Here is a 144,179-nt window from a genome sequence, read left to right as displayed (position 1 = left end):
AACTAGACCACTTTAGATGTAACTTTGAACCTCCAGTGACCTCTGTATGTGTTCCTTTAGTTGTATGAGCTCCACTGGAAGACTCTGAATAGTTGACAATGGAAGATCAGATTCACCCCTTCTGCCTCGGTGTCAAAGATTAACACACTGCATTAACGTTTAGAAATAAAAACATATGGTAGACACAGTCTAGAAAATATTACCTTGTAACAGTTCATTCAGTATATGAACTGTTTTCTGTGTCCTTATGTCTATAAATTAAAAGTAATAAAACATTTAAATGATAAATAAATTACATAAAATATATAAATGTTCACAAATAAGAAACTACATTGGTCTGCACTTTTCTCCACAGATTCAAGGAACTCATGAAAGTTGGAAGCTATAGAAACACATAATCTGATTGGTTTAAGGAAATAGATTCACCTAGTTTGAAGTTCAAGTTTTTATCAAAAGGTTAGAACTGGTTGACTATACTTTGTCTGTTCTGCAACAGGAAATTTAAACATTTATATCCAAAGTATTACACGATAGAAATCAATTCAAGACTAACCGTTATTGACCGCTAGATGGCGGAAGATACGAAGAAATAAATGAGTCCAGATCCTCCTGCCCGACTTTACGGTGAGACTCTGCTTTTACGTCATTAAAACGCTAAAGAAAAAAGGCCGCCATATTTGTAGTTCCACAACGTGAAAAGGCGTCATTTTGTATGCCAACGAATGAATAAACACCATGCCATGCCTTGAAGACGACGAAATTGCAATCTATTTAGCTAGCCATAAGAATAAGAATAGCTGTTTGATTTACATACTCACAAATATATTGCATGTACATACATCTACATTTCAGTCGATCAAAATGTTTCACGTACTTGGAACCGCAACTTTATGTTACAGTGGTCATATCAGAGATATAATATAAAATATAAAACGCAATAGGTGTCGTGTTCTGTAATAGAACATTTTAACATTTATATCCATATTACACTGCAGAAATCAATTCAAGACTGTAGAGTCGTCGTACCAAATGACGTAAACTCAATATAAACCGCTGACTTAATTTAATGAACAGTATTAAGATAATGAGTGAGTACAGCGAGTCTCATCTTACTGATGCCTGTTCTAACTGAACATAGGCAGACTCCTGCATGCTGACTGGTCTAGTCACCAAACACCTGCAGCTATGGCAGCTCGTAGCAGGCAAACAGGACAGTCATTTATTCAAATGATTTACACTGACAACAGTTCTGGAATGTTACCCCTGCTGACATCAGAATTAATAAGATTCAAGTTCAGCAAATGTTAGCGCATTTGACAATGGGACAGAGACGGAGCAGGACGAAAATCCACCCTCTGCCGACTGAACAAGAGCAGCGGAGGATGAGCAATGACTGGCCCATTAGACCAATCTTGAAGCGTGTGGAATTCTGTATAGAAAGTGCGTTATAAGTATAAAGTGTTACAGTAAGTGTTTTGGCCCCTGACTGCCATTAGGACAAGCCAAGACAACCGCTCACTACGTTAGCTTATCTACTTGTTAAATCAGCCTGAAATTAAGATACAGATAAAAGTGTTGATTTTTATACTAACATTTTAACAGCTTGAGCCAAAGTATTCAGAATGTAAATGTTTGGTCTAGCAGGTATGGCCCACAACTGATGCAGAGAGTGCATGACATGGCAGAGGGGATTCATGTTGGCAAAATGCCCTCCTACGAATTAGTCTCAAATACTGAAGCAAAAAAGAGGCCGAATTCACCTGATGGAAGTAAGTCTAAAAGGGCTTCTTGATGATGTTACCCTGGTGACTTGCATACTTTCCAGATGCTCAACAACCATTAAAAGTAGTGCATTGCTAAAAACTACTACTTGTTGTGCTGGAGGTGTTGAAAATATGGTTTCCTTGTCATTGTCAGTTTGATTTTATAAGGTTCTACCTGGGTATCGATAGGAGCTGAAACTGTGCATTTGTTGCCCCTCTGAGGAGATGAGCCAATGAGGAAGATGCCCGTGTTCAAATTTGGCTCTAGACCATGCTTTGAGCCGGTGCACATTGTCAACGGTTGAAGTTGCAGCAGCATTGGCGGAGTGGGACGCAATGGTGAGAAGGAGAACGAGAAGGATCTCAGGAGTGAGAAGCTGAACAGCGGCAAGCAGCGAGAGGCTGGAGACAAAGCCTCTCCTCTCCCTTCTCTGACACAAACACAGTCACGTGTTATATACTCACATAATCCAAAATCCAGCATCTTTTATTTGCTGTTAGCTGGCAAAGAGTAATCAGTATAGTCAGATTCCTTTAATGTAAACACTTGGGAAAATTCCTGCCATGAGATCACTTTGGACACAGGGAAGATCTGATATTAAATATTATGACAGGGTGAGGTCATGACTGCTTAAAAAAGTTTATAATGAAGGTCATGAAAGGTCAGTTTTGACTAATTACAAAAAACAGCATGTAAACATTAGAATGGGAAATTCAAGTGGTCTGAGCGAAGCGAACTGCGAACGAGGCATAGACCAGACTAGCCAGGACCAATATTTTGAAAGGGATCAGAGGAGGATGACATCAAGAATAATTCTGATGATCAAGTGGCGCACGGTCAAGCAAATTGCAGCCAGATACAATGCTGTTGCTCCAACTAACATGTCTGAATGCACAGGTCATCGTCCCTTAGCACATTTGGATGACCTGTTCAGATGACCTGTTCGAGTGTCATTGCTGTCTGAGGCAAACAGAACGGCAAGGCTCCAGTGGGCAGAAGAGCAGAAAACTAAACAGTGGAACATCATCTTGTCAGATGTATCCAAAATTCTGTTGCACTATGATGATGGGAGGGTAAGAATTTGGCATAAGCAGCATGAAATAACGAGTCCTTCCTGTCAGGTGTCAGCAGTTCAAGCTGGTAGAGGTGGCATAAAGGTGTGAGGAATGTTTTCTTGGCACACCATGGGTCCTCTGAAATCAGTAGACATTTGAACAGAAGGGCTTACCTATGTACTGCGACCGAGTGCATCCCTTCATGCAGCTGCTTAAACTATGGCAGAAGGACACTTTCAACAAGACAAGAAACCCTGCCGCAAGGGTTGTATAATCACGGATTTGTTCCAGTATCAAGACAGCAAATTTTCAATGTTTCCCTGACCTTCACAATCCCCAGATCTTAATCCTATAGAACATCCCTGGGTAAAGGTATAACAGGCAGTTTAGAACATGTCAGTCCCTCCATGTAATTTGAGAGAAAATATCCTATGAAGATTGGACCAATATTCCTGCAGGGTATTTTCAGTATATAGTGGAAACTATGCCAGAAAGAATTGCTGCAGTTCTGGAGGCCAAAGAAGGTCCAACATGCTATTAAATGGGTGTACTTAAGCCAGATACACTGTGTCCTATAATGGGATGTTGCTAGAATGTATGTGGATGTTGTTGGAATGGCCGCAGAGTTGCGGCAGCAGTACAGGTAGTCTGTGATCCTTTCCCCCATCCGAGTGAGTTTGCCCTATTACACGGGGTCAAGTTATGATGTGAATGTTTAATTACACAGGATGGATTGTGGGCGACGGAACCGAACAGCCTTCAGGATTCAAATAGAGAAAGGTGAAACTTCTCCAGCCTTTGAGTTAATCACAGGACTATCGCATAGCAATTAGGGATAACAGAACAGCTTTCGGGGGGTTTGGGTGGGGTGCCTTATCCGCCCCTTTAACAGAGTGGTCACAATTCAAATTTCCCTTCTTCCATTGTTTACAAGGCATTATACATGTGGTTTATTTATAGTGCACGGAGTAATATGCAGCGAGTCTGGTCTGTCTGCTTTGGAAGAGAAACATTTGGCCAAAAGAGCAAGACACAGCCAGGAGGATGATTGGTAAGAGCACATCATAATATGCACCTTAAAGCTGTGCTCTACAGCTAGGTCCTGTTCCATGACTGCATATATAAATTTACTACTGACATTGCCATTTATATCTGGCCATTTACAGTGCACTCTTGCTCAATGCAGCACTTGAAGCTGATTTTCCATTGTGTAGTTATTATGTTCAAGAGATGTTTGACCCGGTCAGGGTGACACACTTTAGTGAGGGCAGCAGTATCCTAGAGGACACTACAGACAGTGACGGAGACATCTCAGAGCGCGAGGTGAGAGGCTGAGTTTTTTGTTACTCTCTCTACGACATACTTTTCATGCCAGGTACTATTGTCCAGTTCAGCCCAATTTAATTTACTGCCTTGTATTATCATATATAAATTGCTGAACATCTTATCACTCAGTTTCAAACATCCCCTCAGCTGTTTTAAGCCATTTCGGTGATTCAGAAGTACTGCTAAATGGATGTGGTGGGAAAATGAGAGCACATCAAACACAGACAGCTTTATGCATTGAGTAGTAAAGAGTAAAATTTTATTGAGTTCTGTCCCCTGTATAACAGAGTAAAAGGACTGACGCGCAGTACGGTCCCCCTCCCCTTATACAGAGAACAGAAGAAAGAGAAAAAAAAGAAAAACGACTCCTACAGAGTATCGGCTAATTCATGTTTTGGTTAGCCTGAGCGCTGAAGGCTTCTTCTATCTCTATGGTTAGAACGGTATGTGAGCAGCTGGTGTACCTGACTCACATGCTTATCTGCAGACTGTTATGCTGTGACTATAGAAACATAAAGCAAAGTAAAATAAAGCAAAGTAAATTTCCACAAAATGAAGTAAGGTAAAGTAAGGTAAATTCCCACAACATTTCCCCCCTTTATTCTATATCACACATTATCACACATTTATTCAGCAAATAGCACTACGATGTCTTCATGTGGATCACCAGCACCGCCCATCTTGGGGAGCAGAATGTCTTCACTGAGCTGCGGTTGGTCATTGGCATGGCCGCTGAGTGCTGGCATGGTGAACACACTAGAAAGACGTCTGACACGCAATGACAAAAAAGGAGGTAAACACAGAAGAAGAAGAAAAAGAAGAAGAATGAGTAGCAGAATGGGCAACGCTACAGCCGCTACTGGAACTGTAGGCTGCGGAGTGAAGGCAGATCACATAAGATTCATATAATCAGTAATATTAGCGCTGAGATCTGGAATGTAAAAACAGCAGGAAGTGTTAATCATTTTGCACACTCCTCCTTCCTTCATGGTTAGGAGATCTAATACCATTCTATGTTGAAGCACTGCTGCCCTTATCACTTGTTGTTCTATCTTTAAGGCACCTATTGCTGCTAAGGTGTCATTAACTACTTGCAGTAACTGATTAGCTAAGCCAATGATCTTTTGCAGGGCTGCTACTGTGCCACCGCCCAGGAAAAGGGACCAACCAATGGTTTCACCCAGAGTGGTCCATGGGTCCCTCAGAATTCTACCACAATAGTCTGTGCTGGTTATGTCTCTCCTCACCCTGTGCTGTTTGGCATGGGGAAGTGTATACACCTGCGTCCTTGGGCGCACTACAGCTGGATAACAACAACCAGTCCAGTTCTGTGGCAATTCACCATAGGCCACCGAACCACCGACCCACATTACATTCCAATACCCCTGCAGGGTTGTCATGGAGCAATTCCACAGGGAACTGCTATTGGAGTCACTGCAAGTGCCATTGCTGTGTACCTGCACATAATCGATGCATCTGGACCAGACTTCCGGCACCTGCTGCTTCATCTGCTATACAAATATCTCACCCTTACTAGCTGCCACATGCAGCATCATTTTCGGTGGTGCGGGGTTAGTGGGACTGGGACAGTTTGAGGTCTGGTTAATAACCTGGCACATAGAGATTGTCATATTCACTTCTCCTTCGTCTGCGTTTTTCAGAGGGATTACAGTCCTTGGAACACTGGTGTGCTGGCACACCAGGTACTCTTGCTCGATATGTTGGGCATGCACAAGGGCTGACATACACGCTGTATTTTGTTGGCATTTAGCTGCTAATCATTCTGCTTCAGTGGCGTTGGGACCCTGAAATGGTAACAAGTCTTCTCATAAGTCATGGGATTCTTCATCCATATTAATATTCAGTCTATGTTCTGACTGTGTTAGCTGTGTCTGATTTTCTCTACCGTCTCTTGACGGTTCCGAGTGTCGAAAGGGTAGGCCTTGCCTTTAACACCCTACTCAACACAGTTCCGACCTAGTCTGTTGGGTGCTGCTGCTTGGAGTTGGGGCTGGTGTCGGAGCCTTCTTACAGTGTGTGTGATGTACCCAGGTTCCTCGTCCTTCTATTTTGACAGCAGTGTGGGTTGTTAACAGGAGGTTCTAGTTGTCTCCACCTGGTGCCTTCAGTGGCGGTAGCCCCTGACTGAATTTCCCGTAATGTGGCCTGCGGGGTAGCAGCGGTTTCCTGTATTGCTTGCACAGCGGTTTTAGTTGCAGCTGCCTTTGCTACTCTATCTGCAAAAGTATTCCCCTTGCTGATTTGGTCTTCTCTAGTCCTGTGAGCTGCACACTTAACAACTGCAATTGTCTTTGGCAGCGAAATGGCTTCTAGCAAGATGGTGATGTCTAATATATTTACCCGAGCTTGTCAGGAATTGCCTATGTTTCCATATGGCTCCAAAATCATTAACAGTTTTGTCTGCAGCTAGTTTGCATGCTTCCGTCAGTGCTACTAGTTCAGCAGCCTGTGCTGAATAGGAGGATGGTAATACTTCTGTTTTAAGTATTTCATGATCTGTTACTACCGCGTATGCTTCCCTATTGACCCCTGTGTCGTCCCTGCATGCTGACCCATCCACATAGAGGCATAGGTCTGGGTTACTTATGGCTTCTTCAAAGAGATCAACCCGCGGTATATATACTTCAGCTAAGACTGCTGTGCAGTCTTGTGGATCTCCATCCTCCTCCGTAGGAAGGAGTGTATCTGGGTTCAGTGTTATACACCTTTTGACAGTTATATTAGGCATATCTAAGAGGGTGGTGTGGTATCTCAGCTACCACTGGGCTGATAAGTGTGACACTCTTTGGTCCTGCAGTATTCGGTGTAATGCGTGTGGGACTAAAACAGTAAGAGGGGAGTATGCCACTATGGTTTAGGTAGCGAAATTATGGCTTGTGGTCGGTTTTGAGACAGCTTGTGTGTATTTCCCCCTTTAATGATATGCCGCAAGAACGTCACTTCCTCCTTACAATTCTGTAATTTTGCTCTACTAGGTCAGTTACATGTATGTTACATCTGAAATATTTCCATGAGCTTTTATGCAACATACTAAACAAAGGTTAGGAACAGGCTAAGCCAAATCAGGCTAACTCTCAGCAGGTCAAAAGTACTTCAGACTGCAAACTATGATCTAGTATTTTATCAAATTTTATCATAATTGTAACGCAGGGAGGTCTGGCAGGATACAAAAGAGGAGCAATGATGCATACAACGATGTTTATTTAGAGACATGGAAGACAACGTAGCACTAAGGCTATCGTGGGATCAAACACTGACAACGTTAACGTTTACACAAAGGACTTATATACGCAAACAATAACAACACAATGAAGGGCAGCCGTGAAACACAAGGGAGCATGGCCACACGGATGAACACACACACACACACACACACAAGCAAACACACACGGGGAGACGTTTAGGGGGGGGCGTACCGTGACAAGAATATGTTCACACATGCTCGCTCGCTTGCTCTCTCTCTCTCTCTCTCCCCATCCTTTCAGCCTTTGGGTTTCAATAATACCCCCAGGGCAGACAGAGCCACTATTCAAGCAATGTAATATTCTGTAATATTCTACTCTGGCTCCTCCTACCTCTGCAATGACATCCTCAGCTTTTATTTCAGTGGGTGGCGTGTGATGTCATAATGCAGCCGCATCAATTAAGCGATTATGATGTAGTCAAAGAACAGATTTTTCAAATGAACAATTTCTGTGACCCATTTTTAGACTACAGATCACAGATAACAGGTACACTAAATTTATTATGGGTCAGTGCGGTAGTTACAATTGCAATCCAAGACGCAAGGAACATGTTCCTTCTGAGATATATGAAAAGGAAAAGCACGGGATATTTGGTAAATATGGGAAAAAGAAAAACGAAAAAACACGAGCCCAGATCCCTTCCAGAATAGAGGATGACTTCTTGGATGAACTGTGTGTGTGTGTGTGTCTGTCTGAGAGAGAGAGATCTACGTCGAAGTGTTCTAAGTATCTATACAACGCTAATAAGACATTTTCTGTTACTTTTTAAACAGATACTAGACCAAAGCGTTTAATGAAGAAGGACTTCACTACCGAGAGAACTCAATCAGCCATAGTAAGTAAAGTAGAACCAAGACAAATGATTTAAAGCCATACTGTGGCAATGGACAAAAGCCACAAAAAATGGAAAAACAGCTATGGTGAACAGTGATGCTAATTGAATGCTTGTATTTAAGTACACTGAAATGTCTCTGAATATAAATTACAAATGCATTTCAACAAATGTTCGAGAAATTAATTAAAAACACTAATGTAAATGTATTTAGAATATATTTAGGACACATACATTTAGCATATGCAATCTTTGTCAGTTACAGGAAAAAAAAATACTGTTGGTGGGTTTTTTGTTTGTTTGTTTTACATTCTCCTTACTATAGAATTAACAGTCGACTGTTCGGTGACTTTGCATGCTGAGTTGTAACACTGATTATTAGTATAATTGTGGCAAGAATCAAAATCAACACTAGCTAAAATGACTGAATGCATTGGAATTTATTATTCCAACAGCACAGTTTGAATGGGTCTACGGTACCTTAGTGTGTCAGGTCGTGTTATTTCTGTTGAACATTTGATGTTTGAGGGCACATTTTTACATCATTAGACCTGCAGGCTATGTGATAACGGCTATGCGATAAAAATTGTATTTGTTTCCTTTCCAGTCCAATACAAATTATAAATTACAAATGTATCAAAATGTAATTAAAGTCATATTTCAATTAAATGTATTTAAATACTGTTCAACAATATTTCTACTCATATCTACAGGTGGAACCTAAAGATATGAATATCATTGAGAGGGATAAGTGTATTGAGGACCTGGAAGCCGTGTTTGCTAAAGTGAGAAAGTCTGCAGTGGAGCAGAGCAATCCTAATGCTTGTTTTCCATAAATTCTCACAATGCTATGAACTATGCATTTCAAGTAGATGTAATTAAATATTGCTTAACACTGTTTCTCTTCATAGTTGGAGGTGAAATTGAATTATTTCATAAAGATGCAGTATGATACCTGTGAACATGATATGGGCCAACTGATTGAGGAAATGGAATCCACAGTTGTTAGAGTGAGAAAGTCTGCAATGCAGCAGAGCAATCCTAACACTTGTTTTCCATAAATACTAACAATGCAATTAAATATGCATTTCAAGTAGATGTAATTAAATATTGCTCAACACGGTATTTGTGTCTGCAGGTATTAGACGCCGTACTTGCTAGGGAGGATATGGCTGCATAACCTCTGACGACAGCAATAAACAGCATTAAAAATACTCTGACATTTTTCAGTCTAATCCTTGCCTATGTTGTCTGCAACACAGTCAATTATACCATGGATAGTAATTATATGTTATTTTTTTTGTCTCAGAAACATTCTGAATGTAACATTTCCTACAGCCTTTAAGATACAATCACCATACTTGGCACCCACACTATTTTTTCCCTCGATGTCCACTTACATCTGTGTGGCTTAACAATCACAATTCATTTTTACACAACCAATTTCCAACTTCTATATATATATATCGCTCGGAATTCAACAGACACCTGTTGCTACTGCACCTTTGAGACGGATGTAGGATAAATGAGCTCCTTTATGATTGGCTGCCCTGTATTGTGCTTCATTCAAAAGGTACTCAGAGCTGAAATGCCTGAGAAAGGCAATTTAAGTGGGTGTGCTAAACCTCTATAGGCTGAATAGGCAGAGATACGTAAATAAAGTGTTCTTGTGACATTAGAAATACAAATTTCAAAAGGGGCATTTTTGGCAGCTTAACTGACATAGTTAAGAATTTTAACATTTAAAATATATATATTAAAAGGAGAATGTTACTTATTTCACTCTGACTGTAAAACAGTGCATATTTTGTTAAATGGGATTTCCATCCCATGTTTTTAAGGCTGCCTTATGTATAAATAAATATGCAAGAATGCAGAGCATGAATAGGTCAGTCTTCCATTCTGTATCACATACCTACCCTTGATAACACCGTGGTAACTGGAAAAAAAACAACCCTTTTTACTCAGTTGTCACTACTTCCAATAGACTTCACGCTAATCTCATAGAAGTCCGCCCCTTTCCGTGTCCTCCGGAAACAGCACTACCGTTGTGTTGTGACGGGATTTGTTCCTGAAGTTGTATGCGTTTTCTGAATTTGCACCGCATTTCTAAAGTGTGTTACCACTTTGATGAATATGCTTTGTGTATTTGCAGCACGATGGGTTTTCCAGGACACCGTAATTTATGCATGTTTAATTCCATCTTTTATTCACGTACTAAGCCCAACCCTATAGGCTAATATTTATAAAACCGAGATAACCATAGAAACGTCTTCATCTGTGCTTGATACTTTCACGAAAAAACGGAACTGCTGCTTGTCAAGCTTGTTTCATCAGGTTTTATATCATCGTCATGACGTGTTTGAATTGATCCCAGGCATATGCAGTCCTCATCAAAATCCATGCATGTCCTAGGCTGTGAGTAAGGTATGTTCTCTCTCTGGTCACAGTTGGCAAATAAATTATGCATATAGATTGTGGGGAAAACACTTTAGCACGTGTTCTCCAAAGAAGTGTCTTAATATGAGCTATCTAGCTAGTTCCAATGTCAACTGTAGTCATAACACTGGGTTTCTCTCTGTGCTCAGGTGTCTTATTCGCATGCCAGTAACATGTTAGCGATATTGCAGTAGTGTGAATTTTTATGTTGCCCGTGATGAAAGGTGACAGGAAATAAAAATCCAAACATTTTTTTTGTTCAGGTCTTTTTAACGGTCATAACCGACACATATTTATCTAACAAAAACATCAGGTTCCTCTAAATGTGTGGAAGAACTGCTGTGTATATTTTTGTTTCCAGTGGCCTGAGTACCTAAAATATGTCACCATTTTAGGAAGCAGGAAAGCAGGGCTGCTTACAAACATGGCATTAGTAAATTATTTTTGGGATATTTTCATTTATGATTTTCCCCTTTTTGTTGTTTGTTTGCTTTTTTACTTTCATTTTTTGTAGGGACTGTGATATATATTTTGTTATTTGAATGCATAATATAGCTTTAGGGCTCCCACAGACACTTGTGTATATAAACATATTAGGGGAGATTTTTTCATTGATTTGTATATGTTTGTGAAGGAATGCACATAGTTCTCATGTTTGACCCACTTTAAAGATATTTTTTGACTTGTATCAGAAAGGAATACAAGCATTTATTCATATCAACATTTTCCTTGCAGAGTCATTTCAAAGATGATGCAACAGAATAGTTTTGCTTTTCTCTTCTGTACTTTGTTTATTGACAGGTAATTCCACCCTCAACTTTTTAGGGTGCCTCCCCATAATTGCTCAGCTCTTCTGTGTAATAAAAGCAGGATTGGTTTGTATATCACATTGGTGTAGGTCATTTTCACCTGTTATATAAAGAACATTCTAATGGCTTTGGGGGAGACGAACCAAATTAGTCCTTTATAATTGTAATTATATATTACTTTGCTTCATTAGAGGTTTGTGATTATTCCTGTTATTCATCAAGTTAGGTACCGTGATTTACTGGGGTAGGTCAAATTAAAAGATAATTGCCTGCTTATATTAGGTAAAGAAAGTTTTTTATGTCATAGTTTTCACTTACTATGATTGGGACAATGCATCTTTTACATGAGGATGGATTTTATCAAAGCTTATAGGGATCTGTATGCCATGCATAGGACGCTTATGCTTTATTTAGTTCACTAAATACAAGCAGTTCATTTTTGTTTTAAATGTTGATGTTCCACCTGCTCCATCAGACCCTCTGCTTTGACACTATGTCCACCTGGTGTACATCAGTAAGCACAGCCTATAACAAGGTATGTCTTAGCCACTTGTAATCTTCTAAGCATTAACTTTCACAACATTTTTATGACAATGTTAGTCTTTATAGTTTCCATAACTAGGTGCTTAACTGAAATCAGCTCCAGTGTTTCATGTTGATGTCTTTCATTTTTCATACATAGTCATGTATATATTTGTGACATGCTACATTTGTTACTGTTTTCACTTGAACAAGGAAAATCATACTCAAAACAGATATATAAGTGGACAGTCAGGGTGAAATAAGTAACATTCTCCTTTTAATGTTATATTTAAAAAAAATATTAAAGGTCTTAAGTATGTCAGTGTTTTCGTTAGTCTTTTGGCCAATGTTTTTTTTTTAAAGAGATAAGGAGATACCAGAACAAAATAGAAAAGCAAATAATAGAGGAAGATGGCATGGGATGGAGGGATGGAGGGATGATAAAAGACAGGGGTAGTAACGGATAATTTATTCTATTCTCTCAGCTATTCTCTTTAACTAATTCTGAAGTCTGCATCTTTATTTTCTATTTGAATGTTAACTTTACGACTAGCTGATTGGGGATTTAGGAACGACACTAGCGTTGATTTTGATTCTAGCCACAGTTCTAGTAATAAGCAGTGTTACAACTCTGCATGCAAAGTCACTGAACAGTTGACTGTTAATTCTGTAGTAAGCATAATGCAAAAAATACAACAACATATTTTGTTGTGATTGAAAAAATTACGTCCTAAATACATGCGTTGTAAATACATTGACATTAGTATTTTTAATTAATTTCTAACATTCAGAGACATTCAGAGGTATTTCTATTAAGCCCAGAGTCAGCTAGGTCTCCACTCTCTAATTACTCAATGAACCTCAATGGTCTCCCAATCACATCTTCTCTAACAGTTAAAGATCTTGGAGTTATGGATCCCAGTCTCTCGTTCGAAGCTCACGTAAATAAATAATGTTTCTAGGACCCCCTTTCTCCACCTTAGAAACATTTCAAAGATTAGGAGCATGTTCTCCACACATAATGCAGAAAAGGTAGTCCATGCATTTATTACTTCAATATTGGACTACTGTAATCCCTTACTATCTAGCTGTGCTATTAAGTGCCTAAAGTGCCTAGCGAGTTCAAAATGCAGCAGCCATAGTTCTTAATAGAGCTAGAAAATTTGATCACATCAATCATATCTTAGCTACTTTACTTTGGCTCCCAGTAAAATTTCGTATTGATTATAAACTACTTTTACTAATTCCAAATGTGCATTAGACTTTACAGTAACCTAAGACAACCCTTTTGCATGAAGGGAACTGGTAACTATGCTCACCCTCTATAATGTGCAAAAGATATTTAAGGTGTAGGACAGTCGAAGCATTATGTGTGCGTGTGTGTGATGTTATTAACGTGACAGTAAAAGCTTACCATTTTTAAAAGGGGGCTGATCGACTTTCCACTTATGCAAGACTTATGTCAAGAGTACATGTCAAAAATTAGAGACGAAATGAGGTGCTAAATGCCGCTATTAGGCATACAGCAGTCAAAGGCAATTTGGAAACACACTTAGAAAACAAAGATCATGATCTTTGATCATGATCAAACTTTCAAAAAGCTTATCAACGTGACAAGAATGTGAGGTTTAGGTTCATCTATAGTGTTACAGTATCAATGTGAAATATGGATATCGAGGTCAGCATCACGTAAGAATGTATATGTGTGAAACATCTTCGTCGCCATAAATGTTGTGTTGTTACATAATTAAGCAGTCCATCCAGTTTCATTTACTTGATTTATTAGCAACCTGTGTCCACTGTCTAACTCAAGTATTTTTATTTTAATTTCCTCCATGTTGTTTATAATAGGCCTACAGTAAGAAATCCTTTTAACTGATTAATAATTTAAAAATATCTTTCTTGACTATAAGAATATAGCTTAACCACTAGAAAGATTAAACATCCAGTGAGTGTGTATCCTGGCATGTTAATGTAAAAGGCAGCTCCTACTGGATTTGGGGAAAGATTAGTAAAAGATTTCAAGTATCTGCAAAGCAGAAAACTGCCTATTCAACAGGCATAAATGATGTGCTACCGAAGTAGTTGTGTTATTTGCATAGCCTAATTAATATCATTAGATCAAGTTCTATATTACCTATATTGTTATATTACAATTTTGCTTTTGCTTTTTTGCTTCACAATTGTTACACATAATTGCTGCACCTGATACAAGGATAGGAATTTAAATTTATTCATACTGGATATAAGAATCATTAATGGCTGCTGAGTGAAGCACTTTCATTGAAAATTCATCCACCAATTTTTTTTTTTAATTTTTTTTTTTTACCAGAAACAGGACACATCAACCAGGAATACATTCCAGCTCTGTTTTAGAACACTGGCTGTGATTCATTACATTTTGGCAATTGTGAAAACAAACTGGATGATACTTCTAAAAGTAATTGTGTTTGCAGTTTATTTGCACAGTTACATGAACAACACATGTAGTAATCGGATCTAGAAAGTTGCCAACCCTATTAAAATATTAGATTTATAGTATAATATTTGAATTAAACAGACAAAGCATTAATCACAATCATTTGCATGATGATTAAATCTTGAACCAAAAATGTATCAGAGAGCTGATACACACCCAATTAAACTGTGCTTGACCATTTCTTGCCCTCTATATCATTCTCTGCAGTTTACTGAGAAAGACCTGACACTGGGTAATTCCATTGTCTATTCGAAGGCCAAAACAACAACAATCTTGGTTATCAAAGATTCACTCCACCCTGACCACAGCCTCTTCTTTTAGAAGCTATGAAAAAACCACCATCGCAGCTTGTGAGCACAAATCTAGCCTCTTAAAAATACTCGCCTGGAATTAAACCTAGTAGAGTTCCACAACGAGGTGCAATTTGTAAAAGGACGTCTTTTTCTCTCAGAGTTAGAAATCTGCAGAAATAAATACATCAGTTAAATTTTTAAATATGTAGGTTAGAAATCCAAGTATAAAGAGCAGATATATTATCTGTGCTAATTAATAAATGTATTTAGAGTATACATTTAGTAGGCCTAAAAATATAACTCGTATGTAAATCATATCTAAATATTTTTATTTAGAGTAAATTACATGCGACATATTGAAGATTTTGATTTTTTTGGCCCGCTACCACCACACCTCCTCATCGGGAACTGTTACACTTTATTTTTTATTTATTTTTATTTATAACTTAAAAATAATCACCTGGAATGTAAACCTAGCCGAGGTCCACAACGAGGTGCAATTTGTAAAAGGACGTTTTTTTTCTCTCAGAGTTAGAAATCTGGAGAAATAAATAGATGAATGTATTACCCCCCATCAGTGGACCTTTAGAGCTTTATTATTCAAAATAAGACAGACAGATGAACAGACAAACGCAAAATGTATATATAATATTTTTAAGTATTCGCCATCTGCACCATTACAGGAATAATGTGTGTGTGTGTGTGTGTGTGTGTGTGTGTGTGTGTGTGTGTGTGTGTGTGTGTGTGTGTGTATGTATGTATGTATCTATGTATATGGTTATGTGTGAGTACATGTATGTTGGATTGTATATGTACACGTATTAGAGTGTGATATTTATCGTTTATGGATTGGCTCTGTATGGATTTTATCAAAGGTGTCCACTCTAGATTATTGGTTCTGTTATTGATTAATTCTGAGAATTATTCTATTGATATATATATACTCTATCAATAGATTTTTCTATTGGGTGACACTAATATTATTTTTTGTTTTCCAGTTCATGAGTATGTTTTTTTGTTTGTTGTTTTTTTGCAAGAATATTTTTATTATATCAATATAATAATGTTATACATAGTATCCTGTCATATTGGTTGATGATATGTCTCCTAGGAGACATAAAGATGGTGTTGGATGGATATGGTTATTTAAAGCATGGGATATGTTGGTGATGCACTATATTGGACTGTTTGCACTTGTGTAGCATGTTGTCTGTTGCACTGTTGTTTTTATGTTGCACCATGGCCCTGGAGGAACGTTGTCTCGTTTTTGTTGTGTACTTGTATATATACCTGAAATGACAATAAAACCACTTGAACTTGAACTCGAACTTGATGACGACTTGCCAAAATTGCTTGATAGGTGTGCTCTGCCATGTGGCGTGAATGTAATCGTCAACTGTGATTTGAGTAAAGTATGTACAGATTGCTGAGCTTGTGAAACCAATTTTAAACATCCAATGTGTAGTATAATGTACTCTGTATTATTTTGTACTGAATGCATTGTAGGTCAGTGTTGCTGTCATGTGGTAATTATTGTTACACATTTTAATCCAAACTGCAGGGTCATGGGCTAGTAATAAATGTTCCTCCTATTGTCTCGATGGGAGAGTAACTGTGAGATTTGATTTCACTATTATTTTGTATATCTTAGATAATAGGTTTTTTGTATTAAGAATGTTTGTTTATAAATTCTGATATGGATGTAGGTATCGGAATTGATTTTTGAACACATAGGTGATCTTAGCTGATGGTATTGTAGGAACTGGGGGCTTTCTATAGCATATTTTGGGGCTAGTTGTGGGCGTGACATGAAACAAGTCTTAGGATAAATATGTTTAAGGTTTGTAATGCCTTTTTCTATCCAAGATGTAAAGTTTAATATTTTTGTTCATGGTAAAGCCTGGATTGTTCCAAATGGGAGAATGAATAGTTCGTGTGAGTGTGGAGTTTGATATCTTGTGGAATTTCCACCAAACTGTTAGTGTCATGGCCACCTTCAAACTGTTGAAACATGGATATTTTTGAATATGAGTCTGGGCACATTTGAAACACCTGCCGCAAACATTACTGACATTATATCTTGTTTATGTGATTGGCTGTGCTTCTCTAGCCACAAGTACTTTTTGATTTATTTATTTTTTAATTTGGTAATTTTATATATAACAGCAACAAATGACATCTTAAGTTTTATAACAAAATGTGCAAACAAGCTGGCCTGAGAGGTGTGTAGCGGGATATGACTCAGTGCATCTCTGGTGCTGCTTTTGATGAGTACAGTGTCATGAGTGTGTCTGTCCAGCAGCGCAAAGAGGGGATACAGCTTCTTCTCCCGGAGGTTTCCGATAAATATGTAGATATGTTAGTATGTAATAGAAAGACAGCTGCCCATCCTCATAGTCTAGGTACATGCCCGCATTCCTGGGCAATTGTGTCAGGGGCAGAGGGGTCTCAGGCTTGGTGCAGGTGTACGACTTCTGGGTGCTCCTCCAGAGCACCCAGAAACCCTCACAGTGGCTTTCTCAACTTGCTCAGACTCAAATCTCAATATCGGCATCCGAACCGTCTTAGAGAGGAACAAAAAACACAACTCATTTGATTAAATTGTTCCAGTATAAATATGGTTATCAAACATGCTTTTAAAAATATACTTCCATGGAGATGGTGCCATACAGGGTAGTGTTGGAACAGTGTGTATAGGCTTAGTGTCATGTTGTGGCCCCGCCCCCTCCTCAAACATCTTGGTGTGTGTGTGTTCGTCTGTGTTGCCACACCCTCTCGTGTCGTTCACCTGTTCTCTGTTATGTGTAATCGGCTTGGGTGTATATATGTCTCGTGTGTCATAGTACGTGTGTTGGTGTTTGAGATGTGCATAGTGTTTGAGCGTTGTTGTATGTTTTGCATGTTTGCAAAAATAAAAATGCGTTTCATCGTGCCTCGTCCCCGCAACCTGCTTATCCTCGCAACGTCACAACTAGACCACTTTAGATGTAACTTTGAACCTCCAGTGACCTCTGTATGTGTTCCTTTAGTTGTATGAGCTCCACTGGAAGACTCTGAATAGTTGACAATGGAAGATCAGATTCACCCCTTCTGCCTCGGTGTCAAAGATTAACACACTGCATTAACGTTTAGAAATAAAAACATATGGTAGACACAGTCTAGAAAATATTACCTTGTAACAGTTCATTCAGTATATGAACTGTTTTCTGTGTCCTTATGTCTATAAATTAAAAGTAATAAAACATTTAAATGATAAATAAATTACATAAAATATATAAATGTTCACAAATAAGAAACTACATTGGTCTGCACTTTTCTCCACAGATTCAAGGAACTCATGAAAGTTGGAAGCTATAGAAACACATAATCTGATTGGTTTAAGGAAATAGATTCACCTAGTTTGAAGTTCAAGTTTTTATCAAAAGGTTAGAACTGGTTGACTATACTTTGTCTGTTCTGCAACAGGAAATTTAAACATTTATATCCAAAGTATTACACGATAGAAATCAATTCAAGACTAACCGTTATTGACCGCTAGATGGCGGAAGATACGAAGAAATAAATGAGTCCAGATCCTCCTGCCCGACTTTACGGTGAGACTCTGCTTTTACGTCATTAAAACGCTAAAGAAAAAAGGCCGCCATATTTGTAGTTCCACAACGTGAAAAGACGTCATTTTGTATGCCAACGAATGAATAAACACCATGCCATGCCTTGAAGACGACGAAATTGCAATCTATTTAGCTAGCCATAAGAATAAGAATAGCTGTTTGATTTACATACTCACAAATATATTGCATGTACATACATCTACATTTCAGTCGATCAAAATGTTTCACGTACTTAGAACCGCAACTTTATGTTACAGTGGTCATATCAGAGATATAATATAAAATATAAAACGCAATAGGTGTCGTGTTCTGTAATAGAACATTTTAACATTTATATCCATATTACACTGCAGAAATCAATTCAAGACTGTAGAGTCGTCGTACCAAATGACGTAAACTCAATATAAACCGCTGACTTAATTTAATGAACAGTATTAAGATAATGAGTGAGTACAGCGAGTCTCATCTTACTGATGCCTGTTCTAACTGAACATAGGCAGACTCCTGCATGCTGACTGGTCTAGTCACCAAACACCTGCAGCTATGGCAGCTCGTAGCAGGCAAACAGGACAGTCATTTATTCAAATGATTTACACTGACAACAGTTCTGGAATGTTACCCCTGCTGACATCAGAATTAATAAGATTCAAGTTCAGCAAATGTTAGCGCATTTGACAATGGGACAGAGACGGAGCAGGACGAAAATCCACCCTCTGCCGACTGAACAAGAGCAGCGGAGGATGAGCAATGACTGGCCCATTAGACCAATCTTGAAGCGTGTGGAATTCTGTATAGAAAGTGCGTTATAAGTATAAAGTGTTACAGTAAGTGTTTTGGCCCCTGACTGCCATTAGGACAAGCCAAGACAACCGCTCACTACGTTAGCTTATCTACTTGTTAAATCAGCCTGAAATTAAGATACAGATAAAAGTGTTGATTTTTATACTAACATTTTAACAGCTTGAGCCAAAGTATTCAGAATGTAAATGTTTGGTCTAGCAGGTATGGCCCACAACTGATGCAGAGAGTGCATGACATGGCAGAGGGGATTCATGTTGGCAAAATGCCCTCCTACGAATTAGTCTCAAATACTGAAGCAAAAAAGAGGCCGAATTCACCTGATGGAAGTAAGTCTAAAAGGGCTTCTTGATGATGTTACCCTGGTGACTTGCATACTTTCCAGATGCTCAACAACCATTAAAAGTAGTGCATTGCTAAAAACTACTACTTGTTGTGCTGGAGGTGTTGAAAATATGGTTTCCTTGTCATTGTCAGTTTGATTTTATAAGGTTCTACCTGGGTATCGATAGGAGCTGAAACTGTGCATTTGTTGCCCCTCTGAGGAGATGAGCCAATGAGGAAGATGCCCGTGTTCAAATTTGGCTCTAGACCATGCTTTGAGCCGGTGCACATTGTCAACGGTTGAAGTTGCAGCAGCATTGGCGGAGTGGGACGCAATGGTGAGAAGGAGAACGAGAAGGATCTCAGGAGTGAGAAGCTGAACAGCGGCAAGCAGCGAGAGGCTGGAGACAAAGCCTCTCCTCTCCCTTCTCTGACACAAACACAGTCACATGTTATATACTCACATAATCCAAAATCCAGCATCTTTTATTTGCTGTTAGCTGGCAAAGAGTAATCAGTATAGTCAGATTCCTTTAATGTAAACACTTGGGAAAATTCCTGCCATGAGATCACTTTGGACACAGGGAAGATCTGATATTAAATATTATGACAGGGTGAGGTCATGACTGCTTAAAAAAGTTTATAATGAAGGTCATGAAAGGTCAGTTTTGACTAATTACAAAAAACAGCATGTAAACATTAGAATGGGAAATTCAAGTGGTCTGAGCGAAGCGAACTGCGAACGAGGCATAGACCAGACTAGCCAGGACCAATATTTTGAAAGGGATCAGAGGAGGATGACATCAAGAATAATTCTGATGATCAAGTGGCGCACGGTCAAGCAAATTGCAGCCAGATACAATGCTGTTGCTCCAACTAACATGTCTGAATGCACAGGTCATCGTCCCTTAGCACATTTGGATGACCTGTTCAGATGACCTGTTCGAGTGTCATTGCTGTCTGAGGCAAACAGAACGGCAAGGCTCCAGTGGGCAGAAGAGCAGAAAACTAAACAGTGGAACATCATCTTGTCAGATGTATCCAAAATTCTGTTGCACTATGATGATGGGAGGGTAAGAATTTGGCATAAGCAGCATGAAATAACGAGTCCTTCCTGTCAGGTGTCAGCAGTTCAAGCTGGTAGAGGTGGCATAAAGGTGTGAGGAATGTTTTCTTGGCACACCATGGGTCCTCTGAAATCAGTAGACATTTGAACAGAAGGGCTTACCTATGTACTGCGACCGAGTGCATCCCTTCATGCAGCTGCTTAAACTATGGCAGAAGGACACTTTCAACAAGACAAGAAACCCTGCCGCAAGGGTTGTATAATCACGGATTTGTTCCAGTATCAAGACAGCAAATTTTCAATGTTTCCCTGACCTTCACAATCCCCAGATCTTAATCCTATAGAACATCCCTGGGTAAAGGTATAACAGGCAGTTTAGAACATGTCAGTCCCTCCATGTAATTTGAGAGAAAATATCCTATGAAGATTGGACCAATATTCCTGCAGGGTATTTTCAGTATATAGTGGAAACTATGCCAGAAAGAATTGCTGCAGTTCTGGAGGCCAAAGAAGGTCCAACATGCTATTAAATGGGTGTACTTAAGCCAGATACACTGTGTCCTATAATGGGATGTTGCTAGAATGTATGTGGATGTTGTTGGAATGGCCGCAGAGTTGCGGCAGCAGTACAGGTAGTCTGTGATCCTTTCCCCCATCCGAGTGAGTTTGCCCTATTACACGGGGTCGAGTTATGATGTGAATGTTTAATTACACAGGATGGATTGTGGGCGACGGAACCGAACAGCCTTCAGGATTCAAATAGAGAAAGGTGAAACTTCTCCAGCCTTTGAGTTAATCACAGGACTATTGCATAGCAATTAGGGATAACAGAACAGCTTTCGGGGGGTTTGGGTGGGGTGCCTTATCCGCCCCTTTAACAGAGTGGTCACAATTCAAATTTCCCTTCTTCCATTGTTTACAAGGCATTATACATGTGGTTTATTTATAGTGCACGGAGTAATATGCAGCGAGTCTGGTCTGTCTGCTTTGGAAGAGAAACATTTGGCCAAAAGAGCAAGACACAGCCAGGAGGATGATTGGTAAGAGCACATCATAATATGCACCTTAAAGCTGTGCTCTACAGCTAGGTCCTGTTCCATGACTGCATATATAAATTTACTACTGACATTGCCATTTATATCTGGCCATTTACAGTGCACTCTTGCTCAATGCAGCACTTGAAGCTGATTTTCCATTGTGTAGTTATTATGTTCAAGAGATGTTTGACCCGGTCAGGGTGACACACTTTAGTGAGGGCAGCAGTATCCTAGAGGACACTACAGACAGTGACGGAGACATCTCAGAGCGCGAGGTGAGAGGTTGAGTTTTTTGTTACTCTCTCTACGACATACTTTTCATGCCAGGTACTATTGTCCAGTTCAGCCCAATTTAATTTACTGCCTTGTATTATCATATATAAATTGCTGAACATCTTATCACTCAGTTTCAAACATCCCCTCAGCTGTTTTAAGCCATTTCGGTGATTCAGAAGTACTGCTAAATGGATGTGGTGGGAAAATGAGAGCACATCAAACACAGACAGCTTTATGCATTGAGTAGTAAAGAGTAAAATTTTATTGAGTTCTGTCCCCTGTATAACAGAGTAAAAGGACTGACGCGCAGTACGGTCCCCCTCCCCTTATACAGAGAACAGAAGAAAGAGAAAAAAAAGAAAAACGACTCCTACAGAGTATCGGCTAATTCATGTTTTGGTTAGCCTGAGCGCTGAAGGCTTCTTCTATCTCTATGGTTAGAACGGTATGTGAGCAGCTGGTGTACCTGACTCACATGCTTATCTGCAGACTGTTATGCTGTGACTATAGAAACATAAAGCAAAGTAAAATAAAGCAAAGTAAATTTCCACAAAATGAAGTAAGGTAAAGTAAGGTAAATTCCCACAACATTTCCCCCCTTTATTCTATATCACACATTATCACACATTTATTCAGCAAATAGCACTACGATGTCTTCATGTGGATCACCAGCACCGCCCATCTTGGGGAGCAGAATGTCTTCACTGAGCTGCGGTTGGTCATTGGCATGGCCGCTGAGCGCTGGCATGGTGAACACACTAGAAAGACGTCTGACACGCAATGACAAAAAAGGAGGTAAACACAGAAGAAGAAGAAAAAGAAGAAGAATGAGTAGCAGAATGGGCAACGCTACAGCCGCTACTGGAACTGTAGGCTGCGGAGTGAAGGCAGATCACATATGATTCATATAATCAGTAATATTAGCGCTGAGATCTGGAATGTAAAAACAGCAGGAAGTGTTAATCATTTTGCACACTCCTCCTTCCTTCATTTAATACCATTCTATGTTGAAGCACTGCTGCCCTTATCACTTGTTGTTCTATCTTTAAGGCACCTATTGCTGCTAAGGTGTCATTAACTACTTGCAGTAACTGATAAGCTAAGCCATTGATCTTTTGCAGGGCTGCTACTGTGCCACTGCCCAGGAAAAGGGACCAACCAATGGTTTCACCCGGAGTGGTCCATGGGTCCCTCAGAATTCTACCACAATAGTCTGTGCTGGTTATGTCTCTCCTCACCCTGTGCTGCTTGGCATGGGGAAGTGTATACACCTGCGTCCTTGGGCGCACTACAGCTGGATAACAACAACCAGTCCAGTTCTGTGGCAATTCACCATAGGCCACCGAACCACCGACCCACATTACATTCCAATACCCCTGCAGGGTTGTCATGGAGCAATTCCACAGGGAACTGCTATTGGAGTCACTGCAAGTGCCATTGCTGTGTACCTGCACATAATCGATGCATCTGGACCAGACTTCCGGCACCTGCTGCTTCATCTGCTATACAAATATCTCACCCTTACTAGCTGCCACATGCAGCATCATTTTCGGTGGTGCGGGGTTAGTGGGACTGGGACAGTTTGAGGTCTGGTTAATAACCTGGCACATAGAGATTGTCATATTCACTTCTCCTACGTCTGCGTTTTTCAGAGGGATCACAGTCCTTGGAACACTGGTGTGCTGGCACACCAGGTACTCTTGCTCGATATGTTGGGCATGCACAATGGCTGACATACACGCTGTATTTTGTTGGCATTTAGCTGCTAATCATTCTGCTTCAGTGGCGTTGGGACCCTGAAATGGTAACAAGTCTTCTCATAAGTCATGGGATTCTTCATCCATATTAATATTCAGTCTATGTTCTGACTGTGTTAGCTGTGTCTGATTTTCTCTACCGTCTCTTGACGGTTCCGAGTGTCGAAAGGGTAGGCCTTGCCTTTAACACCCTACTCAACACAGTTCCGACCTAGTCTGTTGGGGTGCTGCTGCTTGGAGTTGGGGCTAGTGTCGGAGCCTTCTTACAGTGTGTGTGATGTACCCAGGTTCCTCGTCCTTCTATTTTGACAGCAGTGTGGGTTGTTAACAGGAGGTTCTAGTTGTCTCCACCTGGTGCCTTCAGTGGCGGTAGCCCCTGACTGAATTTCCCGTAATGTGGCCTGCGGGGTAGCAGCGGTTTCCTGTATTGCTTGCACAGCGGTTTTAGTTGCAGCTGCCTTTGCTACTCTATCTGCAAAAGTATTCCCCTTGCTGATTTGGTCTTCTGTAGTCCTGTGAGCTGCACACTTAACAACTGCAATTGTCTTTGGCAGCGAAATGGCTTCTAGCAAGATGGTCATGTCTAATATATTTACCCGAGCTTGTCAGGAATTGCCTATGTTTCCATATGGCTCCAAAATCATTAACAGTTTTGTCTGCAGCTAGTTTGCATGCTTCCGTCAGTGCTACTAGTTCAGCAGCCTGCGCTGAATAGGAGGATGGTAATACTTCTGTTTTAAGTATTTCATGATCTGTTACTACCGCGTATGCTTCCCTATTGACCCCTGTGTCGTCCCTGCATGCTGACCCATCCACATAGAGGCATAGGTCTGGGTTACTTATGGCTTCTTCAAAGAGATCAACCCGCGGTATATATACTTCAGCTAAGACTGCTGTGCAGTCTTGTGGATCTCCATCCTCCTCCGTAGGAAGGAGTGTAGCTGGGTTCAGTGTTATACACCTTTTGACAGTTATATTAGGCATATCTAAGAGGGTGGTGTGGTATCTCAGCTACCACTGGGCTGATAAGTGTGACACTCTTTGGTCCTGCAGTATTCGGTGTAATGCGTGTGGGACTAAAACAGTAAGAGGGGAGTATGCCACTATGGTTTAGGTAGCGAAATTATGGCTTGTGGTCGGTTTTGAGCCAGCTTGTGTGTATTTCCCCCTTTAATGATATGCCCCAAGAACGTCACTTCCTCCTTACAATTCTGTAATTTTGCTCTACTAGGTCAGTTACATGTATGTTACATCTGAAATATTTCCATGAGCTTTTATGCAACATACTAAACAAAGGTTAGGAACAGGCTAAGTCAAATCAGGCTAACTCTCAGCAGGTCAAAAGTACTTCAGACTGCAAACTATGATCTAGTATTTTATCAAATTTTATCATAATTGTAACGCAGGGAGGCTTGGCAGGATACAAAAGAGGAGCAATGATGCATACAACGATGTTTATTTAGAGACATGGAAGACAACGTAGCACTAAGGCTATCGTGGGATCAAACACTGACAACGTTAACGTTGACACAAAGGACTTATATACGCAAACAATAACAACACAATGAAGGGCAGCCGTGAAACACAAGGGAGCATGGCCACACGGATAAACACACACACACACACACACAAGCAAACACACACGGGGAGACGTTTGGGGGGGGTGCGTACCGTGACAAGAATATGTTCACACATGCTCGCTCGCTTGCTCTCTCTCTCTCTCTCTCTCCCCATCCTTTCAGCCTTTGGGTTTCAATAATACCCCCAGGGCAGAGAGAGCCACTATTCAAGCAATGTAATATTCTGTAATATTCTACTCTGGCTCCTCCTACCTCTGCAATGACATCCTCAGCTTTTATTTCAGTGGGTGGCGTGTGATGTCATAATGCAGCCGCATCAATTAAGCGATTATGATGTAGTCAAAGAACAGATTTTTCAAATGAACAATTTCTGTGACCCATTTTTAGACTACAGATCACAGATAACGGGTACACTAAATTTATTATGGGTCAGTGCGGTAGTTACAATTGCAATCCAAGACGCAAGGAACATGTTCCTTCTGAGAAATATGAAAAGGAAAAGCACGGGATATTTGGTAAATATCGGAAAAAGAAAAACGAAAAAACACGAGCCCAGATCCCTTCCAGAATAGAGGATGACTTCTTGGATGAACTGTGTGTGTGTGTGTGTGTGTCTGTCTGAGAGAGAGAGATCTATGTAGAAGTGTTCTAAGTATCTATACAACGCTAATAAGACATTTTCTGTTACTTTTTAAACAGATACTAGACCAAAGCGTTTAATGAAGAAGGACTTCACTACCGAGAGAACTCAATCAGCCATAGTAAGTAAAGTAGAACCAAGACAAATGATTTAAAGCCATACTGTGGCAATGGACAAAAGCCACAAAAAATGGAAAAACAGCTATGGTGAACAGTGATGCTAATTGAATGCTTGTATTTAAGTACACTGAAATGTCTCTGAATATAAATTACAAATGCATTTCAACAAATGTTCGAGAAATTAATTAAAAACACTAATGTAAATGTATTTAGAATATATTTAGGACACATACATTTAGCATATGCAATCTTTGTCAGTTACAGGAAAAAAAAATACTGTTGGTGGGTTTTTTGTTTGTTTGTTTTACATTCTCCTTACTATAGAATTAACAGTCGACTGTTCAGTGACTTTGCATGCTGAGTTGTAACACTGATTATTAGTATAATTGTGGCAAGAATCAAAATCAACACTAGCTAAAATGACTGAATGCATTGGAATTTATTATTCCAATAGCACAATTTGAATGGGTCTACGGTACCTTAGTGTGTCAGGTCCTGTTATTTCTGTTGAACATTTGATGTTTGAGGGCACATTTTTACATCATTAGGCCTGCAGGCTATGTGATAACGGCTATGCGATAAAAATTGTATTTGTTTCCTTTCCAGTCCAATACAAATTATAAATTACAAATGTATCAAAATGTAATTAAAGTCATATTTCAATTAAATGTATTTAAATACTGTTCAACAATATTTCTACTCATATCTACAGGTGGAACCTAAAAATATGAATATCAATGAGAGGGATAAGTGTATTGAGGACCTGGAAGCCGTGTTTGCTAAAGTGAGAAAGTCTGCAGTGGAGCAGAGCAATCCTAACGCTTGTTTTCCATAAATTCTCACAATGCTATGAACTATGCATTTCAAGTAGATGTAATTAAATATTGCTTAACACTGTTTCTCTTCATAGTTGGAGGTGAAACTGAATTCTTTTATAAAGATGGAATATGGTTCCTGTGAATATGATATGGGCCAACTGATTGAGGAGATGGAATCCACAGTTGCTAGAGTGAGAAAGTCTGCAATGGAGCAGAGCAATCCTAACACTTGTTTTCCATAAATACTAACAATGCAATTAAATATGCATTTCAAGTAGACGTAATTAAATATTGCTCAACACTTTATTTGTGTCTGCAGGCGGCCAAACTGTTAGGATTAGAAGCCGTACTTGCTCGGGAGGATATGGCTGCATAACCTCTGATGACAGCAATAAAGAGCATTAAAAATACTCTGACATTTTTCAGTCTAATCCCTGCCTATGTTGTCTGCAACACAGTCAATTATACCATGGATAGTAATTATATCTTTTTTTTTTTTGTCTCACAAACATTCTGAATGTAACATTTCCTACAGCTTTAAAAATACAATCACCATACTTGGCACCCACACTATTTTTTCCCTTCATGTCCACTTACATCTATGTGACTTAACAATCACAATTCATTTTTACACAATCAATTTCCAACCTCTATATATATATCGCTCGGAATTCAACAGACACCTGACTCAAGTATTTTTATTTTTATTTCCTCCATGTTGTTTATAATAGGCCTACAGTAAGAAATCCTTTTAAAGGTGATCGCCATTTCTACCACTGTATACTGTTGAAGCATACAAGTTTTTATTCAGTGAGAGATATGTCATTTATGGGGATTAGGTACAGCGTGTTTTGTTCAGGACATTCACGACGATATATGTTCTAAATGGGATTGTAAAATAACTAGCTAGCTAGCCATGTATTTAGACAGAACCTGAATTGTGTTACATGGGGATTTTTATCCTATGTTTTTAAGGCTGCATTATGTACAGCCTAGCATAAATAAATATGCAAGAATGCAGAGCACAAATAGTCCATAGTTTATTTTCCCTTCTATATAAGCCCGCAGGTTCATAGGTGACTAGCTTTTATAATGTCATGTGTAATTTGAGCATAATGGTGGAAACTTCAAAGAACAATATGGAAAAAAAGGAGGGTTGTTTACATAATTGCCCTTGAAAAAGTTTATAAGAATTAAACTCTTGTGTACCCCTCAGACATTCTCCAGAGGGTCCCTCAAAAGCATGTTTATATTTAAGTTGCAATAAAGGACAGGACCAGCTATTCTCTTCAACTAATTCTGATATCAAGTGGAAACAAGTTGTCAGGTTCTGGTCCGCACCGAACCAGGAACGCAGACACAGACACGTACACACATATCCGCACAAATCACCTACCACGACCACTGCTCGGTTCACAATCACACACTTATCAACCATCACGATCACCTGCTTCTAATTAACTCTCTCCCTATTTAAACCCCTCATGTACCATCCTCCAGTGTTTCCCATTTAGCATACTGTGGACTAAAGCTGAGCCTGTCTTCATGAGCTTCCCCACATCTGTGTTTTTAAAACTTTTTGGCAATGCTTTGTGTGACTAATATCCTGCCTTTTTATCCCTCACCCATGTCTTGCTCAGGTGTCAATATGTCACATAACTAAATTAGTGTTCTATTATTTTCTTAGTTTGTACAAGAAGTACAAATATGTAGCTAACATTTATAATGTGTATTGTTTCTTATTTTGTTAACATTAAAATGTAAAACCAAGTGAAAACATTTAAATGTAAAAACAGGTTTGACACTGCTTTGGATCTAGTGAAAATACTAGAAGCTGTCAACACCATAACCTGAGCAGTCTGCATTTAACACATAGAGAGAGAGAGACAGAGACGATGTACGACAACAACCAAAGGTATTCAGATCTTAAGGGAATCCTTTCACTTAGTCTTCAATTATGCACTCCATAGATGTCATGAGGGACAGCCTCACAAGAAAGGAGGCCTGGTGCATGGCATGCAGTGGTGCCTATCATGCGAACACAGAGAGAGACAGAGACAAGGTAGCAGACAACAACCAAACGTGTTCAACTGCTGTCAGGTCTTTCTCAGTAAACTTCAGAGAATGAAGTACAGGGCAAGCACTTGAACATGCACATGTTCTTCCCTGGATACAGACACTTTGCCTCAAAGACAGTTGCCTCACAGGTTTGTTCCAAAATGACTTCCCTTGTCCCTTATTCCCTTATGCAACAGGAATTGAAAAGAAAGGTGTGAGCAAGTATACCCTCCACTGACAAGCTCCTGTTGTTTAAGTGTGAATGGATTCTGTGACTTGAACAAGTCTGCTCCTTCTCTCATCCAATATAGAAATTGCTCACCGAACTACAATGAGTGAACAAGGTCTAATGAACTTGCTGTGAGAATGATCTCAGTAATTAACTCAAAAAGGATAGGCTCAGAAGTGATTTTTTTTTTTTTTTAAGTAGGAGGATTTTGATATTTCAAGCTTGCCAGCAGAACTAGCTAGCCTAACCTGGGATGACAGCCAATGCACAGCATCACAGCTGAGGGGAAACGGATGTGAAATGTCAGTTTAATCGGCAAGGCTCAAGGCAACAGGGTCCTGTCCCTTGACTTAGGTTGATCTAGAGGTATTTCAAGAAACTTCTCAAGCGCACTTTAGTGGCAAAGAACAATATTTTCACTTGAACAGGGACCACGGATTAAAAGTCTGATGCTCTACTGACTGAGCTTTTCAGGAGAGAAGCAATATCAGAAACATTACAAGTGCAATGTACATGTATGCAAAGAAAATTGAGTTCATGTGTATCGCATTAAGATGTCAATCTGCCTATGGAACATAACACCTCTTACGAGGCTCGATTTTTGCTCTCAAGCTGCGATGGTTTTGTCATGTTGTCTAAGAGAAGAGGCTTTGGTCGGTGGAGTGAGTCTTTGATAACTAAGATTGTAACTAAGTTTGAAATTGCTCACCGCACTACATCGAGTACACAAGGTGTAATGAACTTGCTATGAGAATGATCTCAGTAAGTAATTCAAAAAGGATAGGCTCATCATGATGCATTAGCTAACAATCGGCACTCATACACAAGTGTGAATGTTCAACATTCATTCAAGCATCTCGAGGTCACAGTCTGTAGTGTGTACAAAAGGAATCTAAAGGAAAGGTTTGAGCAAGTGCATCCTCCACTGATAAGAGATATAACTTTAGACTCCAATTGTAACATTAGAAAAAAAGATGTACATACAGTCCATTTGTTTAAAATGTTCTTTGATGTGAAGCTCATATTATTTTGCCCCCACTTACGCAGAACTTGATTGTTGGAAGAATACAACAGGGGAACTTTCAGTTGTACTTCACATCACTGACACTGTGTAGACTTTAACTAATGTACAGTTGTGTAGCTTTAGAGTTGTGTACAATTAGAGCAAGTGACCTAAGCAACATGTATTGCATACACAGTTTGCCTTAACAAACCTATCACTTCATCATGGTCAGAATATTTGTTATAGATACATGTAATGCTTCAGCATTGCTACTAGTTCTAATACACTCAAACTAGTGCACCAGAGTGGGTGATGGTAATGGTACTGTTAGAAGCAAACCTATATGACTGGGGTTGGGCTTCCACACACTGTCCCTTTCTCCCAATTCACAGAGCGGAAACGACTCGTTTTCAGCCTGTTTTTTTTTTTTTACACAACCAATTTCCAACCTCTATAGATATCGCTTGGAATTCAACAGGCACCTGTTGCTACTGCACCTCTGAGACGGATGTAAGATAAATGAGCTCCTTTATGATTGGCTGCCCTGTATTGTACTTCATTCAAAAGGTACTCAGAGCTGAAATGCCTGAGAAAGGCAATTTAAGTGGGTGTGCTAAACCTCTATAGGCTGAATAGGCAGAGATAGGTCAATAAAGTGTTCTTGTGACATTAGAAATACAAATTTCAAAAGGGGCATTTTTGGCAGCTTAACTGACATAGTTAAGAATTTTAACATTTAAAATATATATATTAAAAGGAGAATGTTACTTATTTCACTCTGACTGTAAAACAGTGCATATTTTGTTAAATGGGATTTCCATCCCATGTTTTTAAGGCTGCCTTATGTATAAATAAATAGGCAAGAATAGGTCAGTCTTCCATTCTGTATCACATACCTACCCTTGATAACACCGTGGTAACTGGAAAAAAAACAACCCTTTTTACTCAGTTGTCACTACTTCCAATAGACTTCACGCTAATCTCATAGAAGTCCGCCCCTTTCCGTGTCCTCCGGAAACTGCACTTCCGTTGTGTTGTGACAGGATTTGTTCCTGAAGTATGCGTTTTCTAAATTTGCACCGCATTTCTAAAGTGTGTTACCACTTTGATGAATATGCTTTGTGTATTTGCAGCACGATGGGTTTTCCAGGACACCGTAATTTATGCATGTTTAATTCCATCTTTTATTCACGTACTAAGCCCAACTCTATAGGCTAATATTTATAAAACCGAGATAACCATAGAAACGTCTTCATCTGTGCTTGATACTTTCACAGAAAAACGGAACTGCTGCTTGTCAAGCTTGTTTCATCAGGTTTTATATCATCGTCATGACGTGTTTGAATTGATCCCAGGCATATGCAGTCCTCATCAAAATCCATGCATGTCCTAGGCTGTGAGTAAGGTATGTTCTCTCTCTGGTCACAGTTGGCAAATAAATTATGCATATAGATTGTGGGGAAAACACTTTAGCACGTGTTCTGCAAAGAAGTGTCTTAATATGAGCTATCTAGCTAGTTCCAATGTCAACTGTAATCATAACACTGGGTTTCTCTCTGTGCTCAGGTGTCTTATTCGCATGCCAGTAACATGTTAGCGATATTGCAGTAGTGTGAATTTTTATGTTGCCCGTGATGAAAGGTGACAGGAAATAAAAATCCAAACATTTTTTTTGTTCAGGTCTTTTTAACGGTCATAACCGACACATATTTATCTAACAAAAAAATCAGGTTCCTCTAAATGTGTGGAAGAACTGCTGTGTATATTTTTGTTTCCAGTGGCCTGAGTACCTAAAATATGTCACCATTTTAGGAAGCAGGAAAGCAGGGCTGCTTACAAACATGACATTAGTAAATTATTTTTGGGATATTTTCATTTATGATTTTCCCCTTTTTGTTGTTTGTTAGCTTTTTTACTTTCATTTTTTGTAGGGACTGTGATATATATTTTGTTATTTGAATGCATAATATAGCTTTGGGGCTCCCACAGACACTTGTGTATATACACATATTAGGGGAGATTTTTTCATTGGTTTGTATATGTTTTTGAAGGAATGCACATAGTTCTTATGTTTGAGCCACTTTAAAGATATTTTTTGACTTGTATCAGAAAGGAATGCAAGCATTTATTCATATCAACATTTTCCTTGCAGAGTCATTTCAAAGACGATGCAACAGAATAGTTTTGCTTTTCTATTCTGTACTTTGTTTATTGACAGGTAATTCCACCCTCAACTTTTTAGGGTGCCTCCCCATAATTGCTCAGCTCTTCTGTGTAATAAAAGCAGGATTGGTTTGTATATCACATTGGTGTAGGTCATTTTCACTTGTTATATAAAGAACATTCTAATGGCTTTGGGGGAGACAAACCAAATTAGTCCTTTATAATTGTAATTATATATTACTTTGCTTCATTAGAAGTTTGTGATTATTCCTGTTATTCATCAACTTAGATACCGTGATTTACTGGGGTAGGTCAAATTAAAAGATAATTGCCTGCTTATATTAGGTAAAGAAAGTTTTTTATGTCATAGTTTTCACTTACTATGATTGGGACAATACATCTTTTACATGAGGATGGATTTTATCAAAGCATGCTACATTTGTTACTGTTTTCACTTGAACAAGGAAAATCATACTCAAAACAGATATATAAGTGGACAGTCAGGGTGAAATAAGTAACATTCTCCTTTTAATGTTATATTTTAAAAAAATATTAAAGGTCTTAAGTATGTCAGTGTTTTCGTTAGTCTTTTGGCCAATGTTTTTTTTAAAAAGAGATAAGGAGATACCAGAACAAAATAGAAAAGCAAATAATAGAGGAAGATGGCATGGGATGGAGGGATGGAGGGATGATAAAAGACAGGGGTAGTAACGGATAATTTATTCTATTCTCTCAGCTATTCTCTTTAACTAATTCTGAAGTCTGCATCTTTATTTTCTATTTGAATGTTAACTTTACGACTAGCTGATTGGGGATTTAGGAACGACACTAGCGTTGATTTTGATTCTAGCCACAGTTCTAGTAATAAGCAGTGTTACAACTCTGCATGCAAAGTCACTGAACAGTTGACTGTTAATTCTGTAGTAAGCATAATGCAAAAAATACAACAACATATTTTGTTGTGATTGAAAAAATTACGTCCTAAATACATGCATTGTAAATACATTGACATTAGTATTTTTAATTAATTTCTAACATTCAGAGACATTCAGAGGTGTTTCTATTAAGCCCAGAGTCAGCTAGGTCTCCACTCTCTAATTACTCAATGAACCTCAATGGTCTCCCAATCACATCTTCTCTAACAGTTAAAGATCTTGGAGTTATGGATCCCAGTCTCTCGTTCGAAGCTCACGTAAATAAATAATGTTTCTAGGACCCCCTTTCTCCACCTTAGAAACATTTCAAAGATTAGGAGCATGCTCTCCACACATAATGCAGAAAAGGTAGTCCATGCATTTATTACTTCAATATTGGACTACTGTAATCCCTTACTATCTAGCTGTGCTATTAAGTGCCTAAAGTGCCTAGCGAGTTCAAAATGCAGCAGCCATAGTTCTTAATAGAGCTAGAAAATTTGATCACATCAATCATATCTTAGCTACTTTACTTTGGCTCCCAGTAAAATTTCGTATTGATTATAAACTACTTTTAATAATTCCAAATGTGCATTAGACTTTACAGTAACCTAAGACAACCCTTTTGCATGAAGGGAACTGGTAACTATGCTCACACTCCATAATGTGCAAAAGATATTTAAAGTGTAGGACAGTCGAAGCATTATGTGTGCGTGTGCGTGATGTTATTAACGTGACAGTAAAAGCTTACCATTTTTAAATGGGGGCTGATCGACTTTCCACTTATGCAAGACTTATGTCAAGAGTACATGTCAAAAATTAGAGACGAAATGAGGTGCTAAATGCCGCAATTAGGCATACAGCAGTCAAAGGCAATTTGGAAACACACTTAGAAAACAAAGATCATGATCTTTGATCATGATCAAACTTTCAAAAAGCTTATCAACGTGACGAGAATGTGAGGTTTAGGTTCATCTATAGTGTTACAGTATCAATGTGAAATATGGATATCGAGGTCAGCATCACGTAAGAATGTATATGTGTGAAACATCTTCGTCGCCATAAATGTTGTGTTGTTACATAATTAAGCAGTCCATCCAGTTTCATTTACTTGATTTATTAGCAACCTGTGTCCACTGTCTAACTCAAGTATTTTTATTTTTATTTCCTCCATGTTGTTTATAATAGGCCTACAGTAAGAAATCCTTTTAACTGATTAATAATTAAAAAATATCTTTCTTGACTATAAGAATATAGCTTAACCACTAGAAAGATTAAACATCCAGTGAGTGTGTATCCTGGCATGTTAATGTAAAAGGCAGCTCCTACTGGATTTGGGGAAAGATTTGTAAAAGATTTCAAGTATCTGCAAAGCAGAAAACTGCCTATTCAACAGGCATAAATGATGTGCTACCGAAGTAGTTGTGTTATTTGCATAGCCTAATTAATATCATTAGATCAAGTTCTATATTACCTATATTGTTATATTACAATTTTGCTTTTGCTTTTTTGCTTCACAATTGTTACACATAATTGCTGCACCTGATACGAGGATAGGAATTTCAATTTATTCATACTGGATATAAGAATCATTAATGGCTGCTGAGTGAAGCACTTTCATTGAAAATTCATCCACCAATTTTTTTTTTTATTATTTATTTTTTTTTATATAACCAGAAACAGGGCACATCAACCAGGAATACATTCCAGCTCTGTTTTAGAACACTGGCTGTGATTCATTACATTTTGGCAATTGTGAAAACAAACTGGATGATACTTCTAAAAGTAATTGTGTTTGCAGTTTATTTGCATTTAAATCTTATTTAAATCTTGAACCAAAAATGTATCAGAGAGCTGTAGTGTTTTTCACAGACACACACCCAATTAAACTGTGCTTGACCATTTCTTGCCCTCTATATCATTCTCTGCAGTTTACTGAGAAAGACCTGACACTGGGTAATGCCATTGTCTATTCGAAGGCCAAAACAACAACAATCTTGGTTATCAAAGATTCACTCCACCCTGACCACAGCCTCTTCTTTTAGAAGCTATGAAAAAACCACCATCGCAGCTTGTGAGCACAAATCTAGCCTCTTAAAAATACTCGCCTGGAATTAAACCTAGTAGAGTTCCACAACGAGGTGCAATTTGTTAAAGGACGTCTTTTTCTCTCAGAGTTAGAAATCTGCAGAAATAAATACATCAGTTAAATTTTTAAATATGTAGGTTAGAAATCCAAGTATAAAGAGCAGATATATTATCTGTGCTAATTAATAAATGTATTTAAAGTATACATTTAGTAGGCCTAAAAATAGAACTCGTATGTAAATCATATCTAAATCTTTTTATTTAGAGTAAATTACATGCGACATATTGAAGATTTTGATTTTTTTGGCCCGCTACCACCATACCGCCTCATCGGGAACTGTTACACTTTATTTTTTATTTATTTTTATTTATAACTTAAAAATAATCACCTGGAATGTAAACCTAGCCGAGGTCCACAACGAGGTACAATTTGTAAAAGGACGTTTTTTTTCTCTCAGAGTTAGAAATCTGGAGAAATAAATATATGAATTTATTACCCCCCATCAGTGGACCTTTAGAGCTTTATTATTAAAAATAAGACAGACAGATGAACAGACAAACGCAAAATGTATATATAATATTTTTAAGTATTCGCCATCTGCACCATTACAGGAATAATGTGTGTGTGTGTTTGTGTGTGTTTGTGTGTGTGTGTGTGTATGTATGTATGTATGTATATATTTATGTATATGGTTATGTGTTTGTACATGTATGTTGGATTGTATATGTACACGTATTAGAATGTGATATTTATCGTTTATGGATTGGCTCTGTATGGATTTTATCAAAGGTGTCCAGTCTAGATTATTGGTTCTGTTATTGATTAATTCTGAGAATTATTCTATTGATATATATACTCTATCAATAGATTTTTCTATTGGGTGACACTAATATTATTTTTTGTTTTCCAGTTCATGAGTATATTTTTTTGTTTGTTGTTTTTTTGCAAGAATATTTTTATTATATCAATATAATAATGTTATACATAGTATCCTGTCATATTGGTTGATGATATGTCTCCTAGGAGACATAAAGATGGTGTTGGATGGATATGGTTATTTAAAGCATGGGATATGTTGGTGATGCACTATATTGGACTGTTTGCACTTGTGTAGCATGTTGTCTGTTGCACTGTTGTTTTTATGTTGCACCATGGCCCTGGAGGAACGTTGTCTCGTTTTTGTTGTGTACTTGTATATATACCTGAAATGACAATAAAACCACTTGAACTTGAACTCGAACTTGATGACGACTTGCCAAAATTGCTTGATAGGTGTGCTCTGCCACGTGGCGTGAATGTAATCGTCAACTGTGATTTGAGTAAAGTATGTACAGATTGCTGAGCTTGTGAAACCAATTTTAAACATCCAATGTGTAGTATAATGTACTCTGTATTATTTTGTACTGAATGCATTGTAGGTTAGTGTTGCTGTCATGTGGTAATTATTATTACACATTTTAATCCAAACTGCAGCGTCGGGGGCTAGTAATAAATGTTCCTCCTATTGTCTCGATGGGAGAGTAACTGTGAGATTTGATTTCACTATTATTTTGTATATCTTAGATAATAGGTTTTTTGTATTAAGAATGCTTGTTTATAAATTCTGATAAGGATGTAGGTATCGGAATTGATTTTTGAACACATAGGTGATCTTAGCTGATGGTATTGTAGGAACTGGGGGCTTTCTATAGCATATTTTGGGGCTAGTTGTGGGCGTGACATGAAACAAGTCTTAGGATAAATATGTTTAAGGTTTGTAATGCCTTTTTCTATCCAAGATGTAAAGTTTAATATTTTTGTTCATGGTAAAACCTGGATTGTTCCAAATGGGAGAATGAATAGTTTGTGTGAGTGTGGAGTTTGATATCTTGTGGAATTTCCACCAGACTGTTAGTGTCATGGCCACCTTCAGACTGTTGAAACATGGATATTTTTGAATATGAGTCTGGGCACATTTGAAACACCTGCCGCAAACATTACTGACATTATATCTTGTTTATGTGATTGGCTGTGCTTCTTAGCCACAAGTACTTTTTGAGTTATTTATTTTTTAATTTGGTAATTTTATATATAACAGCAACAAATGACATCTTAAGTTTTATGACAAAATGTGCAAACAAGCTGGTCTGAGAGGTGTGTAGCGGGATATGACTCAGTGCATCTCTGGTGCTGCTTTTGATGAGTACAGTGTCATAAGTGTGTCTGTCCAGCAGCGCAAAGAGGGGATACAGCTTTTTCTCCCAGAGGTTTCCGATAAATATGTAGATATGTTAGTATGTAATAGAAAGACAGCTGTCCATCCTCATAGTCTAGGTACATGCCCACATTCCTGGGCAATTGTGTCAGGGGCAGAGGGGTCTCAGGCATGGTGCAGGTGTACGACTTCTGGGTGCTCCTCCAGAGCACCCAGAAACCCTCACAGTGGGTTTCTCAACTTGCTCAGACTCAAATCTCAATATCGGCATCCGAACCGTCTTAGAGAGGAACAAAAAACACAACTCATTTGATTAAATTGTTCCAGTATAAATATGGTTATCAAACATGCTTTTAAAAATATACTTCCATGGAGATGGTGCCCTACAGGGTAGTGTTGGAATAGTGTGTACAGGCTTAGTGTCATGTTGTGGCCCCGCCCCCTCCTCAAACATCTTGGTGTGTGTGTGTGTTCGTGTGTGTGTTCGTCTGTGTTGCCACACCCTCTCGTGCCGTTCACCTGTTCTCTGTTATGTGTAATCGGCTTGGGTGTATATATGTCTCGTGTGTCATAGTACGTGTGTTGGTGTTTGAGATGTGCATAGTATTTGAGCTTTGTTGTATGTTTTGCATGTTTGCAAAAATAAAAGTGCGTTTCATCGTGCCTCGTCCCCGCATCCTGCTTATCCTCGCAACGTCACTACTAGACCACTTTAGATGTAACTTAGAACCTCCAGTGACCTCTGTATGTGTTTCTTTAGTTGTATGAGCTCCACTGGAGGACTCTGAATAGTTGACAATGGAAGAGGGGTATATCAGATTCACCCCTTCTGCCTCGGTATGACAGATTAACACACTGCATTAACGTTTAGAAATAAAAACATATGGTAAACACAGTCTAGAAAATATTACCTTGTAACAATTCATTCAGTATATGAACTGTTTTCTGTGTCCTTATGTCTATAAAGTAAAAGTAATAAAACATTTAAATGATAAATAAATTACAATAAATGTATAAATGTTCACAAATAAGAAACTACATTGGTCTGCACTTTTCTCCACAGATTCAAGGAACTCATGAAAGTTGGAAGCTATAGAAACACATAATACAGAATTATAGACTGACTGATGTGTGAGCAGAAAGATCACTGTGATGTTCTCATATCTAAAGCACTCAAAGCATTGATGTTATGTAAATGAACTGTGATCTGATTGGTTTAAGGAAATAGATTCACCTACTTTGAAGTTCAAGTTTTGATCAAAAGGTTAGAACTGGTTGACTATACTTTGTCTGTTCTGCAACAGGAAATTTAAACATTTATATCCAAAGTATTACGCGATAGAAATCAAGTCAAGACTACCCGTTATTGACCGCTAGATGGCGGAAGATACGAAGAAATAAATGAGTCCAGATCCTCCTGCCCGACTGTACGGTGCGACTCTGCTTTTACGTCATTAAAACGCTAAAGAAAAAAGGCCGCCATATTTGTAGTTCCACAACGTGAAAAGGCGTCATTTTGTATGCCAAAGAATGAATAAACACTGCCATGCCTTGAAGACGACGAAATTGCAATCTATTTAGCTAGCCATAAGAATAAGAATAGCTGTTTGATTTACATTCTCACAAATATATTGCATGTACATACATCTACATTTCAGTCGATCAAAATGTTTCAGGTACTTAGAACCGCAACTTTATGTTACAGTGGTCATATCAGAGATATAATATAAAATATAAAACGCAATAGGTGTGTTCTGTAATAGAACATTTTAACATTTATATCCATATTACACTGCAGAAATCAATTCAAGACTGTAGAGTCGTCGTACCAAATGACGTAAACTCAATATAAACCGCTGACTTAATTTAATGAACAGTATTAAGATAATGAGTGAGTACAGCGAGTATTGTCTTACTGATGCCTGTTCTAACTGAACATAGGCAGACTCCTGCGGGACCTAGGCATCGGCTGCCAGATCGAACATAGCTCACATTTTATAGTGTTTGCATAGCATATCAGAATTTGGTATGATCTCCTAGAGAATTGCCATTCCACTGTGTCTTCAGCTTTTGTCCGATCTGCAAACAAGTCCCACTCTAGGAGAACTAGCTCAAGTGGTAGAGTGCTCTTTTAGTATGTGAGTGTTACTGGGATTGATGCTCACATTCTCAAGTCTAGAATTTGTAGTTTTTTTCTATGATGAAATCATTTCTGATAGCAAATGTTTTTGGGACCTGCTGATATGCTTATGCCATGCACACATTACGTGACTTTCAAATTTTCAAATTGATGTATCGCTCACACTGCACAACTCTATGTCTTGGAATCTGGAGTGCTTAATTTGTGGTATTTCAGTGGCCATGCACACATTACGTGACTTGAAGTTTTCAAATTGATGTATGGCTCACACTGCACAACTCTATGTCTTGGAATCTGGAGTCCTTAATTTGTGGTATCTCAGTGGCAGGCATAATCAGTGATAAACCACTGATATGTCAACTGGTCTTAACACAGACAGATTTAACTTACTCTGTGGAGACTGTGTCTAACTTAAACCTTTCCTTCAAATAGAAGAGATCCTTGTTGCAGAGGTAATGTTTTTACCTTTATATGGTTTTTCCACTCATAGTCATGCAACACACACAAATGCAAACCTCTCACAGACTGTCTCACACACATCCAGTTATTCATCTGAACACATGATGTTTCTGTCTCTGTACCGCTATTAGTTATGCAATGGTTTGTCAATACTAGCACTAACTGAACAGCGTTCTGTATAAATATGATCTTTATAACAGCTGCCATAACAGCAAAAATGTAATGTCTGATTCTGTGAGCCAAGGAATTATTATTGATATTGTGAATATTTAATAACCTCCAATGCCAGCAAATTAAATTTTCACAATATTGTGAAAATTGTAAAGGATACTTTATTCATGTCCTCATTGCTAAAGATTGTATCGCTTTATCACAGCGATAAGCTATTTAGCTAGCTAATAGTTGAGGTCAGCGAGTGTCAAACTCGGGGCTATAAACCATTCCTTGTGGAACCATTTCATTGTTCAGCTTTCAACTTTGATCGTTTAGGTGCTGGTAGTTTGTTAGCTAGCTAACTGTTCAGCAATAGAAAACCTACTTTTGTATGATTTAGAGACCCAAATCCACAAACCTGTGGGTTTTCAAATTGATCGTTCTCTCTAAATAAGCAAAATGAGTTAAGCCATTACTACAGCTATTGGACTGTTTGAACTACAATATTCGACTGTTCATTTATTGTTAATTAGATTAAATTAACTTTCATAAACATTCTGTATTAATAGAATGTAGTTTTTAATGACTGATTAACTGTGTATATTCAACATGAAGCTATTCATATAAAGTTTCAAGTTTGGTTTATTTGTAACATACATGTATTTGTCACTTTCATTTTTAGGCTGTAGAATGAAAGATCCTTGCTCACAATCATTGCTACAGTTTGATCAAATTCAGTTATATATATAAACTCCCTATTCAATGGGAAGAAACCAGTTTATGCCATTGTGAATTGCTTTTTCTGTAATCAAAACACTGAGGTTCCATATTGGAACAGAAACTGCTGGGACTGTCCATTCTGTGTGCAGTACAATGACTTCTAAGAGGTATTGCTGTATTTGAGACATGGTGAGGACATATTTTAGTGAAAGTCTTCCAATGATGCACCCTTAACTGAACCATTTTATGCTGTTGCTGCTGTTAAAAAATGCAGAATGGTGATTATAATGAACCGATCCTTGCACAATATATGGAGCACCTCAACCATGGGGTATCAGCTGGTGTCCCTGTGCTTGATGCACCCAAGACTCAACCAGACACTGAAGATCAAGCAGCTGGCTTCCTTCACTCCCAGAAAGGAAGTAGGTTTTCCATTTGAACTGTTGCCTTCTTAGTTAAGACGTATGCAGGGTTTATTGCAGGGCCAGAGTTGTGAAACTGTGCAAGGTAATGCATGTCCAGTGCTGGAATTAAGATAATAGCTCTAAATAGTCTCTGACTTGGGCAGAGATTGTGAGTGGGTCTTCAAGGGCAAACAGGATCTGATGGCCCACATGTAGTTTGATATTATTCCTAAATAACTAAGTTGACTAAGTTTACATGGCTATTTGAAAGAAGCTGATCATGTAAGCAGCAAAGACAGAATATCATTCTCTGACTAAGGATTTAGTTGACTCATGTTTAGCCCAACTAAACTTTGGTCCTGGCTGATTTTAGTTGGACTATTGAGCCACTGACTCATGCACAGAGTTCTCTGAGTATTTTGCAGTTTCTTACTCTACTGAGTTCTTACTGAGTATAACGCCAACTTTGATGCATTTGTTTTCTTTTCACCGAACAAAGCCTTCAACTTTGACTGTGGTGACATGAATTCCAGATCTGCAGTGTATTTTTTTAGTAATGCATCTTTTGCCCGTGCATTTTGATTGCAGTGTTAGGAGGTCATAACTGCTGATCAGAACTTTGGACAAGAGGGCTTATCCTCATGGCTCACTGACTTTCATGTACAACAAACAATCTTTTCTTATTTATTTTTTTCCAGTTGTAACAAACCGTTCTGCTGTTTTTTAACTTCTGTCAAGTTTTTAATGGTTGTATAGGACAATTACGATGGAAATTGAGGTGTACAAGCGCCACCTTGAACAGACCTACGAGTTGTGCGTGCCTGTCAGACCGCTGAGCAGTATGACATCCAGCACCAGAACTGACAGCTGCGGGCCCTGCTTTTCAACCACCAGCTCAGATGCAGCCAAGATGCGGACAAAGCATTCATTAAGGTGAGTAATTATTGTCAATGGTTGTCTTAGAATGGTGCTAAAGTGCTTAAGATACTTTTTGGCGATTCCATAGCCAAGAATTCTCAAGGTCACAACTAGCTGCATTCCTGTTGGGTGTGAATGACAGTTGCTCCTTCCCGGTTGATACAAAGTCACGATAGAAAAAAAGGCGTACACAGAACTGCAGTGAACACTGTCCTTCAAGTGCATATAAGTGCATACAGTGTTTGAGCCTGCAATCCAGTTCATTACCCTGTCCAACAGGCTCCCAGGTTCCCCTCCACATCTTCCTTGTCAGAGATGAAAATTGATATAAAACAAATGGGGAACAGTTGAAATGACTGAGCCAATGTACACTGCACATTTCACCTTGAATACTTTTGGTTACTTTTTTGTTCCTGGCTACCATGCTTTTTTAAGCATTGATTATCTCAAACATTGATTTATCTAAGATAAGCAAAGACCTGTTCTCTCTTGCTGCATTTTGTGGTTTTTTTTGTTTTTTTTTGTTTTGTTTTCTTTCCAAATGAAGCAGTTGTTTTCATTTTTGGTGGGTTTCATACTATCCACACCAGCTTCCAGGTTTCTGTCCTTTTACATACCAAGCAATCAGCTTCCTTTCTCTTTGCTACAGAGCACCTCTTTTCTGTCCACACCTGCTTGGCTGGTAGCTCTCAGAAGCCTTGCCTTCCTCACCTGTGCTTTTCTGGTTGCGATGGCCATATGTGGGTCTGGATGTGACTCTGGAGACACATCCTCTCTCCACAACAGCCCGCACACTCTCAGCGGGGGAATCATCCCACCCAAAGAAGCCCACCAAAATGACACTGAAGCCAAAGCAAAGAGCATCACCAAAACTATGCAAATGTGGAATGACCTGGTGGGTCTTCTGCCAGAGAGAGGCAATAGAGAATATCAAGCTGATCTGGTAGTCTGGAAGCAACCACCAGATGGCTATTGCTTCTGTTGGCCTTTTGACTTCCATCAACATCTACTCAGGCAGTAAAAAGAAATGGTGTACTGGGAGGTAGTAAATCTTGCTAATCAGTACTTGTTTTTGGCCTGTGAAAATACAAACAAACAATACACATATTCAAACACTTCTGAACTACAATTGCTTATCAGGATTTACACAGGCTTATGTTCTTAATAGCTCTTTGCTTACAACTTCATCAAAGCGGTTTTGTTCTACAGTATGTGAAAAGTCTACTTTCCCACACAGTTCACATGAGTCTTGATTCGTCCTGCTGGTTCTTCATGTCTGTGAATGTGAAAAATCAAACTTTTTTGCTTGGCTTCAAGCAGTGATCCTTTGATTGTATCATTCTTGATTCATTTAGGATTACAACCAAGTGGTTCAATATCCAGCTAGAGGTGTACTCAAGTGAGGTAATAAAATGAAATTATTAATGTAATAATATGATGGCAGGAATTGTAAAAGACCAAATTAGGCTTCAGAAGTAAGCAGGAAGTGAGAATGACCAAATATGGCCTCTGTGGCAAGTCCAGGATTGAGGCCAGGATACCACCTAAAGATACAATTAAAAAAAAAAAATGGTTTTGTAACTTGATGAAAATGTATAAATATTGAACCCACCTGAGACTGTTAGACATTCTGTGGTCAATACCTCGTCTGTATGCAACATTGAGCTCAGAATAAAGATGGCACCGGCTATTCCCTTCAATTAATTACTTTATTTTCTATTTAAAGTGTACTTGAGAAAAGGACTGGAATGTGGGAAAAATCTAGGAACCACACAAGAATGTCTGGAGATAAAAATTCAAGGCTGCATAGCCATACCTTAATGTGAGAGATCCTCCATTTCAGAGTCTGCTGTGTGAGAGTCCTGTGCCTTTTTTCTCTAGCTTGGAATAGGACTGTTGCTTCTGCTTCTTAAGGTTTTCAATCAACAAGGACGGTGGCTCCACCTGCAATGAACCATGAGCTTGTTATATTGAACTGCACAAGACAGTAAATTAACTCTTGTATTCATTCTGTATGAAGTGCGCCTCACTTGAGATGTCAGCCAAAGTTTAGCAGTAAATATGGTTATCTGCAGTTAAGTGTGTTGCTATTGATAGACATCTTCAGCTAAAAATAAGTCTTCCTTGACCCTAATCCACCAAGCCCAGATACAACACAGACATGCATGTGCTGTAGTTGGCTTCAAAACATTCAATGAACTTGTCAGCAACATGGTCCAGATTCCTGCAGCATGTGACATGCGTCTGCACGCATCCTGCCCCCACAGTCTCTGCCTGGCTCCCCCCACCCTCCTCCACCCCCAGTTTGCTCTCTCATCCTGCCCACCAGCAGCTAATGTCCACCGCTGCAGCGCAGCACCTCCCACTGTATGCTGCATGCTCCTCTGTGTGCCTGTGGTAAAACCTCGCCAAGTTTAGTGTTCTAGCCACTGCACTCCCCTCCCCAACTCACACATCAATCTCAGAGGCAGATGGATTCCTGTCTCCCAGCCGCATCCCAACTTTTTGACCAGTACACATACTTGGATAAATGTTCTCTGTGAATACAAAACAGCAACATTTGTCTAGTGTACCGGAGACCTCTTGGAAGTTTTGTAGACAGATGAGGCCGGGCTGTGCTAGCTGAGAGAGACGATATTTGAGCTTGAATCTGACTAGCACATGCACAGAAGCATAGGGTATTATGAAGGCTCTGCATGATATCGTGACCCAAGGTTGAGCTTACAGTAGGTGGCCATATTGCCTCATATCAAGGGCAGTGTACGTTGGAAGACCATAGCAGAGACGTGTGACCGAACTATGTGCACGAGCGCATAACATGCCGCATTCCTTGTTTTCTCCCATTTTTGAGTGAAGCTAATTGATAGTGCCATCTGCCATCTCCTTTTAGAAAGCCAGTGCAGTGCCTTGGCTGTTGATGTGAGTTGTTTTGTCAAAGGAAAGAATTGAAAATGTGAGCGGTGATCTCCATGTAATACTTAGGCTTTAATGCCCTTTACCACTCATTCAGTGCTTGTCTGTGTTTATGTTTTCAGTGTTACAGTGTGATTTTATTTAGGTGAAATTTGTTTTCAGTCTATCTGCAGTAGTGCACTTAAAGGGCCAGGAAGGTTAGTGGAACACATTTGCTCTGCCTCTGACCTCACAATTCCACTGTAACAACAGTGTTCCGTCATTTAAAAAAAAACAAAACTTGTTTTGGTTTAAATTTGTTTAAAGATTTGTTTAAATTGTGTGTGCCAGTGTATGTGAGCGTGTTGAAGTCTCTCTGACCCTCCACACCCATTAGTGCGTTCTTCCACTAGCTTCTCTCTCGTTCCTGCTTCAATATTCAAGGGAGGATTGAGATCCATTCAGGTAATTTTGCAGTCTTCAAAAAATGCATTGAAAGACATTCCAGTAGCTCAGTGGTGCACCTGCGCGCCACTCTGCTCCCCAGTTCGGAGGATGCCAGCACCTATGTTTAGTCTTTTATGTTTAGTCTTTTTTAGTCTGTTTCTCTTTATTTCCTTTGGACTCCAGTGCTTTTTAATAATCTGTTTTGGACATGGTATGGCTGCTCCATTACCCAGGAGCCCATACAAAGGTTCATTTCTGCCTGCCTGCATAACTGCTGGAGGGAGGATTTTATGTCCAGAAAATGTTAAGATGGCAACAGCTCGGTGGGAGACAGTATGTGAGAATCACCTCTTAGGCTCATTTTACTGTTTCTCATGTAGAAGGAATTCCCTCACTATGTTCTCATTCTGAGCATCAAAGCCAACTGGGATGGGGGTTTGTCACATTCTGAATTCTAGCTCATGTCATATTTTGTCAGCATTGGCTTTGATAGACTCAGGTTATCAGTACAAATTTACATTCAAGATTAGTTGTCTTTTACATATATATCCCCTCTCCTGCAATCATGGCTAATTAGCTGCATCCGTCATTGTAATTGTTTAATTTTTCATGCTAGTTCAGTCACCCTTGTATTAGTGCCATGCATGTGAAACAGACTCTTGAAAGGTTTTCTTTTTGTATCTTGCATGCCTAGCATAATAGGACATTCAAAATCCCTTGAAAATTTTAAACTTTTTTTTTTTATGTATATATCTCCTCAACATTCCCAGTACAACTGCTGTAGAGTCCACGACTCAACTCTTGACTAAAGTCTTCACTCCGAGCGTCTGAGCCGGCTGCTGCGGCATATGCCACGCTGCTCTGTGACCCTCACTCTCCACTCCTCTCCTCTCCCAGCTTTTCCAGATCCCTCAGATGCAGACAGCCCAGCCTGCCATTCCAAGTAACAGCGCTTCCTTTCGACCCGTGTCCAGCCAGCCCATCATGATGTTCCTGACGCCCATGCCATTCACCTCATCCCAGACCGGCCAGTACTACGTACTCCAGTACTACGTGCCTCAGGTACCCAGAGCAGAGAAAAGCGCCTGTGCAAATATGTACACAGTGTAGCAAATGGGTTGAAAATCTGTCTATAAACAGGTTGGCCAGCAATAAATAAACTGCTCCTAAAATGTGTAGATAAAAATATGTTTTATCTTGGAAGCAGAAATGAGAAGTTCTAGTTTAGTTTTTTTTCAGTGTAAAAACTAAATGTTTTTGTATTTTTTGTTTGTTTACTGCTTCGAATATCTCTTTTAGGAGTGTCCTATATGAATGGCCATGTCTGGTGCTAGGCCCTTTACCTCTGCTGTTCTGTTTCATTCTCAGTATCACCACAGTGGCCTTCCTTACGTGGGACATCCCCAGCAGTACTCCGTCCAGCCCACAGGACCCAGTACATTCTACCCTGGGCTCTTTCCTGCAGACTGCCCACTAGCATATGGTGAGTTTGGACTTCCCTTTCTCTACCCCCACCTGGGAAACCCACACGCGTGCTCTCACCGATAAAGAGACCTTTCTTCTGGGTATTCCCGCTGGCTGAAACTGCTTTTTCGTTTGCTCTCTAACTGAAACCAGTGCTTTTTTTTGGTCACCACTAGTGGCAGGGCCTTCATACTATCCTGGCCAGACCATATACACCAAATCTCCATCCATAATAGTGCATACAGCTCAGCAGCCTCCACCCACTAAGAGGGTAAAGAAAACAGTGAGTATTCCCCCTGCCTCAGAGGTGAAATTAATTTAATTGTGGATTGACTTAATAGATGCAAATAACTTGCTGTTCGCTAAGATCCGTATCCGAGACCCTAACCAGGATGGCAAGGATATCACAGAGGAGATCATGTCAGGAGTAGGCATTAGCCAGAACACAAGCCCACCAGTGGGACGTCCCTGCACTACCCCTACTGCTCCACAGGTAAGCCATTCAGTCCCACAGCCCGAGCCCCTGATCGGCTGCAGGCCGCTGCTTCGCGTGATCCACTCCACAGGTCAAAGTACTCTCTCATCTAGTCCTCCCTCATAATAAGCTCTGAGCTGATTGTTTGGTTGTTTGGCTGGCTTTCATTGTCTTGTCCTATTAAAAGCATCATACAATCAGCAACAAAATCTGATGGTGTAGTTTGATTTCCGGCCATTCTCTCTTCCTTCTTCAGTGATTCGGTCACACCGTTGACCCTCCTCCGTCATATTTGACTGGTTGCAGTAGCTTGTGTGATTGTGGCTGTTCTGATTTTAGAAGGCTTCTCAGATGTGTTTTGATGTTCCGACTTGCCGTGCCTATTCTTTCGTCTGCCTCCATCTTAGTTCTCCCTCACAGCCACTCGAATCCTCCTGATCTTCCCTCGTGTTCCCTCTACACAGACAGCCCACGTAAAGGCCCTGTAAGAAGGATTCAGCCAAACCCTGAGCACCTCAGCTCCTCTGAGGAAAGGCCTCTCTGTAAAGGGAACACTCACTACTGCGCTGTTGCACTTACTTTGTGTCCTCTTTCCCTAAATGTTAACAGTGTTCCTCTTTCCTCTCTTTCTCTATTTCTCCTGCCCATTTATTTAAGCACCCCATGCTTGTCTGCTGTCTCTTGCTGTCTTTGTGTCTTCACCCCCCCCCCCCCCCACCTCCACACACACACACACATTTTGTGCCTTTGCGGCTGGATCTTTTGCCCTCTTGTGCTTTTTCTTTGCCTCTTTCTCTACTCACTTCTCTAATTATGCTGTGCTGTGCTGTGCTGTGCTGTGCTGTGCTATGCTCACCCCCCCACCCTCATTGCCATTCCCCTTCTTCTGCATGTGTGTGCAGTATCTCTCTCTCTCTCTCTCTCTCTTTCTCTCTCTCTCTCTATCTCTCTCTCTCTCTCTTTCTCTCTCTCTCTCTATCTCTCTCTCTCCATCTTTTCTGTCTTTTGCTAGTTTTTATGTCCACACCCTCATTATCCTCGCATTTTCTACCTCAAATCCCAGCAGCTGAACAGCCAGGTAGCAGAGCAGGGGAATGTCAATGTCGGCCTGGCCCTGGAGGCCCACTGTCCGGCGAAGGCTGCAAGTCCAGCAGCCGGAGAGGCGGTTGCCTCAGGCACGCTGACGCCCTCATTGCCTTCCAGCACTGCTGTTCCTTCAGGCCTCACTCTCCCAGGCCAGGCTGTTATAGAGGCAGTCCAGGCCTGTGGAGCCTCCACTGGGGCAGAGCTGAAAGAGACTGGCGAGGAGCCAGAGGTCTTGCTGGAGGATAAAGTGGAGCCCATTTTACAGTCCAATCTTAGGCAAAGCTTGAGTCAAGGTAAATAAGCACATGCATGACATGCTATGTTAGGACACTAAAAAGACACCAGACTGATTTGTTATGATTTACAGCTATTAGTTTATCCAACACCTGGAAGAAGCCAAAAGAGGACACTCCTGTGGGGCAGGCCCAGTGTCCTGACAGAGAGGTGATTCCTCTCTCCAGGTGCTCACTGTACCCCTCTCTGCATGCAGAGCCAGAGCTGAAGGATGGGAAGAGGCAGTATGATAGAGACTTCCTGTTGGCCTTCCAGTTCATGCCTGCCTGCATGCAGAAGCCAGAGGGGCTTCCTCCCATCTCTGATGTGGTACTGGACAAGGTAAGCCTGCTAAAACATTGGCCTTAGGGGACCTTTAAAACCATTCCATGGAGAGGGGCTGATGGACTTCGACTTGACTCTGTTGTTTTCTAGATCAAACAAAACAAGCTGCCCCTGCAGCAGGTGGGCCCTCGCATTATCGCCAGAGACCCAGGCTTCAACCCAGCCTCTGCAGACTTCAGCAGGGCAATTCCTGGAGGCAGGGGTGCACCGGTGGGTCTCTCCGCTCATCCCTTCTCTTCTGTCACAAATGAATGAGCGCCTGGTCATCTTATGTGACCGAGGTCTTTGTGACATTGTTACCGCCCATAATAAAGAGCACCCATTCGTTGCTTCAGCTGCTCAGTGTAGGCCCGAGACGGCTGCCTCCCCGCAAGATCATTACCAACGTGTCCGTGAATGACGAGGTGCAGCTGAAGAAGGCTGAGAATGCCTGGAAACCTGGCAGGAAAAGGGAGAACACCCAGAACCCCGAGACCCAGAAAACTCAGGTCAGCACCTCACTCCGCTGTGCCCTGTTTTCAGATTTCAGAGTCACAGCCTGTTATGGTGGTCTTGAAAGCTACTTAATTTTTTTTGCGATATGCTCTTCAAGAATTGGATATTTAAATTATAGAGTCGTTGTTTAATTGGGTGGGTGTGCGGGGAGTGTGCACGAATGTAGCTATGCAGGGGGACATTGGTTTCTAGTGTAAACAGGGGGTGTGATGATACTGAGGACCAGATCTTGTGTGCTTGTTGTTCCTTGTGTTGATTGTGGTGTTGATTTTGGTGAGAGAGTATTGTAGATATTGTAGTGTATTCTGTGGATGATCTTGTATATATTATAGGTTAACACCCAGTGGTTGTGTTAAAAATATTCTTGCAAATTTGTGTGCAATTCAGCATTTGGAGAGATTGACAGATCTTCATTGCATTGTCTGGTCGGTAGGGTTATTATTGGATCAGATTTGGTTATTATGTATATATTTTTTTTGTTTGTAGGAGTTATATATTGATTAAATCTAAAATTCTTGTAGCTGGTTCTAATGGGTTTTCTTTTAATTTGAATTTGGAGCACATGAGGGGTTTTAGTTGATAAGATTTGATAAACTGTTTGCTGCCAGTGCTACACTTCTCAGAAAGTGTGATTGATGTATGATGCCTTTATCGGTCTATATAGCAAAGTTGAGTGATTTTTGTTCATGAGGAAGTTCCAAATGGCAGAGTAAATATTTGGTGAAAGTGAGGAGTTAGTCATTATGTGGAAGAACTGCTGAATTTAACAAAAGATTGGGATCTTTGTAATGGAAAGCTTAGTCGGTAGTCTGTTTTCCTCTCCAGGAGCTTTTCCAGAAGGTGCGCAGTATCCTGAACAAACTGACACCGCAAATGTTTAACCAGCTGATGAAGCAGGTGATGGACCTCACCATCGACACAGAGGAGCGCCTCAAAGGCGTGGTTGATCTGGTTTTTGAAAAAGCCATCGATGAGCCCAGCTTCTCTATGGTCTATGGCAATATGTGCAGCTGCCTGGCTATGGTGAGTAACATGTTCCCATACATTGCTGCTGAAGTTCCATACAAAGGCAAATGCCACACAGAAGTGAACTCTGTTTGAACCACTCTAAACTGACATGGAGCTTTAATCAGCTTCTATTTAGTAACAGAACTCTCAACACTGTCTTATACCCAAGTGTTTCTCCTACATGTCTTTCCTGTGTAGTTAAAAGTGCCCATGGCAGACAAGCCCACCAGCACTGTGGGTTTCCAAAAGCTGCTGCTGAACCGCTGTCAGAAGGAGTTTGAGAAGGACAAGGTCAAGGATGATGTTTTGGAGAAGCTGCGGCACCAGCTGGAAGCGGCCACTTCAGTAAGCAGCACTCCTGTCTAGTTTACCCGACTCACCAACCCACAGATCAGGAGAAAGGGGACTGAAATCGGCAGCAGTGCTGGGAGGCGGCCTGGTCGTTATCGGGTCCAAATGCGCTGTTTCTTGCTTTTGTCTTTGTTCTGGTTACTCCTCGCAAGGCCAGCGAGCGGGAGAGGCTGGAGGAGGATCTGGAGGAGGCGAAGGACAAGGCCCACAGGAGGTCCATCGGCAACATCAAGTTCATCGGGGAGCTGTTCAAGCTGCACATGCTGTCAGAGGCCATCATGCACGACTGTGTGGTCAAGCTGTTCATGAACCACAGCGAGGAGAGCCTGGAGCGTCTGTGCCACCTCCTCACAGCCATCGGCAAAGACCTGGACTTGGAGAAGGCCAGGGTAAGCAGGCCGCGGGCCTGGTCTGGGTTGATTTAATATTCTCAGCAGATGCTCAGCACTTGCATCGGTTTATCTTTAATATGTCATGTAAAGGTTTACGGCGCATGTGTAGATGAGTGCTAGTGTGCAGTGCAGCGGCTGTGCGGATTTTGTCCAGATTTGGTCTGTGTTGCGTTTTTCACAACAAGTACTTTACACATCGAAACTGGATGAAGAAGTTTTGGATATTGTATATTGACTGTCAATTTTGTCTCTAGTAGGAATGGCAGTTGTGATGTTGACAGTTCAGTCACCAACTAGTGTGACAGTTATTTGTGTTCAAGTTTCCTGGTCTTTTTTATTGTATTTTTTTTTCTCCATGCACGTTTTTAACCAAAAAACAAGCATGTTGAAATGTTGTTTATAAAAGTTTATAAAAGCCTGCACTCTGACTACAGGGTAGCCAACTAATTAGGATCATCATCTATAGTGCGACTAGCATGCTGTGCTGATATCAGTGTATTATTAGGCCTTGGCAATGATTTTGAAAGTGTCCAAGTTCATGTTGTTAGTGAAGTTGTTAGTGTGGTTGTTAGCTCTGCTCCTACTGCAGCTGACAAAATGAAAGGCTTTTATTCAGGACTGGTCAGCTGTTAGAAGGTTTTGCTCTCACAGCCTCCTCCACGTTTGCCGCCTCCTGCTGCTGCACCCTGGATTCCCCAAAGCCAAGTGCAGCTGATGACAGCACAGCTACACCCACAGTGGCAGTGAACTGCTTTACAGCACTGACCAACGTGCAAGGCAGCAGGGTTTACATAAGAGTCATAAACGTCTTGCGACATGAGTTCAGCTGAGAGCACACCTGATCGAATCGAAAGGTGAAGAATATCTGAAATTTGTCGACGTTTCTCTTACACTCTCTCTCTCTCTCTCTCTCTCAGCCAAAAATGGATCATTACTTTAAATATATAGAAAAGACAGTGAAGGAGAGGAGGGGTTCTTCACGCATTCGGTTCCTGCTCCAGGACGTCATTGACCTGCGACTGGTTAGAGACTCTGCCTGTGTTTGTGTGTTTGTGTTTGCCATTCCAGCGCATGGTGATGCAAAAGTATGCATCTGCTGATTTTGCTTTTCTAGAATAACTGGGTGTCGCGGCGAGCTGACCACGGGCCCAAGACCATCGAGCAGATTCATAAGGAGGCCAAACTTGAGGAGCAGGAGGAGCAGAGGAAGGTGCACCAGCAGCTGCTGTCCAAGCACAACAAGAGGCAAAGGTGTGGCCCTCAATTCCGTGACAGCTTTTTTCACCTGGCTGTGTGAGGCCGAGGACAAGTCCAAGGACAATCGACAAGAGGATGGACACATTTGCCAACGTGTGCTAAAAGACAATGCAATAATTCAAAAAAAATAATAAAACTGTGTGACAAAGAAACAAGTTCTGACTCTAATGTATTTTTGCTTTTTCCTTTATGAACTGCAGACAAAACTATATTTAACATTTGCAGATGTTCAAAAGAAAAGACAGAGGTGAATATAGAAATAATATTATTTATTTTTTATTTTATTCTTCCTTGGCTTCTCGTGAATTCAGATAGGCTCTGCCCATTAGATTTCACTTTTTTGTTTGTTTTTTTTTTAATTTCTTTTTGCTAATTTCAAACCTGTCCTAGGATTTTCACACAATCTGAGTGAAATTGGTGTCAAAATATTTGCAAGAGTCTGAATCTCAATAATTATTTAAACAAAAACCTGACATAAAAAATACAGTTGTCCTATTCCAGTCTAATATTAGTAGTACAAATTAGTAGTACAAAGGTCAGGCTTTAACTTTAACTTTAACTAGCTGTCACTCCTGAAGGACATGTTCAGATTTCATGAAATTTAAAAGACTTATACCAGTATTGACTTTGAGGTAGCTTACCAAATGTAGCAGTTTTGTCAATATGGGGCATTATAATATTGCAAATAACTGTTTCTCAACGACTGCTCTTCTGATCAAGATGAAATTTTGCATACTGCTTCTGTAAGCAAGCTGGAGGATTGCTAAGGCTGAGTCAAACATTGGCTAATGTTTTTCAGGTAATTGGCTAATCATTTTTCAGTGGGCTTCAAAGGATGTAATGTAATTTAGTAAGAACTGGCTTCAGAGGACTGCTACAACGTTGATTCTTATAGAAATTACTTTGAATTTAAATATCCTACTGCTTTTTATGTTGCTGATGAACTGTAACACACTAGTCGTAGGACCTTTCTCCAATCTTCACAAATTTGGTATCAAAATATTGATGAGACTGAAACATGTTGATATTTGTATGGAGTATGGCCCCTACATACCTATCAATCCTTCCAAGGTGTACTGATTCATTCAAAACAGCTGAAAAAAAAATTAAGACTTCTTTGAGTAATTCTTATGAAACTTGACATGAGTATTGATTTATGGACTTTAAGCTAGCATGGCAATTATAGGACATTTTTGCCAACAGAGCCCCTCTGACTTATGAAAAGGTATTAAAAAAAAAAAAAAATGAGTCAATCCCATTGTGTACCAATTGTGCATGAGAAATGCAGTTTATACAGTGCAATACTTTGTGACTATTCCATAAAAAAGTTCAATACGTTTCGTAAACCTTTTTTTAGCCTGATTTTTGATACCTAAATTAGTTGGGCAAATGCACCTTTCAAACAAATCAGTGACCTTTTGATCTAGAGATACCCTTTCAATGTAAAAAATGCAGATCTTCTTGTAAATAATTATCAAAAATATGTGTCTTTAATTATCAATCCCCAAGAGCAGGATTTTTATTAATAGGCTAAAACTTAGCCATAGAGTGTTAGATTATCACCAAACTTCAATGGTGTATATGAACATACTGTGAATGCAAGTACATTTGGGGTGAACTGACCTTCTGGGGGAACTATATTTCTTAGTCATGTCGAATCAGAAAAAATAATATTTATATAAAGCAATTCAGCAGAGAAAATTGAGAGATTGGTTTCAAAATACAACATTCCTGGAAACAAAACCTCAAAACCAACCACAAAGGCTGGTGAACTTAATATGGGATGTCATCAGCAACCAAGTTGTGCAGATGTGATAAAATGATTGGACCCCTTAATTGCCAACTGCAGCTATAATAAATGTAATTCTAATGTATGTCATGAATTCCCTAGATGAAGGAAATTAGACATTTCAATAGCAACACACCTCCCTTGATGGAATGACTGGGTACAGAAACTAGTTGACCAGAAAGGCCAAAAAAAATAGCACAACCACAGCCTTCAAACCAGACAACAAACCTGCTTAATGCTGACAGTTTTATTTTTTTTCAAATACAAAATACAGACTCACTCTCATTAAATAACCATTTGATGAACTAATGCAGAATATAAATTAAGACAGTGACACAAGCTTTACTGTAGTTACTAAGCATTTAGGTTTGGGTGTTCTTAGGATTTGGTGGGATGGTTACGAGCAAATATTGGCATATTAGATAAGCAGAAAAATACTATGGATGGGTTCAACACATGATGTGCGTACTCGTTTGACTTTGGATCTATTGGATCCCGCCAATAACTGTTGAAAAGAAAAATGACCACCTGATTGCTAAAACATATAATGGAAATAAATGTCTTATGCAATACGAGAATTATGGAAATCGGGTCAGCTTTGGAATAGAGAGGCGCGTTAGGCACATACTAATAATATTAATACATTTTCAGAGACACACAATATCCATCCTGCCAAGGACAGGCAGTGATCAGTGAACCAGGCAGCCAGTAAGAGAAATAAAATCACCAAGAAAGTCAGGCTTTTTGCTGTTTTTTTTTCAAAAAAATGTCCTTGACAGAACACAAGATATGACTGAATGAGCAAAGTTACATTTATATAGAGCCTTTCAAAGAACATACAATGCTTTCCAATGAACACACACAGCTTCTACATTCAGTCACATGCTGGATATTGTGTTAAATTGTTTGTCAGTGGCTTACTGCAGGGTGACTGTATGTAAAATGGGGAAGAGTAACTCCACTCCAGCCTCCTCTATCTCACAGTCATGCAGAGTGAGCTGTGTGTGTGTGTGTGTGTGTGTGTGTGTGTGTATGTAGGTATGTATGTGTGAGCTCTCTGGATGACCATGGAGACGACTGTGCAGTCCTCGGTGCTCAGAGTCAGAGTGTGTGTCTGTGTGTTTGCTGTCAGGTCCAGAGCAGAGCTGCAGGAGAAGTCCAGTCTGTGCTGCAGAGCAGAGAGCAGATCTGCTGCTGCTGCCCCCTGCTGGAGGTCAGAGACACTGTAGCAGTGGAGCAGCCTCAGCAGCAGCCTGTCAACACTGAGAAAACAAAACACACACACACACACACACACACACACACACACACAGACACACACACATACACACACACACACACAAACACACACACAGTGGCAGGGCAGTTAATTTCAGATTAATATAAATATTTCACTCGAATTTACCAATTACCATGGACTGTAATATGTTGATTACCTGACACAGGAGTCTCAATAAAACCTAAACAATGCTGGCACAAAATGACATCTTGGAAACTTTCCAAAACACACATAAATGAATATATAAGTGTATGTAAATGTATATAAGTTTTTATAACACGCCCAGTTTCCTGCTTATTTTCAGCCACTTTTTGGTAACTGCATTTATATTATGTCAAATGAGATTTTAATGCTTTAATTTTTGTGTATTAAGAAATGGTACTTGATCAATTTATGTTATTTATCCTCATATGGAAAGATTTGCTTCCATATTTTCCATATTTCAAATTTTGTGGGAAAAAGATGTCTGGAGATTTTACAGTCTCTTATAGCCTGCAAGTTATAGGACAGTGCCAGACCTGTGAAACAGTGCCACTTCATCCAGTGTTTAGATGACGTTTGATGCTTAGACCTCATTAGTCATATGCTAATAGTAACTTTGATACAATCTTCAATACAGTGTTGAATCAATGTGCTTTGCAATAGTGAGCTTTGATGCCTCAGTATCTAACATCCCATCACTACACTGGAGTTCTACCATATGTATTCTTTCTCTGCCTGTTCGTTTTCCATATTGTTCTCCGTTCCCGTGTTCTTAATATCTGTGTTATCTTACTTTTACCTCTATGTTTTCTTCTTCCTGGTTAGCCTCACTTTGTTTTTTGTTTATCATGTATTCTGGTAACCTGCTCTTGGATAATGTTTCTGCTCCTCCTAATAAACAAAGTTCGACAACACGCTTGTGTCTTGCCCTGCCTGTCTCAGCATTACAGTTAATCTAAAGGTCAAAGCATAAACTTCACTGGCAGATACACCTATATTTAAACATTACCACGTATGTACACAGTTTTCTAATTACATTAACATATTAACAAATAAGCAGACATCTAGTTTCTGGACATCTGAATATTTTCAAAAATTTGATTCTTTAAAAGGTGGGTTTAAATGATACAGCACTACAAAAAGCATGCCAACCATAGGCAACAAGCAATCCTTGAATTAGAATAAATTAATATTTCTGTATTTGGGCAAAATAATAATATGATTCTTAGTCCACGTATAATATTTAGGCTCCATGCATGTAAATATATCTTTTATTTAAAAATGAACACATTGTCTATTTTCACCATTAGTCGCTTTGAAACCATTTAAGCCCACTACACTCCATTTAAGATGACCTTAGAGTGTTTTAATGAGGAGTTCCTTCAAGTACAAACTTGCATCAGTTTTCACTGTACTGGCTGCAAGTAAGAAATTATGATATGCAAAATAAATGCTGTTTGATGGAATAAATGAATGACAAATATGAAGTTACGATGTGATCATAAAATGGCTTAGGCTAATGTGTCCATGTGTTCTTACAATCCTGGCAGGTCATGTGTGACTGGGGTTGGAGCTTTACTGAAACAGATGTTTTACATCTTGTTCTGGATTATAATCTGGCTAGTGGAATTGAGAGCCCTTTCCCCAATGGGAGAAAATGATTTTATTGTTTTATGTGAGATCATCCTGAGCAGACCATTCACAAATCAGAACAGTTTCCTGTGGCTACAGTGAGGACCTCAGCTGATACTGGAATATTCACCCACTGCTTTGATATGCTTATCTCACAGATTTCACAACAAAACCCCAGAATATCTACAATGTAGATGAGACAGGATTTGTCACTGGTCCATGACAAATCCTGTAAGATTATGTAGCAGACTACAGGTGGAAGTGGGAGGGAACAGATAACCGTCCACATCACTGGGAATGTTGTTGGGCAGATTCATCATCTACAAAGGGAAACGGTTGTACAATTCTTGGTGTCAAGGAGGTCCAGACCGCAACCCCATTTTTGTGACAGAACATGGACGGTTGGACAAATCTCTTCCTTAAACTATTCACTCAGATCTCAGACTGATCATTTCTCAGGGTTTTAATATTTGATGGTTAAACCTTGCATGTGACTCTGGGACTGGGGGACTAGGGGGCTTCTTAACATTTTTTCTACTCCTGAACCTCTTACTGAATAAATGTTGAGCTGTTAATCCTTTCAAAACTATACATTTTTAATATTTTGTCAATAAATCATGACATGATCTTACTTGGAACTTAAATGGACTTAAATGATGCAACTGTACCTATTAAGATGATGCCAGACTTTGCACCTATTTAAGAAAATATCTTTATTTACATTATAAAACAGACATGAACTAATAAGCACATTTTGAAATGAGAAGTTAGACATTCATATTATAAATCAATTAAATATCTATGAAAAATGCCTGGAAAATTATTTTGGCAGGCTTATTGCATGCAGTAAAGGAGTAAAGTTATGTTAATATGGAAAGGACATGAAATTCTATACCATACAGCTATTTTTGAAAGAAAGACTTAATTCCTTTAAATCCTTTCCATACAATCCTAATTCGAAATCTCTTCTTCTCACATGTTCTTGCTTCCGAGGCTCCATTCGCTTCTTTCGATGTCTGCTCTATGTCTTTTTGATGACGTTTCAGTTTCTTCTTCCCATGTGTCTTTTTCTCCTTGAACTGTTTCTCCTGTGCATTTGGTGCTGGCCTCACATCTGAGTGAGGCAGTAGTGGACGGCAAGGCCTGTAGGGTCTGGATGATGGGGCTTCTTGGAACCAGTGGGGCTCACCAGGTGCAAATCTGGTAGGCTGTCTGAGGGAGAGTGAGGGAAACCTGTTGTCTCGTGGTTTGGGAGACTCCAGGGGGAAACTGGGCCTTGGGCTTTCCAACTGTGAAAAAGCATTTAATTTAGCATCACTATTAAATACATGCATGTGCACACACTTTGATATACTATCAAAAATATAATGTAAGTGATATTGTAGTGCCATAGGCAATCCATTTGTTGATATGCCCTAATACATTTATGCTCACTATTTACCTGGACTTTAATTATAGTTGCTTATTTCAATCTAAAACCATCTGCTGTGTATAGCAGAACATTGCTTCATTGGATGTGCACTGCAGTGTAACTAAGTGTTTCTCTTTTCCTACTTTCTCAAGCTGTGCTCTCAGCCTTCTCAGTTCAGCTTTGATCTCCACATTCTCCCTCTGCAGTTCTCGCACTGCTAGCTCGAGGTCTAGACCTCCAAGACACCGCCCTACACGTGCAGCCTTCCGTCGGTTGTCCTCCAATGTCTTTCTCCGACATTCACCCAGGGTCTCTTTGCTCAACTCCTCCTCCACCTTATGGATTCCCATTTGGAACATACAGAGACATATGACCCAGCAATGTGTATTCGGTCCCTAGAGATCTTCAGCCGACAAAGATTATATATATATATATATATATATATATATATATATATATATATATATATATATATATATATATATAGTTATAGTTATTCTGTTCTTCTCTGCGTTCTTTCTTTCTTTTTCAATCTGAGATGTTGCAGAGCCTCATTCTAATCCCTAAAAGGCAATCTCTATCTAAAAAGGGCTCATATCAAAATTGAAAGTGGTGTGTTAGTTGTAACAGTCGCCAGCTGTGTTGATAACTCACTCTACGATGCGCTGACACGGTGGAATCTTCCAGCTGCTTACCGTCCTCCTACAAAACAGAAACCTGCTTAACACACTGATATCCAGCTCAACAGGAGGATGTCTTACAATGTAGGTCGGCTCTAAAGTGGGAGAATTGCTGCAACTAACTTCAAAAGGATGAACGCTGTTCTGCCAAAAATGCATCTCACTTTTGTAATCGTATCTTTTTTTAAATGTTTCTACTACTGTTTGTCTTGTTTATTCTGACTAGCAGTTGCTATCACACCACGCGACTAGAATGTTATACGTATGACGCCGCATGGTTACAGAATTCAAAAGATTACAGCTCGGACGATATTGAACGCGCGTTAAAATACGCTCATGAATGAGTTTAACAGACACCTGTTCATTTCAACACAATGGGAGAAATTACTCTGCTCACAGAGCTTAGTAACGCGTTAGAGGAAAATTCGCTGCTGCACTTTAAAACACTGAGCGTTTTTCTTAAAACACATAAAAGGTGCAAGATCACGCGTTGTCGTGTGAGCACCTCAGTCGTAAAAAGGGCTGAGTTGTCATGAATACGTTATGATCAGGAGTAGTCGGCCGTACTGCTGCGACATCCGGTCAAATCAACCGTCCTCTAAGAATCAGCGCAGTACTAGTTTTGGTAATAGCAGCATCTATGGACATAAACGGCGGGGAAACGGATGGTTTCTTTCTCGTCAACGTTATAGTCCATCACACTTGCTCCTATAGATCGGGATAAAATCTCCATACCAAAACCTCTGTGCATTGGCATGATGAAAATTTAGAGCACGCAAATCCTTCACTTCTGAAACAGCAGAAATTATGTAATTTTACACAGATTAAAAAACCCCTCAACGTTAAAGACTGCTGTTGACGGAGTTTTAATGTAAATATAGCAGGTTGGGGAAGTGTAACGATGAGCGGTAAGGAGGCGGACGCATTGTGTGGAAAAGAGTGAGATTTATTAGGGGCAAATCCAAAGTCCAGGGTCAAATTATTAACATGGAGAGTCCGAGAATTCACGATAAACTAAAGTAAAGAAAAGTGCACGAAGACAAACCAGGGATGCAGGCTATAACATTGGGGCGAGGATAAACATTCAGGCTTATATTCACATGCACGGAAGCCTCGATTAACAAACAGCAGCTGGACTTACAATAAATAGCAACAAGACTAAACTAAAACAGGGTTTAAAAACATGGTCACATGAGCATTAAACCAGACACAAGTGCAAATTATGAGGGGTGCAGAAAACGAAACGAAGGAATGGAACCACAACAAGGGAGTAAATCAAAATAAAGACACTAGACAGGGAAACCGTGGAGACATGAACGCTAGGAGGGTGGTCAGTGGTGACAGGAAGCTTGTTTCAGTCATGGATGTCTTTGGCAAAATGAATGCAACTAAAATGCTTTCCTCATCTGTCCTAATAACCAAATAATAACCAAGTTCTTCTTTATTTCTAAATAATATGCCTTTCGGAAATTGTATAACTGCTTGTGTTATATTACTTTCTTTTATTCAGAAACACAGGAGACTCAGGTGAAAAGTGTGATGGAAATTATACACTTATTATTATATCCTAAAACTTGTCTCACCTAATCGTAGTCATCAGTTTATTAGATAAATGCATACCTATTTTTCTGTTTGTGTTTCACATGTTCCATCCCTTTTCTCTTCTTTGAAAGAAAAATTCCTTAACTTAATCAAAGACTAGGATTAAAAAAATAAAATAAAATAAAATCATAGACAGGTCAGCTGAGCCCACTCCCTTGTCGTAATGTCCCCATATTGACAGTTAAATACCACATATTAAATACAATAGACACTGGAGTGTCTTGTTTTTCTCTGAACATTCCACAGTGCGTCTAGAATTTTAATAGTTGTTTATTTCTGCTGTTTTTCTGCTCTTATTTGAATTTGTTTTTGTCTTAAGGAGAAAAAAAAGGCGTCAAACGAGACCTGTGACCCCAGGGGGAAATCGTGGATCAGATGCTTCACACCAAGTCACTGTGTAAACAACACCAGGTTCATGTTTTAGTGTGAGGAATGAGTGCAGGAGTGTTTTGAAAGAGCAAATACAAACACTAACAAGAAGAGAACAAAGAAAACAGGAAGGAGAAGCTCCTATCCTTTTTGAGTTACTTACTGAGTTCATTCTCATAGCAAGTTCATTACACCTTGTGTACTTGTTGTAGTGAAGTTTGCTGTTTCTATATTGGCTGAGAGAAGGAGCAGACCTGTTCCATTTACATTTAAACAACAGAATCTTGTCAGTGGAGGATGTACTTTCTCAAACCTTTTTAACTGGTATCTTGCCTCTGTGTCTCTCTGTGTTCGCAGGACAGGGACCACTGCACGCCTCGCACCAGAACACCTTTCCAGTGATGACTCCCCTCGTGTGGAATTAGTTCACAGCTGTTTAGTCTTATACTTATCCACAACTAGGATTAGTCCATTTACTATTTCTTAGAAGTGGGGATCAAGAACATTGGAAGACGTGAGTAGTTTTTTGGAGCAATACAGATCAATACATAAAAACAGGCAAATGACCTGGTTATACTCAAATACATCCATAAACTTATCAAACAAAGTAATGCTTAGGTATGAGTTTTCTTGACTTCGTGACTTATTATGAAGCTTAACTTGTTATGAACTGACACATGTGATAATGTTCACACATTTAGCTGCAATTCTTTGTTTAACTTCAGAGGGTTAAATGGAGCTCACTCAGATGATGGTGTTGACTGCTTCAAGGATTTTCACTAGAAGTTATATAACTGCAAGTTATATTACCGATGTCTAAGTGTATGCAGCGCAGAATTCTTTATTCGTAATGTAATACATGTCCTATTTCATTCTACAAGATAAACAGGTTGGAAAATATTTGTGTAAAATAGATTAGACATAAAGCCATGCAGACATTGTAAGTGGACATCAAGGAAAAATATAAAATAAAAGAATAGTATAGCATACAGTTACAGGGTATGCCTGTTTTCATTGATTACTAGGGAAGCTCTTTGTCTCCCTCTTGTGGCCATTGTTGTCTGAGCCAACAACCATATCAACATAAGTGACATGAAGTTATAGAAATTAATTAAAACTGAAACGTATTTTTATAAACACGATTTGACAGTGTGTTTTACATATTCTGGTTGAATATGACATTTGTGTCGACAAGATTATAAAAAACATAACCATACCTTTACCTGATACTTATATCCAAAGTGACTTACGAGTGAGTATAACTTGAGCAATTGAGGGTTAAGGGCCTTGCTCAGATAACCAACAGTGACAACTTGGCAGCAGTAGGGCTGGAACCGGTAAGCTTCTGACTACATGTCAAGTATCTTAACCACTGAGCTACCACTGATCACTGCTGGGGGTCACCATAAATGTTAGAATTTAAAATGTTGGATACTAAACTATTTAAAAAAAACATTTTGGGACATTTATTTATTTAATTTCCCCTAACCTTTGACAGCACGGCTAGTACAGACCTCTGTATATCCATCTTCTTACCCCTTCTCTCTGCACACAAAAAATAAAACACATTGAGAAGAGACTAATTGCCCAAAGGATAAAAAATAAAATGACATATATAATGATAAAAGGAAAAGGTAACTAGATAACAGTAGATGTGTTAATATAAAATCAAAAGTCATCTAAACAGAACTCAATGCAATAAGTGTGTTTTGAGATGTTTTTGTTTTGCTGTTGTTTTTGTTTTGTTTTTTTTGTTTTTTTTTGCCTTCAAGTGCTAATGCCATTATGAGTTGCTAGACCATGAAGACATTTAAAGACATTTAAAGAATAATAAAATAATTAGATTTTGCTGTAAAAGACAGATGTCATGTTCACACTGCACAACTGCACTGCTTAATGTGAGCAGACATCTGGCAGACACGCTTATCTATAGCAACTTACAGTTTCAACTATATTACAGAGCTAGGTCCATATAGCGGTAGGAGTTTGATTCAGTTCAGTTCAGCTCACTCAGGCTTTCATTTCTGTTTTCTTGTCTTCAGGTTTTGTTTCATTGTCCCTAATAGGTCCAACTTGTGCTTGTCTACTCATGTCTCACTGTCCTCCTTTGCTTGATGTCACAACTTCATTGATACCTAAAGTGAATGTTGGAAATATCACATGTTCTTTGAGTAGGAATCAAACATCATTGCTCTAATACACTGGACTGATAGTGGACTCTGCCGAGGTACACCTACCCCTGATGTTGTGATGTTACTGAGCCTCATCCTGTCTCAGATGCCTTGGCTACTCCCATCATCCCCTGATGTCCCCTGTTGTAGCCCACACCACCTCCACTCCACCCAGCTACTCTCTGTTGCCCTTAATGGACGTTCTCTTGCGACTTGGGTCTCGGACACATGCACACAAGTCTAGAACCTCCAGAAAGTTGGACTAAACATTAAATGCTTATTTCATTTTTTTATTTATGTCTCTCTTTAAACAGCCAGAGGAGGATGGGACCCCCTTTGAGTCTTGGTTCCTCTCGATGTTTCTTCCTCATGCTCTAGGGAGCTTTTCCTTGCCACTGTCACCCTTGGCTTGCTTACTGGGGGCTTGGACTTGGACATTTGAAAAGCTGCTTTGTAATAGCACCTGTTGTAAATAAAATAAAATAAAATACAATTTTAAAAAGTACTTTATAAATCAATTTTGGGTATTTGATTTTTATATGTAATCTTAAAATGTATAAGATAACTAAAATTTGTTTTTTAATCATTACATTTTTTCACTTAAAACAAAAATATAATTTGGATAGTCCCAATAATCTAGAAAAATCAAATCTCATCATTACAGTGCCAACAACACATCAACATCACCAGACTTCAAAGCACTTGTCTGAGAGGAAGATTTGTATGCCTGTAAATCTGTTGTTGAAGAGCCTATAAAATCAAAATAGGCGTTTAAATTTGAAATTTTAAACTAAAATAAATACAGCCTTATTTTACATGCCTAAACACACACACACAGTTACCTCACAGTGTGAATATTGTTGTTGGTGGAGAAAGTATCATAGATCCTCTTTGCTGACACATCAGTGATGTCATAAATCACCGCCTAGTAGTACAAACACCTGTAGATTTATATATCAATGAATTAAATTAATGAACGAATGAATGAAGAAACGAATGACTGAATTAGCAAATGAATGAATAAGCAAAGAAATAAATAGTATATTTGTGTCAGTGGACCTGAGTCATTAATGGCCAGATAATTATGCATTCTGACATTTTAAACAAAATATCATTTCTTTCAGTTCTTGTACACATGACTTGTTATCTATCAGGCATGAAACTGTAAATCATAAAGAGTCTGTTATGCCTTATTTCTCTTTTTAATGAGAACATGTGTTTCTACAAGCAGTCTGGATATTTTGTAGACCACAGAGGTCCATCTTGCCAAGTACAGGAAGTGATCAGTGAACCAGGCAGCCAGTGAGAGAGGTCGTCATTTCCAAATAAAATCACCAAGAAAATCAAGCTTTTTGCTGTTTGCTTTTGAAAAAAATAAGTCCTTGAAGGAACAAAGGATATGACTGAATGAGCAAAGTTACATTTATATAGAGCCTTTCAAGGAATGCTTTACAATGCTTTACAATGAACACACACAGCTTCTATGTTCAGTCACATGCCGGATTTTGTGTTAAATTGTGAGAAAAAGAGTAAAATGTGTTATATCTATGTTAGTGTTCGCTGTGCACTCAACAATCAAGACTCTCTACACATCCCTCCTCCCGCTTGTCCACTCACTCCAGGATGTGGGCTTTGTGCTGGTGTGCGAACAGCATCTGCAGGCAGTGGTTAGTGAGCTGACAATGGCTAAGGTCCAGTTCTGACAGCCCTTCAGAATGTTCCAGAAACAGTGCCAGTGACCTACAGGCCTGCTGGTCCAGCCGGGTCTGACGGAGGATCACCATCTTACCCAGAGCCCGGGAGAGAGCCACAGCGCGTCTCACACACTCCACATCAGTCCCCACACAGAGAAGAGACAGGAACTGGAGCAGCATGGCTTTATTGCTGCTGAACACACTCAACATTCTCCAACATGTAGAGTCACAAAACACTAACACACTCACATAACTACTAACATTAATGCTATTTACACACATTTTGTTTCAAATGATAAAATTATTTTCCCTTTTCCAGAATGTTTCCCTAGTTTGTGTGGTGTTGAGTCAGTGGCTTACTGAAGGGTGACTGTGTGTAAAATGGGGAAGAGTTGCCCTCACAGCCGTGTAGAGTGAGCTGTGTGTGTGTGTGTGTGTGTGTGTGTGTGTGTGAGAGAGAGAGAGAGAGCTCTCTGGATGACCATGGAGACGACTCTGCAGTCCTCAGTGCTCAGAGTCAGTGTGTGTTTCTGTGTGTCTGCTGTGAGGTCCAGAGCAGAGCAGCAGGAGAAATCCAGTCTGTGCTGCAGAGCAAAGAGCAGATCTGTTGCTGCTGCCCCCTGCTGTAGTTCAGAGACACTGTAGCAGTGGAGCAGCCTCAGCAACAGCAGCCTGTCAACACGGAGAAAACAAAACACACACAGACAGTGGCAGGGCAGTTAATTTCAGGTTAATATAAATATTTCACCTAAATTTAACAATTTCCTCCAGAAAGTCATTTTATTCTGAAGTAAATATCCATGGATATTGCTGATTACCTGACAGGAGTCTCAATAAAACCTAAATGATGCTGGCACAAAATGACTTTTGAGGAAACTCGTGAAAAACACATAAACGCACATAAACGTTTATATAACACTCCCTAAACAGACCAGTTCTGTGTTAAAATTCTGATTGTGAGAAAAGTTCAAGCCTGAGACGGGAGACGTGTTAGAGCAGTGGCTCAATGCTCTCCAGCTCCGCCTTTGGTATGGAGGTGAAAAGCAGGCTGAGAGAGACTGCTGTGCAGTGCTGGAGGGTGAAGCGCAGGGCAGCACAGTGGACAGAGTCCAGCTCTCTGCTGTTCAGGTTGATGCAGTTCTCTACTGAATTCAACAAGCTGGACACACAGTGAGCAGAGCCAGTCTGATAGATCTCTCTGATGATGGACAGTACAAAGCTGGAGCTCAGCCTGGGGAGAAGACACACACACACACAAAAACACAGACACACATTTCCAGGTCTCATGCTGTACAGTATAATTAAAGTGTTTGGACTGTTACTAACTGTGTGAACAATCTGAGCCACACAACACATGACTGTATTCTCTCACCTTCTGATCTGAAGTCTGGCCAGTACAGGCAGAAGGTCTCTGGGATTTTGTTACTTAATGTTGGGGATGTGTAGTGGTCTCATGAGCTGGTGGAAGCTCGTCTACTTTGTCGTAACGTCACCCTTTCGCCTTGCTGTCTGGATGTGTACTGTCTGTCAGACTAGCAATTCATCTACACTTCTCACAGATAAAACTGCCACTAATGATGAAGAATAAACATGCTGCATTCAGTGCTCTGAAGCAGAACATAAGTCATGATGAAAAAGCAAAATGTTAACATTACTCATGTTTGTGGTAGTTCCTTAGATATAGTTTGTGATGATAAAATAGTTTTCCATGGAAGTTGCCAGTTTCCAGGTAGAAAGTAGTTAAATCCAACAAAACATTTGTTAAACAGATAGAGAGCAGTAAGAGCTAGTATGCTGAAACTACCTGTTTCAAAAACAGGAAGCTTCCTTATGAAGGAAAGAGGTTCTTATGAACCTCAGCATTTTGACAGCAAGTATTAACCATGGCTATAAAACCATGTGAATAATTCAGTTATGGGATTAATCCACAAAATAGAACATCAAATCTAATTATTTGGCCAGTACAGGGTTATGCAATATTCCTTCATCTCAGCAAAATGCAATAGCTTGACTTCCTTAACTGATTAATAATTAAAAAATATCTTTCTTGACTATAAGAATATAGCTTACCCATTAGAAAGATTAAACATCCAGTCAGCGTGTATCCTGGCATGTTAATGTAAAAGGCAGCTCCTACTGGATTTGGGGAAAGATTAGTAAAAGATTTCAAGTATCTGCAAAGCAGAAAACTGCCTATTCAACAGGCATGAATGATCTGCTACCGAAGTAGTTGTGTTATTTGCATAGCCTAATTAATATCATTAGATCATGTTCTATATTACCTATATTGTTATATTAAAATGTTCCTATTGCTTTTTTGCTTCACAAATGTTACACATAGTTGCTGCACCTGATACAAGGATAGGAATTTCAATTTATTCATACTGGATATAAGAATCATTAATGGCTGCTGAGTGAAGCACTTTCATTGAAAATTCATCCACCAATTTTTTTTTTTTTTTTTTTTTTTTTGTAACCGGAAACAGGGCACATCAGCCAGGAATACATTCCAGCTCTGTTTTAGAACACTGGCTGTGATTCATTACATTTTGGCAATTGTGAAAACAAACTGGATGATACTTCTAAAAGTAATTGTGTTTGCAGTTTATTTGCACAGTTACATGAACAACACTGGTAGCATAGTCAACAGGCTTGATGGTTTTCCAGTGCACGACACCGTGATACCTGGGCTGGCCCAAGCCTGTGTGGGGCCCTATGCAGAAATCTGAGCTGCCACTGACATAACATTGGTAAAAAACAAATAGAAATAAATACATGGTCTTTGGCACCCTCTTGGCGGCCTTAGCAGGCTCTCATTTTGCTTATATGGTGGGACAATTGTTCTGCTGTTATCCTACCTATTGAGCAGTCCTACCTAGATTTAATGCACTTATGTACATCACCCTTAGTCCAGGTTTCTGGTGTTTATTTTAGATGCATTTTTGGTTGTATATATTATAATTAGGCTACTGTGGACAATTGTATACCGTATAGCTACAGCACCTGTACTTCACACACATGTAGTAATCGGATCTAGAAAGTTGCCAACCCTATTAAAATATTAAGTTTATAGTATAATATTTGAATCAAACAGACAAAGCATTAATCACAATCATTTGCATGATGATTAAATCTTGAACCAAAAATGTATCAGAGAGCTGTAGTGTTTTTCACAGACACACACCCAATAAAACTGTGCTTGACCATTTCTTGCCCTCTATATCATTCTCTGCAGTTTACTGAGAAAGACCTGACACTGGGTAATGCCATTGTCTATTCGAAGGCCAAAACAACAACAATCTTGGTTATCAAAGATTCACTCCACCCTGACCACAGCCTGTTCTTTTAGAAGCTATGCAAAAACCACCATCGCAGCTTGTGAGTACAAATCTAGCCTCTTAAAAATACTCGCCTGGAATTAAACCTAGTAGAGTTCCACAATGAGGTGCAATTTGTAAAATGACGTCTTTTTCTCTCAGAGTTAGAAATCTGCAGAAATAAATACATCAGTTAAATGTTTAAATATGTAGGTTAGAAATCCAAGTATAAAGAGCAGATATATTATCTGTGCTAATTAATGAATGTATTTAAAGTATACATTTAGTAGGCCAAAAAATAGAACTCGTATGTAAATCATATCTAAATATTTTTATTTAGAGTAAATTACATGCGACATTTTGAAGATTTTGATTTTTTGGCCTGCTACCACCACACCGCCTCATCGGGAACTGTTACACTTTATTTTTTATTTATTTTTATTTATAACTTAAAAATAATCACCTGGAATGTAAACCTAGCCGAGGTCCACAACGAGGTGCAATTTGTAAAAGGACGTTTTTTTTCTCTCAGAGTTAGAAATCTGGAGAAATAAATATATGAATTTATTACCCCCCATCAGTGGACCTTTAGAGCTTTATTATTAAAAATAAGACAGACAGATGAACAGACAAACGCAAAATGTATATATAATATTTTTAAGTATTCGCCATCTGCACCATTACAGGAATGATGTGTGTGTGTGTGTGTGTGTGTGTGTGTGTGTGTGTGTGTGTGTGTGTGTGTGTGTGTGTGTGTATGTATGTATGTATGTATGTATGTATCTATGTATATGATTATGTGTGAGTACATGTATGTTGGATTGTATATGTACACGTATTAGAGTGTGATATTTATCGTTTATGGATTGGCTCTGTATGGATTTTATCAAAGGTGTCCACTCTAGATTATTGGTTCTGTTATTGATTAATTCTGAGAATTATTCGATTGATATATATACTCTATCAATAGATTTTTCTATTGGGTGACACTAATATTATTTTTTGTTTTCCAGTTCATGAATATGTTTTTTTGTTTGTTGTTTTTTTGCAAGAATATTTTTATTATATCAATATAATAATGTTATACATAGTATCCTGTCATATTGGTTGATGATATGTCTCCTAGGAGACATAAAGATGGTGTTGGATGGATATGGTTATTTAAAGCATGGGATATGTTGGTGATGCACTATATTGGACTGTTTGCACTTGTGTAGCATGTTGTCTGTTGCACTGTTGTTTTTATGTTGCACCATGGCCCTGGAGGAACGTTGTCTCGTTTTTGTTGTGTACTTGTATATATAGCTGAAATGACAATAAAACCACTTGAACTTGAACTCGAACTTGATGACGACTTGCCAAAATTGCTTGATAGGTGTGCTCTGCCACGTGGCGTGAATGTAATCGTCAACTGTGTTTTGAGTAAAGTATGTACAGATTGCTGAGCTTGTGAAACCAATTTTAAACATCCAATGTGTAGTATAATGTACTCTGTATTATTTTGTACTGAATGCATTGTAGGTTAGTGTTGCTGTCATGTGGTAATTATTATTACACATTTTAATTCAAACTGCAGCGTCGGGGGCTAGTAATAAATGTTCCTCCTATTGTCTCGATGGGAGAGTAACTGTGAGATTTGATTTCACTATTATTCTGTATATCTTAGATAATAGGTTTTTTGTATTAAGAATGCTTGTTTATAAATTCTGATATGGATGTAGGTATCGGAATTGATTTTTGAACACATAGGTGATCTTAGCTGATGGTATTGTAGGAACTGGGGGCTTTCTATAGCATATTTTGGGGCTAGTTGTGGGCGTGACATGAAACAAGTCTTAGGATAAATATGTTTAAGGTTTGTAATGCCTTTTTCTATCCAAGATGTAAAGTTTAATATTTTTGTTCATGGTAAAGCCTGGATTGTTCCAAATGGGAGAATGAATAGTTCGTGTGAGTGTGGAGTTTGATATCTTGTGGAATTTCCACCAAACTGTTAGTGTCATGGCCACCTTCAAACTGTTGAAACATGGATATTTTTGAATATGAGTCTGGGCACATTTGAAACACCTGCCGCAAACATTACTGACATTATATCTTGTTTATGTGATTGGCTGTGCTTCTCTAGCCACAAGTACTTTTTGATTTATTTATTTTTTAATTTGGTAATTTTATATATAACAGCAACAACTGACATCTTAAGTTTTATGACAAAATGTGCAAACAAGCTGGTCTGAGAGGTGTGTAGCGGGATATGACTCAGTGCATCTCTGGTGCTGCTTTTGATGAGTACAGTGTCATAAGTGTGTCTGTCCAGCAGCGCAAAGAGGGGATACAGCTTCTTCTCCCGGAGGTTTCCGATAAATATGTAGATATGTTAGTATGTAATAGAAAGACAGCTGTCCATCCTCATAGTCTAGGTACATGCCCACATTCCTGGGCAATTTTGTCAGGGGCAGAGGGGTCTCAGGCATGGTGCAGGTGTACGACTTCTGGGTGCTCCTCCAGAGCACCCAGAAACCCTCACAGTGGGTTTCTCAACTTGCTCAGACTCAAATCTCAATATCGGCATCCGAACCGTCTTAGAGAGGAACAAAAAACACAACTCATTTGATTAAATTGTTCCAGTATAAATATGGTTATCAAACATGCTTTTAAAAATATACTTCCATGGAGATGGTGCCCTACAGGGTAGTGTTGGAACAGTGTGTACAGGCTTAGTGTCATGTTGTGGCCCCGCCCCCTCCTCAAACATCTTGGTGTGTGTGTGTTCGTCTGTGTTGCCACACCCTCTCGTGCCGTTCACCTGTTCTCTGTTATGTGTAATCGGCTTGGGTGTATATATGTCTCGTGTGTCATAGTACGTGTGTTGGTGTTTGAGATGTGCATAGTATTTGAGCTTTGTTGTATGTTTTGCATGTTTGCAAAAATAAAAGTGCGTTTCATCGTGCCTCGTCCCCGCATCCTGCTTATCCTCGCAACGTCACAACTAGACCACTTTAGATGTAACTTAGAACCTCCAGTGACCTCTGTATGTGTTTCTTTAGTTGTATGAGCTCCACTGGAGGACTCTGAATAGTTGACAATGGAAGAGGGGTATATCAGATTCACCCCTTCTGCCTCGGTGTGACAGATTAACACACTGCATTAACGTTTAGAAATAAAAACATATGGTAAACACAGTCTAGAAAATATTACCTTGTAACAATTCATTCAGTATATGAACTGTTTTCTGTGTCCTTATGTCTATAAATTAAAAGTAATAAAACATTTAAATGATAAATAAATTACAATGAATGTATAAATGTTCACAAATAAGAAACTACATTGGTCTGCACTTTTCTCCACAGATTCAAGGAACTCATGAAAGTTGGAAGCTATAAAAACACATAATACAGAATTATAGACTGACTGATGTGTGAGCAGAAAGATCACTGTGATGTTCTCATATCTAAAGCACTCAAAGCATTGATGTTGTGTAAATGAACTGTGATCTGATTGGTTTAAGGAAATAGATTCACCTACTTTGAAGTTCAAGTTTTTATCAAAAGGTTAGAACTGGTTGACTATACTTTGTCTGTCCTGCAACAGGAAATTTAAACATTTATATCCAAAGTATTACGCGATAGAAATCAATTCAAGACTACCCGTTATTGACCGCTAGATGGGGAAAGATACGAAGAAATAAATGAGTCCAGCTCCTCCTGCCCGACTTTACGGTGAGACTCTGCTTTTACGTCATTAAAACGCTAAAGAAAAAAGGCCGCCATATTTGTAGTTCCACAACGTGAAAAGGCGTCATTTTGTATGCCGAAGAATGAATAAACACCGTGCCATGCCTTGAAGACGAAGAAATTGCAATTTATTTAGCTAGCCATAAGAATAAGAATAGCTGTTTAATTTACATAATCACAAATATATTGCATGTACATACAGCTACATTTCAGTCGATCAAAATGTTTCACGTATTTATAACCGCAACTTTATGTTACAGTGGTCATATCAGAGATTTACCAATATAAAACGCAACAGGTGTCGTGTTCTGTAATAGAACATTTTAACATTTATATCCATATTACACATAACCAAGGTGTAATATAACCATATGTACTGAACAGACATAAACAGCCTGTGTATTGTGAAAATACATGTATGTGTCTTCTACAGCAATTACTGTGCCCTGCACACTTTAAGTTTGGCATGAAGTGTTTGCTTTTTCCAAAGCAAGTAATATTAAATTATTCTCATAGAATAAATTTCACAAAGACATGGACTTCTCGGTTGACCGTAGAAATATGTTGTTTTTTTTTTTGTATTTAATTTCTTTAATGCGAATCGTATGTAGGTTACCACTGCTAAGCTTCACCAATGTCAAGGTAAGACCTCGAAAGGACGCAGAAAATTATTTTAATAACAGCTTCTGCTGATTTATTCAATAACTGTATGACACCGTTTGAGTGTACGTACCGACTGAAAACAAACTCAAATTATTAGAGACACTCTTACTGCGTCTCCACATTGAAACATATCAGTTAGTTAGCTGGGCTGGCTAACTAGCTTAGCTTTATTAGCTAGCTAAGCTAATGGCGAAGAGGATTACGTTAAAGAACCCCCGGTCTACAGTTGTGCACATACAGGAAAATTAATGAATAGCATGGTAATACACGCATTTATTGGAACAGTTATGTAGCTAATATGCATTTGTAGTATGTGCGCCTGGCGTAGAAATGAGTCTTTGTTAGCCCATTAAGGCTATCTTAGCTAGGCTAGTCCGAGCAAGCTAAGTGCTGGTTGCTATGACAACGGGCTTGGTGTATTTTGCGAGCTTGTCGGCTACATAAGACAAGTGTTTATTGCTTTACTGCTGCGGTGAACTGTTATTATTGTAACACTCTGCTAATGCCAGATGTGTAGAATAACTCACTAGTTATGTTTACTTCGAGACTTTGGCAGTTTTAAGATGGCTAGAAAGCGAATGAGCCAGCTAGCTGTCCTAGCTAACATGCAACCTTCTGTACATCCCGGGTACTCCCAGCCCTTATCAGGACCCCACAGTTCCCTTTGAGAACTCCCTGGTATCACGATCATAACTTTGGACAACCAGTTGTCATTCTCAACTCATGTTTCAGATTTCCCCTTTGTAACATACGAAGGATTTGGCCCTTTCTTTCGCAGGAAGCTACCCAGGTGTTTGTGCGGTCTCTTGTGATCTCAAAGCTAAACTACTGCAACTTACTACTTGCTGGTCTAGTAGTACTCTAGTACTTATTGTTTATTGCACTTATCAATGTTTAAGGTAGACCTTATGTATTTTGTACTTCTTGTTAGGAACTGGTTCAAAGTGACAAGTCCTTCAGGTTCAATCTCCTCCGAGTTACCCTCTGCCCTCCGTCCTCTGTAGCCGGATCCGGGGAAGTCAAGAGATACTGACACCAAGGTAGTGAATCAAGAGAGTTCCACTTTATTGAGGAAAGCACAGAGTATATATGTGTCCTATATCTACTATCTAAATCTACAGGATGATGGGGAAAAGTGAGGCATGTTCTAAGGGTCTACGTAGAAAGGAAAGGGACAAGGTTATTAAAGATTAGATGTTCTTTGCATGAACGAGCCACGAGCTGTTCTCTTGCCCGCCATTAGCCACTCCTGTCCTTAAAGAGAGACGGAGAGAGAGAAAGAGAAAGGGAGGGGTAAAGGAGACAAGAAGAGGGAGCGGATGATCTAGGGCGACCAGCTTGTGGTCAAGCCGCCATGTCATGGCTGATAGGCAGAGACCTTGCGTTGGGTGCCTGAATAGAGAAAGGCTCCAGTATCTAACACTTCTAGGCATCAGCAGTAATCCCTGTATTTCTACAGTATTCTAGATCATTGCTATATTGGACTCTAACCTATTGGACTGGCTAGGATGTATTCTATGAATAAATAACAAAGCACTTTTGTAAGTCGCTCTGGATAAGAGTGTCTGCTAAATGCAGTAAATGTAAATGTCCAAGGAAAGCCGACACTAGCAGGCAAACCGAGCATTGCACAGGCCATATTTGAAATTCCCACAATGCTTTTCTCACCGAGCGTATGTCCGGGCAATAACGTCAGTTGGTCCTACCAGACAATTATCAGCATGACGAGAGTCTTTCATATCAATAAATTCTGACAACACTTTGAAAGTGATAAGCAGTGGTTAGCTCGAAAGTTATTCATAAACAAGCACGTTGAAAATGACGAAACAAGAGACTTAGATCAGCTGTTGTCTCTATCGATGGTGTGGGTGACCCATGTGTTCTTAGGATGCAGGTAGGGTCTAACGCCTTCTGTGCTGAGTTGCTGTTTCCATATTTTAAAAATAGAACGCATTGTTAAACGGCATCTGTAATAGTTAAGGAAAATGTGTTATAAGTATAGTGTTACAGTAAGTGTTTTGGCCCCTGACTGCCATTAGGACAAGCCAAGACAACCGCACACTACGTTATCTTATCTACTTGTTAAATCAGCCTGAAATTAAGATACAGATAAAAGTGTTGATTTTTATACTAACATTATAACAACTTCAGCCAAAGTATTCAGAATGTAAATGTTTGGTCTAGCAGATATGGCCCACAACTGATGCAGAGAGTGCATGACATGGCAGAGGGGATTCATGTTGGCAAAATGCCCTCCTACGAATTAGTCCCAAATACTGAAGCAAAAAAGAGGCCGAATTCATCTGATGGAAGTAAGTCTAAAAGGGCTTCTTGATGATGTTACCCTGGTGACTTGCATTCTTTCCAGATGCTCAACAACCATTAAAAGTAGTGCATTGCTAAAAACTACTACTTGTTGTGCTGGAGGTGTTGAAAATATGGTTTCCTTGTCATTGTCAGTTTGATTTTATAAGGTTCTACGTGGGTATCGATAGGAGCTGAAACTGTGCATGTGTTGCCCCTCTGAGGAGATGAGCCAATGAGGAAGATGCCCGTGTTCAAATTTGACTCTAGACCACGCTTTGAGCCGGTGCACTTTGTCAGCGTTTGAAGTTGCAGCAGCATTGGCGGAGTGGGACGCAATGGTGAGAAGGAGAACGAGAAGGATCTCAGGAGTGAAGCTGAACAGCGGCAAGCAGCGGGAGGCTGGAGACAAAGCCTCTCCTCTCCCTTCTCTGACACAAACACAGTCACGTGTTATATACTCACATAATCCAAAATCTAGCATCTTTTATTTGCTGTTAGCTGGCGAAGAGTAATCAGTATAGTCAGATTCCTTTAATGTAAACACTTGGGAAAATTCCTGCCATGAGATCACTTTGGACACAGGGAAGATCTGATAGTAAATATTATGACAGGGTGAGGTCATGACTGCTTAGAAAAGTTTATAATGAAGGTCATGAAAGGTCAGTTTTGACTAATTGCAAAAAACGCCATGTAAACATTAGAATGGGAAAATCAAGCGGTCTGAGCGAAGCGAACTGCGAACGAGGAATGGAACAGACTAGCCAGGACCAATATTTTGAAAGGGATCAGAAGAGGATGACATCAAGAATCATTCTGATGATCATGTGGCGCACGGTCAAGCAAATTGCAGCCAGATACAATGCTGTTGCTCCAACTAACATGTCTGAAGGCACACCATGGGTCCTCTGAAATCAGTAGATGTTTGAACAGAAGGGCTTACCTATGTATTGTGACCAAGTGCATCCCTTCATGCAGCTGCTTAAACTATGGCAGAAGGACACTTTCAACAAGACAAGAAACCCTGCCGCAAGGGTTGTATAATCACGGATTTGTTCCAGTATCAAGACAGCAAATTTTCAATGTTTCCCTGGCCTTCACAGTCCCCAGATCTTAATCCTATAGAACATCCCTGGGTAAAGGTATAACAGGCAGTTTAGAACATGTCAGTCCCTCCAAGTAATTTAAGAGAAAATATCCTATGAAGATTGGACCAAGATTCCTGCAGAGCATTTTCAGCATATAGTGGAAACTATGCCAGAAAGAATTGCTGCAGTTCTGGAGGCCAAAGAAGGTCCAACATGCTATTAAATGGGTGTACTTAAGCCAGATACACTGTGTCCTATAATAGGATGTTGCTGGAATGTATGTGGATGTTGTTGGAATGGCCGCAGAGTTGCGGCAGCAGTACAGGTAGTCTGTGATCCTTTCCCCCATCCGAGTGAGTTTGCCCTTTTACACGGGGTCGAGTTATGATGTGAATGTTTAATTACACAGGATGGATTGTGGGTGACAGAACCGAACAGCCTTCAGGATTCAAATAGAGAAAGGTGAAACTTCTCCAGCCTTTGAGTTAATCACAGGACTATTGCATAGCAATTAGGGATAACAGAACAGCTTTCGGGGGGTTTGGGTGGGGTGCCTTATCCGCCCCTTTAACAGAGTAGTCACAATTCAAATTTCCCTTCTTCCATTGTTTACAAGGCATTATACATGTGGTTTATTTATAGTGCACGGAGTAATATGCAGCGAGTCTGGTCTGTCTGCTTTGGAAGAGAAACATTTGGCCAAAAGAGCAAGACACAGCCAGGAGGATTATTGGTAAGAGCACATCATAATATGCACCTTAAAGCTGTGCTCTACAGCTAGGTCCTGTTCCATGACTGCATATATAAATTTACTACTGACATTGCCATTTATATCTGGCCATTTACAGTGCACTCTTGCTCAATGCAGCACTTGAAGCTGATTTTCCATTGTGTAGTTATTATGTTCAAGAGATGTTTGACCCGGTCAGGGTGACACACTTTAGTGAGGGCAGCAGTATCCTAGAGGACACTACAGACAGTGACGGAGACATCTCAGAGCGCGAGGTGAGAGGTTGAGTTTTTTGTTACTCTCTCTACGACATACTTTTCATGCCAGGTACTATTGTCCAGTTCAGCCCAATTTAATTTACTGCCTTGTATTATCATATATAAATTGCTGAACATCTTATCACTCAGTTTCAAACATCCCCTCAGCTGTTTTAAGCCATTTCGGTTATTCAGAAGTACTGCTAAATGGATGTGGTGGGAAAATGAGAGCACATCAAACACAGACAGCTTTATGCATTGAGTAGTAAAGAGTAAAAGTTTATTGAGTTTGTAAAGGGAAAGAAATGTGAGTTCCACCTTCCAACTATAACTTTTCTAGGATACGTGATCAGCCATGGTGAAATCACTACGGATGATAAGAAGATCAAAGCCATCTTCCAGTGGCCCATTACTATTATAGTTAAAAAACTCCAGAGATTCTTGGGATTTGCAAACTTTTACCGATGCTTCATATGGAATTTTAGCAGCATTGCAGCTCCTCTCACAGCCCTCCTGAAAGGAGCAATGACCAAGCTACTTTGGAATCAGGAGGCTGATCAAGCATTCAGGAAACTGAAAGAAGCTTTTACCACGACTAGCATACGTCGACATCCTGATCCTTCCATTCCATTTGTCGTGGAAGCTGATGCTGCTAACATCGGGGTAGGAGCTGTACTTTCACAACGATACGACAAGTCCAAGTTACAATAGATGATTAAATAGACAAGTGTATATAAAATAGATGATGGAATAAACAAGCCATACAAGACACAGTCATCCCAATGGAATGTCTGTCGGGAAAACATTACCTACCTTGTGCTGTGACCATCTGTTGAAGTGGGCTCATTCTTCGCTGGTTCAGGGCTATGACAAGCGATATTCATAAGTATGTTTCTTCATGTTCAATTTGCAGTCAAAGCAAGATGCCTAAGACCCTACCCACAGGAAAGCTCATGCTTCTTCCCGTACCAGAAAGTCCTTGGTCTCACATCACCTTAGATTGCGTTACTGACCTCTCTGTCCTCACTGTAGTTGATGGATTCTCCAGGGGTGTGTGGTTCATTGTGTTTCCGAGTATGCCTACAGCCTGCCAAACTGTGGAAGCCTTGTTTAACCAGGTGTTCCGTATATTTGGCATCCCAGAGGACATAATATCATATTGGGGACATCAATTCACATCTCGAGTTTGGGCTTCCTATATTGAACACATCGGGGTAGCTATTAGTTTTACATCCACAGTCAAATGGCCAATTCCTACATTGTTTTTATATGAACAATCCATCAGACCGGTCCAAGTTCCTCTTATTGGCAGAAATGGCCCAAAATTCACTTACTAGTTCATCCACTGGCTTGACTCCTTTTTATTGTATTTTAGGTTATCAGCCTCAAATGTCCCATGGATTTCCATATCAGCTGGTTTCCCAGCTGTGGATGAGTGGATGCAGCGGAGCGAAAGGGTATGGGAGGAAACAGATCAGTGTATTGTATGAGCTCTCTGAATGTATAAGGAAATTGCGGACAGGCACAGAGGGGAGAACCCGATATACCAACCTGGTGACAGAGTGTGGCTCTCTACACAGGACTTCCGCAAGCCGGGGTCATGTCGCAGGTTAGGTCCCAAGTATATCGGTCCATATGAAATTACCAAGCACATTAATGAAGTCACATATCAACTCAACTTACCTGCTCACTTTGTGTTTTGAGGTCATTTCATGTGTCCCTTCTTAAGCCTGTTGTTCCTGTTCTGGCCTTTGGATGAGGTCACCCCTGAGGTCACTCCTGTATTAAGTATGTTGGTTGCTGTCATTAGAGTGCATTGTTTCTGAAGGTTTTTTTGCATTATGCAATGCCTCTTCGCAGAGTGTGATTTTCAAGAACTTTAGTAAGCAGATGACTTATTTGCATCACCTTTTTTGGTAGGACAAAGCCCATCCATGAGCCAAAGGAAGCTGAGGTAGGCCCCATTCCATGAAAACACAGGGAGTGTGTGAACCAGGATACCAACACAAGCATACATGCAAGCTGACACCTACCCTCCCCTTGTCCAGTGGTTTGGCCAGTAGACAACTAATGAAAAACATTTCAAAAGCATTTATACAGAAGCCAATGTTCAAATGGCTCTCTGTGCAGTGAGGAAACATATCATAAGGAAGTGCAAATTCCACTAAAGTTTAAGTAGGATCACTGAATTCAAAGTCTAGAGCACTATTACACTATGACTTCTAACAATAGCGTAAAAACAGTAATGTCATTCGTTTTTAGGAAAGGAATGTAAAAGTTTATGAAATATTCTTAAAAAGAGGACAATTTGATGAGGAGCTTGGTCTTGCACAGCTACCAAAACCCAGGACTGAACTAGGAGTCTTTTGATATTCAATCTAACACTCACCCAGGTGAGCTATTTCAGCTAGTGACTAAATACTTTTGCCTGGTTTCGATCAAAATGTTACCAATGAATGTAGCTCATGTTCATGTCAGAGGAAACTGTCACCTTTATCCCTGGTGAGCTAGTGGCTAGGATTCTCTTTCAAACTTAATTTTTATGTGGAATAAAAATAAATATGAATACCTCTCTTTATGACCTCCTAATGCTCATGCATACCAAGTCCAGTATGCATACAAACATCGTCAGTATACTAGGAATACAGAGTTTGAAAAATGTTTGTCAGAAGCATCTGAGCTTTATTGCTGGTGGGTGAGTGGCTAGGATTCAACACTTTCACCACTGCGACTTGGGCTTGATTCCTGGTCAGGGGATGCTCTTTTTGCTCACTTAAAAAAGAAGCTTGTATGTGAAAAAACAAACTTCCTTTGAGTCAGATTTTAACTGACAGACTAAGGATAACAGTTTTAAATTCTACAGTCCTCCACTCTACCAACTAAGATATTGAAGGCAACAGACATGTAATCCCATAAGTCCAAACACCAGTATGTTGGCAAGAAACACGGCCAGTTATGGATGTTTGAATTGTTAAGTTCATTTGACACAAAGAAGAAACATTGCATTGTACGAGTTGGAGATGTTCAGCTACCAACAGATATCTCTTGATTACATTTGGATGCATACTGGACTTTGTGTACAATCAATAACTACTGGTACTAACTCAAAGTATGTTTCCCCCTTCAGTTTTATTTTATGCCAGAATAAAGACTTTCTGTCTTTAGAATTCTACATGACTCAAACTGAGATGCAGCAGATCACTTAGCTAGAACAAAGGGTCTTGTACTACAATAATGACTTTTGCTTTATTGCCCATAAGGTCCACCTCTTTTTTCTTTAACCCTCAGATCATCCCGTAGATGTTAGAATTATTCTAATGAAATTATAATTAACATAAAAAAAAATTCCTTAACATCACTCTTAAAATAACTTTTACCTTACAAATGATTTCTTTACCAGCAAATTTGAGTTGGTATGAATTCATCTATTAATTTTTCGTTATTATTTCATTAAATACATGCCCCCCCCCGCCCCCTAAAAAAAGAATAACAGTCCAAATAAAAGGTCTAAATTAATCTTTGCAGTAACAACAGTCTTTTATGCTCTTCCAACCACCCCACCTCCCCCCAGTGGACACACCATGCTCCAGTACATGATTCTGGAGTGCTGTGCTATCTGTGCTCCCCACTAACTCTTCCTACCTGCTGGGGTTTCTCCTTCCTGGACCTGCCTTAAAATGCTTAAAATGACAGCACCAGCCCTCCATTTACCTGCAACATTCTGCACTGTCACAAACAATATTTATGTGCAGATTAGCAGATGAACCTCACCTGGATGATCCACATTTCATTTCTTTGTACTGTTATAATAATGAGTTACTGTATTTCTACCCAGGTGTCCTATCCAGGTGAACTGTGCTCTGTTTCTATCTCCTATGATGTCTTTGTGTAGGAATGCTGTAGTGTATCTTTCATGCTTACAATTTGTCAGCCATCCTCTACCCAACTCATCTTTGCCCAGGTTTATCCAGGGTTAACCAAAGGAGGATGAGTTCCCTTTTGAGTCTGACACCTTCCAAGTCCCTTCCACCATTCCAGTGAGTTTTTCCTACTGTCACCCTTGCCAATGTCATTTGGCTTATTTATCAGTTGTCACAAGGTGTTAACGTTATTATGCACATGTATATAAAATGTGTACATACATATATATATATATATATATATATATATATATATATATATATATATATATATATATATATATATATATATATATATATTGCATTATTCTCTGCGCCTTGCAGTTTGGATTGGATTATAAAGTGAATTTCATTGGTGAGTACTATATTTTTTGGTGACAAACTATAATCTAATCTTTACAAAGCAGTGACCAGAAAGGAAGAGCTGGATGAGGCTTTGGTCTCCATGATAGTTAGAGACACACAGCCATTTAGCTTAGTTGAGGATAAAAGCTTCAGGGACTTGGTAGCAAAATTGGATTCAACTTACATTCTCCCAACTAGGAAGGTATGTGTGGTGACATGGATACATTATGAGAGTAGTATTAAAAATATATATAATTATTTTCTTCCTTCCCTTTAGACTGTAAAGGCCATGGTTGAGGCCAAATGTCAACAAGAGAAAGAGAAGGCCAAAGCTGAGGTCCAGAAAGTTCTTGCAATGAGTTTGACAGCAGACATGTGGACATCTCTTAATGTGGATGCCTTCTTGGCTGTGACCTGCCATTTTATAGATGACAACACATTTCTGAAGTCTACACTACTTGGTGTTGTGAAATTCCTGCAGGCGCATACGGCTGAAAATTTGGCCTGTGTGAAATCCTCTTTTATGGAAGAATGGGGAATAAAATAAAGTCACATGGTTACTGATGGCACATCTAATATGATTGCCTGTGGCAAATAGCTGAAGCTGCCTCATGCACTCTGCATTGCTCACACCCTGAATATAGTTGTTTAAAAGGCTCTTGAACTAACCCCAGTACTATCTGCCATTTGTACAAAGTCAAGGAAGCTGGTGGGCTATTTTAGAAGCAGCACAACTGCCAAAGTTAGTAACATTATTTTCACATTGTTTACATATTGTTTTATATTGCTACATGTGTAACGTTTACTGTTTTATTGTTAAAGGAGATGTGGGACCTTGTTCAAGAGCATATGGGAAAATAAAAATAAAAAAAAAACTGAGGTTGAAACAAGGTGTTGGAGCGATTAGTAGAACTCAGGGAGCCTGTGGGGGCAGATTTGGCAAGCTTACAAACTGACATTCCTGCGCTGACCTCTGATGTGTACAGTAATGTTTGTGGGTGCCTTTCTATACTGTATTCTTTTCACAAGGCCACTGTGCAGCTGTCAGAAGAGAAAAAGGTATTTTTTTCAAAGTGGTGCCATTATTGAAAATGGTTTAAAAAATCTTTCTGGAAGAGGCACAGGGCACATAGGGAGATCAAACCCATGACCTTGGCATTATTAGCACCCCACTCTGACCAACTGAGCTAATCGGCCTTTCTCAGTTCCTTTTGCAGTTCTCGGTGCAGCAGGGAAGGGAACCTTTCCATGAAATTGTAGACTTGGTGTCAACAAGATTACGGCCACTTTTCGACCGAGCATAGGTGAAAGTTGACACATATTGTTCCCTCTGACAAATGGTTATTCTGCAGCCAACTTTTGAATTAAACTTCAAAAGCAAATGTGCAGAAGCTTTTGTTAAAGAGCAATTCAGTGCAGTTGTACACAGTGACGAAATCATCAATTGCAAAGTCCACTGAGCTTTATTGCTGCGAGTTACATAGTGCTGTCTATTACACCATGAAATCTGCCATAACAACAAAAATGTAATGTCTGATTCTGTGAGCCAAGGAATATAAACCTTTTAGGGACATATTTAAAATATCAGATTTTCTGCCTGAGCACAGAGTAGGCATTTTTTTCTAGCTTTAACCATACGTCCTCTTTCTTTGGAAATCTGGGTCATTGCTGCATGAATAAGCAAAAAGATTTTGAGCAATTTTTTTGTCTGGGTCTAAGGGGCAATTTATTCAAACCAAAAGATGCTATTTTAGCTAGTTTGTCAAATGAACATGTCAAACCTACAGAGACAATGTGTCTAGCTACAGAGCTCTGCAAGGTTTAATTCTTGGAAGTATTTGAAGCCATAGAAAGTTATTCTGTAAGCATTGCTTAACTCATTAAAAAGAGACAGTTAGAGCCAATGGCTGCCAGATCGAACATAGCTCACATTTTATAGTGTTTGCATAGCATATCAGAATCTGCAAGAACTATTCCTGTCATTTCAGGAATAAGCTTTTTTGACTTCACAGCTAGATGAAATATTTAGGGTGGATACAGGATTTGGTATGATCTCCTAGAGAATTGCCATTCCACTGTGTCTTCAGCTTTTGTCTGATCTGCAAACAAGTCCCACTCTAGGAGAACTAGCTCAAGTGGTAGAGTGCTCTTTTAGTATGTGAGTGTTAGTGGGATTGATGCTCACATTCTCAAGTCTAGAATTTGTAGTTTTTTTCTATGATGAAATCATTTCTGATAGCAAATGTTTTCAGGACCTGCAGATATGCTTATGCCATGCACACATTACGTGACTTTTGAAGTTTTCAAATTGATGGATGGCTCACACTGCACAACTGTATGTCTTGGAATCTGGAGTGCTTAATTTGTGGTATCTCAGTGGCAGGCATAATCAGTGATAAACCGCTGATATGTCAACTGGTCTTAACACAGACAGATTTAACTTACTCTGTGGAGACTGTGTCTAACTTAAACCTTTCCTTCAAATAGAAGAGATCCTTGTTGCAGAGGTAATGTTTTTACCTTTATATGGTTTTTCCACTCATAGTCATGCAACACACACAAATGCAAACCTCTCACAGACTGTCTCACACACATCCAGTTATTCATCTGAACACATGATGTTTCTGTCTCTGTACCGCTATTAGTTATGCAATGTTTCGTCAATACTAGCACTAACTGAACAGCGTTCTGTATAAATATGATCTTTATAACAGCTGCCATAACAGCAAAAATGTAATGTCTGATTCTGTGAGCCAAGGAAGTATTATTGATATTGTGAATATTTAATAACCTCCAATGCCAGCAAATTAAATTTTCACAATATTGTGAAAATTGTAAAGGATACTTTATTCATGTCCTCATTGCTAAAGATTGTATCGCTTTATCACAGCGATAAGCTAGTTAGCTAGCTAATAGTTGAGGTCAGCGAGTGTCAAACTCGGGGCTATAAACCATTCCTTGTGGAACCATTTCATTGTTCAGCTTTCAACTTTGATCGTTTAGGTGCTGGTAGTTTGTTAGCTAGCTAACTGTTCAGCAATAGAAAACCTACTTTTGTATGATTTAGAGACCCAAATTCACAAACCTGTGGGTTTTCAAATTGATCGTTCTCTCTAAATAAGCAAAATGAGTTAAGCCATTACTACAGCTATTGGACTGTTTGAACTACATTATTCGACTGTTCATTTATTGTTAATTAGATTAAATTAACTTTCATAAACATTCTGCATTAATAGAATGTAGTTTTTAATGACTGATTAACTGTGTATATTCAACATGAAGCTATTCATATAAAGTTTCAAGTTTGGTTTATTTGTAACATACATTTATTTGTCACTTTCATTTTTAGGCTGTAGAATGAAAGATCCTTGCTCACAATCATTGCTACAGTTTGATCAAATTCAGTTATATATATAAACTCCCTATTCAATGGGAAGAAACCAGTTCATGCCATTGTGAATTGCTTTTTCTGTAATCAAAACACTGAGGTTCCATATGGGAACAGAAACTGCTGGGACTGTCCATTCTGTGTGCAGTACAATGGCTTCTAAGAGGTATTGCTGTATTTGAGACATGGTGAGGACATATTTTAGTGAAAGTCTTCCAATGATGCACCCTTAACTGAACCATTTTATGCTGTTGCTGCTGTTAAAAAAATGCAGAATGGTGATTATAACGAACCGATCCTTGCACAATATATGGAGCACCTCAACCATGGGGTATCAGCTGGTGTCCCTGTGCTTGATGCATCCAAGACTCAACCAGACACTGAAGATCAAGCAGCTGGCTTCCTTCACTCCCAGAAAGTAGGTTTTCCATTTGAACTGTTGCCTTCTTAGTTAAGACGTATGCAGGGTTTATTGCAGGGCCAGAGTTGTGAAACTGTGCAAGGTAATGCATGTCCAGTGCTGGAATTAAGATCATAGCTCTAAATAGTCTCTGACTTGGGCAGAGATTGTGAGTGGGTCTTCAAGGGCAAACAGGATCTGATGGCCCACATGTAGTTTGATATTATTCCTAAATAACTAAGTTGACTAAGTTTACATGGCTATTTGAAAGAAGCTGATCATGTAAGCAGCAAAGACAGAATATCATTCTCTGACTAAGGATTTAGTTGACTCATGTTTAGCCCAACTAAACTTTGGTCCTGGCTGATTTTAGTTGGACTATTGAGCCACTGACTCATGCACAGAGTTCTCTGAGTATTTTGCAGTTTCTTACTCTACTGAGTTCTTACTGAGTATAACGCCAACTTTGATGCATTTGTTTTCTTTTCACCGAACAAAGCCTTCAACTTTGACTGTGGTGACATGAATTCCAGATCTGCAGAGTATTTTTTTAGTAATGCATCTTTTGCCCGTGCATTTTGATTGCAGTGTTAGGAGGTCATAACTGCTGATCAGAACTTTGGACAAGAGGGCTTATCCTCATGGCTCACTGACTTTCATGTACAACAAACAATCTTTTCTTATTTATTTTTTTCCAGTTGTAACAAACCGTTCTGCTGTTTTTTAACTTCTGTCAAGTTTTTAATGGTTGTATAGGACAATTACGATGGAAATTGAGGTGTACAAGCGCCACCTTGAACAGACCTACGAGTTGTGCGTGCCTGTCAGACCGCTGAGCAGTATGACATCCAGCACCAGAACCGACAGCTGCGGGCCCTGCTTTTCAACCACCAGCTCAGATACAGCCAAGATGCGGACAAAGCATTCATTAAGGTGCGTAATTATTGTCAATGGTTGTCTTAGAATGGTGCTAAAGTGCTTAAGATACTTTTTGGCGATTCCATAGCCAAGAATTCTCAAGGTCACAACTAGCTGCATTCCTGTTGGGTGTGAATGACAGTTGCTCCTTCCCGGTTGATACAAAGTCACGATAGAAAAAAAGGCATACACGGAACTGGTAGTGAACACTGTCCTTCAAGTGCATACAGTGTTTGAGCCTGCAATCCATTTCATTACCCTGTCCAACAGCCTCCCAGGTTCCCCTCCACATCTTCCTTGTCAGAGATGAAAATTGATATAAAACAAATGAGGAACAGTTGAAATGACTGAGCCAATACACTGCACATTTCACCTTGAATACTTTTGGTTACTTTTTTGTTCCTGGCTACCATGCTTTTTTAAGCATTGATTATCTCAAACATTGATTTATCTAAGATAAGCAAAGACCTGTTCTCTCTTGCTGCATTTTGTGGGGTTTTTTTTTTTTTTTTTTTTTTTTTTTCCCAAATGAAGCTGTTGTTTTCATTTTTGGTGGGTTTCATACTATCCACACCAGCTTCCAGGTTTCTCTCCTTTTACATACCAAGCAATCAGCTTCCTTTCTCTTTGCTACAGAGCACCTCTTTTCTGTCCACACCTGCTTGGCTGGTAGCTCTCAGAAGCCTTGCCTTCCTCACCTGTGCTTTTCTGGTTGCGCTGGCCATATGTGGGTCTGGATGTGACTCTGGAGACACATCCTCTCTCCACAACAGCCCGCACACTCTCAGCGGGGGAATCATCCCACCCAAAGAAGCCCACCAGACATTGAAGCCAAAGCAAAGAGCATCACCAAAACTATGCAAATGTGGAATGACCTGGTGGGTATTCTGCCAGAGAGAGGCAATAGCGAATATCAAGCTGATCTGGTAGTCTGGAAGCAACCACTAGATGGCTGTTGCTTCTGTTGGCCTTTTGACTTCCATCAACATCTACTCAGGCAGTAAAAAGAAATGGTGTACTGGGAGGTAGTAAATCTTGCTAATCAGTACTTGTTTTTGGCCTGTGAAAATACAAACAAACAATACACATATTCAAACACTTCTGAACTACAATTGCTTATCAGGATTTACACAGGCTTATGTTCTTAATAGCTCTTTGCTTACAACTTCATCAAAGCGGTTTTGTTCTACAGTATGTGAAAAGTCTACTTTCCCACACAGTTCACATCAGTCTTGGTTCGTCCTGCTGGTTCTTCATGTCTGTGAATGTGAAAAATCAAACTTTTTTGCTTGGCTTCAAGCAGTGATCCTTTGATTGCGTCATTCATGATTCATTTAGGATTACAACCAAGTGGTTCAATATCCAGCCAGAGGTGTACTCAAGTGAGGTAATAAAATGAAATTATTAATGTAATAATATGATGGCAGGAATTGTAAAAGACCAAATTAGGCTTTTGAAGTAAGCAGGAAGTGAGAATGACCAAATATGGCCTCTGTGGCAAGTCCCGCATTGAGGCCAGGATACCACCTAAAGATACAATTTTAATAAAAAAATGGTTTTGTAACTTGATGAAAATGTATAAAGATTGAACCCACCTGAGACTGTTAGACATTCTGTGGACAATACCTCGTCTGTATGCAACATTGAGCTCAGAATAAAGATGGCACCAGCTATTCTCTTCAATTAATTACTGCATCTATATCTTTATTTACTTGAGAAAATTAATGGAATGTGGGAAAAATCTAGTAACCACACAAGAATGTCTGGAGGTAAAAAGTCAAGGCGGCATAGCCATACCTTAATGTGAGAGATCCTCCATTTCAGAGTCTACTGTGTGATAGTCCTGTGCCTTTTTTCTCTAGCTTGGAATAGGACTGTTGCTTCTGCTTCTTAAGGTTTTCAATCAACAAGGACGGTGGCTCCACCTGCAATGAACCATGAGCTTGTTATATTGACTTGCACAAGACACTAAATTAACTCTTGTATTCATTCTCAAGTTTCAAGTTTCAAGTTTCAAGTTTGGTTTATTTGTCACATACACAGTACAACACGCAGTGAAATGGTGGAGAGTGCTCTGTCCAAACTGAGGAAGAGAACCAGGGGTGCATAGAGAAAAAAATATATATACAGATAAATATATATTCTATGTATGTACAAAAATATATTAACAATGTATGTACAATATATGTATATTATGATTATATACACAATGTACAATGTATATGGTTGAGTATATATGTACACAATCTACAGAATGTACAGATCCATTGTATAGTACCATATCTACAGTTGTTGTAACAGGTTAATTGAGTATAAATCTAAATCTATATATACAGATGTACAGATATACAGTCATGTTACGTGGTGGTGGTCCCCACAGTTTATCAGTTTCCCTGATTCAGGGCCCGAATGGCCTGTGGGAAGAAGCTCCTCTTCAGCCTCTCTGTCTTGGCCTTCAGGGACCGGAAGCGCCTCCCTGACCTCAACAGAGAGAAGAGTCTATTGTTGGGATGGGTGGGGTCCTTCACAATTTTCCTGGCCTTGGTTTGGCACCGCTTGTAGTAGGTGGTCTGCAGGTCAGGAAGTTCCGAGTGAGTGATGCGCTCTGCTGAACGCACTACCCTTTGTAGTGCTTGTCTGTCCTGCTTGGTGCTATTTCCAAACCAGACTGTGATGTTCCCCGTGAGGATGCTCTCGATAGTGCAGGTGTAGAAGTTCCGCAGTACCTTGGAGGGCAGTCTGAAGTCCCTTAGGCGTCTGAGGTGGTAAAGACGCTGACGAGCCTTCTTTGCCAGGGAGCTGGTATGGCGGGACCAGGACAGGTCCTGCGAGATGTGAACACCAAGGTACCTGAAACTATCTACTCTCTCCACCGTGGTTCCACTGATCGTCACAGGTTGGTAGTGCCGCTCCTGCTTCTTGCTGCAATCCACGATCAGCTCCTTTGTCTTACTGACGTTTAGGAGGAGATTATTTTCCTGGCATTCTGTATGAAGTGCGCCTCACTTGAGATGTCAGCCAAAGTTTAGCAGTAAATATGGTTATCTGCAGTTGTGTTGCTATTGATAGACATCTTCAGCTAAAAATAAGTCTTCCTTGACCCTACTACACCAAGCCCAGATACAACACAGACATGCATGTGCTGTAGTTGGCTTCAAAACATTCAATGAACTTGTCAGCAACATGGCCCAGATTCCTGCAGCATGTGACATGCGTCTGCATGCATCCTGCCCCCACAGTCTCTGCCTGGCTCCCCCCACCCTCCTCCACCCCCAGTTTGCTCTCTCATCCTGCCCACCAGCAGCTAATGTCCGCCGCCGCAGCGCAGCACCTCCCACTGTATGCTGCATGCTCCTCTGTGTGCCTGTGGTAAAACCTCGCCAAGTTTAGTGTTCTAGCCACTGCACTCCCCTCCCCAACTCACACATCAATCTCAGAGGCAGATGGATTCCTGTCTCCCAGCCGCATCCCAGCTTTTTGAATAGTACACATACTTGGATAAATGTTCTCTGTGAATACAAAACAGCAACATTTGTCTAGTGTACCGGAGACCTCTTGGAAGTTTTGTAGACAGATGAGGCCGGGCTGTGCTAGCTGAGAGAGACGATATTTGAGCTTGAATCTGACTAGCACATGCACAGAAGCATAGGGTATTATGAAGGCTCTGCATGATATCGTGACCCAAGGTTGAGCTTACAGTAGGTGGCCATATTGCCTCATATCAAGGGCAGTGTACGTTGGAAGACCATAGCAGAGACGTGTGACCGAACTATGTGCACGAGCGCATAACATGCCGCATTCCTTGTTTTCTCCCATTTTTGAGTGAAGCTAATTGATAGTGCCATCTGCCATCTCCTTTTAGAAAGGCAGTGCAGTGCCTTGGCTGTTGATGTGAGTTGTTTTGTCAAAGGAAAGAATTGAAAATGTGAGCGGTGATCTCCATGTAATACTTAGGCTTTAATGCCCTTTACCACTCATTCAGTGCTTGTCTGTGTTTATGTTTTCAGTGTTGCAGTGTGATTTTATTTAGGTGAAATTTGTTTTCAGTCTATCTGCAGTAGTGCACTTAAAGGGCCAGGAAGGTTAGTGGAACACATTTGCTCTGCCTCTGACCTCACAATTCCACTGTAACAACAGTGTTCTGTCATTTAAAAAAAAACAAAACTTGTTTTGGTTTAAATTTGTTTAAAGATTTGTTTAAATTGTGTGTGCCAGTGTATCTGAGCGTGTTGCAGTCTCTCTGACCCTTTACACCCATTAGTGCGTTCTTCCACTAGCTTCTCTCTCGTTCCTGCTTCAATATTCAAGGGAGGATTGAGATCCATTCAGGTAATTTTGCAGTCTTCAAAAAATGCATTGAAAGACATTCCAGTAGCTCAGTGGTGCACCTGCGCTCCACTCTGCTCCCCAGTTCGGAGGATGCCAGCACCTACGTTTAGTCTTTTATGTTTAGTCTTTTTTAGTCTGTTTCTTTTTATTTCCTTTGGACTCCAGTGCTTTTTAATAATCTGTTTTGGACATGGTATGGCTGCTCCATTACCCAGGAGCCCATACAAAGGTTCATTTCTGCCTGCCTGCATAACTGCTGGAGGGAGGATTTTATGTCCAGAAAATGTTAAGATGGCAACAGCTCGGTGGGAGACAGTATGTGAGAATCACCTCTTAGGCTCATTTTACTGTTTCTCATGTAGAAGGAATTCCCTCACTATGTTCCCATTCTGAGCATCAAAGCCAACTGGGATGGGGGTTTGTCACATTCTGAATTCTAGCTCATGTCATATTTTGTCAGCATTGGCTTTGATAGACTCAGGTTATCGGTACAAATTTACATTCAAGATTAGTTGTCTTTTACATATATATCCTCTCTCCTGCAATAATGGCTAATTAGCTGCATCCATCATTGTAATTGTTTAATTTTTCATGCTAGTTCATTCACCCTTGTATTAGTGCCATGCATGTGAAACAGACTCTTGAAAGATTTTCTTTTTGTATCTTGCATGCCTAGCATAATAGGACATTCAAAATCCCTTGAAAATTTTAAACTTTTTTTTTTTATGTATATATCTCCTCAACATTCCCAGTACAACTGCTGTAGAGTCCACGACTCAACTCTTGACTAAAGTCTTCACTCCGAGCGTCTGAGTCGGCTGCTGCGGCATACGCCACGCTGCTCTGTGACCCTCACTCTCCACTCCTCTCCTCTCCCAGCTTTTCCAGATCCCTCAGATGCAGACAGCCCAGCCTGCCATTCCAAGTAACATCACTTCCTTTCGACCCGTGTCCAGCCAGCCCATCATGATGTTCCTGACGCCCATGCCCTTCACCTCATCCCAGACCGCCCAGTACTACGTACTCCAGTACTACGTGCCTCAGGTACCCAGAGCAGAGAAAAGCGCCTGTGCAAATATGTACACAGTGTAGCAAATGGGTTGAAAATCTGTCTATAAACAGGTTGGCCAGCAATAAATAAACTGCTCCTAAAATGTGTAGATAAAAATATGTTTTATCTTGGAAGCAGAAATGAGAAGTTCTAGTTTAGTTTTTTTTCAGTGTAAAAACTAAATGTTTTTGTATTTTTTGTTTGTTTACTGCTTTGAATATCTCTTAGGAGTGTCCTATATGAATGGCCATGTCTGGTGCTAGGCCCTTTACCTCTGCTGTTCTGTTTCATTCTCAGTATCACCACAGTGGCCTTCCTTATGTGGGACATCCCCAGCAGTACTCCGTCCAGCCCACAGGACCCAGTACATTCTACCCTGGGCTCTTTCCTGCAGACTGCCCACTAGCATATGGTGAGTTTGGACTTCGCTTTCTCTACCCCCACCTGGGAAACCTACATGCGTGCTCTCACTGATAAAGAGACCTTTCTTCTGGGTATTCCTGCTGGCTGAAACTGGTTTTTCTTTTGCTCTCTAACTGAAACCAACTGCTTTTTTTTGGTCACCACTAGTGGCAGGGCCTTCATACTATCCTGGCCAGATCATATACACCAAATCTCCATCCATAATAGTGCATACAGCTCAGCAGCCTCCACCCACTAAGAGGGTAAAGAAAACAGTGAGTATTCCCCATGCCTCAGAGGTGAAATTAATTTAATTGTGGATTGACTAGATGCAAATAACTTGCTGTTCGCTAAGATCCGTATCCGAGACCCTAACCAGGATGGCAAGGATATCACAGAGGAGATCATGTCAGGAGTAGGCATTAGCCAGAACACAAGCCCACCAGTGGGACGTCCCTGCACTACCCCTACTGCTCCACAGGTAAGCCATTCAGTCCCACAGCCCGAGCCCCTGATCGGCTGCAGGCTGCTGCTTCGCGTCATCCACTCCACAGGTCAAAGTTCTCTCTCATCTAGTCCTCCCTCATAATAAGCTCTGAGCTGATTGTTTGGTTGTTTGGCTGGCTTTCATTGTCTTGTCCTATTAAAAGCATCATACAATCAGCAACAAAATCTGATGGTGTAGTTTGATTTCCGGCCATTCTCTCTTCCTTCTTCAGTGATTCGGTCACACCGTTGACCCTCCTCCGTCATATTTGACTGGTTCCAGTAGCTTGTGTGATTATGGCTGTTCTGATTTAAGAAGGCTTCTCAGATGTGTTTTGATGTTCCGACTTGCCGTGCCTATTCTTTCGTCTGCCTCCATCTTAGTTCTCCCTCACAGCCACTCGAATCCTCCTGATCTTCCCTCGTATTCCCTCTACACAGACAGCCCACGTAAAGGCCCTGTAAGAAGGATTCAGCCAAACCCTGAGCACCTCAGCTCCTCTGAGGAAAGGCCTCTCTGTAAAGGGAACACTCACTACTGCGCTGTTGCACTTACTTTGTGTCCTCTTTCCCTAAATGTTAACAGTGTTCCTCTTTCCTCTCTTTCTCTATTTCTCCTGCCCATTTATTTAAGCACCCCATGCTTGTCTGCTGTCTCTTGCTGTCTTTGTGTCTTCACCCCCCCCCCCCACCTCCACACACACACACATTTTGTGCCTTTGCGGCTGGATCTTTTGCCCTCTTGTGCGTTTTCATTTCCTCTCTCTCTCTTTGCCTCTTTCTCTACTCACTTCTCTAATTATGCTGTGCTGTGCTGTGCGGTGCTGTGCTGTGCTGTGCTCACCCCCCCCACCCTCATTGCCATTCCCCTTCTTCTGCATGTGTGTGCAGTATCTCTCTCTCTCTCCATCTTTTCCGTCTTTTGCTAGTTTTTATGTCCACACCCTCATTATCCTCGCATTTTCTACCTCAAATCCCAGCAGCTGAACAGCCAGGTAGCAGAGCAGGGGAATGTCAATGTCGGCCTGGCCCTGGAGGCCCACTGTCCGGCGAAGGCTGCAAGTCCAGCAGCCGGAGAGGCGGTTGCCTCAGGCACGCTGACGCCCTCATTGCCTTCCAGCACTGCTGCTCCTTCAGGCCTCACTCTCCCAGGCCAGGCTGTTATAGAGGCAGTCCAGGCCTGTGGAGCCTCCACTGGGGCAGAGCTGAAAGAGACTGGGAAGGAGCCAGAGGTCTTGCTGGAGGATAAAGTGGAGCCCATCTTACAGTCCAAGCTTAGGCAAAGCTTGAGTCAAGGTAAATAACCACATGCATGACATGCTATGTTAGGACACTAAAAAGACACCAGACTGATTTGTTATGTTTTACAGCAATTAGTTTATCCAACACCTGGAAGAAGCCAAAAGAGGACACTCCTGTGGGGCAGGCCCAGTGTCCTGACAGAGAGGTGATTCCTCTCTCCAGGTGCTCACTGTACCCCTCTCTGCATGCAGAACCAGAGCTGAAGGATGGGAAGAGGCAGTATGATAGAGACTTCCTGTTGGCCTTCCAGTTCATGCCTGCCTGCATGCAGAAGCCAGAGGGGCTTCCTCCCATCTCTGATGTGGTACTGGACAAGGTAAGCCTGCTAAAACATTGGCCTTAGGGGACCTTTAAAACCATTCCATGGAGAGGGGCTGATGGACTTCGACTTGACTCTGTTGTTTTCTAGATCAAACAAAACAAGCTGCCCCTGCAGCAGGTGGGCCCTCGCATTATCGCCAGAGACCCAGACTTCAACCCAGCCTCTGCAGACTTCAGCAGGGCAATTCCTGGAGGCAGGGGTGCACCGGTGGGTCTCTCCGCTCATCCCTTCTCTTCTATCACAAATGAATGAGCGCCTGGTCATCTTATGTGACCGAGGTCTTTGTGACATTGTTACCGCCCATAATAAAGAGCACCCATTCGTTGCTTCAGCTGCTCAGTGTAGGCCCGAGACGGCCGCCTCCCCGCAAGATCATTACCAACGTGTCCGTGAACGACGAAGTGCAGCTGAAGAAGGCCGAGAATGCCTGGAAGCCTGGCATGAAAAGGGAGAACACCCAGAACCCCCAGACCCAGAAAACTCAGGTCAGCACCTCACTCCGCTGTGCCCTGTTTTCAGATTTCAGAGTCACAGCCTGTTATGGTGGGCTTGAAAGCTACTTAATTTTTTTTGCGATATGCTCTTCAAGAATTGGATGTTTAAATTATAGAGTCGTTGTTTAATTGGGTGGGTGTGCGGGGAGTGTGCACGAATGTAGCTATGCAGGGGGACATTGGTTTCTAGTGTAAACAGGGGGTGTGATGATACTGAGGACCAGATCTTGTGTGCTTGTTGTTCCTTGTGTTGATTGTGGTGTTGATTTTGGTGAGAGAGTATTGTAGATATTGTAGTGTATTCTGTGGATGATCTTGTATATATTATAGGTTAACACCCAATGGTTGTGTTAAAAATATTCTTGCAAATTTGTGTGCAATTCAGCATTTGGAGAGATTGACAGATCTTCATTGCATTGTCTGGTCGGTAGGGTTATTATTGGATCAGATTTGGTTATTATGTTTTGTTTTGTTTTTTTTGTAGGAGTTATATGTTGATTAAATCTTAAATTCTTGTAGCTGGTTCTAATGGGTTTTCTTTTAATTTGAATTTGGAGCACATGAGGGGTTTTAGTTGATAAGATTTGATAAACTGTTTGCTGCCAGTGCTTCACTTCTCGGAAAGTGTGATTGATGTATGATGCCTTTATCGGTCTATATAGCAAAGTTGAGTGATTTTTGTTCATGACGAAGTTCCAAATGGCAGAGTAAATATTTGGTGAAAGTGAGGAGTTAGTCATTATGTGGAAGAACTGCTGAATTTAACAAAAGATTGGGATCTTTGTAATGGAAAGCTTAGTCGGTAGTCTGTTTTCCTCTCCAGGAGCTTTTCCAGAAGGTGCGCAGTATCCTGAACAAACTGACACCGCAGATGTTTAACCAGCTGATGAAGCAGGTGATGGACCTCACCATCGACACAGAGGAGCGCCTCAAAGGCGTGGTTGACCTGGTTTTTGAAAAAGCCATCGATGAGCCCAGCTTCTCTATGGTCTATGGCAATATGTGCAGCTGCCTGGCTATGGTGAGTAACATGTTCCCATACATTGCTGCTGAAGTTCCATACAAAGGCAAATGCCACACAGAAGTGAACTCTGTTTGAACCACTCTAAACTGACATGGAGCTTTAATCAGCTTCTATTTAGTAACAGAACTCTCAACACTGTCTTATACCCAAGTGTTTCTCCTACATGTCTTTCCTGTGTAGTTAAAAGTGCCCATGGCAGACAAGCCCACCAGCACTGTGGGTTTCCAAAAGCTGCTGCTGAACCGCTGTCAGAAGGAGTTTGAGAAGGACAAGGTCAACGATGATGTTTTGGAGAAGCTGCGGCACCAGCTGGAAGCGGCCACTTCAGTAAGCAGCACTCCTGTCTAGTTTACCCGACTCACCAACCCACAGATCAGGAGAAAGGGGACTGAAATCGGCAGCAGTGCTGGGAGGCGGCCTGGTCGTTATCGGGTCCAAACGCGCTGTTTCTTGCTTTTGTCTTTGTTCTGGTTACTCCTCGCAAGGCCAACGAGCGGGAGAGGCTGGAGGAGGATCTGGAGGAGGCGAAGGACAAGGCCCACAGGAGGTCCATCGGTAACATCAAGTTCATCGGGGAGCTGTTCAAGCTGCACATGCTGTCAGAGGCCATCATGCACGACTGTGTGGTCAAGCTGTTCATGAACCACAGCGAGGAGAGCCTGGAGCGTCTGTGCCACCTCCTCACAGCCATCGGCAAAGACCTGGACTTGGAGAAGGCCAGGGTAAGCAGGCCGCGGGCCTGGTCTGGGTTGATTTAATATTCTCAGCAGATGCTCAGCACTTGCATCGGTTTATCTTTAATATGTCATGTAAAGGTTTACGGCGCATGTGTAGATGAGTGCTAGTGTGCAGTGCAGCGGCTGTGCGGATTTTGTCCAGATTTGGTCTGTGTTGCGTTTTTCACAACAAGTACTTTACACATCGAAACTGGATGAAGAAGTTTTGGATATTGTATATTGACTGTCAATTTTGTCTCTAGTAGGAATGGCAGTTGTGATGTTGACAGTTCAGTCACCAACTAGTGTGACAGTTATTTGTGTTCAAGTTTCCTGGTCTTTTTTATTGTGGTTTTTTTTTCCATGCACGCTTTTAACCAAAAAACAAGCATGTTGAAATGTTGTTTATAAAAGTTTTGCCGTCAGTGTTTTCTGTTGCTTGCCTGTTGCCTGCACTCTGACTACAGGGTAGCCAACTAATTAGGATCATCATCTATAGTGCGACTAGCATGCTGTGCTGATATCAGTGTATTATTAGGCCTTGGCAATGATTTTAAAAGTGTCCAAGTTCATGTTGTTAGTGAAGTTGTTAGTGTGGTTGTTAGCTCTGCTCCTACTGCAGCTGACAAAATGAAAGGCTTTTATTCAGGACTGGTCAGCTGTTAGAAGGTTTTGCTCTCACAGCCTCCTCCACGTTTGCCACCTCCTGCTGCTGCACCCTGGATTCCCCAAAGCCAAGTGCAGCTGATGACAGCACAGCTACACCCACAGTGGCAGTGAACTGCTTTACAGCACTGACCAACGTGCAAGGCAGCAGGGTTTACATAAGAGTCATAAACGTCTTGTGACATGAGTTCAGCTGAGAGCACACCTGATCGAATCGAAAGGTGAAGAATATCTGAAATTTGTCGACGTTTCTCTTACACTCTCTCTCTCTCTCTCTCTCTCTCTCTCTCAGCCAAAAATGGATCATTACTTTAAATATATAGAAAAGACAGTGAAGGAGAGGAGGGGTTCCTCACGCATTCGGTTCCTGCTCCAGGACGTCATCGACCTGCGACTGGTTAGAGACTCTGCCTGTGTTTGTGTGTTTGTGTTTGCCATTCCAGCGCATGGTGATGCAAAAGTATGCATCTGCTGATTTTGCTTTTCTAGAATAACTGGGTGTCGCGGCGAGCTGACCACGGGCCCAAGACCATCGAGCAGATTCATAAGGAGGCCAAACTTGAGGAGCAGGAGGAGCAGAGGAAGGTGCACCAGCAGCTGCTGTCCAAGCACAACAAGAGGCAAAGGTGTGGCCCTCAATTCCGTGACAGCCTTTTTCACCTGGCTGTGTGAGGCCGAGGACAAGTCCAAGGACAATCGACAAGAGGATGGACACATTTGCCAACGTGTGCTAAAAGACAATACAATAATTCAAAAAAATAATAAAACTGTGTGACAAAGAAACAAAAGTTCTGACTCTATTGTATTTTTGCTTTTTCCTTTATGAACTGCATGCAAAACTATATTTAACATTTGCAGATGTTCAAAAGAAAAGACAGAGGTGAATATAGAAATAATATTATTTATTTTTTATTTTATTCTTCCTTGGCTTCTCCTGAATTCAGATAGGCTCTGCCCATTAGATTTCACTTTTTTGTTTGTTTGTTTTTTTATTTTTTTGCTAATTTCAAACCAGTCCTAGGATTTTCACACAATCTGAGTGAAATTGGTGTCAAAATATTTGCAAGAGTCTGAATCTCAATAATTATTTAAACAAAAACCTGACATAAAAAATACAGCTGTCCTATTCCAGTCTAATATTAGTAGTACAAATTAGTAGTACATAGGTCAGGCTTTAACTTTAACTTTAACTAGCTGTCACTCCTGAAGGACATGTTCAGATTTCATGAAATTTAAAAGACTTATACCAGTATTGACTTTGAGGTAGCTTACCAAATGTAGCAGTTTTGTCAATATGGGGCATTATAATATGCAAATAACTGTTTCTCAATGACTGCTCTTCTGATCAAGATGAAATTTTGCATACTGCTTCTGTAAGCAAGCTGAAGGATTCCTAAGGATGACTCAAACACTGGCTAATATTTTTCAGGTAATGGGCTAATCATAGAACTGGCTTCAGTGGACTTCTATAACGTTGATTCTTGTAGAAATAACTTTAAATTTAAATATCCTACTACTTTTTATGTTGCTGATGAACTGTAACACACTAGTCGTAGGACCTTTCTCCAATCTTCCCAAATTTGGTATCAAAATGTTGATGAGACTGAAACATGTTGATATTTGTATGGTATATGGCACTTACATACCTATCAATCCTTCCAAGGTGTACTGATTCATTCAAAACAGCTGAAAAAAAATTAAGACTTCTTTGAGTAATTCTTATGAAACTTGACATGAGTATTGATTTATGGACTTTGAGCTAGCATGGGAATTATAGGACATTTTTGCCAACAGAGCCCCTCTGACATATGAAAAGGTATTTAAAAACAGAAAAATGAGTCAATCCCATTGTGTACCAATTGTGCATGAGAAATGCAGTTTATACAGTGCAATACTTTGTGACTATTTCATAAAAAAAGTTCAATACGTTTCGTAAACCTTTTTTTAGCCTGATTTTTGATACCTAAATTAGTTGGGCAAATGCACCTTTCAAACAAGTCAGTGACCTTTTGATCTAGAGATACCTTTTAAATATAAAAAATGCAGATCTTCTTGTAAATAATGATCAAAAATATGTGTATTTAACTATCAATCCCCAAGAGCAGGATTTTTATTAATAGGCTAAAACTTAGCCATAGAGTGTTAGATTATCACCAAACTTCAATGGTGTATATGAACATACTGTGAATGCAAGTACATTTGGGGTGAACTGACCTTCTGGGGAAACTATATTTCTTAGTCATGTCGAATCAGAAAAATAATATTTATATAAAGCAATTCAGCAGAGATAATTGAGAGATTGGTTTCAAAATACAACATTCCTGGAAACAAAACCTCAAAACCAACCACAAAGGCTGGTGAACTTTATATGGGATGTCATCAGCAACCAAGTTGTGCAGATGTGATAAAATGATTGGACCCTTTACTTGCCACCTGCAGCTATAATAAATGTAATTCTAATGTATGTCATGAATTCCCTAGATGAAGGAAGTTAGACATTTCAATAGCAACACACCTCCCTTGATGAAATGACTGGGTACAGAAATTAGTTGACCAGAAAGGCCAGAAAAATAGCACAACCACAGCCTTCAAACCTGACAACAAACCTGCTTAATGCTGACAGTTTTATTTTTTTTCAAATACAAAATACAGACTCACTCTCAATAAATAACCATTTGATGAACTAATGCAGAATATAAATTAAGACACTGACACAAGCTTTACTTTAGTTACTAAGCATTTAGGTTTGGGTGTTTTTCGTACTTGGTGGGATGGTTACGAGAAAATATTGGCATATTAGATAAGCAGAAAAATACTATGGATGGGTTCAACACATGATGTGCGTACTCGTTTGACTTTGGATCTATTGGATCACGCCAATAACTGTTGAAAAGAAAAATGACCACCTGAATGCTAAAACATATAATGGAAATAAATGTCTTATGCAATACGAGAATTATGGAAATCGGGTCAGCTTTGGAATAGAGAGGAGCGATAGGCACATACTAATAATATTAATACATTTTCAGAGACACACAATATCCATCCTGCCAAGGACAGGCAGTGATCAGTGAACCAGGCAGCCAGTAAGAGAAATAAAATCACCAAGAAAGTCAGGCTTTTTGCTGTTTGTTTTCAAAAAAATGTCCTTCACAGAACACAAGATATGACTGAATGAGCAAAGTTACATTTACATAGAGCCTTTCAAAGAACATACAATGCTTGAACTAATAACAGACACCTGTTCATTTCAACACAATGGGAGAAATTACTCTGCTCACAGAGCTTAGTAACGCGTTAGATCAAAATTCGCTGCTGCACTTTAAAACACTGAGCGTTTTTCTTAAAACACATAAAAGGTGCAAGATCACGCGTTGTCGTGTGAGCACCTCAGTCGTAAAAAGGGCTGAGTTGTCATGAATACGTTATGATCAGGAGTAGTCGGCCGTACTGCTGCGACATCCGGTCAAATCAACCGTCCTCTAAGAATCAGCGCAGTACTAGTTTTGGTAATAGCAGCATCTATGGACATAAACGGCGGCGAAACGGATGGTTTTTTTCTCGTCAACTTTATAGTCCATCACACTTGCTCCTATAGATCGGGATAAAATCTCCATACCAAAACCTCTGTGCATTGGCATGGTGAAAATTTAGAGCACGCAAATCCTTCACTTCTGAAACAGCAGAAATTATGTAATTTTACACAGATTAAAAAAACCCTCAACGTTAAAGATTGCTGTTGACGGAGTTTTAATGTAAATATAGTAGGTTGGGGAAGTGTAACGATGAGCAGTGTGTGGAAAAGAGTGAGATTTATTAGGGGCAAATCCAAAGTCCAGGGTCAAATTATTAACATGGAGTGTCCGAGAATTCATGATAAACTAAAGTAAAGAAAAGCGCACGAAGACAAACCAGGGATGCAGGCTGTAACATTGGGGCGAGGATAAACATTCAGGCTTATATTCACATGCACGGAAGCCTCGATTAACAAACAGCAGCTGGACTTACAATAAATAGCAACAAGACTAAACTAAAACAGGGCTTAAAAACATGGTCAAATGAGCATTAAACCAGACACAAGTGCAAATTATGAGGGGTGCAGAAAACGAAACGAAGGAATGGAACCACAACAAGGGAGTAAATCAAAATAAAGACACTAGACAGGGAAACCGTGGAGACATGAACGCTAGGAGGGTGGTCAGTGGTGACAGGAAGCTTGTTTCAGTCATGGATGTCTTTGGCAAAATGAATGCAACTAAAATGCTTTCCTCATGTGTCCTAATAACCAAATAATAACCAAGTTCTTCTTTATTTCTAAATAATATGCCTTTCGGAAATTGTATAACTGCTTGTGTTATATTACTTTCTTTTATCCAGAAACACAGGAGACTCAGGTGAAAAGTGTGATGGAAATAATACACTTATTATTATATCCTAAAACTTGTCTCACCTAATCGTAGTCATCAGTATATTAGATAAATGCATACCTATTTTTATGTTTGTGTTTCACATGTTCCATCCCTTTTCTCTTCTTTGAAAGAAAAATTCCTTAACTTAATCAAAGACTAGGATTAAAAAAATAAAATAAAATAAAATCATAGACAGGTCAGCTGAGCACACTCCCTTGTCGTAATGTCCCCATATTGACAGTTAAATACCACATATTAAATACAATAGAGACTGGAGTGTCTTGTTTTTCTCTGAACATTCCACAGTGCATCTAGAATTTTAATAGTTGTTTATTTCTGCTCAGTTTTTCTGCTCTTATTTTAATTTGTTTTTGTCTTAAGGAGAAAAAAAAGGCGACAAACGAGACCTGTGACCCCAGGGGGAAATCATGGATCAGATGCCTCACACCCAGTCACTGTGTAAACAACACCAGGTTCATGTTTTAGTGTGAGGAATGAGTGCAGGAGTGTTTTGAAAGAACAAATACAAACACTAACAAGAAGAGAACAAAGAAAACAGGAAGGAGAAGCTCCTTTCCTTTTTGAGTTACTTACTGAGATCATTCTCATAGCAAGTTCATTACACCTTGTGTACTTGTTGTAGTGCGGTTAGCTGTTTCTATATTGGCTGAGAGAAGGAGCAGACCTGTTCCATTTACATTTAAACAACAGAATCTTGTCAGTGGAGGATGTACTTTCTCAAACCTTTTTAACTGGTATCTCGCCTCTGTGTCTCTCTGTGTTCGCAGGACAGGGACCACTGCACGCCTCGCACCAGGACACCTTTCCAGTGATGACTCCCCTCGTGTGGAATTAGTTCACAGCTGTTTAGTCTTATACTTATCCACAACTAGGATTAGTCCATTTACTATTTCTTACAAGTGGGGATCAAGAACATTGGAAGACGTGAGTAGTTTTTTGGAGCAATAAAGATCAATACATAAAAACAGGCAAATGACCTGGTTATACCCAAATACATCAATAAACACATCAAACAAGGTAATGCTTAGGTATGAATTTTCTTGACTTCGTGACTTATTATGAAGCTTAACTTGTTATGAACTGACACGTGATAATGTTCACACATTTAGCTGCAATTCTTTGTTTAACTTCAGAGGGTTAAATGGAGCTTACTCAGATGATGGTGTTGACTGCTTCAAGGATTTTCACTAGAAGTTATATAACTGCAAGTTATATTACCGATGTCTAAGTGTATGCAGCGCAGAATTCTTTATTCGTAATGTAATACATGTCCTATTTAATTCTACAAGATAAACAGGTTGGAAAATATTTGTGTAAAATAGATTATGATTATTTTTGGAACATAAAGCCATGCAAACATTGTAAGTGGACATCAAGGAAAAATATAAAATAAAAGAATAGTATAGCATACAGTTACAGGGTATGCCTGTTTTCATTGATTACTAGGGAAGCTCTTTGTCTCCCTCTTGTGGCCATTGTTGTCTGAGCCAACAACCATATCAGCATAAGTGACATGAAGTTACAGAAATTAATTACAACTAAAACGTATTTTTATAAACACGATTTGACAGTGTGTTTTACATATTCTGGTTGAATATGACATTTATGTGTACAAGATTATAAAAAACACAATCATACATTTACCTGATACTTATATCCAAAGTGACTTACGAGTGAGTATAACTTGAGCAATTGAGGGTTAAGGGCCTTGCTCAGAGAACCAACAGTGGCAACTTGGCAGCAGTAGGGCTGGAACAGGTAAGCTTCTGACTACATGTCAAGTATCTTAACCACTGAGCTACCACTGATCACTGCTGGGGGTAACCATAAATGTTAGAATTTAAAATGTTGGATACTAAACTATTTAAAAAACATTTTGGAACATTTATTTATTTCATTTCCCCTAACCTTTGACAGCACGGCTAGTCCAGACCTCTGTATATGCATCTTCTTACCCCTTCTCTCTGCACACAAAAAATAAAACGCATTGAGAAGAGACTAATTGCACAAAGGATAAAAAATAAAATGACATATATAATGATAAAAGGAAAAGGTAAATAGATAACAGTAGATGTGTTAATATAAAATCAAAAGTCATCTAAACAGAACTCAATGCAATAAGTGTGTTTTGAGATGTTTTTGTTTTGCTGTTGGTTTGTTTTTTTTTTCTGTTTTTTTGCTTTCAAGTGCTAATGCCATTATGAGTTGCTAGACCATGAAGACATTTAAAGACATTTAAAGAATAATAAAATAATTAGATTTTGCTGTAAAAGACAGATGTCATGTTCACACTGCACAACTGCACTGCTTAATGTGAGCAGACATCTGGCAGACACGCTTATCTATAGCAACTTACAGTTTCAACTATATTACAGAGCTAAGTCCATATAGCGGTAGGAGTTTGATTCAGTTCAGTTCAGCTCACTCAGGCTTTCATTTCTGTTTTCTTGTCTTCAGGTTTTGTTTCATTGTCCCTAATAGGTCCAACTTGTGCTTGTCTACTCATGTCTCACTGTTCTCCTTTGCTTGATGTCACAACTTCATTGATACCTAAAGTGAATGTTGGAAATATCACATGTTCTTTGAGTAGGAATCAAACATCATTGCTCTAATACACTGGACTGATAGTGGACTCTGCCGAGGTACACCTACCCCTGATGTTGTGATGTTACTGAGCCTCATCCTGTCTCAGATGCCTTGGCTACTCCCATCATCCCCTGATGTCCCCTGTTGTAGCCCACACCACCTCCTCCCCAACCAGCTACTCTCTGTTGCCCTTAATGGACGTTCTCTTGCGACTTGGGTCTCGGACACATGCACACAAGTCTAGAACCTCCAGAAAGTTGGACTAAACATTAAATGCTTATTTCATTTTTTAATTTATGTCTCTCTTTAAACAGCCAGAGGAGGATGGGACCCCCTTTGAGTCTTGGTTCCTCTCGACGTTTCTTCCTCATGCTCTAGGGAGCTTTTCCTTGCCACTGTCACCCTTGGCTTGCTTACTGGGGGCTTGGACTTGGACATTTGAAAAGCTGCTTTGTAATAGCACCTGTTGTAAATAAAATAAAATAAAATAAAATACAATTTTAAAAAGTACTTTATAAATAAATTTTGAGTATTTGATTTTTATATGTAATCTTAAAATGTATAAGATAACTAAAATTTGTTTTTTAATCATTACATTTTTTCACTTAAAACAAAAATATAATTTGGATAGTCCCAATAATCTAGAAAAATCAAATCTCATCATTACAGTGCCAACAACACATCAACATCACCAGACTTCAAAGCACTTGTCTGAGAGGAAGATTTGTATGCCTGTAATTCTGTTGTTGAAGAGCCTATAAAATCAAAATAGGCTTTTAAATTTGAAATTTTAAACTCAAATAAATACAGCCTTATTTTAAATGCCTAAACACACACACACACACACACACACAGTTACCTCACAGTGTGAATATTGTTGTTGGTGGAGAAAGTATCATAGATCCTCTTTGCTGACACATCAGTGATGTCATTGTGACTGAGGTTGAAATTAGATGGATTATAATTACCACATTGTTCAGGATTCCCAAACACACCTCCCTCTACTAAATCACCGTGTAGTAGTACAAACACCTGTAGATTTATATATCAATGAATTAAAGTAATGAACGAATGAATTAATAAACGAATGATTGAATTAGCAAATGAATGAATAAGCAAAGCAATAAATAGTATATTTGTGTCAGTGGACCTGAGTCATTAATGGCCAGATAATTATGCATTTTGACATTTTAAACAAAATATCATTTCTTTCAGTTCTTGTACACATGACTTGTTATCTATCAGGCATGAAACTGTAAATCATAATGAGTCTGTTATGCCTTATTTCTCTTTTTAATGAGAACATGTGTTTCTACAAGCAGTCTGGATATTCTGTAGACCACAGAGATCCATCCTGCCAAGTACAGGCAGTGATCAGTGATCCAGGCAGCCAGTGAGAGAGGTCGTCATTTCCAAATAAAATCACCAAGAAAATCAAGCTTTTTGCTGTTTGCTTTTGAAAAATAAAGTCCTTGAAGGAACACAGGATATGACTGAATGAGCAAAGTTAAATTTATATAGAGCCTTTCAAGGAACATACAATGCTTTACAATGAACACGCACAGCTTCTATGTTCAGTCACCCTGCCGGATTTTGTGTTAAATTGTGAGAAAAAGAGTAAAATGTGTTATATCTATGTTAGTGCTCACTGTGCACTCAACAATCAAGACTCTCTACACATCCCTCCTCCCTCTTGTCCACTCACTCCAGGATGTGGGCTTTGTGCTGGTGTGCGAACAGCATCTGCAGGCAGTGGTTAGTGAGCTGACAGTGGCTAAGGTCCAGTTCTGACAGCCCTTCAGAATGTTCCAGAAACAGTGCCAGTGACCTACAGGCCTGCTGGTCCAGCCGGGTCTGACTGAGGATCACCATCTTACCCAGAGCCCGGGAGAGAGCCACAGCGCGTCTCACACACTCCACATCAGTCCCCACACAGAGAAGAGACAGGAACTGGAGCAGCATGGCTTTATTGCTGCTGAACACACTCAACATTCTCCAACATGTAGAGTCACAAAACACTAACACACTCACATAACTACTAACATTAATGCTATTTACACACATTTTGTTTCAAATGATAAAATTCTTTTCCCTTTTCCAGAATGCTTCCCTAGTTTGTGTGGTGTTGAGTCAGTGGCTTACTGAAGGGTGACTGTGTGTAAAATGGGGAAGAGTTGCCCTCACAGCCGTGTAGAGTGAGCTGTGTGTGTGTGTGTGTGAGAGCTCACTCTCTGGATGACCATGGAGACGACTCTGCAGTCCTCAGTGCTCAGAGTCAGTGTGTGTTTCTGTGTGTCTGCTGTGAGGTCCAGAGCAGAGCAGCAGGAGAAATCCAGTCTGTGCTGCAGAGCGAGGAGCAGATCTGTTGCTGCTGCCCCCTGCTGTAGTTCAGAGACACTGTAGCAGTGGAGCAGCCTCAGCAACAGCAGCCTGTCAACACGGAGAAAACAAAACACACACAGACAGTGGCAGGGCAGTTAATTTCAGGTTAATATAAATATTTCACCTAAATTTAATTTTATTCTGAAGTAAATATCCATGGATATTGCTGATTACCTGACAGGAGTCTCAATAAAACCTAAATGATGCTGGCACAAAATGACTTTTGAGGAAACTCATGAAAAACACATAAACGTACATAAACGTTTATATAACACTCCCTAAACAGACCAGTTCTGTGTTAAAATTCTGATTGTGAGAAAAGTTCAAGCCTGAGACGGGAGACGTGTTAGAGCAGTGGCTCAATGCTCTCCAGCTCCGCCTTTGGTATGGAGGTGAAAAGCAGGCTGAGAGAGACTGCTGTGCAGTGCTGGAGGGTGAAGCGCAGGGCAGCACAGTGGACAGAGTCCAGCTCTCTGCTGTTCAGGTTGATGCAGTTCTCTGCTGAATTCAACAAGCTGGACACACAGTGAGCAGAGCCAGTCTGATAGATCTCTCTGATGATGGACAGTACAAAGCTGGAGCTCAGCCTGGGGAGAAGACACACACACACACACAAAAACACAGACACACATTTCCAGGTCTCATGCTGTACAGTATAATTAAAGTGTTTGGACTGTTACTAACTGTGTGAACAATCTGAGCCACACAACACATGACTGTATTCTCTCACCTTCTGATCTGAAGTCTGGCCAGTACAGGCAGAAGGTCTCTGGGATTTTGTTACTTAATGTTGGGGATGTGTAGTGGTCCCATGAGCTGGTGGAAGCTCGTCTACTTTGCCGTAACGTCACCCTTTCGCCTTGCTGTCTGGATGCGTACTGTCTGTCAGACTAGCAATTCATCTACACTTCTCACAGATAAAACTGCCACTAATGACGAAGAATAAACATGCTGCATTCAGTGCTCTGAAACAGAACATAAGTCATGATGAAAAAGCAAAATGTTAACATTACTTATGTTTGTGGTAGTTCCTTAGATATAGTTTGTGATGATAAAATAGTTTTCCATGGAAGTTGCCAGTTTCCAGGTAGAAAGTAGTTAAATCCAACAAAACATTTGTTAAACAGATAGAGAGCAGTAAGAGCTAGTATGCTGAAACTACCTGTTTCAAAAACAGGAAGCTTCCTTATGAAGGAAAGAGGTTCTTATGAACCTCAGCATTTTGACAGCAAGTATTAACCATGGCTATAAAACCATGTGAATAATTCAGTTATGGGATTAATCCACAAAATAGAACATCAAATCTAATTATTTGGCCAGTACAGGGTTATGCAATATTCCTTCATCTCAGCAAAATGCAATAGCTTGACTTCCTTAACTGATTAATAATTAAAAAATATCTTTCTTGACTATAAGAATATAGCTTACCCATTAGAAAGATTAAACATCCAGTCAGCGTGTATCCTGGCATGTTAATGTAAAAGGCAGCTCCTACTGGATTTGGGGAAAGATTAGTAAAATATTTCAAGTATCTGCAAAGCAGAAAACTGCCTATTCAACAGGCATGAATGATCTGCTACCGAAGTAGTTGTGTTATTTGCATAGCCTAATTAATATCATTAGATCAAGTTCTATATTACCTATATTGTTATATTAAAATGTTGCTATTGCTTTTTTGCTTCACAATTGTTACACATAATTGCTGCACCTGATACAAGGATAGGAATTTCAATTTATTCATACTGGATATAAGAATCATTAATGGCTGCTGAGTGAAGCACTTTCATTGAAAATTCATCCACCAATTTTTTTTTTTTTTTTTTTTTTTTGGAACTAGAAACAGGGCACATCAACCAGGAATACATTCCAGGTCTGTTTTAGAACACTGGCTGTGATTCATTACATTTTGGCAATTGTGAAAAGAAACTGGATGATACTTCTAAAAGTAATTGTGTTTGCAGTTTATTTGCACAGTTACATGAACAACACTGGTAGCATAGTCAACAGGCTTGATGGTTTTCCAGTGCACGACACTGTGATACCAGGGCTGGCCCAAGCCTGTGTGGGGCCCTATGCAGAAATCTGAGCTGCCACTGACATAACATAGGTAAAAAACAAATAGAAATAAATACATGGTCTTTGGCACCCTCTTGGCGGCCTTAGCAGGCTCTCATTTTGCTTATACGGCGGGACAATTGTTCTGCTGTTATCCTAGCTATTGAGCAGTCCTACCTAGATTTAATGTACTTATGTACATTACCCTTAGTCCAGGTTTCTGGTGTTTATTTTAGATGGATTTTTGGTTGTATATATTATAATTAGGCTACTGTGGACAATTGTATACCGTATAGCTACAGCACCTGTACTTCACACACATGTAGTAATCGGAACTAGAAAGTTGCCAACCCTATTAAAATATTAGGTTTATAGTATAATATTTGAATTAAACAGACAAAGCATTAATCACAATCATTTGCATGATGATTAAATCTTGAACCAAAAATGTATCAGAGAGCTGTAGTGTTTTTTATAGACACACACCCAATAAAACTTTGCTTGACCATTTCTTGCCCTCTATATCATTCTCTGCAGTTTACTGAGAAAGACCTGACACTGGGTAATGCCATTGTCTATTCGAAGGCCAAAACAACAACAATCTTGGTTATCAAAGACTCACTCCACCCTGACCACAGCCTCTTCTTTTAGAAGCCATGAGAAAACCACCATCGCAGCTTGAGAGCACAAATCTAGCCTCTTAAGAGGTGTTTTGTTTCACAGGCAGATCGATATCTCAATGCGGTCCACATGAAAGCAATTTTCTTTCCCTGAGTGCAAATTGCACTTTTAATGCCTGATATTTCAGCCACTCATTTCTCTCACTACATGACAAAACTCTCGAAACTTTTCTCCAAAAGCACTGAATGTTATTCTAACCATTTATGGCCTTTCTCCATTCATGTACACAAAGTCCAGTATGATTCCAAATGTCATCAAAAGATATATCTGTTTGTAGCTGAACAACTTATACAATGCGATCTTTCTTCTTTGTGTCAAATGAACTTAACAATTGAAACATCCAAAACTGGCTGTGTTTCTTGCCAACATACTGGTGTTTGGACATGTGGGATTACTTGCATGTCGCTTTCAATAACTCAGTTGGTAGAGTAGAAGTTAAAACTGTCATCCTTTGGCTGTCGGCTCAACTCCAACTCACACAAACTTTATGTTTTAATGCAGAATCTGTCGTTTTATATGAGCATAAAAAGAGGTTTTTCCCTGACCGGGAATCGAACCCGGGCCGCGGGGGTGAAAGCGCCGAATCCTAACCACTAGACAACCAGGGACAAAGCTGCTGAATTTACATGAGAAGACCATTTTTCAAAGTCTGCACTCCTACTATTCTGACAATGTTTGGATGCATACTGGACTTGGTATGCATGAGTGGAAAAAGGCCATAAAGCGAGTTATTCATCTTTCTCTTTGTTCTACAAAAAAATGAAGTTTGCAAGAGTCAGGGCTCTTTTTTACCATCTGGGAAAAGAGGGAACGCTGGTGTCACTAACACATGGAAAGAGCTGTTATATATTCCCCATTTGTCTCCTTAATGTTTCTGACAATTTAGCCACTCATTTCTCTCTCTACATGAAAACACTCTAGAAAATGTTCTCCAAAAAATACGGAATGTTATTCTAAGTACTCAGAAAATAGTCTTTTCCTCCCCCTTCTGACGCGTGAACTTATAGACGCCCTTGATTGCACGGTGTCTCTGTAATTGACAGGGGAGAGAGCGTATGCCACTCCCTCTCTCCCTAAGAGTACAGCCAATTATGCTCTTCTAGACTCTCGGCCACAAATGGCTGTGACACCATCAGTTTCAAAGTTAAACACAACTCCTATAGTACCAATAAAAGCTTCACACTCACCTCAGCTGGGACATGGCAGACACTGAAGGAAACTCCTCACTTCACTCTCTTCATCTGACCAGTCATTAAGCTCCACTGGTTTCTTCACTGTTTTGAGTTTCAGCACTTCTAGCACTTGTAATATTAGAATAGAATCCCTTTAGTTACTAAAGGTACACAGAAATGTACACCGGTACATAGAAACTTACTGTATGTAAGAGTGCAATAGTTCAAAGCTGTATTAGTGCAGATAAATACAACTACAGTGCCATTGCAGCTTTTAATGCTGTTTCAGTATCAGGGTCTTCAGGAAGGCTCCACCTGGCAACCCTGAAGTGCCTTGCTATGCTTAAAACTACACACACACACACACACACACACACAAACAAACAAACACAAACACTTAACAAGGTGAGTTCTGCTTATTTGTTAAGAAGGCTGATCGCCATTTAAAATTAGATTTCACAAACTATAATTGTTACACTGGTGAGTTTGAGGTAGAGATGCACTTTCATTAATACTGCTTACACTGTGTTTCTTTACAACACGCATGGACGTGTTGAAGCATCTCATATGCATAGAACACTAATACTCAGAGCATTGGAAGGTTGAAAACAGAAGCTATCTGGCTCACACAATGTTTTAAATGTGCCAAGGGAAATTCCAAGTGTGGCCATCCTTGAGTGGAGTGGAAGATAAATATGTTTTTTTTGTATTTCAAAGCGGCTGTAAGAGTATAACAGGCAGTTTAGAACATGTCAGTCCCTCCATGTAATTTGAGAGAAAATATCCTATGAAGATTGGACCAAGATTCCTGCAGAGTATTTTCAGCACATAGTGGAAACTATGCCAGAAAGAATTGCTGCAGTTCTGGAGGCCAAAGAAGGTCCAACATGCTATTAAATGGGTGTATTTAAGCCCACTGTGTCCTATAATAGGATGTTGCTGGAATGTATGTGGATGTTGTTGGAATGGCCGCAGAGTTGCGGCAGCAGTACAGGTAGTCTGTAATCCTTTCCCCCATGCGAGTGAGTTTGCCCTACTGCACGGGGTCGAGTTATGATGTGAATATTTAATGTTAATGTTTAGAGATAACAGAACAGCTTTCGGGGGGTTTGGGTGGGTTGCCTTATCCGCCCCTTTAACAGAGTAGTCACAATTCAAATTTCCCTTGTTCCATTGTTTACAAGACATTATACATGTGGTTTATTTATAGTGCACGGAGTAATATGCAGCAAGTCTGGTCTGTCTGCTTTGGAAGAGAAACATTTGGCCAAAAGAGCAAAACACAGCCGGGAGGATGATTGGTAAGAGCACATCATAATATGCACCTTAAAGCTGTGCTCTACAGCTAGGTCCTGTTCCATGACTGCATATATAAATTTACTACTGACATTGCCATTTATATCTGGCCATTTACAGTGCACTCTTGCTCAGTGCAGCACTTGAAGCTGATTTTCCATTATGTTCAAGAGATGTTTGACCCGGTCAGGGTGACACACTTTAGTGAGGGCAGCAGTATCCTAGAGGACACTACAGACAGTGACGGAGACATTTCAGAGCGCGAGGTGAGAGGTTGAGTTTTTTGTTACTCTCTACGACATACTTTTCATGCCAGGTACTATTGTCCAGTTCAGCCCAATTTAATTTACTGCCTTGTATTATCATATATAAATTGCTGAACATCTTATCACTCAGTTTCAAACATCCCCTCAGCTGTTTTAAGCCATTTCGGTTATTCAGTACTGCTAAATGGATGTGGTGGGAAAATGAGAGCACATCAAACACAGACAGCTTTATGCATTGAGTAGTAAAGAGTAAAAGTTTATTGAGTTCTGTCCCCTGTATAACAGAGTAAAAGCACTGACGCGCAGTACGGTCCCCCTCCCCTTATACAGAGAACAGAAGAAAGAGAAAAAAAAGAAAAACGACTCCTACAGAGTATCGGCTAATTCATGTTTTGGTTAGCCTGAGCGCTGAAGGCTTCTTCTATCTCTATGGTTAGAATGGTATGTGAGCAGCTGGTGTACCTGACTCACATGCTTATCTGCAGACTGTTATGCTGTGACTATAGAAACATAAAGCAAAGTAAAATAAAGCAAAGTAAATTTCCACAACATTTCCCCCCTTTATTTTATATCACACATTATCACACTTTTATTCAGCAAATAGCACTACGATGTCTTCATGTGGATCACCAGCACCGCCCATCTTGGGGAGCAGAATGTCTTCAAAGAGCTGGGGTTGGTCATTGGCATGGCCGCTGAGCGCTGGCATGGTGAACACACTAGAAAGACGTCTGACACGCAATGACAAAAAAGGAGGTAAACACAGAAGAAGAAGAAAAAGAAGAAGAATGAGTAGCAGAATGGGCAACGCTACAGCCGCTACTGGAACTGTAGGCTGCGGAGTGAAGGCAGATCACATAAGATTCATATAATCAGTAATATTAGCGCTGAGATCTGGAATGTAAAAACAGCAGGAAGTGTTAATCATTTTGCACACTCCTCCTTCCTTCATGGTTAGGAGATTTAGTACCATTCTATGTTGAAGCACTGCTGCCCTTATCACTTGTTGTTCTATCTTTAAGGCACCTATTGCTGCTAAGGTGTCATTAACTATTTGCAGTAACTGATAAGCTAAGCCATCTTTTGCAGGGCTGCTACTGTGCCACCGCCCAGGAAAAGGGACCAACCAATGGTTTCACCCGGAGTGGTCCATGGGTCCCTCAGAATTCTACCACAATAGTCTGTGCTGGTTATGTCTCTCCTCACCCTGCGTCCTTGGGCGCACTACAGCTGGATAACAACAACCAGTCCAGTTCTGTGGCAATTCACCATAGGCCACCGAACCACCGACCCACATTACATTCCAATACCCCTGCAGGGTTGTCATGGAGCAATTCCACAGGGAACTGCTATTGGAGTCACTGCAAGTGCCATTGCTGTGCACCTGCACATAATCGATGCATCTGGACCAGACTTCCGGCACCTGCTGCTTCATCTGCTATACAAATATCTCACCCTTACTAGCTGCCACATGCAGCATCATTTTCGGTGGTGCGGGGTTAGTGGGACTGGGACAGTTTGAGGTCTGGTTAATAACCTGGCACATAGAGATTGTCATATTCACTTCTCCTACATCTGCGTTTTTCAGAGGGATTACAGTCCTTGGAACACTGGTGTGCTGGCACACCAGGTACTCTTGCTCGATATGTTGGGCATGCACAATGGCTGACATACACGCTGTATTTTGTTGGCATTTAGCTGCTAATCATTCTGCTTCAGTGGCGTTGGGACCCTGAAATGGTAACAAGTCTTCTCATAAGTCATGGGATTCTTCATCCATATTAATATTCAGTCTATGTTCTGACTGTGTTAGCTGTGTCTGATTTTCTCTACCGTCTCTTGACGGTTCCGAGTGTCGAAAGGGTAGGCCTTGCCGTTAACACCCTACTCAACACAGTTCCGACCTAGTCTGTTTGGGTGCTGCTGCTTGGAGTTGGGGCTGGTGTCGGAGCCTTCTTACGGTGTGTGTGATGTACCCAGGTTCCTCGTCCTTCTATTTTGACAGCAGTGTGGGTTGTTAACAGGAGGTTCTAGTTGTCTCCACCTGGTGCCTTCAGTGGCGGGAGCCCCTGACTGAATTTCCCGTAATGTGGCCTGCGGGGTAGCAGCGGTTTCCTGTATTGCTTGCACAGCGGTTTTAGTTGCAGCTGCCTTTGCTACTCTATCTGCAAAATTATTCCCCTTGCTGATTTGGTCTTCTGTAGTCCTGTGAGCTGCACACTTAACAACTGCAATTGTCTTTGGCAGCAAAATGGCTTCTAGCAAGATGGTGATGTCTAATATATTTACCCGAGCTTGTCAGGAATTGCCTATGTTTCCATATGGCTCCAAAATCATTAACAGTTTTGTCTGCAGCTAGTTTGCATGCTTCCATCAGTGCTACTAGTTCAGCAGCCTGCGCTGAATAGGAGGATGGTAATACTTCTGTTTTAAATATTTCATGATCTGTTACTACCGCGTATGCTTCCCTATTGACCCCTGTGTCGTCCCTGCATGCTGACCCATCCACATAGAGGCATAGGTCTGGGTTACTTATGGCTTCTTCAAAGAGATCAACCCGCGGTATATATACTTCAGCTAAGACTGCTGTGCAGTCTTGTGGATCTCCATCCTCCTCCGTAGGAAGGAGTGTAGCTGGGTTCAGTGTTATACACCTTTTGACAGTTATATTAGGCATATCTAAGAGGGTGGTGTGGTATCTCAGCTACCACTGGGCTGATAAATGTGACACTCTTTGGTCCTGCAGTATTCGGTGTAATGCGTGTGGGACTAAAACAGTAAGAGGGGAGTATGCCACTATGGTTTAGGTAGCGAAATTATGGCTTGTGCTCGGTTTTGAGACAGCTTGTGTGTATTTCCCCCTTTAATGATATGCCCCAAGAACGTCACTTCCTCCTTACAATTCTGTAATTTTGCTCTACTAGGTCAGTTACATGTATGTTACATCTGAAATATTTCCATGAGCTTTTATGCAACATACTAAACAAAGGTTAGGAACAGGCTAAGTCAAATCAGGCTAACTCTCAGCAGGTCAAAAGTACGTTAACGTTTACACAAAGGACTTATATACGCAAACAATAACAACACAATGAAGGGCAGCCGTGAAACACAAGGGAGCATGGCCACACGGATGAACACACACACACACACACACACACAAGCAAACACACACGGGGAGACCTTTGGGGGGGGGGGGGCATACCGTGACAAGAATATGTTCACACATGGTCGCTCGCTCGCTCTCTCTCTCTCTCTCTCCCTCCCCATCCTTTCAGCCTTTGGGTTTCAATAATACCCCCAGGGCAGACAGAGCCACTATTCAAGCAATGTAATATTCTGTAATATTCTACTCTGGCTCCTCCTACCTCTGCAATGACATCCTCAGCTTTTATTTCAGTGGGTGGCGTGTGATGTCATCATGCAGCCGCATCAATTAAGCGATTATGATGTAGTCAAAGAACAGATTTTTCAAATGAACAATTTCTGTGACCCATTTTTAGACTTCAGATCACAGATAACGGGTACACTAAATTTATTATGGGTCAGTGCGGTAGTTACAATTGCAATCCAAGACGCAAGGAACATGTTCCTACTGAGAAATATGAAAAGGAAAAGCACGGGATATTTGGTAAATATGGGAAAAAGAAAAACGAAAAAACACGAGCCCAGATCCCTGCCAGAATAGAGGATGACTTCTTGGATGAACTGTGTGTGTGTGTGTGTTTGTCTGAGAGAGAGAGATCTACGTAGAAGTGTTCTAAGTATCTATACAACGCTAATAAGACATTTTCTGTTACTTTTTAAACAGATACTAGAACAAAGAATTTAATCAAGAAGGACTTCTCTACTGAGAGAACTCAATCAGCCATAGTAAGTAAAGTAGAACCAAGACAAATGATTTAAAGCCATACTGTGGCAATGGACAAAAGCCACAAAAAATGGAAAAACAGCTATGGTGAACAGTGATGCTAATTGAATGCTTGTACTTAAGTACACTGAAATATCTCTGAATATAAATTACAAATGCATTTCAACAAATGTTCGAGAAATTAATTAAAAACACTAATGTAAATGTATTTAGAATATATTTAGGACACATACATTTAGCATATGCAATCTTTGTCAGTTACAGGAAAAAAAAATACTGTTGGTGGGTTTTTTGTTTGTTTGTTTTACATTCTCCTTACTATAGAATTAACAGTCGACTGTTCGGTGACTTTGCATGCTGAGTTGTAACACTGATTATTAGTATAATTGTGGCAAGAATCAAAATCAACACTAGCTAAAATGACTGAATGCATTGGAATTTATTATTCCAATAGTACAATTTGAATGGGTCTACGGTACCTTAGTGTGTCAGGTCCTGTTATTTCTGCTGAACATTTGATGTTTGGGGGCACATTTTTACATCATTAGGCCTGCAGGCTATGTGATTACGGCTATGCGATAAAAATTGTATTTGTTTCCTTTCCAGTCCAATACAAATTATAAATTACAAATGTATCAAAATGTAATTAAAGTCATATTTCAATTAAATGTATTTAAATACTGTTCAACAATATTTCTACTCATATGTACAGGTGGAACCTAAAGATATGAATGTCAGTGAGAGGGATAAATGCATTGAGGACCTGGAAGCCGTGTTTGCTAAAGTGAGAAAGTCTGCAGTGGAGCAGAGCAATCCTAACGCTTGTTTTCCATAAATTCTCACAATGCTATGAACTATGCATTTCAAGTAGATGTAATTAAATATTGCTTAACACTGTTTCTCTTCATAGTTGGAGGTGAAATTGAATTCTTTTATAAAGATGGAATATGGTTCCTGTCAACATGATATGGGCCAACTGATTGAGGAGATGGAATCCACAGTTGCTAGAGTGAGAAAGTCTGCAATGGAGCAGAGCAATCCTAACACTTGTTTTCCATAAATACTAACAATGCAATTAAATATGCATTTCAAGTAGATGTAATTAAATATTGCTCAACACGGTATTTGTGTCTGCAGGCGGCCAAACTGTTAGGATTAGAAGCCGTACTTGCTCGGGAGGATATGGCTGCATAACCTCTGATGACAGCAATAAAGAGCATTAAAAATACTCTGACATTTTTCAGTCTAATCCCTGCCTATGTTGTCTGCAACACAGTCAATTATACCATGGATAGTAATTATATCTTTTTTTTTTTTTGTCTCACAAACATTCTGAATGTAACATTTCCTACAACTTTAAAAATACAATCACCATACTTGGCACCCACACTATTTTTTCCCTTCATGTCCACTTACATCTATGTGACTTAACAATCACAATTCATTTTTAGACAACCAATTTCCAACCTCTATATATATATCGCTCAGAATTCAACAGACACCTGACTCAAGTATTTTTATTTTAATTTCCTCCATGTTGTTTATAATAGGCCTACAGTAAGAAATCCTTTTAAAGGTGATCGCCATTTCTACCACTGTATACTGTTGAAGCATACAAGTTTTTATTCAGTGAGAGATATGTCATTTATGGGGATTAGGTACAGCGTGTTTTGTTCAGGACATTCACGACGATATATGTTCTAAATGGGATTGTAAAATAACTAGCTAGCTAGCCATGTATTTAGACAGAACCTGAATTGTGTTACATGGGGATTTTTATCCTATGTTTTTAAGGCTGCATTATGTACAGCCTAGCATAAATAAATACGCAAGAATGCAGAGCACAAATAGTCCATAGTTTATTTTCCCTTCTATATAAGCCCGCAGGTTCATAGGTGACTAGCTTTTATAATGTCATGTGTAATTTGAGCATAATGGTGGAAACTTCAAAGAACAATATGGAAAAAAAGGAGGGTTGTTTACATAATTGCCCTTGAAAAAGTTTATAAGAATTAAACTCTTGTGTACCCCTCAGACATTCTCCAGAGGGTCCCTCAAAAGCATGTTTATATTTAAGTTGCAATAAAGGACAGGACCAGCTATTCTCTTCAACTAATTCTGATATCAAGTGGAAACAAGTTGTCAGGTTCTGGTCCGCACCCAACCAGGAACGCACACACAGACACGTACACACATATCCGCACAAATCACCTACCACGACCACTGCTCGGTTCACAATCACACACTTATCAACCATCACGATCACCTGCTTCTAATTAACTCTCTCCCTATTTAAACCCCTCATGTACCATCCTCCAGTGTTTCCCATTTAGCATACTGTGGACTAAAGCTGAGCCTGTCTTCATGAGCTTCCCCACATCTGTGTTTTTAAAACTTTTTGGCAGTGCTTTGTGTGACTAATATCCTGCCTTTTTATCCCTCACCCATGTCTTGCTCAGGTGTCAATATGTCACATAACTAAATTAGTGTTCTATTATTTTCTTAGTTTGTACAAGAAGTACAAATATGTAGCTATCTAACATTTATAATGTGTATTGTTTCTTATTTTGTTAACATTAAAATGTAAAACCAAGTGAAAACATTTAAATGTAAAAACAGGTTTGACACTGCTTTGGATCTAGTGAAAATACTAGAAGCTGTCAACACCATGACCTGAGCAGTCTGCATTTAACACATAGAGAGAGAGAGACAGAGACGATGTACGACAACAACCAAAGGTATTCAGATCTTAAGGGAATCCTTTCACTTAGTCTTCAATTATGCACTCCATAGATGTCATGAGGGACAGCCTCACAAGAAAGGAGGCCTGGTGCATGGCATGCAGTGGTGCCTATCATGCGAACACAGAGAGAGACAGAGACAAGGTAGCAGACAACAACCAAACGTGTTCAACTGCTGTCAGGTCTTTCTCAGTAAACTTCAGAGAATGAAGTACAGGGCAAGCACTTGAACATGCACATGTTCTTCCCTGGATACAGACACTTTGCCTCAAAGACAGTTGCCTCACAGGTTTGTTCCAAAATGACTTCCCTTGTCCCTTATTCCCTTATGCAACAGGAATTGAAAAGAAAGGTGTGAGCAAGTACACCCTCCACTGACAAGCTCCTGTTGTTTGAGTGTGAATGGATTCTGTGACTTGAACAAGTCTGCTCCTTCTCTCATCCAATATAGAAATTGCTCACCGAACTACAATGAGTGAACAAGGTCTAATGAACTTGCTGTGAGAATGATCTCAGTAATTAACTCAAAAAGGATAGGCTCAGAAGTGATTTTTTTTTTTTTTAAGTAGGAAGGATTTTGATATTTCAAGCTTGCCAGCAGAACTAGCTAGCCTAACCTGGGATGACAGCCAATGCACAGCATCACAGCTGGGGGAAACGGATGTGAAATGTCAGTTTAATCGGCAAGGCTCAAGGCAACAGGGTCCTGTCCCTTGACTTAGGTTGATCTAGAGGTATTTCAAGAAACTTATCAAGCGCACTTTAGTGGCAAAGAACAATATTTTCACTTGAACAGGGACCACAGATTAAAAGTCTGATGCTCTACTGACTGAGCTATTCAGGAGAGAAGCAATATCAGAAACATTACAAGTGCAATGTACATGTATGCAAAGAAAATTGAGTTCATGTGTATCGCATTAAGATGTCAATCTGCCTATGGAACATAACACCTCTTACGAGGCTCGATTTTTGCTCTCAAGCTGCGATGGTTTTGTCATGTTGTCTAAGAGAAGAGGCTTTGGTCGGTGGAGTGAGTCTTTGATAACTAAGATTGTAACTAAGATTGAAACTGCTCACCGCACTACATCGAGTACACAAGGTGTAATGAACTTGCTATGAGAATGATCTCAGTAAGTAACTCAAAAAGGATAGGCTCATCATGATGCATTAGCTAACAATCGGCACTCATACACAAGTGTGAATGTTCAACATTCATTCAAGCATCTCGAGGTCACAGTCTGTAGTGTGTACAAAAGGAATCTAAAGAAAAGGTTTGAGCAAGTGCATCCTCCACTGATAAGAGATATAACTTTAGACTCCAATTGTAACATTAGAAAAAAGATGTACATACAGTCCATTTGTTTAAAATGTTCTTTGATGTGAAGCTCATATTATTTTGCCCCCACTTACGCAGAACTTGATTGTTGGAAGAATACAACAGGGGAACTTTCAGTTGTACTTCACATCACTGACACTGTGTAGACTTTAACTAATGTACAGTTGTGTAGCTTTAGAGTTGTGTACAATTGGAGCAAGTGACCTAAGCAACATGTATTGCATACACAGTTTGCCTTAACAAACCTATCACTTCATCATGGTCAGAATATTTGTTATAGATACATGTAATGCTTCAGCATTGCTACTAGTTCTAATACACTCAAACTAGTGCACCAGAGTGGGTGATGGTAATGGTACTGTTAGAAGCAAACCTATATGACTGGGGTTGGGCTTCCACACACTGTCCCTTTCTCCCAATTCACAGAGCGGAAACGACTCGTTTTCAGCCTGTTTTTTTTTTTTTTTTACACAACCAATTTCCAACCTCTATAGATATCGCTTGGAATTCAACAGGCACCTGTTGCTACTGCACCTTTAAGACGGATGTAAGATAAATGAGCTCCTTTATGATTGACTGCCCTGTATTGTGCTTCATTCAAAAGGTACTCAGAGCTGAAATGCCTGAGAAAGGCAATTTAAGTGGGTGTGCTAAACCTCTATAGGCTGAATAGGCAGAGATAGGTCAATAAAGTGTTCTTGTGACATTAGAAATACAAATTTCAAAAGGGGCATTTTTGGCAGCTTAACTGACATAGTTAAGAATTTTAACATTTAAAATATATATATTAAAAGGAGAATGTTACTTATTTCACTCTGACTGTAAAACAGTGCATATTTTGTTAAATGGGATTTCCATCCCATGTTTTTAAGGCTGCCTTATGTATAAATAAATATGCAAGAATGCAGAGCATGAATAGGTCAGTCTTCCATTCTGTATCACACACCTACCCTTGATAACACCGTGGTAACTGGAAAAAAAAACAACCCTTTTTACTCAGTTGTCAGTACTTCCAATAGACTTCACGCTAATCTCATAGAAGTCCACCCCTTTCCGTGTCCTCCGGAAACAGCACTTCCGTTGTGTTGTGACAGGATTTGTTCCTGAAGTTGTATGCGTTTTCTAAATTTGCACCACATTTCTAAAGTGTGTTACCACTTTGATGAATATGCTTTGTGTATTTGCAGCACGATGGGTTTTCCAGGACACCGTAATTTATGCATGTTTAATTCCATCTTTTATTAACGTACTAAGCCCAACTCTATAGGCTAATATTTCTAAAACCGAGATAACCATAGAAACGTCTTCATCTGTGCTTGATACTTTCACGGAAAAACGGAACTGCTGCTTGTCAAGCTTGTTTCATCAGGTTTTATATCATCGTCATGACGTGTTTGAATTGATCCCAGGCATATGCAGTCCTCATCAAAATCCATGCATGTCCTAGGCTGTGAGTAATGTTATGTGAGCATGTCCTAGGCTGTGAGCTATGTTCTCTCTCTGGTCACAGTTGGCAAATAAATTGTGCATATAGATTGTGGGGAAAACACTTGAGCACGTGTTCTCCAAAGAAGTGTCTTAATATGAGCTATCTAGCTAGTTCCAATGTCAACTGTACTCATAACACTGGGTTTCTCTCTGTGCTCAGGTGTCTTATTCGCATGCCAGTAACATGTTAGCGATATTGTAGTAGTGTGAATTTTTATGTTGCCCGTGATGAAAGGTGACAGCGAATAAAAATCCAAACATTTTTTTTGTTCAGGTCTTTTTAACGGTCATAACCGACACATATTTATCTAACAAAAAAATCAGGTTCCTCTAAATGTGTGGAAGAACTGCTGTGTATATTTTTGTTTCCAGTGGCCTGAGTACCTAAAATATGTCACCATTTTAGGAAGCAGGAAAGCAGGGCTGCTTACAAACATGACATTAGTAAATGGGATATTTTCATTTATGATTTTCCCCTTTTTGTTGTTTGTTTGCTTTTTTACTTTCATTTTTTGTAGGGACTGTGATATATATTTTGTTATTTGAATGCATAATATAGCTTTGGGGCTCCCACAGACACTTGTGTATATAAACATAGGGGAGATTTTTTTCATTGATTTGTATATGTTTGTGAAGGAATGCACATAGTTCTCATGTTTGAGCCACTTTAAAGATATTTTTTGACTTGTATCAGAAAGGAATACAAGCATTTATTCATATCAACATTTTCCTTGCAGAGTCATTTCAAAGATGATGCAACAGAATAGTTTTGCTTATCTATTCTGTACTTTGTTTATTGACAGGTAATTCCACCCTCAACTTTTTAGGGTGCCTCCCCATAATTGCTCAGCTCTTCTGTGTAATAAAAGCAGGATTGGTTTGTATATCACATTGGTGTAGGTCGTTTTCACCTGTTATATAAAGAACATTCTAATGCCTTTGGGGGAGACAAACCAAATTAGTCCTTTATAATTGTAATTATATATTACTTTGCTTCATTAGAAGTTTGTGATTATTCCTGTTATTCATCAACTTAGGTACCGTGATTTACTGGGGTAGGTCAAATTAAAAGATAATTGCCTGCTTGTATTAGGTAAGGAAAGTTTTTTATGTCATAGTTTTCACTTACTATGATTGGGACAATACATCTTTTACATGAGGATGGATTTTATCAAAGCTTATATGGATCTGTATGCCATGCATAGGACGCTTATGCTTTATTTAGTTCACTAAGTACAAGCAGTTCATTTTTGTTTTAAATGTTGATGTTCCACCTGCTCCATCAGACCCTCTGCTTTGACACTATGTCCACCTGGTGTACATCAGTAAGCACAGCCTATAACAACGTATGTCTTAGCCACTTGTAATCTTCTAAGCATTAACTTTCACAACATTTTTATGACAATGTTAGTCTTTATAGTTTCCATAACTAGGTGCTTAACTGAAATCAGCTCCGGTGTTTCATGTTGATGTCTTTCATTTTTCATACATAGTAATGTATATATTTGTGACATGCTACATTTGTTACTGTTTTCACTTGAACAAGGAAAATCATACTCAAAACAGATATATAAGTGGACAGTCAGGGTGAAATAAGTAACATTCTCCTTTTAATGTTATATTTTATAAAAATATTAAAGGTCTTAAGTATGTCAGTGTTTTAGTTAGTCTTTTGGCCAATGTCTTTTTTAAAAAGAGATAAGGAGATACCAGAACAAAATAGAAAAGCAAATAATAGAGGAAGATGGCATGGGATGGAGGGATGGAAGGATGATAAAAGACAGGGGTAGTAATGGATAATTTATTCTATTCTCTCAGCTATTCTCTTTAACTAATTCTGAAGTCTGCATCTTTATTTTCTATTTGAATGTTAACTTTACGACTAGCTGATTGGGGATTTAGGAACGACACTAGCGTTGATTTTGATTCTAGCCACAGTTCTAGTAATAAGCAGTGTTACAACTCTACATGCAGTCACTGAACAGTTGACTGTTAATTCTGTAGTAAGCATAATGCAAAAAATACAACAACATATTTTGTTGTGATTGAAAAAATTACGTCCTAAATACATGCGTTGTAAATACATTGACATTAGTATTTTTAATTAATTTCTAACATTCAGAGACATTCAGAGGTGTTTCTATTAAGCCCAGAGTCAGCTAGGTCTCCACTCTCTAATTACTCAATGAACCTCAATGGTCTCCCAATCACATCTTCTCTAACAGTTAAAGATCTTGGAGTTATGGATCCCAGTCTCTCGTTCGAAGCTCACGTAAATAAATAATGTTTCTAGGACCCCCTTTCTCCACCTTAGAAACATTTCAAAGATTAGGAGCATGCTCTCCACACATAATGCAGAAAAGGTAGTCCATGCATTTATTACTTCAATATTGGACTACTGTAATCCCTTACTATCTAGCTGTGCTATTAAGTGCCTAAAGTGCCTAGCGAGTTCAAAATGCAGCAGCCATAGTTCTTAATAGAGCTAGAAAATTTGATCACATCAATCATATCTTAGCTACTTTACTTTAGCTCCCAGTAAAATTTCGTATTGATTATAAACTACTTTTAATAATTCCAAATGTGCATTAGACTTTACAGTAACCTAAGACAACCCTTTTGCATGAAGGGAACTGGTAACTATGCTCACCCTCCATAATGTGCAAAAGATATTTAAAGTGTAGGACAGTCGAAGCATTATGTGTGCGTGTGTGTGATGTTATTAACGTGACAGTAAAAGCTTACCATTTTTAAACGGGGGCTGATTGACTTTCCACTTATGCAAGACTTATGTCAAGAGTACATGTCAAAAATTAGAGACGAAATGAGGTGCTAAATGCCGCAATTAGGCATACAGCAGTCAAAGGCAATTTGGAAACACACTTAGAAAACAAAGATCATGATCTTTGATCATGATCAAACTTTCAAAAAGCTTATCAATGTGACGAGAATGTGAGGTTTAGGTTCATCTATAGTGTTACAGTATCAATGTGAAATATGGATATCGAGGTCAGCATCACGTAAGAATGTATATGTGTGAAACATCTTCGTCGCCATAAATGTTGTGTTGTTACATAATTAAGCAGTCCATCCAGTTTCATTTACTTGATTTATTAGCAACCTGTGTCCACTGTCTAACTCAAGTATTTTTATTTTAATTTCCTCCATGTTGTTTATAATAGGCCTACAGTAAGAAATCCTTTTAACTGATTAATAATTAAAAAATATCTTTCTTGACTATAAGAATATAGCTTAACCACTAGAAAGATTAAACATCCAGTGAGTGTGTATCCTGGCATGTTAATGTAAAAGGCAGCTCCTACTGGATTTGGGGAAAGATTAGTAAAAGATTTCAAGTATCTGCAAAGCAAAAAACTGCCTATTCAACAGGCATGAATGATGTGCTACCGAAGTAGTTGTTTTATTTGCATAGCCTAATTAATATCATTAGATCAAGTTCTATATTACCTATATTGTTATATTACAATTTTGCTTTTGCTTTTTTGCTTCACAATTGTTACACATAATTGCTGCACCTGATACAAGGATAGGAATTTCAATTTATTCATACTGGATATAAGAATCATTAATGGCTGCTGAGTGAAGCACTTTCATTGAAAATTCATCCACCAATTTTTTTTTTTTTTTTTTTATTATTTTTTTTTTATATATTATATAACCAGAAACAGGGCACATCAACCAGGAATACATTCCAGCTCTGTTTTAGAACACTGGCTGTGATTCATTACATTTTGGCAATTGTGAAAACAAACTGGATGATACTTCTAAAAGTAATTGTGTTTGCAGTTTATTTGCACAGTTACATGAACAACACATGTAGTAATCGGATCTAGAAAGTTGCCAACCCTATTAAAATATTAGGTTTATAGTATAATATTTGAATTAAACAGACAAAGCATTAATCACAATCATTTGCATGATTATTAAATCTTGAACCAAAAATGTATCAGAGAGCTCTAGTGTTTTTCACAAACACACAACCAATTAAACTGTGCTTGACCATTTCTTGCCCACTATATCATTCTCTGCAGTTTACTGAGAAAGACCTGACACTGGATAATGCCATTGTCTATTCGAAGGCCAAAACAACAACAATCTTGGTTATCAAAGATTCACTCCACCCTGACCACAGCCTCTTCTTTTAGAAGCTATGAAAAAACCACCATCGCAGCTTGTGAGCACAAATCTAGCCTCTTAAAAATACTCGCCTGGAATTAAACCTAGTAGAGTTCCACAACGAGGTGCAATTTGTAAAAGGACGTCTTTTTCTCTCAGAGTTAGAAATCTGCAGAAATAAATACATCAGTTAAATTTTTAAATATGTAGGTTAGAAATCCAAGTATAAAGAGCAGATATATTATCTGTGCTAATTAATAAACGTATTTAAAGTATACATTTAGTAGGCCTAAAAATATAACTCGTATGTAAATCATATCTAAATATTTTTATTTAGAGTAAATTACATGCGACATATTGAAGATTTTGATTTTTTTGGCCCGCTTCCACCATACCGCCTCATCGGGAACTGTTACACTTTATTTTTTATTTCTTTTTATTTATAACTTAAAAATAATCACCTGGAATGTAAACCTAGCCGAGGTCCACAACGAGGTGCAATTTGTAAAAGGACGTTTTTTTTCTCTCAGAGTTAGAAATCTGGAGAAATAAATATATGAATTTATTACCCCCCATCAGTGGACCTTTAGAGCTTTATTATTCAAAATAAGACAGACAGATGAACAGACAAACGCAAAATGTATATATAATATTTTTAAGTATTCGCCATCTGCACCATTACAGGAATGATGTGTGTGTGTGTGTGTGTGTGTGTGTGTGTGTGTGTGTGTGTGTGTGTGTGTGTGTGTGTGTGTGTGTGTGTGTATGTATGTATGTATGTATGTATCTATGTATATGGTTATGTGTGAGTACATGTATGTTGGATTGTATATGTACACGTATTAGAGTGTGATATTTATCGTTTATGGATTGGCTCTGTATGGATTTTATCAAAGGTGTCCACTCTAGATTATTGGTTCTGTTATTGATTAATTCTGAGAATTATTCTATTGATATATATACTCTATCAATAGATTTTTCTATTGGGTGACACTAATATTATTTTTTGTTTTCCAGTTCATGAATATGTTTTTTGTTTGTTGTTTTTTTGCAAGAATATTTTTATTATATCAATATAATAATGTTATACATAGTATCCTGTCATATTGGTTGATGATATGTCTCCTAGGAGACATAAAGAGGGTGTTGGATGGATATGGTTATTTAAAGCATGGGATATGTTGGTGATGCACTATATTGGACTGTTTGCACTTGTGTAGCATGTTGTCTGTTGCACTGTTGTTTTTATGTTGCACCATGGCCCTGGAGGAACGTTGTCTCGTTTTTGTTGTGTACTTGTATATATAGCTGAAATGACAATAAAACCACTTGAACTTGAACTCGAACTTGATGACGACTTGCCAAAATTGCTTGATAGGTGTGCTCTGCCACGTGGCGTGAATGTAATCGTCAACTGTGATTTGAGTAAAGTATGTACAGATTGCTGAGCTTGTGAAACCAATTTTAAACATCCAATGTGTAGTATAATGTACTCTGTATTATTTTGTACTGAATGCATTGTAGGTCAGTGTTGCTGTCATGTGGTAATTATTGTTACACATTTTAATCCAAACTGCAGCGTCATGGGCTAGTAATAAATGTTCCTTCTATTGTCTCAATGGGAGAGTAACTGTGAGATTTGATTTCACTATTATTTTGTATATCTTAGATAATAGGTTTTTTGTATTAAGAATGTTTGTTTATAAATTCTGATATGGATGTAGGTATCGGAATTGATTTTTGAACACATAGGTGATCTTAGCTGATGGTATTGTAGGAACTGGGGGCTTTCTATAGCATATTTTGTGGCTAGTTGTGGGCGTGACATGAAACAAGTCTTAGGATAAATATGTTTAAGGTTTGTAATGCCTTTTTCTGTCCAAGATGTAAAGTTTAATATTTTTGTTCATGGTAAAGCCTGGATTGTTCCAAATGGGAGAATGAATAGTTCGTGTGAGTGTGGAGTTTGATATCTTGTGGAATTTCCACCAAACTGTTAGTGTCATGGCCACCTTCAAACTGTTGAAACATGGATATTTTTGAATATGAGTCTGGGCACATTTGAAACACCTGCCGCAAACATTACTGACATTATATCTTGTTTATGTGATTGGCTGTGCTTCTCTAGCCACAAGTACTTTTTGATTTATTTATTTTTTAATTTGGTAATTTTATATATAACAGCAACAAATGACAGCTTAAGTTTTATGACAAAATGTGCAAACAAGCTGGCCTGAGAGGTGTGTAGCGGGATATGACTCAGTGCATCTCTGGTGCTGCTTTTGATGAGTACAGTGTCATAAGTGTGTCTGTCCAGCAGCGCAAAGAGGAGATACAGCTTCTTCTCCCGGAGGTTTCCGATAAATATGTAGATATGTTAGTATGTAATAGAAAGACAGCTGTCCATCCTCATAGTCTAGGTACATGCCCGCATTCCTGGGCAATTGTGTCAGGGGCAGAGGGGTCTCAGGCTTGGTGCAGGTGTACGACTTCTGGGTGCTCCTCCAGAGCACCCAGAAACCCTCACAGTGGGTTTCTCAACTTGCTCAGACTCAAATCTCAATATCGGCATCCGAACCGTCTTAGAGAGGAACAAAAAACACAACTCATTTGATTAAATTGTTCCAGTATAAATATGGTTATCAAACATGCTTTTAAAAATATACTTCCATGGAGATGGTGCCCTACAGGGTAGTGTTGGAACAGTGTGTACAGGCTTAGTGTCATGTTGTGGCCCCGCCCCCTCCTCAAACATCTTGGTGTGTGTGTGTTCGTCTGTGTTGCCACACCCTCTCGTGTCGTTCACCTGTTCTCTGTTATGTGTAATCGGCTTGGGTGTATATATGTCTCGTGTGTCATAGTACGTGTGTTGGTGTTTGAGATGTGCATAGTATTTGAGCTTTGTTGTATGTTTTGCATGTTTGCAAAAATAAAAGTGCGTTTCATCGTGCCTCGTCCCCGCATCCTGCTTATCCTCGCAACGTCACAACTAGACCACTTTAGATGTAACTTAGAACCTCCAGTGACCTCTGTATGTGTTTCTTTAGTTGTATGAGCTCCACTGGAGGACTCTGAATAGTTGACAATGGAAGAGGGGTATATCAGATTCACCCCTTCTGCCTCGGTGTGACAGATTAACACACTGCATTAACGTTTAGAAATAAAAACATATGGTAAACACAATCTAGAAAATATTACCTTGTAACAATTCATTCAGTATATGAACTGTTTTCTGTGTCCTTATGTCTATAAATTAAAAGTAATAAAACATTTAAATGATAAATAAATTACAATGAATGTATAAATGTTCACAAATAAGAAACTACATTGGTCTGCACTTTTCTCCACAGATTCAAGGAACTCATGAAAGTTGGAAGCTATAAAAACACATAATACAGAATTATAGACTGACTGATGTTTGAGCAGAAAGATCACTGTGATGTTCTCATATCTAAAGCACTCAAAGCATTGATGTTATGTAAATGAACTGTGATCTGATTGGTTTAAGGAAATAGATTCACCTACTTTGAAGTTCAAGTTTTTATCAAAAGGTTAGAACTGGTTGACTATACTTTGTCTGTCCTGCAACAGGAAATTTAAACATTTATATCCAAAGTATTACGCGATAGAAATCAATTCAAGACTACCCGTTATTGACCGCTAGATGGGGAAAGATACGAAGAAATAAATGAGTCCAGCTCCTCCTGCCCGACTTTACGGTGAGACTCTGCTTTTACGTCATTAAAACGCTAAAGAAAAAAGGCCGCCATATTTGTAGTTCCACAACGTGAAAAGGCGTCATTTTGTATGCCGAAGAATGAATAAACACCATGCCATGCCTTGAAGACGACGAAATTGCAATTTATTTAGCTAGCCATAAGAATAAGAATAGCTGTTTAATTTACATAATCACAAATATATTGCATGTACATACAGCTACATTTCAGTCGATCAAAAATGTTTCACGTATTTATAACCGCAACTTTATGTTACAGTGGTCATATCAGAGATTTACCAATATAAAACGCAACAGGTGTCGTGTTCTGTAATAGAACATTTTAACATTTATATCCATATTACACATAACCAAGGTGTAATATAACCATATGTACTGAACAGACATAAACAGCCTGTGTAAAATACATGTATGTGTCTTCTACAGCAATTACTGTGCCGTGCACACCTTAAGTTTGGCATGAAGTGTTTGCTTTTTCCAAAGCAAGTAGTATTAAATTATTCTCATAGAATAAATTTCACAAAGACATGGACTTCTCAGTTGACCGTAGAAAGATGTTTGTGTTTTTTTTTGTATTTAATTTATTTAATGCGAATCGTATGTAGGTTACCACTGCTAAGCTTCACCACTGTCAAGATAAGACCTCGAAAAGACGCAGAAATTTATTTTAATAACAGCTTCTGCTGATTTATTCAATAACTGTATGACACCGTTTGAGCGTACGTACCGACTGAAAACAAACTCAAATTATTAGAGACACTCTTACTGCGTCTCCACATTGAAACATATCAGTTAGTTAGCTAGGCTGGCTAACTAGCTTAGCTTTATTAGCTAGCTAAGCTAATTGCGAAGAGGATTACGTTAAAGAACCCCCGGTCTACAGTTGTGCACATACAGGAAAATTAATGAATAGCATGGTAATACACGCATTTATTGGAACAGTTATGTAGCTAATATGCATTTGTAGTATGTGCGCCTGGCGTAGAAATGAGTCTTTGTTAGCCCATTAAGGCTATCTTAGCTAGGCTAGTCCGAGCAAGCTAAGTGCTGGTTGCTATGACAACGGGCTTGGTGTATTTTGCGAGCTTGTCGGCTACCGACAAGGCTCAAGGCAACAGGGTCCTGTCCCTTGACTTAGGTTGATCTAGAGGTATTTCAAGAAACTTCTCAAGCGCACTTTAGTGGCAAAGAACAATATTTTCACTTGAACAGGGACCTCAGATTAAAAGTCTGATGCTCTACTGACTGAGCTATTCAGGAGAGAAGCAATATCAGAAACATTACAAGTGCAATGTACATGTATGCAAAGAAAATTGAGTTCATGTGTATCGCATTAAGATGTCAATCTGCCTATGGAACATAACACCTCTTACAAGGCTCGATTTTTGCTCTCAAGCTGCAATGGTTTTGTCATGTTGTCTAAGAGAAGAGGCTTTGGTCGGTGGAGTGAGTCTTTGATAACTAAGATTGTAACTAAGATTGAAACTGCTCACCGCACTACATCGAGTACACAAGGTGTAATGAACTCGCTATGAGAATGATCTCAATAAGTAACTCAAAAAGGATAGGCTCATCATGATGCATTAGCTAACAGTCTGCACTCATGCACAAGTGTGAATGTTCAACATTCATTCAAGCATCTCGAGGTCACAGTCTGTAGTGTGTACAAAAGGAATCTAAAGGAAAGGTTTGAGCAAGTGCATCCTCCACTGATAAGAGATATAACTTTAGACTTCAATTGTAACATTAGAAAAAAGATGTACATACAGTCCATTTGTTTAAAATGTTCTTTGATGTGAAGCTCATATTATTTTGCCCCAACTTACGCAGAACTTGATTGTTGGAAGAATACAACAGGGGAACTTTCAGTTGTACTTCACATGACTGACACTGTGTAGACTTTAACTAATGTACAGTTGTGTAGCTTTAGAGTTGTGTACAATTAGAGCAAGTGACCTAAGCAACATGTATTGCATACACAGTTTGCCTTAACAAACCTATCACTTCATCATGGTCAGAATATTTGTTATAGATACATGTAATGCTTCAGCATTGCTACTAGTTCTAATACACTCAAACTAGTGCACCAGAGTGGGTGATGGTAATGGTACTGTTAGAAGCAAACCTATATGACTGGGGTTGGGCTTCCACACACTGTCCCTTTCTCCCAATTCACAGAGCGGAAACGACTCGTTTTCAGCCTGGTTTTTTTTTTTTTTTGCACAACCAATTTCCAACCTCTCTATATATATATCGCTTGGAATTCAACAGGCACCTGTTGCTACTGCACCTTTAAGACGGATGTAAGATAAATGAGCTCCTTTATGATTGGCTGCCCTGTATTGTGCTTCATTCAAAAGGTACTCAGAGCTGAAATGCCTGAGAAAGGCAATTTAAGTGGGTGTGCTAAACCTCTATAGGCTGAATAGGCAGAGATAGGTCAATAAAGTGTTCTTGTGACATTAGAAATACAAATTTCAAAAGGGGCATTTTTGGCAGCTTAACTGACATAGTTAAGAATTTTAACATTTAAAATATATATATTAAAAGGAGAATGTTACTCATTTCACTCTGACTGTAAAACAGTGCATATTGTGTTAAATGGGATTTCCATCCCATGTTTTTAAGGCTGCCTTATGTATAAATAAATATGCAAGAATGCAGAGCATGAATAGGTCAGTCTTCAATTCTGTATCACATACCTACCCTTGATAACACCGTGGTAACTGGAAAAAAACAACCCTTTTTACTCAGTTGTCACTACTTCCAATAGACTTCACGCTAATCTCATAGAAGTCCACCCCTTTCCGTGTCCTCCGGAAACAGCACTTCCGTTATGTTGTGACAGGATTTGTTCCTGAAGTTGTATGTGTTTTCTAAATTTGCACCGCATTTCTAAAGTGTGTTACCACTTTGATGAATATGCTTTGTTTATTTGCAGCACGATGGGTTTTCCAGGACACCGTAATTTATGCATGTTTAATTCCATCTTTTATTCACGTACTAAGCCCAACTCTATAGGCTAATATTTATAAAACCGAGATAACCATAGAAACGTCTTCATCTGTGCTTGATACTTTGTTCCTGAAGTTGTATGCGTTTTCTAAATTTGCAGCGCATTTCGAAAGTGTAGAGATGCACTGTTGAGGTAGAGATGCACTTTCATTAATACTGCTTACACTGTGTTTCTTTACAACACGCATGGACGTGTTGAAGCAACTCATATGCATGGAACACTAATACTCAGAGCATTGGAAGGTTGAAATCAGAAGCTATCTGGCTCACACAATGTTTTAAATGTGCCAAGGGAAATTCCAAGTGTGGCCATCCTTGAGTGGAGTGGAAGATAAATATGTTTTTTTTGTATTTCAAAGCGGCTGTAAGAGTATAACAGGCAGTTTAGAACATGTCAGTCCCTCCATGTAATTTGAGAGAAAATATCCTATGAAGATTGGACCAAGATTCCTGCAGAGTATTTTCAGCACATAGTGGAAACTATGCCAGAAAGAATTTCTGCAGTTCTGGAGGCCAAAGAAGGTCCAACATGCTATTAAATGGGTGTACTTAAGCCCACTGTGTCCTATAATAGGATGTTGCTGGAATGTATGTGGATGTTGTTGGAATGGCCGCAGAGTTGCGGCAGCAGTACAGGTAGTCTGTGATCCTTTCCCCCATCCGAGTGAGTTTGCCCTATTGCACGGGGTCGAGTTATGATGTGAATGTTTAATTACACAGGATGGATTGTGGGCTACAGAACCAAACAGCCTTCAGGATTCAAGTAGAGAAAGGTGAAACTTCTCCAGCCTTTGAGTTAATCACAGGACTATTGCATAGCAATTAGGGATAACAGAACAGCTTTCGGGGGGTTTGGGTGGGGTGCCTTATCCGCCCCTTTAACAGAGTAGTCACAATTCAAATTTCCCTTCTTCCATTGTTTACAAGGCATTATACATGTGGTTTATTTATAGTGCACGGAGTAATATGCAGCGAGTCTGGTCTGTCTGCTTTGGAAGAGAAACATTTGGCCAAAAGAGCAAGACACAGCCAGGAGGATGATTGCTAAGAGCACATCATAATATGCACCTTAAAGCTGTGCTCTACAGCTAGGTCCTGTTCCATGACTGCATATATAAATTTACTACTGACATTGCCATTTATATCTGGCCATTTACAGTGCACTCTTGCTCAGTGCAGCACTTGAAGCTGATTTTCCATTGTGTAGTTATTATGTTCAAGAGATGTTTGACCCGGTCAGGGTGACACACTTTAGTGAGGGCAGCAGTATCCTAGAGGACACTACAGACAGTGACGGAGACATTTCAGAGCGCGAGGTGAGAGGTTGAGTTTTTTGTTACTCTCTCTACGACATACTTTTCATGCCAGGTACTATTGTCCAGTTCAGCCCAATTTAATTTACTGCCTTGTATTATCATATATAAATTGCTGAACATCTTATCACTCAGTTTCAAACATCCCCTCAGCTGTTTTAAGCCATTTCGGTTATTCAGAAGTACTGCTAAATGGATGTGGTGGGAAAATGAGAGCACATCAAACACAGACAGCTTTATGCATTGAGTAGTAAAGAGTAAAAGTTTATTGAGTTTGTAAAGGGAAAGAAATGTGAGTTCCACCTTCCAACTATAACTTTTCTAGGATACGTGATCAGCCATGGTGAAATCACTACGGATGATAAGAAGATCAATGCCATCTTCCAGTGGCCCATTACTATTATAGTTAAAAAACTCCAGAGATTCTTGGGATTTGCAAACTTTTACCGATGCTTCATATGGAATTTTAGCAGCATTGCAGCTCCTCTCACAGCCCTCCTGAAAGGAGCAATGACCAAGCTACTTTGGAATCAGGAGGCTGATCAAGCATTCAGGAAACTGAAAGAAGCTTTTACCACGACTAGCATACGTCGACATCCTGATCCTTCCATTCCATTTGTCGTGGAAGCTGATGCTGCTAACATCGGGGTAGGAGCTGTACTTTCACAACGATACGACAAGTCCAAGTTACAATAGATGATTAAATAGACAAGTGTATATAAAATAGATGATGGAATAAACAAGCCATACAAGACACAGTCATCCCAATGGAATGTCTGTCGGGAAAACATTACCTACCTTGTGCTGTGACCATCTGTTGAAGTGGGCTCATTCTTCGCTGGTTCAGGGCTATGACAAGCGATATTTATAAGTATGTTTCTTCATGTTCAATTTGCAGTCAAAGCAAGATGCCTAAGACCCTACCCACAGGAAAGCTCATGCTTCTTCCCGTACCAGAAAGTCCTTGGTCTCACATCACCTTAGATTGCGTTACTGACCTCTCTGTCCTCACTGTAGTTGATGGATTCTCCAGGGGTGTGTGGTTCATTGTGTTTCCGAGTATGCCTACAGCCTGCCAAACTGTGGAAGCCTTGTTTAACCAGGTGTTCCGTATATTTGGCATCCCAGAGGACATAATATCATATTGGGGACATCAATTCACATCTCGAGTTTGGGCTTCCTATATTGAACACATCGGGGTAGCTATTAGTTTTACATCCACAGTCAAATGGCCAATTCCTACATTGTTTTTATATGAACAATCCATCAGACCGGTCCAAGTTCCTCTTATTGGCAGAAATGGCCCAAAATTCACTTACTAGTTCATCCACTGGCTTGACTCCTTTTTATTGTATTTTAGGTTATCAGCCTCAAATGTCCCATGGACTTCCATATCAGCTGGTTTCCCCGCTGTGGATGAGTGGATGCAGCGGAGCGAAAGGGTATGGGAGGAAACAGATCAGTGTATTGTATGAGTTCTCTGAACGTATAAGGAAATTGCGGACAGGCACAGAGGGGAGAACCCGATATACCAACCTGGTGACAGAGTGTGGCTCTCTACACAGGACTACCGCAAGCCGGGGTCATGTCGCAGGTTAGGTCCCAAGTATATCGGTCCATATGAAATGACCAAGCACATTAATGAAGTCACATATCAACTCAACTTACCTGCTCACTTTTGTGTTTTGAGGTCATTTCATGTGTCCCTTCTTAAGCCTGTTGTTCCTGTTGTGGCCTTTGGATGAGATCACCCCTGAGGTCACTCCTGTATTAAGTATGTTGGTTGCTGTCATTAGAGTGTATTGTTTCTGAAGGTTTTTTTGCATTATGCAATGCCTCTTCGCAGAGTGTGATTTTCAAGAACTTTAGTAAGCAGATGACTTATTTGCATCACCTTTTTTGGTAGGACAAAGCCCATCCATGAGCCAAAGGAAGCTGAGGTAGGCCCCATTCCATGAAAACACAGGGAGTGTGTGAACCAGGATACCAACACAAGCATACATGCAAGCTGACACCTACCCTCCCCTTGTCCAGTGGTTTGGCCAGTAGACAACTAATGAAAAACATTTCAAAAGCGTTTATACAGAAGCCAATGTTCAAATGGCTCTCTGTGCAGTGAGGAAACATATCATAAGGAAGTGCAAATTCCACTAAAGTTTAAGTAGGATCACTGAATTCAAAGTCTAGAGCACTATTACACTATGACTTCTAACAATAGCGTAAAAACAGTAATGTCATTCGTTTTTAGGAAAGGAATGTAAAAGTTTATGAAATATTCTTAAAAAGAGGACAGTTTGATGAGGAGCTTGGTCTTGCACAGCTACCAAAACCCAGGACTGAACTAGGAGTCTTTTGATATTCAATCTAACACTCACCCAGCTGAGCTATTTCAGCTAGTGACTAAATACTTTTGCCTGGTTTCGATCAAAATGTTACCAATGAATGTAGGTCATGTTCATGTCAGAGGAAACTGTCACCTTTATCCCTGGTGAGCTAGTGGCTAGGATTCTCTTTCAAACTTAATTTTTATGTGGAATAAAAAGAAATATGAATACCTCTCTTTATGACCTCCTAATGCTCATGCATACCAAGTCCAGTATGCATACAAACATCGTCAGTATACTAGGAATACAGAGTTTGAAAAATGTTTGTCAGAAGCATCTGAGCTTTATTGCTGGTGGGTGAGTGGCTAGGATTCAACACTTTCACCACTGCAACTTGGGCTTGATTCCTGGTCAGGGGACGCTCTTTTTGCTCACTTAAAAAAGAAGCTTGTATGTGAAAAAACAAACTTCCTTTGAGTCAGATTTTAACTGACAGACTAAGGATAACAGTTTTAAATTCTACAGTCCTCCACTCTACCAACTAAGCTATTGAAGGCAACAGACATGTAATCCCATAAGTCCAAACACCAGTATGTTGGCAAGAAACACGGCCAGTTATGGATGTTTGAATTGTTAAGTTCATTTGACACAAAGAAGAAACATTGCATTGTACGAGTTGGAGATGTTCAGCTCCAACAGATATCTCTTGATTACATTTGGATGCATACTGGACTTTGTGTACAATCAATAACTACTGGTACTAACTCAAAGTATGTTTCCCCCTTCAGTTTTATTTTATGCCAGAATAAAGACTTTCTGTCTTTAGAATTCTACATGACTCAAACTGAGATGCAGCAGATCACTTAGCTAGAACAAAGGGTCTTGTACTACAATAACGACTTTTGCTTTATTGCCCATAAGGTCCACCTCTTTTTTCTTTAACCCTCAGATCATCCCGTAGATGTTAGAATTATTCTAATGAAATTATAATTAACATTTAAAAAAATTCCTTAACATCACTCTTAAAATAACTTTTACCTTACAAATGATTTCTTTACCAGCAAATTTGAGTTGGTATGAATTCATCTATTAATTTTTCGTTATTATTTCATTAAATACATGCCCCCCCCCCGCCCCCTAAAAAAAGAATAACAGTCCAAATGAAAGGTCTAAATGAATCTTTGCAGTAACAACAGTCTTTTATGCTCTTCCAACCACCCCACCTCCTCCCAGTGGACACACCATGCTCCAGTACATGATTCTGGAGTGCTGTGCTATCTGTGCTCCCCACTAACTTTTCCTACCTGCTGGGGTTTCTCCTTCCTGGACCTGCCTTAAAATGCTTAAAATGACAGCACCTTGCCCTCCATTTACCTGCAACATTCTGCACTGTCACAAACAATATTTATGTGCAGATTAGCAGATGAACCTCACCTGGATGATCCACATTTCATTTCTTTGTACTGTTATAATAATGAGTTACTGTATTTCTACCCAGGTGTTCTATCCAGGTGAACTGTGCTCTGTTTCTATCTCCTATGATGTCTTTGTGTAGGAATGCTGTAGTGTATCTTTCATGCTTACAATTTGTCAGCCATCCTCTACCCAACTCATCTTTGCCCAGGTTTATCCAGGGTTAACCGAAGGAGGATGAGTTCCCTTTTGAGTCTGACACCTTCCAAGTCCCTTCCACCATTCCAGTGAGTTTTTCCTACTGTCACCCTTGCCAATGTCATTTGGCTTATTTATCAGTTGTCACAAGGTGTTAACGTTATTATGCACATGTATATAAAATGTGTATATACTCTATATACATATATATATATATATATATATATATATATATATATATATATATATATATATATATATATATATATATATATATATATATATATATATATTGCATTATTCTCTGCACCTTACATGTTATTTGCAGTTTGGATTGGATTATAAAGTGAATTTCATTGGTGAGTACTATATTTTTTGGTGACAAAGTATAATCTAATCTTTACAAAGCAGTGACCAGAAAGGAAGACCTGGATGAGGCTTTGGTCCCCATGATAGTTAGAGACACACAGCCATTTAGCATAGTTGAGGATAAAAGCTTCAGGGACTTGGTAGCAAAATTGGATTCAACTTATATTCTCCTAACTAGGAAGGTATGTGTGGTGACATGGATACATTATGAGAGTAGTATTAAAAATATATATAATTATTTTCTTCCTTCCCTTTAGACTGTAAAGGCCATGGTTGAGGCCAAATGCCAATAAGAGAAAGAGAAGGCCAAAGCTGAGGTCCAGAAAATTCCTGCAATGAGTTTGTCAGCAGATATGTGGACATCTCTTAATGTGGATGCCTTCTTGGCTGTGACCTGCCATTTTATAGATGACAACACATTTCTGAAGTCTACACTACTTGGTGTTGTGAAATTCCTGCAGGCGCATACGGCTGAAAATTTGGCCTGTGTGAAATCCTCTCTTATGGAAGAATGGGGAATAAAATAAAGTCACATGTCTGGTTACTGATGGCACATCTAATATGATTGCCTGTGGAAATAGCTGAAGCTGCCTCATGCGCTTCAAAAAAAAAGAAACTGAGGTTGAAACAAGGTGTTGGAGCGATTAGTAGAACTCAGGGAGCCTGTGGGGGCAGATTTGGCGGGTTTACAAACTGATATTCCTGCGCTGATCTCTGATGTGTACAGTAATGTATGTGGGTGCCGGTCTATACTGTATTCTTTTCACAAGGCAACTGTGGAGCTGTCAGACCTCAGTGGCAGGCATAATCATATCCCAACACATTTCAGACTAAAGGATTTGAACTCCCTGGCACTGCCAGACACCTAACTGGCTATAATTTGATGGGGAGGATGCAGGTTGTCTGCATGCCTCTGGAATTGCTTCTTTGACCTATTCACACAGCGATCGAGAGCCTTACACTAATGCCAGAGTCCCTCTGATTTCATACTTTTCTCTGCATTGTCCAAGATTTGTAAACAAGCACAAATCCATGGGCAAAGTTTTGTAATCAAGAACACACTCTCATGTACTTGGAACATGTCTTAGCAGATTGTGATTTACAAGCAATGTTATAAGCAACACAAGTTCAAACAGGTGGTTTGTTGACAAGGGGTCATTCATCAAACAAAACCCACATGGCCCATATGGGGATCGAACCCATGACCTTCGCGTTATTAGCACCACGCTCTGACCAACTGAGCTAATCGGCCTTTCTCCGTTCATTTCGCAGTTTTTGGTGCAGCACTGAAGGGAACCTTTCCATGAAATTGTAGACTTGGTGTCAACGAGATTACGGCCACTTTTTCGACCGAGCATAGGTGAAAGTTGACACTTATTGTTCCCTCTGACAAATGGTTATTCTGTAGCCAACTTTTGAATTAAACTTCAAAAGCAAATGTGGAGAAGCTTTTGTTAAAGAGCAATTCAGTGCAGTTGTACACAGTGACGAAATCATCAATTGCAAAGTCCACTGAGCTTTATTGCTGCGAGTTACATAGTGCTGTCTATTACACCATGAAATCTGCCATAACAACAAAAATGTAATGTCTGATTCTGTGAGCCAAGGAATATAAACCTTTTAGGGACATATTTAAAATATCAGATTTTCTGCCTGAGCACAGAGTAGGCATTTTTTTCTAGCTTTAACCATACGTCCTCTTTCTTTGGAAATCTGTGTCATTGCTGCATGAATAAGCAGAAAGATTTTGAGCAATTTTTTGTCTGGGTCTAAGGGGCAATTTATTCAAACCAAAAGATGCTATTTTAGCTAGTTTGTCAAATGAACATGTCAAACCTACAGAGACAATGTGTCTAGCTACAGAGCTCTGCAAGGTTTAATTCTTGGAAGTATTTGAAGCCATAGAAAGTTATTCTGTAAGCATTGCTTAACTCAATAAAAAGAGACAGTTAGAGCCAATGGCTGCCAGATCTAACATAGCTCACATTTTATAGTGTTTGCATAGCATATCAGAATCTGCAAGAACTATTCCTGTCATTTCAGGAATAAGCTTTTTTGACTTCACAGCTAGATGAAATATTTAGGGTGGATGCAGGATTTGGTATGATCTCCTAGAGAATTGCCATTCCACTGTGTCTTCAGCTTTTGTCCGATCTGCAAACAAGTCCCACTCTAGGAGAACTAGGTCAAGTGGTAGAGTGCTCTTTTAGTATGTGAGTGTTAGTGGGATTGATGCTCACATTCTCAAGTCTAGAATTTGTAGTTTTTTTTCTATGATGAAATCCTTTCTGATAGCAAATGTTTTCGGGACCTGCTAATACGCTTATGCCATGCACACATTACGTGACTTTTGAAGTTTTCAAATTGATGTATGGCTCACACTGCACAACTGTATGTCTTGGAATCTGGAAAGCTTAATTTGTGGTATCTCAGTGGCAGACATAATCAGTGATAAACCACTGATATGTCAACTGGTCTTAACACAGACAGATTTAACTTACTCTGTTGAGACTGTGTCTAACTTAAACCTTTCCTTCAAATAGAAGAGATCCTTGTTGCAGAGGTAATGTTTTTACCTTTATATGGTTTTCCCACTCATAGTCATGCAACACACAAATGCAAACCTCTCACAGACTGTCTCACACACATCCAGTTATTCATCTGAACACATGATGTTTCTGTCTCTGTACCGCTATTAGTTATGCAATGGTTCCTCAATACTAGCACTAACTGAACAGGGTTCTGTATAAATATGATCTTTATAACAGCTGCCATAACAGCAAAAATGTAATGTCTGATTCTGTGAGCCAAGGAATTATTATTGATATTGTGAATATTTAATAACCTCCAATGCCAGCAAATTAAATTTCACAATATTGTGAAAATTGTAAAGGATACTTTATTCATGTCCTCATTGCTAAAGATTGTATCGCTTTATCACAGCGATACGCTAGTTAGCTAGCTAACAGTTGAGGTCAGCGAGTGTGAAACTCGGGGCTATAAACCATTCCTTGTGGAACCATTTCATTGTTCAGCTTTCAACTTTGATCGTTTAGGTGCTGGTAGTTTGTTAGCTAGCTAACTGTTCAGCAATAGAAAACCTACTTTTGTATGATTTAGAGACCCAAATTCACAAACCTGTGGGTTTTCAAATGTATCGTTCTCTCTAAATAAGCAAAATGAGTTAAGCCATTACTACAGCTATCGGACTGTTTGAACTACAATATTCGACTGTTCATTTATTGTTAATTAGATTAAATTAACTTTCATAAACATTCTGTATTAATAGAATGTAGTTTGTAATGACTGATTAACTGTGTATATTCAACATGAAGCTATTCATATAACGTTTCAAGTTTGGTTTATTTGTAACATACATTTATTTGCCACTTTCATTTTTAGGCTGTAAAATGAAAGCTCCTTGCTCACAATCATTGCTATAGTTTGATCAAATTCAGTTATATATATAAACTCCCTATTCAATGGGAAGAAACCAGTTCATGTCATTGTGAATTGCTGGTTCTGTAATCAAAACACTGAGGTTCCATATGAGAACAGAAACTGCTGAGACTGTCCATTCTGTGTGCAGTACAATGGCTTCTAAGAGGTATTGCTGTATTTGAGACATGGTGAGGACATATTTTAGTGAAAGTCTTCCAATGATGCACCCTTACCTGAACCATTTTATGCTGTTGCTGCTGTTAAAAAATGCAGAATGGTGATTATAACGAACCGATCCTTGCACAATATATGGAGCACCTCAACCATGGGGTATCAGCTGGTGTCCCTGTGCTTGATGCATCCAAGACTCAACCAGACACTGAAGATCAAGCAGCTGGCTTCCTTCACTCCCAGAGAGGAAGTAGGTTTTCCATTTGAACTGTTGCCTTCTTAGTTAAGACGTATGCATTGTTGATTGCAGTGCCAGAGCTGTGAAACTGTGCAAGGTAATGCATGTCCAGTGCTGGACTTGGGCAAAGATTGTGAGTGGGTCTTCAAGGGCAAACAGGATCTGATGGCCCACATGTAGTTTGATATTATTCCTAAATAACTAAGTTTACATGGCTATTTGAAAGAAGCTGATCATGTAAGCAGCAAAGACAGAATATCATTCTCTGACTAAGGATTTAGTTGACTCATGTTTAACCCAACTAAACTGTGGTCCTGGCTGATTTTAGTTGGACTATTGAGCCACTGACTCATGCACAGAGTTTTCTGAGTATTTTGCAGTTTCTTACTGTACTGAGTTCTTACTGAGTATAACGTCAACTTTGATATATTTGTTTTCTTTTCACCGAACAAAGCCTTCAACTTTGACTGTGGTGACATGAAATCCAGATCTGCAGAGTGTTTTTTCAGTAACGCATCTTTTGCCTGTGCATTTTGATTGCAGTGTTAGGAGGTCATAACTGCTGATCAGAACTTTGGACAAGAGGGCTTATCCTCATGGCTCTCTGACTTTCATGTACAACAACAAACAATATTTTCTTATTTATTTTTTTCCAGTTGTAACAAACCGTTCTGCTGTTTTTTAACTTCTGTCAAATTTTTTAATGGTTGTACAGGACAATTACGATGGAAATTGAGGTGTACAAGTGCCACCTTGAACAGACCTACGAGTTGTGCGGGCCTGTCAGACAGCTAAGCAGTATGACATCCAGCACCAGAACCGACAGCTGCGGGCCCTGCTTTTCAACCACCAGCTCAGATGCAGCCAAGATGCAGACAAAGAATTCATTAAGGTGAGTAATTATTGTCAATGGTTGTCTTAGAATGGTGCTAAAGTGCTTAAGATAGTTTTTGGCGATTCTATAGCCAAGAATTCTCAAGATCACATCTAGCTGCATTCCTGTTGGGTGTGAATGACAGTTGCTCCTTCCCAGTTGATGCAAAGTGACGATAGAAAAAAAGGCGTACACGGAACTGGTAGTGAACACTGTCCTTCAAGTGCATATAAGTGCATACAGTGTTTGAGCCTGCAATCCAGTTCATTACCCTGTCCAACAGGCTCCCAGGTTCCCCTCCACATCTTCCTTGTCAGAGATAAAAATTGATATAAAAAAATGGATACTTGAATACTTTTGGTTACTTTTTTGTTCCTGGCTACCATGCTTTTTAAAGCATTGATTATTTCAAACATTGATTTATCTAAGATAAGCAAAGACCTGTTCTCTCTTGCTGCATTTTGTGGGTTTTTTTGGTTTTTTTTTGTTTTGTTTTCTTTCCAAATGAAGCTGTTGTTTTCATTTTTGGTGGGTTTCATACTATCCACACCAGCTTCCAGGTTTCTGTCCTTTTACATACCAAGCAATCAGCTTCCTTTCTCTTTGCTACAGAGCACCTCTTTTCTGTCCACACCTGCTTGGCTGGTAGCTCTCAGAAGCCTTGCCTTCCTCGCCTGTGCTTTTCTGGTTGCGGTGGCCATATGTGGGTCTGGATGTGACTCTGGAGACACATCCTCTCTCCACAACAGCCCGCACACTCTCAGCGGGGGAATCATCCCACCCAAAGAAGCCCACCAAAATGACACTGAAGCCAAAGCAAAGAGCATCACCAAAACTGCAAATGTGGAATGACCTGGTGGGTATTCTGCCAGAGAGAGGCAATAGAGAATATCAAGCTGATCTGGTAGTCTGGAAGCAACCACCAGATGGCTGTTGCTTCTGTTGCCCTTTTGACTTCCATCAACATCTACTCAGGCAGTAAAAAGAAATGGTGTACTGGGAGGTAGTAAATCTTGCTAATCAGTACTTGTTTTTGGCCTGTGAAAATACAAACAAACAATACACATATTCAAACACTTCTGAACTACAATTGCTTATCAGGATTTACACAGGCTTATGTTCTTAATAGCTCTTTGCTTACAACTTCATCAAAGCGGTTTTGTTCTACAGTATGTGCAAAGTCTACTTTCCCACACAGTTCACATGAGTCTTGATTCGTCCTGCTGGTTCTTCATGTCTGTGAATGTGAAAAATCAAACTTTTTTGCTTGGCTTCAAGCAGTGATCCTTTGATTGTATCATTCATGATTCATTTAGGATTACAACCAAGTGGTTCAATATCCAGCCAGAGGTGTACTCAAGTGAGGTAATAAAATGAAATTATTAATGTAAATAATATGATGGCAGGAATTGTAAAAGACCAAATTAGGCTTCAGAAGTAAGCAGGA

The 144,179-nt window shown here is 39.6% G+C and overlaps 1 non-coding gene across 1 annotated transcript; it reads right to left on the bottom strand.

Moving 5' to 3' along the window:
* Nucleotides 1-109,872: 109,872 nt before the first annotated feature.
* On the bottom strand, nt 109,873-109,944 carry trnae-uuc (transfer RNA glutamic acid (anticodon UUC)). The gene has a single exon. It is a non-coding gene; the product is annotated as a tRNA-Glu (tRNA).
* Between the last annotated feature and the right edge of the window lie 34,235 nt (nt 109,945-144,179).

The sequence above is a fragment of the Electrophorus electricus genome, unplaced genomic scaffold (assembly GCF_041902795.1).
Source record: "Electrophorus electricus isolate QZ-2024a unplaced genomic scaffold, ASM4190279v1 Scaffold98, whole genome shotgun sequence".
NCBI classification, from domain to species: domain Eukaryota; kingdom Metazoa; phylum Chordata; class Actinopteri; order Gymnotiformes; family Gymnotidae; genus Electrophorus; species Electrophorus electricus.
Note: the sequence above shows the minus strand (reverse complement) of the source record. Positions and strands in the feature narration are given on the sequence as shown.